We start from the raw sequence: 144179 nt of genomic DNA on the forward strand, positions 1-144179 counted from the left end.
AAGGCGACTAAAAGGGGAGGGAGCGGGGGGCTGGAAATCCTCCCCTCTCGGTTTTTTTTTTTTTTTTTTTTCCAAAAGAAGGAACAGAGAATTGGGCCAGGTGAGGGTATTCCCTCAAAGGCCCAGTCCTCTGTTCTTAACGCTACCTCGCTAATGCGGGAAATGGCGAATAGTTTGAAAGAAAGAAAGAATATATATATATATATATATATATATATATATATATATATATATATATATATATATATATATATATATATATATATATATATTATCCCTGGGGATAGGGGAGAAAGAATACTTCCCATGTATTACCTGCGTGTCGTAGAAGGCGACTAAAAGGGGAGGGAGCGGGGGGCTGGAAATCCTCCCCTCTCAATTTTTTTTAATTTTCCAAAAGAAGGAACAGAGAAGGGGGCCAGGTGAGGATATTCCCCCAGTGGCCCAGTTCTCTGTTCTTAACGCTACCTCGCTAAGGCGGGAAATGGCGAATAGTTGATTAGAAAGGGTTGATTAGAAAGGGTAGTGAGTGGTGGGATGAAGAAGTAAGAGTATTAGTGAAAGAGAAGAGAGAGGCATTTGGACGATTTTTGCAGGGAAAAAATGCAGTTGAGTGGGAGACGTATAAAAGAAAGAGACAGGAGGTCAAGAGAAAGGTGCAAGAGGTGAAAAAAAGGGCAAATGAGAGTTGGGGTGAGAGAGTATCATTAAATTTTAGGGAGAATAAAAAGATGTTCTGGAAGGAGGTAAATAAAGTGCGTAAGGCAAGGGAGCAAATGGGAACTTCAGTGAAGGGCGCAAATGGGGAGGTGATAACAAGTAGTGGTGATGTGAGAAGGAGATGGAGTGAGTATTTTGAAGGTTTGTTGAATGTGTTTGATGATAGAGTGGCAGATATAGGGTGTTTTGGTCGAGATGGTGTGCAAAGTGAGAGGGTTAGGGAAAATGATTTGGTAAACAGAGAAGAGGTAGTAAAAGCTTTGCGGAAGATGAAAGCCGGCAAGGCAGCAGGTTTGGATGGTATTGCAGTGGAATTTATTAAAAAAGGGGGTGACTGTATTGTTGACTGGTTGGTAAGGTTATTTAATGTATGTATGACTCACGGTGAGGTGCCTGAGGATTGGCGGAATGCGTGCATAGTGCCATTGTACAAAGGCAAAGGGGATAAGAGTGAGTGCTCAAATTACGGAGGTATAAGTTTGTTGAGTATTCCTGGTAAATTATATGGGAGGGTATTGATTGAGAGGGTGAAGGCATGTACAGAGCATCAGATTGGGGAAGAGCAGTGTGGTTTCAGAAGTGGAAGAGGATGTGTGGATCAGGTGTTTGCTTTGAAGAATGTATGTGAGAAATACTTAGAAAAGCAAATGGATTTGTATGTAGCATTTATGGATCTGGAGAAGGCATATGATAGAGTTGATAGAGATGCTCTGTGGAAGGTATTAAGAATATATGGTGTGGGAGGAAAGTTGTTAGAAGCAGTGAAAAGTTTTTATCGAGGATGTAAGGCATGTGTACATGTAGGAAGAGAGGAAAGTGATTGGTTCTCAGTGAATGTAGGTTTGCGGCAGGGGTGTGTGATGTCTCCATGGTTGTTTAATTTGTTTATGGATGGGGTTGTTAGGGAGCTGAATGCAAGAGTTTTGGAAAGAGGGGCAAGTATGAAGTCTGTTGGGGATGAGAGAGCTTGGGAAGTGAGTCAGTTGTTGTTCGCTGATGATACAGCGCTGGTGGCTGATACATGTGAGAAACTGCAGAAGCTGGTGACTGAGTTTGGTAAAGTGTGTGAAAGAAAAAAGTTAAGAGTAAATGTGAATAAGAGCAAGGTTATTAGGTACAGTAGGGTTGAGGGTCAAGTCAATTGGGAGGTGAGTTTGAATGGAGAAAAACTGGAGGAAGTGAAGTGTTTTAGATATCTGGGAGTGGATCTGGCAGCGGATGGAACCATGGATGCGGAGGTGGATCATAGGATGGGGAGGGGGAGAAAGTTCTGGGAGCGTTGAAGAATGTGTGGAAGTCGAGAACATTATCTCGGAAAGCATTTTTAAAAATGGGTATGTTTGAAGGAATAGTGGTTCCAACAATGTTGTATGGTTGCGAGGCGTGGACTATGGATAGAGTTGTGCGCAGGAGGATGGATGTGCTGGAAATGAGATGTTTGAGGACAATGTGTGGTGTGAGGTGGTTTGATCGAGTAAGTAACGTAAGGGTAAGAGAGATGTGTGGAAATAAAAAGAGCGTGGTTGAGAGAGCAGAAGAGGGTGTTTTGAAATGGTTTGGTCACATGGAGAGAATGAGTGAGGAAAGATTGACCAAGAGGATATATGTGTCGGAGGTGGAGGGAACGAGGAGAAGAGGGAGACCAAATTGGAGGTGGAAAGATGGAGTGAAAAAGATTTTGTGTGATCGGGGCCTGAACATGCAGGAGGGTGAAAGGAGGGCAAGGAATAGAGTGAATTGGAGCGATGTGGTATACCGGGGTTGACGTGCTGTCAGTGGATTGAATCAAGGCATGTGAAGCGTCTGGGGTAAACCATGGAAAGCTGTGTAGGTATGTATATTTGCGTGTGTGGAAGTGTGTATATACATGTGTATGGGGGTGGGTTGGGCCATTTCTTTCGTCTGTTTCCTTGCGCTACCTCGCAAACGCGGGAGACAGCGACAAAGTATAATAAGAATAAATATAAATATTCATTTATTTATTTATTTACTTATTTTGCTTGTCGCTGTCTCCCGCATTAGTGAGGTAGCGCAAGGAAACAGACGAAAGAATGGCCCAACGCACCCACATACACATCATGTATATACATACAGGTCCACACACGCAAAAATATATACCTATACATATCAACGTATACATATATATACATACACACACAGACATATACATAATTACACATGTACATAATGCATACTGTCTGCCTTTATTCATTCCCATTGCCACCCTGCCACACATGGAATAACATCCCCCTCCCCCCTCACGTGTGCGAGGTAGCACTAGGGAAAAGACACTCAGTCTCTAGCTGTCATGTAATAATGCACTGAAACCACAGCTCCCTTTCCACATCCAGGCCCCACACAACTTTCCATGGTTTACCCCAGACGCTTCACATGCCCTGGTTCAATCCATTGACAGAACGTCGACCCTGGTATACCACATCGTTCCAATTCACTCTATTCCTTGCAAGCCTTTCACCCTCCTGCATGTTCAGGCTCCAATCACTCAAAATCTTTTTCACTCCATCTTTCCACCTCCAATTTGGTCTCCCACTTCCCCTCATTCCCTCCACCTCTGACACATATATCCTCTTGGTCAATCTTTCCTCACTCATTCTCTCCATGTGACCAAACCATTTCAAAACACCCTCTTCTGCTCTCTCAACCACACTATATATATATATATATATATATATATATATATATATATATATATATATATATATATATATATATATATATTTCTTTTTGCTGCTGTCTCCTGCGTTTGCGAGGTAGCGGAAGGAAACAGACGAAAGAAATGGCCCAACCCACCCCCATACACATGTATATACATATGTCCACACACGCAAATATACATACCTACACAGCTTTCCATGGTTTACGGCAGATGCTTCACATGCCCTGATTCAATCCACTGACAGCACGTCAACCCCGGTATACCACATCGATCCAATTCACTCTATTCCTTGCCCTCCTTTCACCCTCCTGCATGTTCAGGCCCCAACACAAAATCTTTTTCACTCCAACTTTCCACCTCCAATTTGGTCTCCCACTTCTCCTCGTTCCCTCCACCTCCGACACATATATCCTCTTGGTCAATCTTTCCTCACTCATTCTCTCCATGTGCCAAAACCATTTCAAAACACCCTCTTCTGCTCTCTCAACCACGCTCTTTTTATTTCCACACATCTCTCTTACCCTTACATTACTCACTCGATCAAACCACCTCACACCACACATTGTCCTCAAACATCTCATTTCCAGCACATCCATCCTCCTGCGCACAACTCTATCCATAGCCCACGCCTCGCAACCATACAACATTGTTGGAACCACTATTCCTTCAAACATACCCATTTTTGCTTTCCGAGATAATGTTCTCGACTTCCACACATTCTTCAAGGCTCCCAGGATTTTCGCCCCCTCCCCCACCCTATCTATATATATATATATATATATATATATATATATATATATATATATATATATATATATATACTTTCATTATACTTTATCGCTGTGTTTTCCCGTGTCAGCAAGGTAGCGCCAGGAAACAGATGAAGAATGGCGCATCCACTCATATGCGCATATATATACATAAACGCCCATACACGCACATATACATACATATATACAACGTATACATACATTTACATAAACAGACACATACATATATACACATGTACATATTCATACTTGCTCCTTTCATCCATTCCCACTGCTAACCTTCCACACAGGAAATATATATATATATATATATATATATATATATATATATATATACACACACACACTTTCATTATACTTTATCGCTGTGTTTTCCCGTGTCAGCACGGTAGCGCCAGGAAACAGACGAAGAATGGCACATCCACTCATATGCACATATATATATACATAAACGCCCATACACGCACATATACATACATATATACAACATATACATACATAAACAGACACATACATATATATACATGTACATATTCATACTTGCTACCTTCATCCATTCCCACTGCTAACCCGCCACACAGGAAATAGCAACCTGTGTTTTCCCGTGTCAGCAAGGTAGCGCCAGGAAACAGACGAAGAATGGCCCATCCACTCATATGCACGTATATATACATAAATGCCTATACACGCACATATACATACATATATACAATGTATACATACATATACATAAACAGACACATACATATATACACATGTACATATTCATACTTGTTCCTTTCATCCATTCCCACTGCTAACCCGCCACACAGGAAATAGCAACCCCCCCCAGTGAGGTAGCGCCAAGAAAAGACAAATAGGCCACATTCATTAACACTCGGCCTCTAGCTGTCATGTGTAATGCATAGAATCCACAGCTCCCTTTCCACATCCAGGCCCCACAGACCTTTCCATGGTTTACCCTGGATGCTTCACACGGCCTGGTTCAGTCCACTGACAGCACATTGACCCAGGTATACCACATCGTTCCAATTCACTCTATTCCTTGCACGCCTTTCATCCTCCTGTATGTTCAGGCCCCGACTGCTCAAAATCTTTTTCACTCCATCCTTCCACCTCCATTTTGGTCTCCTGCTTCTCCTTGACCCTCCACCTCTGACACATATATCTTCTTTGTCAGTCTTTCCTCACTCATTCTCTCCATGTGTCCAAACCATTTTAACACACCCTCTTCTGCTCTCTCAATCACACTCTTTTCATTACCACACTTCTCTCTTACCCTTTCATTACTTACTTGATCAAACAACCTAACACCACATACTGTCCCCAAATATTTCATTTCAAACAAATCCACCCTCCTCCATAAAACACTATCTATAGCCCATGCCTCGCAACCATATAACATTGTTGGAACCACTATTCCTTCAAATATACCCATTTTTGCTCTCCAAGATAATGTTCTTGCATTCCACACAGTCTTCAACCTTCCCAGACACTTCGCCCCCTCCCCCATCCTGTGAGTCATTTCTGCTTCCATGGTTCCATCTGCTGCCAAGTCCACTCCCAGATACCTAAAACAGTTCACTTCCTCCAGTTCTTCTCCATCTCAAACTTACATCCCAATAAACTTGTCCCTCAAGTTTTACTCTCAACTTTCTCCTTTCACACACTTTACCAAACTCAGTAGTTTCTCACCCGAATCAGCCACCAGCACTATATCATTGACTAACAAGAACTGTCACACTTCCCAGACCCTCTCATCCACAACAGACTACATATTTGCCCCTCTTTCCAAAGCTCTTGCATTCACCTACCTAACCACCCCATCATAAACAAATTAAACAACCATGGAGACATCGTGCACCCCTGCTGCAAACCGACATTCGCCAGGAACCAATCACTCTCCTCTTCCTACTTGTACACATGCCTTACATCCTTGGTAAAAACATTTTACTGCTTCTAGCTACTTACCTCCCACACCATATACTCTTAAAACCTTCCACAAAGCATCTCTATCAACTCAATCATATGCCTTTTCCAGATCCATAAATGCTACATACTAATCCATCTGTTTTTCTAAGTATTTCTCACATACATTCTTCAAAGCAAACACCTGATCCACACATCCTCTACCACTTCTGAAACCAAACTGCTCTTCCCCAGTCTGATGCTCTGGGCATGCCTTTACCCTTTCAATCAATACCCTCCCATATAATTTCCCAGGAATACTTAAATTTATGCCTCTGTAATTTGAACACTCACCTTTATCCCCTTTGCCTTTGTACAAAAGCACTAAGCATGCATTCTTCCAATCATCAAGTACTTCACCATGATCCATACATCAGTCACCCCCTTTTTAAATAAATTCCTCTGCAGTACCATCCAAAGCCGCTGCCTTGCTGGATTTCACCTTTCGCAAAGCTTTCACTACATCTCCTCTGTTTACCAAACCATTCTCCCTGACCCTCTCACTTCGCACACCACCCCAACCAATTGACTTTGGTTTGTGCCGGTGCCCCTGGCAAATTCATTGTACACCCCATGCTCATCCAGTAAGTGGTAGCGCAAAAGGATTACAGAGGGTCACAAAGGGTCTTAGTCAGATTCCACTGGGTTGATATTACATAAGATGTAACAATTCATATTTCAGTAAATACATTACATAGTTTCATATGGTAAGCTTTACTAACTAGATGCAAAAAGTGGATACAAACTTAAAATTTCAGGCATCTTGTTATTAACAATTAGGTGTTGCGACATTTCTAGCAGGGCTTCTTTAGATCTATTATACTTGGTTGCCTGAGGTCCACTAAAGTATTCAACATACAGAAAGAACTTGGAATTCCCAACATTGAAGAGACCCCGACCAAAACACCCTATATCTGTCACTCTATCATAAACACATTCAACAAACTTTCAAAACATTCATTCCATCTCCTTCTCACTTCATCACTACTTGTTATTACCTCCCCAATTTTCCCATTTGTTCTCTTGTCTTATAAACATTATTTACCTCCTTCCAAAACATCTTTTTATTCTCCCTAAAATTTAACAATACTCTCTCACCTCAACTCTCATTTGCCCTCTTTTTCACCTCTTGCACCTTTCTCTTGACCTCCTCCTGCTTCCTTTTATACATCTCCCAGTTATTTGCACTACTTCCCTGCAAGAATTGTCCAAACCCCTCTCTCTTCTCTCTCACTAACAACCTTACTTCATCCCACCACTCACTGCCCTTTCTAATCTGCCCACCTCCCACCTTTCTCATGCCACATGCATCTTTTGTGCAAGCCATCACTGCTTCCCTAAATACATTCCAATCCTCCCAACTCCCCTCATGTCATTTGCTTTCACCTTTTGCCATTCTACACTCAATCTCTCCTAGTACTTCCTCACACAAGTCTCCTTCCCAAGCTCACTTACTCCCACCACTCTCTTCTCCCGAACATTCTCTCTTCTTTCCTGGAAACCTCTACAAATCTTTACTTTCGCCTCCACAAGATAGTGATCAAATGTCCCTCCCACTGCCCCTCTCAGCACATTAACATCCAAAAGTCTCTCTATTACCCACCTATCAATTACCACGTAATCCAATAACGCCCTCTGACCATCTCTCCTACTCATATACATATACTTATGTATATCTCTCTTTTTAAACCAGGTATTCCCAATATACATTTTCATAAATATTCACAATTTCCCACATTAGCAAGGTAGCGCTAAGAACAAAGGACTGAGCCTTCGAGGGAATATTCTCACTGAGCCCCTTTCTCTGTTCCTTCTTTTGGAAAATTAAAAACATGAGGAGAGAATTTCCAGCTCCCTGCCCCCTCCACTTTTAGTCACCTTTTACGACATGCAGGGAATACGTGGGAAGTATTCTTTCTCCCCTATCCCCATATATATTATATACTATTGTATCCCTGGGGATAGGGGAGAAAGAATACTTCCCACGTATTCCCTGCGTGTCATAGAAGGCGACTAAAAGGGGAGGGAGCGGGGAGCTGGAAATCCTCCCCTCGTTTTCTTTTTTTCTTTTTTTTTAATTTTTCAAAAGAAGGAACAGAGAAGGGGGCCAGGTGAGGATATTCCCTCAGAGGCCCAGTCCTCTGTTCTTAACGCTACCTCGCTAATGCGGGAAATGGCGAATAGTTTGAAAGAAAGATTTATTTCATTTATTATACTTTGTCGCTGTCTCCCGCGTTAGCAAGGTAGCGCATGGAAACAAACAAAAGAATGGCCCAACCCACCCACATACACATGGATATACATAAACACCCACACACGCACATATACATACCTATACATTTCAATGTATACATACATATACATATATAGACATATACATATATATACACATGTACATATTCATACATGAGCCTTCATCCATGAGCCTTCATCCATTCCCGCTGCCACACATAAAATGGCACACCCCTTCCCCTGCGTATGCGTGCTAGGAAAAGACATCAAAGGCCACATTCGTTCACACTCAGTCTCTAGCTGTCATGTGTAAAGAACTGAAACCACAGCTCCCTTTCCACATCCAGGCCCCACAAAACTTTCCATGGTTTACCCCAGAAGCTTCACATACCGTGGTTCAATCCATCGACGGCACATTGACCCTGGTATACCATATCATTCCAATTCTCTCTATTCCTTGCACGCTTTTCACCCTCCTGTATGCTCAGGCCCCGACTTGCTCAAAATCTTTTTCACTCCATCCTTCCACCTCCAATTTGGTCTCCCACTTCTCGTTCCCTCCACCTCTGACACATATATCCTCTTTGTCAATCTTTCTTTACTCATTCTCTCCATGTGAGCCAAACCCTTTCAATACACCCTCTTCTGCTCTCTCAACCACACTCCTTTTATTACCACACATCTATATTACCCTTTCATTACTTACTCGATCAAACCACCTCATGCCACCTACTGTCCTCAAACATCTCATTTCCAACACATCCACCCTCCTCTGCACAACCCTATCTATAGCCCATGCCTCACAACCATATAACATTGTTGGAATCACTATTCCTTCAAACATTCCCATTTTTGCTCTTCGAGATAACATTCTCACCTTCCACACATTATTCAACGCTCCCAGAGCCTTTGCCCCCTTCCCCACCCTGTGACTCACTTCCGCTTCCATGGTTCCATCCGCTGCCAAATCTACTCCCAGATATCCAGTTTTTCTCCATACACATTTACCTCCCAAATTACTTGTCCCTCAACCCTACTGAACCTAATAACCTTGCTCATATTCACATTTACTCTCAGTTTTCTTCTTTCACATACTTTACCAAACTCAGTCACGAACTTCTGCAGTTTCTCATACAAATCAGCCACCAGCGCTGTATTATCAGCGAACAACAACTGACATGCTTCCAAAGCCCTCTCATCCTTAACAGACTGCACACTTGCCCCTCTTTCCAAAACTCTTGCATTCACCTCCCTAACAACCCCATCCATAAACAAATTAAACAACTATGGAGACATCACACACCCCTACAGCAAACCGACATTCACTGGGAACCAATCACTTTCCTCTCATTCTACTCGTACACATGCCTTACATCCTTGATAAGACCTTTTCACTGCTTCTTGCAACTTGCCTCCCACACCATATATATACAGTTAAAACCTTCCACAGAGCATCCCTATCAACTCTATCATATGCCTTCTCCAGATCCATAAATGCGACATACAAATCCATCTGTTTTTCAATTTCTCACATACATTCTTCAAAGCAAACACCTGATCCACACATCCTCTACCACTTCTGAAACCACACTCCTCTTCCCCTGTCTGATGCTCTGTACATGCCTTCACCCTTTCAATCAATACCCTCCCATATAGTTTCCCATGAATACTCAAGAAACTTGTACCTCTGTAATTTGAGCACTCACCTTTATCCCTTTTGCCTTTGTTCAATGGCACTATGCATGCATTCCGCCAATCCTCAGGCACTTCATCATGAACAATACAAACACTGAATATCCTCACCAACCAGTCAACAACACAGTCACCCCCTTTTATAATAAATTCCACAGTAATACCATCCAAACCTGCTGCCTTACCGGCTTTCATCTTCCGCAAAGCTTTCACTACCTCTTCTCTGTTTACCAAACCTTTCTTCCTGACCCCTCTCACTTTGCACACCACCTCGACCAAAACACCCTATATCTGCCACTCTATCATCAACCACATTCAACAAACCTTCAAAATACTCACTCCATCTCCTTCTCACTTCACCACTACTTGTTAGTTATTACCTCCCCATTAACCCCATTCACCGATGCTCTCATTTGTTCTCTTGTCTTATGCACTTTATTTACCTCCTTTCAAAACATCATCTTCTTCTCCCTAAAATTTAACGATATGCTCTCACCCCAACTCTAATTTGTCTTCTTTTTCACCTGCACCTTTCTCTTGACCTCCTGCCTCTTTCTTTTATAATTATCCCAGTCATTTGCACTATTTCCCTGCAAAAATCATCCAAATGCCTCTCTCTTCTCATTCACTAATAATCTTACTTCTTCATCCCACCACTCACTACCCTTTCTAATCTGCCCATCTCCCACCTTCCTTATGCCACAGGCATTTTTTGTGCAAGCCATCACTGATTCCCTAAATACATCCCATTCCTCCTCCACTCCCCTTATGTCATTTGCTCTCACCTTTTGCCATTCTACACTCAATCTCTCCTGGGACTTCTTCATACAAGTCTTCTTTCCAAACTCACTTATTCTCACCATTCTCTTCAACCACATTCTCTCTTCTTTTCTGAAAACCTCTACAAGTCTTCCCCTTCGCCTCCCCAAGATAATGATCAGACATCCCTCTAGTTGCCCCTCACAGCACACTAACATCCAAAAGTCTCTCTTTCACGCGCCTATCAATCAACACGTAATCCAATAATGGTCTCTGGCCATTTCTCCTACTTACATACGTATACTTATGTATATCTCTCTTTTTAAACCAGGTTTTCCCAATCACCAGTCCTTTTTAAACACACTAATGTACAAGCCTTTCAGTATTTCCATTTACAACACTGAACACCCTATAGTCATGATGTGAAAATGCAGGTTACAAAGACCGATGAGGCCCTTCAAATTTGTGTTTACATCACTGGTGGGTTTATTTCTTGTTAATTTGTCTATTATTGTGTGCAACTGACCCATTACATCAGGAAAAAGTCTTGTAGATATCAATGCTGGTAATGTGGGCAAGCATTCACCCTATAGAGTTTGGTAAAGTGTGTGAAAGAAGAAAGCTGATAGTAAATGTGAATAAGAGCACGGTTATTAAGTTCAGTAGGGTTGAGGGATAAGTCAATTGGGAGAGAAAGTGAAGTGTTTCAGATATCTGGGAGTGGATTTGGCAGCGAATGGAACCATGGAAGCGGAAGTGAGTCACAGGGTCGGGGAGGGGGCAGTGGTTCTGGGTGCACTGAAGAATGTGTGGAAGGCGAGAAGATTATCTAGGAGAGCAAAAATGGGTATGTAAGAAGGAATATTGGTTCCAACAATGTTATATGATTGTGAGGCATGGGCTATAGATAGGGTTGTGCGGAGGAGGGCTGGATGTGCTGGAAATGAAATGTTTGAGGACAATATGAGGTGGTTTGATCGAGTAAGTAATGAAAGGGTAAGAGAGATGTGTGGTAATAAAAAGTGTGTGGTTGAGAGAGCAGAAGAAGGTGTACTGAAATGGTTTGATCACATGGAGAGAATGCATGAGGAAAGATTGACAAAGAAGATATATGTGTCAGAGGTGGAGGGAACAAGAAGTGGGAGATCAAATCGGAGGCGGAAGGATGGAGTGAAAAAGATTTTGAGCGATTGGGGCCTGAACATACAGGAGGGTGAAAGGCGTGCAAGGAATAGAGTGAATTAGAACGATATGGTATACTGGGGTCAACATGCTGTCAATGGATTGAACCAGGGCATGTGAAGCATCTGGGGCAAACCATGGAAAGTTTTGTGGGGTCTGTATGTGGAAAGGGAGCTGTGGTTTTGGTGCATTATACATGACAGCTAGAGACTGAGTGCAAACAACTGAGGCGTTTTGTCTTTTCTAGCGCTACCTCGCAGGGTGGGAGGGAGGGTGCTAATTCATATGTGGCGGGGTGGCAACGGGAATGACTACAGGCAGCAAGTATGAATATGTGCATTTGTTTATATGTATATGTGTGCATGTATATGTATGTATATGTTGAAATGTATAGGTATGTATATGTGCGTGTGTGGGTGTGTATGTATATACATGTGTATGTGGGTGGGTTGGGCCATTCCTTAATCTGTTTCCTTGCGCTACTTCACTAACGTGGGAGACAGCGACAAAGTATATCATAAAACATAATCACTGACCAGGGAGGTATTTTACTAGTACTACTCACCTGGGTATCAGGAGGGTTAGTGATGGCTGCTTTGTGAGCCCGCACTTCAGGTTATTCTCTTTCCTTTCTACCTCATCCACACAAGGACTAATAATATTCTGTCCAAAAACATACAATCTCTCCTTGTCACACATAACACTTGACAACACCTAACAGACAACTCATTCTTCAAAACTCTAGATTTTCTTGGTGTGAGTGCTATGCGCTACCCCTACCTTTTGGCAAAATGGAAGAAGCAATAGACAGAAGTAGTGGGCAGAAGCATCTGGTAGATGTGGTAGGAAGGAAGATTATGCAGAGCATTAGCTAGAAATATAAGGTTGGAACATTAGATTGTAATACTTGGCAGGAACTTTAGGTAGGAGCCTCTGAAAACACTGCACTAGAATTGCCCTCTGCCAGTGGCCTGTTTAGGGTGAGGCACTAAATGCTGGAGTTCACCAGTTATGGAAGCTCTTATGCAGTGGCCATCCCCTTGTGGGAATTCCAAGAGGGAACAGGCATCAGAGGTATAGACAGACAGATATTTCCATACTTGTTCACTGTTTCCACAACAGCAAGGGAGCAACAGGAACAGCCTCAGTTGCCCTGGCTCAGCCCTTTCACAGCACATAGCTTCCCTGTATACCACTTGGCTCCAATTTCCTCTACTGCATGCATGCCTTACACCCTCCTGCATATGCAATGTTGAAAAAAAGATGTAAAATACTGCCTTTCAATGATTACTCTCTCAATGTGTCTTTCAATTCATCTTACTGACATTACATACATTGATAACCAAAAGACATTTATGCTACCAAAATGAAGGTAATGGGGTAATTACTGTTCATATTCATCCCTTGAACAATAGAAACATCACAAGTGGTGTGAGGGGTGTAACAGAGCAACTAATACTGCACTGCCTATCTGCTACAATACAAGAGTTTCAGTTCTCCTTATGTAATTAAAAAAATTTCTTTGCCATTTTCATTTATAACTGCAAGCATGAACTCATGCATACTGTAATTCACATATCTTCAAACTAAACCAAATGACTATCAACTATTTAAGTGATGCATCACAAATGTAAGAAAAATGGTAATAAATATAGACAGACAGAAATATACACACACTGCAACAATGAAGAGATTCATTGGCATGAGACTATACAAACATTTATTATCAATATTGCCATGAGTAATTCCTCATAAATGGTACACTGAAGCTTTTGTAATTAGGTTATGGTTTTCTTTACTTCCTCCAATTTCATAAGAGATATGGTATCTGTTTGAAATTCAGGGAATGTGCAAGTTAAGCTGCCATGGTACTCTCAAATGGATATTTCTACCATAATAGGTCCAGATTTAAATATACATGTTGAATTTGGTAAATTATGGAAGCACCAGGGATAAGGGCAATACCACAACATTCAGAGATTACTAATATATAGAAGATTTGACAAAGAGCAAACCTATCAACCAAATACTGTTCAACAATAGTCACCAACATATAGAGCCCCAGACCAATGAGGTTGAAAGTGAAAGTGATGATGATCTCATTTACCATTTTCCCATTCTTGCTGTATGTGCCCAATATCCCCTGGTAATTTTCTTGTCATTTTTCTGAGTTCATGAAAACAGTTTCATTCCCTCATATCATGTTCTGTGTATGGTTCAAATGTGTATGGTTCAAAAACTTCCAATAGTGTAGAGACAGTTGTGGTTCAAAATCCACTACCAGAGCTGTGTTTTTGTTTCACTTCAGGGCTTTATTACAATTTTACCCAAATTTTCTATTTAGATTTAGGTTCTCAGGCTAATTGTGTACATATTACATTTATCACATAATCCTCCCTGTTTGGATCTGGACTTGTCACATAAATGTGTTGTAGGTTTTATGTCATCCATTTAATTGTAGTTTACTGTTATAATTCTCAGGTTTGCTACACATGTGGTTGATTTAACAGTAGAAATACATATAGTTTCAATTAATGTGGTAACAGAATGTATGCACAAAATATGTATGTTCAAGAAGAAATGGAAAAGTGCCAAATGTCAAGATAGGAACAGTGATAGTTCCCTTATACTGTACAAGGGAAAGTTTTGTGACAATAAGTGTCAATATAATTGAGGAATGATCTTCTTAAACACATCGAGGAGACTGTATGGGAAAACTGTTAATAAAGATAAAGAAGATAACAAATGACATAAACTATAAAAAATGATACGGCAGTGAAAAAAAAACACCTTTTCATGAAAGTGTATGGTAAAATTACCAAGTAGGACATAAATGAACGAATTTCAAAATAAAACCATGTTAGCACATATATGTCTTCATCAGCCTGGTAAGGTCTTTGGATTCCTGAATATCTTCACTTCCTGAACTACTTTAATCACTGCAGCAAATAATTCCCATGTCAAATTTCCATGATCTTGCGCAATTACCCACCATATTGGCTTTAGATTTCTTATTTGCAATGTAACCTTTCTATTCTGAGAGCATGAATGAAAGTGTAACCTAACATGGTATCATGAACATCTATACATAAAAAAGGTGAACCAAGAAGGCAGAGGGGTGTAGATACCAATCACCAAAGAAAGCATTACTGTCGTCCTGACTTTGTGGTGCTAAGGACCATCATACACTCTCTGGGTCATGACTGTTGGTCTTACTTTCTAATTAACACTATGTTACTGAGCTAATCTTAACATCATCTCCCTCTATGCACATACAAGTATCCTCCTCCTTTTCTTCTCCCTTTTCTCAATGTGAATTGCAAAATTCAACATGATCCAGGATGGGTGAAAGGAAAGGAAAGGGGATGGGAAGAGAATTTTATTCTCATTTTCACATTTCTTTAGTCTCTTTTTTTCTTTTCCTAAGGGAAAGAATGGAGGAAATAACTTACCCTTATGTCTCTAATGTGTGAAATATCTTGGTAAAAACCAGATGTGTACCCAACTGAGGAGCAAAATATACCTCAATTTCATGGGGCATGAAAGCAAACAAATTGGTCTTTGGTATAAGCAGATCCTGCATATTTCACCCTAGTCTGGTAAAAAGTATTATCAAATAAGTAGGAATAAATATCACAGACTGTTATAAGAGGATAGAGCTTTGTCAGATGTGTCCTAAGAAAGCATTATTGAGGTAAAGGTATTCCTGAAACCCCTCAAGTACAACTATGTCCAGATTATCGTAAATGGCTAGTTTCATACTTTCCCTCAAGTTTGTGAAGACAAAGATGAAAATACCCTGTTCACTTTAAAATCACACCTAAATGCACAAAGTAAAAAAGAGGCATACATTTACAGATATGAACATTGTGGTTAAAATGACAGGTTAGCATGACTATGTACAGAGCATTTTCTTCTAAAACTTTACTAATTATTTACTATTCTGCAATTGAGCTATAAGCAAATACCATTCCTACAAATACCTATGGATATAACATAATCAACCTAGGCATGCCAGCTAAAGCAGGAAGATCATTTAAGTACTAAAACCATTATATTAAAGCAAACAATGTACTCACCATTTCCATCAAAACTGTGCATATACATTAATGCTGAAGGGTTGTTATATTATCTAAATCTAGTAGAACCAATATTTCTATTGACATGAGTCTAAAACAGATCATGCTTCTTAAAGAGCACTATAAGTTGTGAGATACAACTACATATCATTTACTTTTATTTGTCTGTGATGACAAGATGACTACAAGTTATATACTCAAATATTAATTGAATTAATAATCTCCCAACACTTTTTACCACTGCCTGAAATTAGAAATTATTATTTCCTAGTAAACGAATCTGGTTTTGTAAAAAGCTAAAGAATTCAAAAAACCGTGACAGTCAAACGTCTTGCCTAACTAGCACATTCAGAGTAATGCAGGATATGATTCAAGAGGACATCTACAGTTGGTATGTTTTCTATCGGCAGATTTCATGGCCAGTTCCCTTCCATTGTTCCATAAGATCCACTTTAAGGTCTAGGTCTCTGAGGGCTGCCCTTGCTACATCTTTTACTTGCTCTCCATGATTCTTGATGGCAGTGTGGATCACCTCCTCCACACCATACTCAATAAAGCGCTGTTTATTCTCAGGTACTCGGGAAACCATGTTTCGAATAGCCATGCAACCCAATTTCTGTAAAACACGAGGAAAATAAGCTGTTATTTGGTAGAAAAGAAAGTTCATGAAGGATAATGCAGGAAACGACAATCAAGTATAAAAACAGTCTTGTACACAAATGCTGCTTTCACAGGCTCCTTATATGTTAAAGCTGAATAATCATCTAAGTGAATGAAAAAAATAAACTATACATTATAACCCCATGACCACTTTTATTGGGAATCTATGCTCTTAGGTTGCACTAAATTCCATACCTGAGATGATGGACTCCTTTGGAATGTCAAGCTCTTTGAAAAGATTCTCTGATGCCCATTCTCTCTAGGACCACCCATCAAGGGAGTGTCCATGGCAAATGAGTCTCCACTAATCCCTGTCCTTAAAGGCCTCCCTTGCATACACCACTCAATGCATTCTTTCCCCATTTCTCTCCTTCCACTACTTATCCACTGCTTCTTCAAGTAACAGGTGGTTTTCACTACAGAATTAAAAATTTTCAGTCTTAATGCTTTGTGTACTACTACAGGTGTGCTCTAATCATGTTAATGCCACACTAAACATTGGTTCAGGAAGTAGGAAAAAAATATATATATATAAATATATAAGGGGGCAAATGGGGAGTTCATAACAAGTAGTGGTGATGTGAGAAGATGGAGTGAGTATTTTGAAGGTTTGTTAAATGTGTCTGATGATAGAGTGGTAGATATAGGGTGTTTTGGTTGAGGTGGTGTGCAAAGTGAGAGAGTTAGGGAGAATGATTTGGTAAACAGAGAAGAGGTAGTAAAGCTTTGCGGAAGATGAAAGTCAGCAAGGCAGCGAGTTTGGCTGGTACTGCACTGGAATTTATTAAAAAAGGGGGTGACTGTATTGTTGACTGGTTGGTAAGGTTATTTAATGCATGTATGACTCATGGTGAGGTGCCTGAGGATTGGCGGAATGCGTGCATAGTGCCATTGTACAAAGGTAAAGGGGATAAGAGTGAGAGCTCAAATTACAGAGGTATAAGTTTGTTGAGTATTCCTGGAAAATTATATGGGAGGGTATTGACTGAGAGGGTGAAGGCATGTACAGAGCATCAGAATGGGGAAGAGCAGTGTGGTTTCAGAAGTGGTAGAGGATGTGTGGATCAGGTGTTTACTTTGAAGAATGTATGTGAGAAATACTTAGAAAAGCAAATGGATTTGTATGTAGCATTTATGGATCTGGAGAAGGCATATGATAGAGTTGACAGAGATGCTCTGCTCTGTGGAAGGTATCAAGAATATATGGTGTGGGAGGTAAGTTGTTAGAAGCAGAGAAAAGTTTTTATCGAGAATGTAAGGCATGTGTACGTGTAGGAAGAGAGGAAAGTGATTGGTTCTCAGTGAATGGTGGCCTGCGGCAGGGGTGCGTGATGTCTTCATGGTTCTTTAATTTGTTTATGGATGGGGTTGTTAGGGAGGTGAATGCAAGAGTCTTGGAAAGAGGGGCAAGTATGAAGTCTGTTGTGGATGAGAGAGCTTGGGAAGTGAGTCAGTTGTTGTTCGAGGATGACACAGTGCTGGTGGCTGATTTGGGCAAGAAACTGCAGAAGCTGGAGACTGAGTTTGGTAAAGTGGGTGAAAGAAGAAAGCTGAGAGTAAATGTGAATAAGAGCAAGGTTATTAGGTACACTAGAGTTGAGGGACAAATCAATTGGGAGGTAAGTTTGAATGGAGAAAAACTGGAGGAAGTGAAGTGTTTTAGATATCTGGGAGTGGATCTGCAAGCAGATGGAACCATGGAAGTGGAGGTGAATCACAGGGTGGGGGAGGGGGCGAAAGTTCTGGGAGCGTTGAAAAATGTGTGGAAGTCGAGAGCGTTATCTTGGAAAGCAAAAATGGGTTATGTTTGCAGGAAGAGTGGTTCCAACAATGTTATATGGTTGCAAGGCATGGGCTATAGATAGAGTTGTGCAGAGGAGGGTGAATGTACTGGAAATGAGATGTTTGAGGACAATATGTGGTGTGAGGTGGTTTGATCGAGTAAGTAATGAAAGGGTAAGAGAGATGTGTGGTAATAAAAAGAGTGTGGTTGAGAGAGCAGAAGAGGGTGTTTTGAAATAGTTTGGTCGCATGGAGAGAACAAGTGAGGAAAGATTGACAAAGAAGAAATATGTGTCAGAGGTGGAGGGAACGAGAAGTGGGAGACCAAATTGGAGGTGGAAAGATGGAGTGAAAAAGATTTTGAGTGATCGGGGCCTGAACATGCAGGAGGGTGAAAGGCATGCAAGGAATAGAGTGAATTGGAACGATGTGGTATACCGGGGTCGACGTGCTGTCAATGGATTGATCCAGGGCATGTGAAGCATCTGGGGTAAACCATGGAAAGTTTTGTGGGGCCTGGATATGGAAAGGGAGCTGTGGTTTCGGTGCATTATACATGACAGCTAGAGAATGAGTGTGAACGAATGTGGACTTTGTTGTCTTTTCCTAGCACTACCTCGTGCAAATGTGGGGAGAGGGGGATTTCATTTCATGTGTGGCAGAGTGGCGACGGGAATGAATAAGGGCAGACAGTATGTATTATGTACATGTGTATATATGTCTGTGTATGTATATATACGTATACATTGAGATGTATAGATATGTATATGTGCTGTGTGTGGATGGGTATGTACATACATGTGTATGTGGGTGGGTTGGGCCATTCTTTCGTCTGTTTCCTTGTGCTACCTCGCTAACGTGGGAGACAGCGACAAAGTATAATAAATAAATATAATATATATGGGATAGGGGAGAAAGAAAGAATACTTCCACGTATTCCCCGAGTGTCGTAGATAGCGACTAAAGGGGACAGGAGCGGGGGAATGGAAAACCCCTTGCCTCCTTTTATCTAAATTTCTAAAAAGGAAAACAGAAGAGTCCAGGCGGGGAGCACTTATTCTCCTTGAAGGCTCAGATTTGGGTGTCTGAATGTGTGTGGATGTACCCAAGATGAGAAGAAAGAAGAGATAGGTAATATGTTTGACGAAAGAAGCCTGGAAGTTTTGGCTCTGAGTCAAATGAAGCTCAAGGGTAGAGGGGAGGAGTGGTTTGGGAAAGTCTTGGAAGTAAAGTCAGGGGCTGGTGAGAGGACAAGAGCTAAGGAAAAAGTAGCACTACTCCTGAAGCAGGAGTTGTAGGAGTATGTGATAGAGTGTAAGAAAATATATTCTAGATTGATGTGGGTAAAACTGAAAGTGGAAGGAGAAAGATGGGTGATTATTGGTGCATATGCACCCAGTCATGAGAAGAGAGACCATGAGAGGAAATTGTTTTGGGAGCAGCTGAGTGAGTATGTTAGCAGCTTTGATGCATGAGATTGGGTTACAGAGATGGGTGATTTAAATGCAAAGGTGAGTAATGTAGCAGTTGAGGTATAATTGGTGTACATGGGGTGTTCAGTGTTGTAAATGGAAATGAAGAGCTTGTGGATTTGTGAGCTGAAAAAGGACTGGTGACTGGGAATAACTGGTTTAAAAAGAGATACACATAAGTATACGTATGTCAGTAGGTGAGATGGTCAAAGGGCATTGTTGGATTACATGTAAATTGATAGGCGTGTAAAAAAAGAGATTTTTTTGATGTTAATGTGCTGAGAGGGGCAGCTGGAGGGATGTCTGATCACTATCCTGCAGAGGAGAGGGTGAAGATTTGTAGAGGTTTCCAGAAAAGAAGAATGTTGGGGAGAAGAGAGTTGTGGGAGTAAGTGGACTTGGAAAGGAGACCTGTGTGAGGAAGTGCCAGGAGAGATTGAGTGTGCAATGGCAAAAGGTGAGAGCAAATGACATCAGGAGAAAGGGCAAGGAATGGGAGGTATTTAGGGAAGCTGTGGTGGCTTGTGCAAAAGATGCATGTGGCATCAGAAAGGAGAGAGGTGGGCAAATTAGAGAAGGTAGTGAGTGGTGGGATGAAGAAATAAGGTTGTTTGAGAAAGAGAAAAGAGAGGTGTTTGGACAATACCTGCAGGGAAGTAGTGCAAATGACTGGGAGATGTATAAAAGAAAGCAGCAGGAGGTTAAGAGAAAGGTGCAAGAGGTGAAAAAGAGGGCAATGAGTGGGGTGAGGGTATCATTAAATTCTAATGAGAATAAAAACAAGTTTTGGAAGGAGGTAAATAACGTGGGTAAGACAAGAGAACAAATGGGAACTTCGGTGAAGGGGGAAAAGTGGGGAGGTAATAACAAGTAGTGATGAAGTGAGTATTTTAGAGGTTTGTTGAATGTGTTTGTTAACAGAGTAGCAGATATAGGGTATTTTGGTTGGGTTTGTGTGCGAAGTGAGAGGGTCAGGGAGAATGGTTTGGTAAATAGAGAAGAGGTAGTGAAAGCTTTGCAGAAGATGAAATCCAGCAAGGCAGCGGGTTTGGATGGTACTGCAGTGGAATTTATTAAAATAGGGGGTGACTATGTTGTGAATTGGTTGGAAAGGATATTCAGTGTATGTATGGATCAGGGTGAAGTGCCTGAGGATTGGCAAAATGATGCATAGTGCCACTGTACAAAGGCAAAGTGCCTGAGGATTGGCAAAATGATGCATAGTGTCACTGTACAAAGGCAAAAAGGATAAAGGTGAGTGTTCAAACTACAGAGGTATAAGTCTGTTGAGTATTCCTGGGAAATTATATGGGAAAGTATTGATTCAGAGGGTGAAGGCATGTACAGAGAATCAGATTGGGGAAGAGTAGTGTCGTTTCAGAAGTGGTAGAGGATGTGTGGATCAGGTGTTTCCTTTGAAGAATGTGAGAAATACTTACTTAGCATTTATGGATCTGGACAAGGCATACGATAAGGTTGATAGAGATGTTTTGTGGAAAGGTTTAAGAGTGTATGGTGTGGGAGGTAAGTTGCTAGAAGCAGTGAAAAGTTTTTACCAAGGATATAAGGCATGTGTATGAGTAGGAAGAGAGGAAAGTGATTGGTTCCCACTGAATGTCAGTGTGTAGCAGGGGTATGTGATGTCCCCATGGTTGGAAAATTTGTTCATGGATGGGGTGGTTAGGGAGGTAAATGCAAGAGTTTTGGAGAGAGGGGAGAATATGCAAGGGCCTAGGAAGTGAGTCAGTTCTTGTTCGCCAGTGATACAGCTCTGGTAGCTGATTCTGGTGAGAAACTGCAGAGGTTAGTGATCAAGTTTGGAAGTGTGTGAAAGGAGAAAGTTGAGAGTAAATATGAATAAGAGGGTTGAGAGACAATTTAATTGGGATGCAAGTTTGAATGGAGGAAAATTGGAGGAAGTGAAGTGTTTTCAATATCTGGGAGTGGACTTAGCAGGGGATGGAGCCATGGAAGCGGAAGTGAGTCACAGGGTGGGGGATGGGGCAAAGGTTCTGGGAGTGATGAAGAATGTATGGAAGGAAAGAACATTATCTCGGAGAGCAAAAATGGGTATGTCTGAAGGAATAGTAGTTTCAACATAATCATATGGTTTCGTGGCATGGGCTACAGATAGGGTTGTAAGGAGGAGGGTGGATGTGTTGGAAATTAAATGTTTGTGGACAATTTGTCGTGTGAGGTGGTCTGATCTAGTAAGTAACGAAAGAGTAAGAGAGATGTGTGGAAATGAAAAGAGTATGGTTGAGAGAGCAGAAGAGGGTGTGTTGAAATGGTTTGGGCATATGGTTAGCATAAGTGAGGAAAGAGTGACAAAGAGGATATATGTGTAAGAGGTGGAGGGAAAAAGAAGCAGGAGACCAAATTGGAGGTGGAATGATGGAGTGAAAAACATTTTGAGCGATCGTGGCCTGACTGAACATACAGAAGGGTAAGAGGCATGCAAAAAATAGAGTGAATTGGAACGACGTGGGAAACCGGACTGATGTGCAGTCAATGGACTGAACCAGGTCATGTGAAACATCTGGGTTAATCATGGAAACATCTGTGGGGCCTGGATGTGGATAGGAAGCTATTGTTTCAGTGCATTACACAAGATAGCTAGAGACTGAGTGTGAATGAATGTAGCATTTTTGTCTGTTTTCCTGGCGATAACTTGCTGCAACAGGTTGTAGCAATGCTGTTTCCTGTGGGGCAGGATGGCACCAGGAATGGATAAAGGCAAGCAAGTAGAAATATGTACTTGTGTGTGTCTATACGTATAGGTCTATGTGTATATGGGCATATGTATATGTTGATGTGTATATATGTATGTATATGTGCATATGAGTGGAAGGGCCATTCTTCATCTGTTTCCTGGCACTACCTAGCTGATGCGGAAAATGGCAATGAAGTATAATAAATAATAGAAATAAGAATAATAATGATAATAATGATAATTATAATAATAATAATCAATAACCCTCCCTTCCTGGTATTTGTACTTTCTCAAAGGGGAAACAGAAGAAGGAGTCAGGCGGGGAGTGCTCATCCTCCTCGAAGGCTCAGATTATGGTGTCTAATTGTGTATGGATGTAACCAAGATAAGAAAAAAGGACAGTTAGGTAGTATGTTTGAGGGAAGGAGCCTGGATGTTTTGGCTCTGAGTGAAACAAAGCTCAAGGGTAAAGGGGAAGAGTAGTTTGGAAATGTCTTGGGAGTAAAGTCAGGGGTTAAGAAGGAGGACAAGAGCAAGGGAAGGAGTTGCCACTACTCCTGAAACAGGAGTGGTGGGAGTATGTGATAGAGTGATAGATTGTGATAGATTGATATGGGTAAAACTCTAGACTGATATGGGTAAAACTGAAAGTGGATGGAGAGAGATGGGTGATTATTGGTGCATATGCACCTGGGCATGAGAAGAAAGATCATGAGAGGCAAGTGGTTTGGGAGCAGCTCAGTGAGTGTGGTAGGTAGTTTTGATGAGAGACCGAGTTATAGTGATGGGTGATTTGAATGCAAAGATGAGTAATGTTTCAGTAGAGGGAATAACTGGTGTACATGGGGTGTTCAGTGTTGTAAATGGAAATGGTAAAGAGCTTGTAGATTTATTTGCTGAAAAAGGACTTGTAACTGAGAATACCTGATTTAAAAAGAGAGATATACATAAGTATATGTATGTAAGTAGGAGAGATGGCCAGAGAGCGTTATTGGATTAAGTGTTAATTGATAGGCACGCAAAAGAGAGACTTTTGGATGTTAATGTGCTGAGAGGTGCAACTGGAGGGATGTCTGATCATTATCTTGTGAAGGTGAAGGTTAAAATTTCTAGAAGTTTTCAGAAAAGAAGAGAGAATGTTGGGGTGAAGAGAGTGGTGAGAGTAAGTGAGCTTGTGAAGGAGACTTGTGTGAGGAAGTACCAGGAGAGACTGAATACAAAATGGAAAAAGGTGAGAACAAAGGACGTAAGGGGAGTGAGGAGGAATGGGATGTATTTAGGGAAGCAGTGATGGCTTGCGCAAGGGATGCTTGTGGCATGTGAAGCGTGGGAGGTGGGCAGATTAGAAAGGGTAGTGAGTGGTGGGATGAAGAAGTAAGATTATTAGTGAAAGAGAAGAGAAAGGCATTTGGATGATATTTGCTGGGAAATAAAGCAAATGACTAGGAGATGTATAAAAGAAAGAGGCAGGAGATCAAGAGAAAGGTGCAAGAGGCAGAAAAGAGGGCAAATGAGAGTTGGAGTGAGAGAGTATCATTTAATTTTAGGGAGAGTAAAAAGATGTTTTGGAAGGAGGTAAATAAAGTGCGTAAGACAACGAAAAAAATGTGAAGCGTCTGGGGTAAACCATGGGAAGTTCTTTGGGACCTGGATGTGGAAAGGAAGCTGTGGTTTCGGTGCATTATACACGAGAGCTAGAGGTTGAGTGTGAACGAATGTGGCCTTTGTTGTCTTTTCCTACCGCTAACTTGTGCACATGCGGGGGAGGGGGTTGTTATTTCATGGGTGGTGGGGTGGTGATGGGAATGAATAAAGGCAGACAGTATGAATTATGTTTTATCTATTTTATTTTACTTTATCGCTGTCTCCCGCGTTAGCGAGGTAGCGCAAGGAAACAGAGGAAAGAATGGCCCAACCCACCTGCATACACGTCCACACACGCACATATACATACCTATACATCTCAACATATACATATATATATATATATATATATATATATATATATATATATATACACACAGACATATACATATATACACAAGTACATAATTCACAGTCTGCCTTTATTCATTAGCATCGCCATCCAGCCACATCCCCTGGTTCAATCCATTGACAGCACCTTGAGCACGGTATACCACATCGTTCCAATTCACTCTATTCCTTGCATGCCTTTCACCCTCCTGCATGTTCAGGCCCCGATCACTCAAAATCTTTTTCTCTCCATCTTTCCACCTCCAATTTGGTCTCCCACTTCTCCTCGTTCCCTCAACCTCTGACACATATATCCTCTTGGTAATTCTTTCCTCACTCATTCTCTCCATGTGACCAAACCATTTCAAAACACCCTCTTCTGCTCTCTCAACAACACTCTTTTTATTACCATACATCTCTCTTACCCTATTATTACTTACTCGATCAAACCACTTCACACCACATATTGTCCTCAAACATCTCATTTCCAGAACATCCACCCTCCTACGCACAACTCTATCCATAGCCCACGCCTCGCAACCATACAACATTGTTGCAACCGCTATTCCTTCAAACATACCCATTTTTGCTTTCCAAGATAACGTTCTCGACTTCCACACATTCTTCAACGCTAACAGAACTTTTGCCCCCTCCCCCACCATATGATTCACTTCTGCTTCCATGGTTCCATCCGCTGCCCAATCCACTCCCAGATATCTAAAGCACTTCACTTCCTCCAGTTTTTCTCCATTCAAACTTACCTCCCAACTTACTTGGCCCTCAACTCTACTGTACCTAATAACCTTGCTCTTATTCATATTTACTCTCAGCTTTCTTCTTTCATACACTTTACCAAACTCAGTCACCAGCTTCAGCAGTTTCTCACATGAATCAGCCACCAGCACTGTATCATCAGCAAACAACAACTGAATCACTTCCCAAGCTCTCTCATCCACAACAGACTGCATACTTGCCCCTCTTTCCAAAACTCTTGCATTCACCTCCTTGACAACCCCATCCATAAACAAATTAAACAACCATGGAGACATCACACCCCTGCCACAAACCAACATTGACTGAGAACCAATCACTTTCCTCTCTTCCTACATGTACACATGCCTTACATCCTCGATAAAAACTTTTCACTGCTTCTAACAACTTGCCTCCCACACCATATATTCCTAATACCTTCCACAGAGCATCTCTATCAACTCTATCATATGCCTTCTCCAGATCCATAAATGCAACATACAAATCCATTTGCTTTTCTAAGGGTTTCTCACATACATTCTTCAAAGCAAACACCTGATCCACATATCCTCTACCACTTCTGAAACCACACTGCTCTTCCCCAATCTGATGCTCTGTACATGCCTTCACCCTCTCAATCAATACCCTCCCATATAATTTCCCAGGAATACTCAACAAATTTGTACCACTGTAATCTGAGCACTCATTTCTATCCCCTTTGCCTTGGTACAATGAATTATGTACATGTGTATATATGTATATGTCTGTGTGTGTATATATATGTATACGTTGAGATGTATAGGTATGTACATTTGCGTGTGTGGATTTTTTTTTTTTTTTTTTTTTTTTTATACTTTGTCGCTGTCTCCCGCGTTTGCGAGGTAGCGCAAGGAAACAGACGAAAGAAATGGCCCAACCCCCCCCATACACATGTACATACACACGTCCACACACGCAAATATACATACCTACACAGCTTTCCATGGTTTACCCCAGACTCTTTTTATTACCATACATCTCTCTTACCCTATTATTACTTACTCGATCAAACCACTTCACACCACATATTGTCCTCAAACATCTCATTTCCAGAACATCCACCCTCCTACGCACAACTCTATCCATAGCCCACGCCTCGCAACCATACAACATTGTTGGAACCACTATTCCTTCAAATATACCCATTTTTGCTTTCCGAGATAATGTTCTCGACTTCCACACATTCTTCAAGGCCCCCAGGATTTTCGCCCCCTCCCCCACCCGATGATCCACTTCCGCTTCCATGGTTCCATCCGCTGCCAGATCCACTCCCAGATATCTAAAACACTTCACTTCCTCCAGTTTTTCTCCATTCAAACTCACCTCCCAATTGACTTGACCCTCAACCCTACTGTACCTAATAACCTTGCTCTTATTCACATTTACTCTTAACTTTCTTCTTCCACACACTTTTCCAAACTCAGTCACCATCTTCTGCAGTTTCTCACATGAATCAGCCACCAGCGCTGTATCATCAGCGAACAACAACTGACTCACCTCCCAAGCTCTCTCATCCCCAACACACTTCATACTTGCCCCTCTTTCCAAAACTCTTGCATTTACCTCCCTAACAACCCCATCCATAAACAAATTAAACAACCATGGAGACATCACACACCCCTGCCGCAAACCTACATTCACTGAGAACCAATCACTTTCCTCTCTTCCTACACGTACACATGCCTTGCATCCTCGATAAAAACTTTTCACTGCTTCTAACAACTTGCCTCCCACACCATATATTCTTAATACCTTCCACAGAGCATCTCTATCAACTCTATCATATGCCTTCTCCAGATCCATAAATGCTACATACAAATCCATTTGCTTTTCTAAGTATTTCTCACATACATTCTTCAAAGCAAACACCTGATCCACACATCCTCTACCACTTCTGAAACCACACTGCTCTTCCCCAATCTGATGCTCTGTACATGCCTTCACCCTCTCAATCAATACCCTCCCATATAATTTACCAGGAATACTCAACAAACTTATACCTCTGTAATTTGAGCACTCACTCTTATCCCCTTTGCCTTTGTACAATGGCACTATGCACGCATTCCGCCAATCCTCAGGCACCTCACCATGAGTCATACATACATTAAATAACCTTACCAACCAGTCAACAATACAGTCACCCCCTTTTTTAATAAATTCCACTGCAATACCTTCCAAACCTGCTGCCTTGCCGGCTTTCATCTTCCGCAAAGCTTTCACTACCTCTTCTCTGTTTACCAAATCATTTTCCCTAACCCTCTCACTTTGCACACCACCTCAACCAAAACACCCTATATCTGCCACTCTATCATCAAACACATTCAACAAACCTTCAAAATACTCACTCCATCTCCTTCTCACATCACCACTACTTGTTATCACCTCCCCATTTGCGCCCTTCACTGAAGTTCCCATTTGCTCCCTTGTCTTACGCACTTTATTTACCTCCTTCCAGAACATCTTTTTATTCTCCCTAAAATTTAATGATACTCTCTCACCCCAACTCTCATTTGCCCTCTTTTTCACCTCTTGCACCTTTCTCTTGACCTCCTGTCTCTTTCTTTTATACATCTCCCACTCAATTGCATTTTTTCCCTGCAAAAATCGTCCAAATGCCTTTTTCTTCTCTTTCACTAATACTTTTACTTCTTCATCCCACCACTCACTACCCTTTCTAATCAACCCACCTCCCACTCTTCTCATGCCACAAGCATCTTTTGCGCAATCCATCACTGATTCCCTAAATACATCCCATTCCTCCCCCACTCCCCTTGCTTCCATTGTTCTCACCTTTTTCCATTCTGTACTCAGTCTCTCCTGGTACTTCCTCACACAGGTCTCCTTCTCAAGCTCACTTACTCTCACCACCCTCTTCACCCCAACATTCACTCTTCTTTTCTGAAAACCCATACAAATCTTCACCTTAGCCTCCACAAGATAATGATCAGACATCCCTCCAGTTGCACCTCTCAGCACATTAACATCCAAAAGTCTCTCTTTCGCACGCCTGTCAATGAACACGTAATCCAATAACGCTCTCTGGCCATCTCTCCTACTTACATACGTTTTTTTTTTTTTTTTTTTTTGTACTTTGTCGCTGTCTCCCGCGTTTGCGAGGTAGCGCAAGGAAACAGACGAAAGAAATGGCCCAACCCCCCCCATACACATGTATATACATACGTCCACACACGCAAATATACATACCTACACAGCTTTCCATGGTTTACCCCAGACGCTTCACATGCCTTGATTCAATCCACTGACAGCACGTCAACCCCGGTATACCACATCGCTCCAATTCACTCTATTCCTTGCCCTCCTTTCACCCTCCTGCATGTTCAGGCCCCGATCACACAAAATCTTTTTCACTCCATCTTTCCACCTCCAATTTGGTCTCCCTCTTCTCCTCGTTCCCTCCACCTCCGACACATATATCCTCTTGGTCAATCTTTCCTCACTCATTCTCTCCATGTGCCCAAACCACTTCAAAACATCCTCTTCTGCTCTCTCAACCACGCTCTTTTTATTTCCACACATCTCTCTTACCCTTACGTTACTCACTCGATCAAACCACCTCACACCACACATTGTCCTCAAACATCTCATTTCCAGCACATCCATCCTCCTGCGCACAACTCTATCCATAGCCCACGCCTCGCAACCATACAACATTGTTGGAACCACTATTCCTTCAAACATACCCATTTTTGCTTTCCGAGATAATGTTCTCGACTTCCACACATTCTTCAAGGCCCCCAGAATTTTCACCCCCTCCCCCACCCTATGATCCACTTCTGCTTCCATGGTTCCATCAGCTGCCAGATCCACTCCCAGATATCTAAAACACTTCACTTCCTCCAGTTTTTCTCCATTCAAACTCACCTCCCAATTGACTTGACCCTCAACCCTACTGTACCTAATAACCTTGCTCTTATTCACATTTACTCTTAACTTTCTTCTTCCACACACTTTACCAAACTCAGTCACCAGCTTCTGCAGTTTCTCACATGAATCAGCCACCAGCGCTGTATCATCAGCGAACAACAACTGACTCACTTCCCAAGCTCTCTCATCCCCAACAGACTTCATACTTGCCCCTCTTTCCAAAACTCTTGCATTTACCTCCCTAACAACCCCATCCATAAACAAATTAAACAACCATGGAGACATCACACACCCCTGCCGCAAACCTATATTCACTGAGAACCAATCACTTTCCTCTCTTCCTACATGGACACATGCCTTTCATCCTCGATAAAAACTTTTCACTGCTTCTAACAACTTTCCTCCCACACCATATATTCTTAATACCTTCCACAGAGCATCTCTATCAACTCTATCATATGCCTTCTCCAGATCCATAAATGCAACATACAAATCCATTTGCTTTTCTAAGTATTTCTCACATACATTCTTCAAAGCAAACACCTGATCCACACATCCTCTACCACTTCTGAAACCACACTGCTCTTCCCCAATCTGATGCTCTGTACATGCCTTCATCCTCTCAATCAATACCCTCCCATATAATTTACCAGGAATACTCAACAAACTTATACCTCTGTAATATATATATATATATATATATATATATATATATATATATATATTTTTTTTTTCATACTATTCGCCATTTCCCGCGATAGCAAGGTGGTGTTAAGAACAGAGGACTGGGCCTTTGAGGGAATATCCTCACCTGGCCCTCTTCTCTGTTCCTTCTTTTGGAAGAAAAAAAAGAAAAATATATATATATATATATATATATATATATATATATATATATATATATATATATATATATATATATATATATATAATATATATATATATATATTATCCCTGGGGATAGGGGAGAAAGAATACTTCCCACGTATTCCCTGCGTGTCGTAGAAGGCGACTAAAAGGGGAGGGAGCGGGAGGGCTGGAAATCCTCCCTTCTCATTATTTTTTTTTAATTTTCCAAAAGGAACAGAGAAGGGGGCCAGGTAAGGATATTCCCTCAAAGGCCCATTCCTCTGTTCTTAACGCTACCTCGTTAACACGGGAAATGGCGAATAGTTTAAAAAAAAAAAATATATATATATATTTTTTTTATTTTTATTATACTTTGTCGCTGTCTCCCGCATTTGCGAGGTAGCGCAAGGAAACAGACGAAAGAAATGGCCCAACCCCCCCCCATACACATGTATATACATACGTCCACACACGCAAATATACATACCTACACAGCTTTCCATGGTTTACCCCAGACGCTTCACATGCCTTGATTCAATCCACTGACAGCATGTCAACCCCGGTATACCACATCGCTCCAATTCACTTTATTCCTTGCCCTCCTTTCACCCTCCTGCATGTTCAGGCCCCGATCACACAAAATCTTTTTCACTCCATCTTTCCACCTCCAATTTGGTCTCCCTCTTCTCCTCGTTCCCTCCACCTCCGACACATATATCCTCTTGGTCAATCTTTCCTCACTCATTCTCTCCATGTGCCCAAACCACTTCAAAACACCCTCTTCTGCTCTCTCAACCACGCTCTTTTTATTTCCACACATCTCTCTTAACCTTACGTTACTCACTCGATCAAACCACCTCACACCACACATTGTCCTCAAACATCTCATTTCCAGCGCATCCATCCTCCTGCGCACAACTCTATCCATAGCCCACGCCTCGCAACCATACATTGTTGGAACCACTATTCCTTCAAACATACCCATTTTTGCTTTCCGAGATAATGTTCTCGACTTCCACACATTCTTCAAGGCTCCCAGAATTTTCGCCCCCTCCCCCACCCTATGATCCACTTCCGCTTCCATGGTTCCATCCGCTGCCAGATCCACTCCCAGATATCTAAAACACTTCACTTCCTCCAGTTTTTCTCCATTCAAACTCACCTCCCAATTGACTTGACCCTCAACCCTACTGTACCTAATAACCTTGCTCTTATTCACATTTACTCTTAACTTTCTTCTTCCACACACTTATATATATATATATATATATATATATATATATATATATATATGATTTGGTAAACAGAGAAGAGGTAGTAAAAGCTTTGCGGAAGATGAAAGCCGGCAAGGCAGCAGGTTTGGATGGTATTGCAGTGGAATTTATTAAAAAAGGGGGGTGACTGTATTGTTGACTGGTTGGTAAGGTTATTTAATGTATGTATGACTCATGGTGAGGTGCCTGAGGATTGGCGGAATGCGTGCATAGTGCCATTGTACAAAGGCAAAGGGGATAAGAGTGAATGCTCAAATTACAGAGGTATAATTTTGTTGAGTATTCCTGGTAAATTATATGGGAGGGTATTGATTGAGAGGGTGAAGGCATGTACAGAGCATCAGATTGGGGAAGAGCAGTGTGGTTTCAGAAGTGGTAGAGGATGTGTGGATCAGGTGTTTGCTTTGAAGAATGTATGTGAGAAATACTTAGAAAAGCAAATGGATTTGTATGTAGCATTTATGGATCTGGAGAAGGCATATGATAGAGTTGATAGAGATGCTCTGTGGAAGGTATTAAGAATATATGGTGTGGGAGGCAAGTTGTTAGAGGCAGTGAAAGGTTTTTATCGAGGATGTAAGGCATGTGTACGTGCAGGAAGAGAGGAAAGTGATTGGTTCTCAGTGAATGTAGGTTTGCGGCAGGGGTGTGTGATGTCTCCATGGTTGTTTAATTTGTTTATGGATGGGGTTGTTAGGGAGGTAAATACAAGAGTCTTGGAAAGAGGGGCAAGTATGAAGTCTGTTGGGGATGAGAGAGCTTGGGAAGTGAGTCAGTTGTTGTTCGCTGATGATACAGCGCTGGTGGCGGATTCATGTGAGAAACTGCAGAAGCTGGTGACGGAGTTTGGTAAAGTGTGTGGAAGAAGAAAGTTAAGAGTAAATGTGAATAAGAGCAAGGTTATTAGGTACAGTAGGGTTGAGGGTCAAGTCAATTGGGAGGTGAGTTTGAATGGTGAAAAACTGGAGGAAGTGAAGTGTTTTAGATATCTGGGAGTGGATCTGGCAGCGGATGGAACCATGGAAGCGGAAGTGGATCATAGGGTGGGGGAGGGGGCGAAAATTTTGGGAGCCTTGAAAAATGTGTGGAAGTCGAGAACATTATCCCGGAAAGCAAAAATGGGTATGTTTGAAGGAATAGTAGTTCCAACAATGTTGTATGGTTGCGAGGCGTGGGCTATGGATAGAGTTGTGCGCAGGAGGATGGATGCGCTGGAAATGAGATGTTTGAGGACAATGTGTGGTGTGAGGTGGTTTGATCGAGTAAGTAACGTAAGGGTAAGAGAGATGTGTGGAAATAAAAAGAGCGTGGTTGAGAGAGCAGAAGAGGGTGTTTTGAAATGGTTTGGGCACATGGAGAGAATGAGTGAGGAAAGATTGACCAAGAGGATATATGTGTCGGAGGTGGAGGGAACGAGGAGAAGAGGGAGACCAAATTGGAGGTGGAAAGATGGAGTGAAAAGGATTTTGTGTGATCGGGGCCTGAACATGCAGGAGGGTGAAAGGAGGGCAAGGAATAGAGTGAATTGGAGCGATGTGGTATACAGGGGTTGACGTGCTGTCAGTGGATTGAATCAAGGCATGTGAGGCGTCCGGGGTAAACCATGGAAAGCTGTGTAGGTATGTATATTTGCGTGTGTGGACGTGGGTATGTACATGTGTATGGGGGGGTTGGGCCATTTCTTTCGTCTGTTTCCTTGCGCTACCTCGCAAACGCGGGAGACAGCGACAAAGTATAAAAAAAAAAAAATATATATATATATATATATATATATATATATATATATATATATATATATATATATATTCCTATGAGTCCACGAGGAAAATGAAACACGAAAAGTTCCCAAGTGCACTTTCGTGTAATAATCACATAATCAGGGGAGACACAAGAGAGGAATATAACAGTCAGTTGATACATATATATATATATATATATATATATATATATATATATATATATATATATATATATATATATATATATATGATATTCCCCTCAAAGGAAATATCCTCTGTTCTCAATGAAGGAAATGGCGAATAGTATGAAAAAGAATATATATATATATATATATATATATATATATATATATATATATATATATATATAGGGAGCAGGGGGCTAGAAATCCTCCCTCTCATTTTTTTTTTTAATTTTCCAAAAGAAGGAACAGAGAAAGGGGCCAGGTGAGGATATTCCCTCAAAGGCCCAGTCCTCTGTTCTTAACGCTACCTCGCTATTGCGGGAAATGGCAAATAGTATAAAAAAAAAAAAAAAAAAAAAAAAAAAATATATATATATATATATATATATATATATATATATATATATATATATATATATCTTTTTTCTTTCTTTCAAACTATTCGCCATTTCCCGCATTAGCGAGGTAGCGTTAAGAACAGAGGACTGGGCCTTTGAGGGAATACCCTCACCTGGCCCAATTCTCTGTTCCTTCTTTTGGAAAATTAAAAAAAAACAAGAGGGGAGGATTTCCAGCCCCCTGCTCCCTCCCCTTTTAGTCGCCTTCTACGACGCGCAGGGAATACGTGGGAAGTATTCTTTCTCCCCTATCCCCACACATATATAATATATATATATATATATATATATATATATATATATATATATATATATATATATATATGTGGGTGGGTTGGACCAATCTTTCGTCTGTTTCCTTGCGCTACCTCGCTAATGCAGGAGACAGTGACAAAAAAAGAAAAAAAAAGGAAAAAAATTGATAATAATAATAATAATCCCTAGGTATAGGGGAGAAAGAATACTTCCCACGCATTCCTTATCCCTGGGGATAGGTGAGAAAGAATACTTCCCACGCATTCCTCACGCATCGCAGAAGGCGACTAAAGGGGACGGGAGCGGGGGCCCAGAAACCCTCCCTTCCTTGTATCTTAACTTTCTAAAAGGGGAAACAAAAGAAGGAGTCACGTGGGAGTGCTTATCCTCCTCGAAGGCTCAGATTGGGGTGTCTAAATGTGTGTGGATGTAACCAAGATGAGAAAAAAGGAGAGATAGGTAGTATGTTTTAGGAAAGGAACCTGGATGTTTTGGCTCTGAGTGAAACGAAGCTCAAGGGTAAAGGGGAAAAGTGGTTTGGGAATGTCTTGGGAGTAAAGTCAGGGGTTAGAGAGAGGACAAGAGCAAGGAAAGGAGTTGCACTACTCCTGAAACAGGAGTGGTGGGAGTATGTGATTGAGTGTAAGAAAGTAAACTCTAGATTGATATGGGTAAAACTGAAAGTTGATGGAGAAAGATGGGTGATTATTGGTCCATATGCACCTGGGCATGAGAAGAAAGATCATGAGAGGCAAGTGTTTTGGGAGCAGCTGAATGAGTGTGTTAGTGGTTTTGATGCATGAGACCGGGTTATAGTGATCTGTGATTTGAATGCAAAGGTGAGTAATGTGGCAATTGAGAGAATAATTGGTATACATGGGGTGTTTAGTGTTGTAAATGGAAATGGTGAAGAGCTTGTAGATTTATGTGCTGAAAAAGGACTGGTGATTGGGAATACCTGGTTTAAAAAGAGAGATATACATAAGTATACATATGTAAGTAGGAGAGATGGCCAGAGAGTGTTATTGGATTACGTGTTAATTGATAGGCATGCGAGAGAGACTTTTGGATGTTAATGTGCTGAGAGGTGCAACTGGAGGGATGTCTGATCATTATCTTGTGGAGGTGAAGGTGAAGATATGTAGGGGTTTTCAGAAAAGAAAAGAGAATGTTGGGGTGAAAAGAGTGGTGAGAGTAAGTGAGCTTGGGAAGGAGACTTGTGTGAGGAGGTACCAGGAGAGACTGAGTACAGAATGGAAAAAGGTGAGACCAAAGGACGTAAGGGGAGTCGGGGAAGGAATGGAATGTATTTAGGGAAGCAGTGATGGTTTGCACAAAAGATGCTTGTGGCATGAGAAGCGTGGGAGGGAGGTGGGCAGATTAGAAAGGGTAGTGAGTGGTGGGATGAAGAAGTAAGATGATTAGTGAAAGAGAAGAGAGGCATTTGGACAATTTTTGCAGGGAAATAGTGCAAATGAGTGGGAGATGTATAAAAGAAAAAGGCAAGAGGTCAAGAGAAAGGTGCAAGGGGTGAAATAGAGGGAAAATGAGAGTTGGTGTGAGAGAGTATCATTAAATTTTAAGGAGAATAAAAAGATGTTTTGGAAGGAGGTAAATAAAGTGCATAAGACAAGGGAACAAATGGGAACTTCAGTGAAGGGGGCTAATGGAGAGATGATAACAAGTAGTGGTGATGTGAGGAGATGGAGTGAGTATTCTGAAGGTTTGTTGAATGTGTTTTATGATATAGTGAAAGAGAATAGGTAGTAAAAGCTTTGCGGAAGATGAAAGCTGGCAAGGCAGCGGGTTTGGACGGTATTGTAGTGGAATTTATCAAAAAAGGGGGTAACTGTATTGTTGACTGGTTGGTAAGGTTATTCAATGTATGTATGATTCACGGTGAGATGCCAGAGGATTGGCGGAATGCTTGCATAGTGCCACTGTGCAAAGTCAAAGGGGACAAAGGTGAGTGGTCAAATTACAGAGGTATAAGTTTGTTGAGTATTCCTGGGAAATTATATGAAGGGTATCGACTGAGAGGGTGAAGGCATGTACAGAGCATCAGAGGTGAGAAATACTTAGAAAAGCAAATGTATTTGTATGCACCATTTATGGATCTGGAGAAGGCATATGATAGAGTTTATAGAGATGCTCTGTGGAAGGTATTAAGAATATCTGGTGTAGGAGGCAAGTTGTTAGAAGTAGTGAAAAGTTTTCATCGAGGATGTAGGGCATGCATAAGTGTAGGAAGAGAGGAAAGTGATTGGTTCACAGTGAATGTAGGTCTGCAGCAGGGGTGTGTGTCTCCATAGTTGTTTAATTTGTTTATGGACGGGGTTGTTGGAGGTGAATGTAAGGGTTTTGGAAAGAGGGGCAGGTATGCAGTCTGTTGTGGATGAGAGAGCTTGGGAAGTGAGTCAGTTGTTGTTCGCTGATGATACAGCACTGGTGGCTGATTTATGCGAGAAACCACAAAAGCTGGTGACTGAGTTTGGTAAAGTGTGTGAAAGAAGAAAGTTGAGAGTAAATGTAAATAAGAGCAAGGTTATTAGGTACAGTAGGATTAAGGGTCAAGTCAATTGGAAGATAAGTTTGAATGGAGAAAAACTAGAGGAAGTGAAGTGTTTTAGATATCTGGGAGTGGATTTGGCAGTGGATGGAACCATGGAAGCGGAAGTGAATCATAGGGTGGAGGAGGGGGAGAAAATTCAGGGAGCCTTGAGGAATGTGTGGAAGTCGAGACCATTATCTCGGAAAGCAAAAATGGGTATGTTTGAAGGAATAGTAGTTCCAACAATGATGTATGGTTGCGAGGCGTGGGCTATGGATAGAGTTGAGTGGAGGACGGTGGATGTGCTTGAAATGAGATGTTTGAGGGCAATATGTGTTGTGAGATGGTTTGATCGAGTAAGTAATAATAGGGTAAGAGAGATGTATGGTAATAAAAAGAGTGTGATTGAGAGAGCAGAAGAGGGTGTTTTGAATTGGTTTGGTCACATGGAGAGAATGAGCGAGGAAAGATTGACCAAGAGGATATATGTGTCAGAGGTGTAGCGAACAAGTAGAAGTGGGAGACCAAACTGGAGGTGGAAAGATGGAGTGAAAAAAATTTTGAGTGATCGGGGCAGGGTGGCAATGGGGATGAATAAAGGCAGATAGTATGAATTATGCACATGTGTATATATGTCTGTGTGTATATATATATGTATACGTTGAGATGTATAGGTATGTATATTTGCGTATGTGGACGTGTATGTATATTCATGTGTATGTGGGTGGATTGGGCCATTCTTTCGTCTGTTTCCTTGTGCTACCTCGATAACGCGGGAGACAGCGACAAAGCAAAATAAATAAAATAAATATAAATAAATATAATTTATAATTTATTTTGCTTCGTCGCTGTCTCCCGTGTTAGTGAGGTAGCGCAAGGAAACAGACAAAAGAATGGCCCAACCCACCCACATACACATGTATATACATACATGGCCACACACGCAAATATACATACCTATACATCTCAACGTATACATATATATACACACACAGACATATACATTTATACACATGTACATAATTCATACTTTCTTCTTTTGTACTATTCGCCATTTCCCGCATTAGCGAGGTAGCGCTATGAACAGAGGACTGGGCCTTAGAGGGAATATCCTCACCTGGCCCCCTTCTCTGTTCCTTCTTTTGGAAAAAAAAAAAAAATAATTCATACTGTCTGCCTTTATTCATTCCCATCGCCACCTCGCCACACATGAAATAAAAACCCCCTCCCCCCTTATGTGTGCAAGGTAGCGCTAGGAAAAGACAACAAAGGCCACATTCGTTCACACTCAGTCTCTAACTATCATGTAATAATGCACCGAAACCGCAGCTCCCTTTCCACATCCAGGCCCCACAGAAATTTCCATGATTTACCCCAGATGCTTCACATGCCCTGGTTCAATCCATTGACAGCACGTCGACCCCAGTATACTAAATTGTTCTAATTCACTCTATTCCTGGCACGCGTTTCACCCTCGTACATGCACAAGCCCCGATCACTCAAAATCTTTTTCACTCCATCTTTCCACCTCCAATTTGGTCTCCCACTTCTCCTCGTTCCCTCCACCTCTGACACATATATCCTCTTTGTTATTCTTTCCTCACTCATTCTCTCTATGTGACAAAACCATTTCAAAACACCCTCTAATGCTCTCTCAACCACACTCTTTTTATTACCACACATCTCTCTTACCTTATTATCACTTACTCGATCAAACCACCTCACACCACATATTGTCCTCAAACATCTCATTTCCAGCACATTCACCCTCCTACGCACAACTCTATCCACAGCCCATGCCTCGCAACCATATAACATTGTTGGAACCACTATTCCTTCAAATATACCCATTTTTGCTTTTCGAGATACTGTTCTCGACTTCCACACATTCTTCAAGGCTCCCAGAATTTTCGCCCCCTCCCCCACCCTATGTTTCACTTTCGCTTCCATGGTTCCATCCACTTGCCAGATCCACTCCCAGATATCTAAAACACTTCACTTCCTCCAGTTTTTCTCCATTCAAAATTACCTCCCAATTGACCTGACCCTCAACCCTACTGTACCTAATAACCATGCTCTGATTCACATTTACTCTTAACTTTCTTCTTTCACACACTTTACCAAACTCAGTCACCAGCTGCTGCAGTTTCTCACATGAATCAGCCACCAGTGCTGTATCATCAGCGAACAACAACTGACTCACTTCCCAAGCTCTCATCCACAACAGACTGCATACTTGTCCCTCTTTCCAAAACTTTTGCATTCACCTCCCTAACAACCCCATCCATAAACAAATTAAACAACCTTGGAGACATCACACAACCCTACCGCAAACCTACATTCACTGAGAACCAATCATTTTCCTCTCTTCCTACATGTACACATGCCTTACATCCTCGATAAAAACTTTTCACTGCTTCTTACAAGTTGCCTCCCACACCATATATTCTTAGTACCTTCCACAGAGCATCTCTATCAACTCTATCATATGCCTTCTCCAGATCCATAAATGGTGCATACAAATACATTTGCTTTTCTAAGAATTTCTCACATACATTCTTCAAAGCAAACACCTGATCCACACATCCTCTACCACTTCTGAAACCACACTGCTCTTCCCCAATCTCATGCTCTGTACATGCCTTCACCCTCTCAATCAATACCCTCTCATATAATTTACCAGGAATACTCAACAAACTTATACCTCTGTAATTTGAGCACTCACCTTTATCCCCTTTGCCTTTGTACAATGGCACTATGCAAGCATTCTGCCAATCCTCAGGCACCTCAGCATGAATCATACATACATCAAATAACCTTACCAACCACTCAACAATACAGTCACCCCCTTTTTTTATAAATTCCACTGCAATACCATCCAAACCTGCTGCCTTGCCGGCCTTCATCTTCCGCAAAGCTTTTACTACCTCTTCTCTGTTTACCAAATCATTTTCCCTAACCCTCTTACTTTGCAAGCCACCTCGACCAAAACACCCTATATCTGCCACTCTATCATCAGACACATTCAACAAACCTTCAAAATACTCACTCCATCTCCTCACATCACCACTACTAGCTATCAACTCCCCATTAGCCCCCTTCAAGGGTAAAGGGGAAGAGTGGTTTGGGAATGTCTTGGGAGTAAAGTCGGGGATTAGTGAAAGGACAAGAGCAAGGGAAGGAGTAGCACTACTCCTGAAACAGGAGTGGTGGGAGTATGTGATAGAGTGTAAGAAAGTAAACTTTAGATTGATATGTGTAAAACTGAAAGTTGATGGAGAGAGATGGGTGATTATTGGTGCATATGCACCTGGGCATGAGAAGAAAGATCATGAGAGGCAAGTGTTTTGGGAGCAGCTGAATGAGTGTGTTAGTGATTTTGATGCACGAGACCAGGTTATAGTGATGGGTGATTTGAATGCAAAGGTGAGTAATGTGGCAGTTGAGGGAATAATTGGTATACATGGGGTGTTCGGTGTTGTAAATGGAAATGGTGAAGAACTTGTAGATTTATGTGCTGAAAAAGGACTGGTGATTGGGAATACCTGGTTTAAAAAGAGATATATACGTAAGTATACATATGTAAGTGGGAGAGATGGCCAGAGAGCGTTATTGGATTACGTGTTAATTGATAAGCGAGCAAAAGAGAGACTTTTGGATGTTAATGTGATGAGAGGTGCAACTGGAGGGATGTCTGATCATTATCTTGTGGAGGCTAAGGTGAAGATTTGTGGGGGTTTTCAGAAAAGAAGAGAGAATGTTGGGGTGAAGAGAGTGGTGAGAGCAAGTGAGCTTGGGAAGGAGACTTGTGGGAGGAAGTACCACGAGAGACTGAGTACAGAATGGAAAAAGGTGAGAACAAAGGAGGTAAGGGGAGTGGGGGAGGAATGGGATGTATTTAGGGAAGCAGTGATGGCTTGCGCAAAAGATGCTTGTGGCATGAGAAGCGTGGGAGGTGGGCAGATTAGAAAGGGTAGTGAGTGGTGGGATGAAGAAGTAAGATTATTAGTAAAAGACAAGAGAGAGGCATTTGGACGATTTTTGCAGGGAAATAATGCAAATGAGTGGGAGATGTATAAAAGAAAGAGGCAAGAGGTCTAGAGAAAGGTGCAAAAGATGAAAAAGAGGGGAAATGAGAGTTGAGGTGACAGAGTTTCATTAAATTTTAGGGAGAATAAAAAGATGTTTCAGAAGGAGGTAAATAAAGTGCGTAAGACAAAGGAACAAATGGGAACTTCAGTGAAGGGGGCTATATAATAAATAAAAAAAATAATAATAGTAATAATAATAATAACAATAATAATAATAATAAAGAATGTGTGGAAGGCGAGAACCTTATCTCAGAGAGCAAAAATGGGTATGTTTGACGGAATAGTTGTTCCAACAATGTCATATGGTAGGGAGGCATAGGCTATAGAGAGGGTTGTGCAGAGAAGGGTGTGTTACAGTTATCTCCCCTATTTACCCATAAATGTTATAGTTATCCATCATATCCTATTCAGTTTTCTTTGAGGAATAAGTCCAGTTTGCATTATATTGCTTTAAGGGTCTTATTATTGTATGTTAATATAAGAAATTTTGTTTAATAGTGTAAACAAATTGAGTAAATATTTTTAATATCATTACAAATTATGGAAATACAAAACATATTTAAGAGACAAGAGAAACTGATATGAAGAAATTGTATAGAAACTGGAACAAGGCCAAGGTCAAGCCCCTCTCTCATAGACTGGCTAAGAGGAGGCATGTGACATAAAGCTGTTGGTAAATGTATAATGTAATCTGTATCCATCTCAAGTCATTTTAGACTCTTAGGTTATACAATTGAGGCCAGTAAATTTGCCAAAGTGATGTTAAGTAAAGTAATATAGAGAGAGATTTATGCTATTTATCTATTATTTATTCATTTTACTTTGTCGTCTCCCGCTTTAGCGAGGTAGCGCAAGGAAACAGACAAAGGAATGGCCCAACCCACCCGCATAAACATGTATATACATACACGTCCACACACGCAAATATACATACCTTTACATCTCAACATATACATATATATACACACACAGACATATACATATATACACATGTGCATAATTCATACTGTCTGCCTTTATTCATTCCCATCGCCACATATGAAATAACAAACCCCTTCCCCCTCATCTGCACGAGGTAGCGCTAGGAAAAGACAACAAAGGTCCCATTTGTTCACACTCAGTCTCTAGCTGTCATGTAATAATGCACTGAAACCACAGCTCCCTTTCCACATCCATGCCCCACAGAACTTTCCATGGTTTACCCCAGACCCTTCACATGCCCTGGTTCAATCCATTGACTGCACGTCGACCCCAGTATACCACATCATTCCAATTCACTTTATTCCTTGCACGCCTTTCACCCTCCTGCATGTTCAGGCCCCAATCACTCAAAATCTTTTTCACTCCATCTTTCCACCTCCAATTTGGTCTCCCACTTCTCCTCGTTCCCTCCACCTCTGACACATATATCCTCTTTGTCAATCTTTCCTCACTCATTCTCTCCATGTGACCAAACCATTTCAAAACACCCTCTTCTGCACTCTCAACCACACTCTTTTTATTACCACACACCTCTCTTACCCTATCTATGTTATTTATTATTTATTTATTATACTTTGTCGCTGTCTCCCGCGTTTGCGAGGTAGCACAAGGAAACAGACGAAAGAAATGGCCCAACCCCCCCCCCATACACATGTATATACATACGTCCACACACGCAAATATACATACCTACACAGCTTTCCATGGTTTACCCCAGACGCTTCACATGCCTTGATTCAATCCACTGACAGCACGTCAACCCTGGTATACCACATCGCTCCAATTCACTCTATTCCTTGCCCTCCTTTCACCCTCCTGCATGTTCAGGCCCCGATCACACAAAATCTTTTTCACTCCATCTTTCCACCTCCAATTTGGTCTCCCTCTTCTCCTCGTTCCCTCCACCTCCGACACATATATCCTCTTGGTCAATCTTTCCTCACTCATTCTCTCCATGTGCCCAAACCACTTCAAAACACCCTCTTCTGCTCTCTCAACCACGCTCTTTTTATTTCCACACATCTCTCTTACCCTTACGTTACTCACTCGATCAAACCACCTCACACCACACATTGTCCTCAAACATCTCATTTCCAGCACATCCATCCTCCTGCGCACAACTCTATCCATAGCCCACGCCTCGCAACCATACAACATTGTTGGAACCACTATTCCTTCAAACATACCCATTTTTGCTTTCCGAGATAATGTTCTCGACTTCCACACATTCTTCAAGGCCCCCAGAATTTTCGCCCCCTCCCCCACCCTATGATCCACTTCCGCTTCCATGGTTCCATCCGCTGCCAGATCCACTCCCAGATATCTAAAACACTTCACTTCCTCCAGTTTTTTTCCATTCAAACTCACCTCCCAATTGACTTGACCCTCAACCCTACTGTACCTAATAACCTTGCTCTTATTCACATTTACTCTTAACTTTCTTCTTCCACACACTTTACCAAACTCAGTCACCAGCTTCTGCAGTTTCTCACATGAATCAGCCACCAGCGCTGTATCATCAGCGAACAACAACTGACTCACTTCCCAAGCTCTCTCATCCCCAACAGACTTCATACTTGCCCCTCTTTCCAAAACTCTTGCATTTACCTCCCTAACAACCCCATCCATAAACAAATTAAACAACCATGGAGACATCACACACCCCTGCCGCAAACCTACATTCACTGAGAACCAATCACTTTCCTCTCTTCCTACATGTACACATGCCTTACATCCTCGATAAAAACTTTTCACTGCTTCTAACAACTTTCCTCCCACACCATATATTCTTAATACCTTCCACAGAGCATCTCTATCAACTCTATCATATGCCTTCTCCAGATCCATAAATGCTACATACAAATCCATTTGCTTTTCTAAGTATTTCTCACATACATTCTTCAAAGCAAACACCTGATCCACACATCCTCTACCACTTCTGAAACCACACTGCTCTTCCCCAATCTGATGCTCTGTACATGCCTTCACCCTCTCAATCAATACCCTCTCATATAATTTACCAGGAATACTCAACAAACTTATACCTCTGTAATTTGAGCACTCACTCTTATCCCCTTTGCCTTTGTACAATGGCACTATGCACGCATTCCGCCAATCCTCAGGCACCTCACCATGAGTCATACATACATTAAATAACCTTACCAACCAGTCAACAATACAGTCACCCCCTTTTTTAATAAATTCCACTGCAATACCATCCAAACCTGCTGCCTTGCCAGCTTCCATCTTCTGCAAAGCTTTCACTACCTCTTCTCTGTTTACCAAATCATTTTCCCTAACCCTCTCACTTTGCACACCACCTCGACCAAAACACCCTATATCTGCCACTCTATCATCAAACACATTCAACAAACCTTCAAAATACTCACTCCATCTCCTTCTCACATCACCACTACTTGTTATCACCTCCCCATTTGCGCCCTTCACTGAAGTTCCCATTTGCTCCCTTGTCTTACGCACTTTATTTACCTCCTTCCAGAACATCTTTTTATTCTCCCTAAAATTTAATGATACTCTCTCACCCCAACTCTCATTTGACCTTTTTTTCACCTCTTGCACCTTTCTCTTGACCTCCTGTCTCTTTCTTTTATACATCTCCTACTCAATTGCATTTTTTCCCTGCAAAAATCGTCCAAATGCCTCTCTCTTCTCTTTCACTAATACTCTTACTTCTTCATCCCACCACTCACTACCCTTTCTAATCAACCCACCTCCCACTCTTCTCATGCCACAAGCATCTTTTGCGCAATCCATCACTGATTCCCTAAATACATCCCATTCCTCCCCCACTCCCCTTGCTTCCATTGTTCTCACTTTTTTCCATTCTGTACTCAGTCTCTCCTGGTACTTCCTCACACAGGTCTCCTTCTCAAGCTCACTTACTCTCACCACCCTCTTCACCCCAACATTCACTCTTCTTTTCTGAAAACCCATACAAATCTTGACCTTAGCCTCCACAAGATAATGATCAGACATCCCTCCAGTTGCACATCTCAGCACATTTACATCCAAAAGTCTCTCTTTCGCACGCCTGTCAATTAACACGTAATCCAATAACGCTCTCTGGCCATCTCTCCTACTTACATAAGTATACTTATGTATATCTCGCTTTTTAAACCAGGTATTCCCAATCATCAGTCCTTTTTCAGCACATAAATCTACAAGCTCTTCACCATTTCCATTTACAACACTGAACACCCTATGTATACCAATTATTCCCTCAACTGCCACATTACTCACCTTTGCATTCAAATCACCCATCACTATAACCCGGTCTCGTGCATCAAAACCACTAACACACTCATTCAGCTGCTCCCAAAACACTTGCCTCTCTTGATCTTTCTTCTCATGCCCAGGTGCATATGCACCAATAATCACCCACCTCTCTCCATCAACTTTCAGTTTTACCCATATTAATCGAGAATTTACTTTCTTACACTCTATCACATACTCCCACAACTCCTGTTTCAGGAGTATTGCTACTCCTTCCCTTGCTCTTGTCCTCTCACTAACCCCTGACTTTACTCCCCAGACATTCCCAAACCACTCTTCCACTTTACCCTTGAGCTTCGTTTCACTCAGAGCCAAAACATCCAGGTTCCTTTCCTCAAACATACTACCTATCTCTCCTTTTTTCACATCTTGGTTACATCCACACACATTTAGGCACCCCACTCTGAGCCTTTGAGGAGGATGAGCACTCCCCGCGTGACTCCTTCTTCTGTTTCTATGTATCAAGTATAAATTGTATTATCTAAGTTACAAGAGAGCCATGTTTATTTTAGCTATTGTAAATATATTGCTATAGATCTTCATCTGTGTTTGATATTTGACCAACTTGAGAAGAAGGGAAAAGTAGGAGTGTTATTAAGGCCATCAGCTGTCAGATGTTAGCCAGATGGTAAGGGAATCTGTGTCTAGCCCAAATCTCTCTGTTAACAGAAGCTGTTATTTCAGAGTTGTCTGTTTTAATCGGCCTATAAGCTGATTATACACCCTTTAATGTAAGGGGTGGAAACAGAACGCAACAGGTGGATGTGTTGGAAAAGAAATGTTAGAGAGCAATATGTGGTGCGAGGTGGTTTGATCGATTGAGTAATGAAAGGGTAAGAGAGATGTGTAGAAATAAAAAGAGTGTGGTTGAGAGAGCAGAAGAGTGGGTGTTGAAATGGTTGGGTCACATGGAGAGAATGAGTGAGGAAAGATTGACAAAGAGGATATATATGTCAGAGATAGAGGAAACAAGGACAAGCGGGAGACCAATTTGGAGGTGGAAGGATGGAGTGAGAGAGATTTTGAGCGATCGGGTCCTGAACATACAGGAGGGTGAAAGGCATGCAAGGAATAGAGTGAATTGGAACAATGTGGTATACCGGGGTCAACGTGATGTCAATGGATTGAACTAGGGCATGTGAAGCATCTAGGGTAAACCATAGAAAGGTCTGTGGGGCCTGGATGTGGAAAGGGAGCTGTGGCTTTGGTGCATTACATATGACAGCTAGAGACTGAGTGTGAACGACTGTGACCTTTTTTTTGTCTGTTCCTGGCACAACCTCGCTGGGGGAATGCTATTCCATGTGGCGGGGTGGCGATGGAAATGGTTGACGAGAGCAAGTAGGAATATGAACATGTGTATATATGTATATGTCCGTGTATGTATATGTATGTATACATTGAAATCTGTAGGTATGTATATGTGTGTGTGTGGGCATTTACGTATATACATGTGTATGTGGGTGGGTTGGGCCATTCTTTCGTCTGTTTCCTTGTGCTACTTCGCTAACACAGGAGACAGCGACAAAGTATAATAATAATATAATATAAACATTTTTTATAATACTTTGTCGCTGTCTCCTGCATTAGCGAGGTAGTGCAAGGAAACAGACGAAAGAATGGCCCAACCCACCTACATACACATGTATATACATAAACGCCCACACATGCACATGTACATACCTATGCATTTCAACGTATACATACATATACACACATGTACATATTCATACTTGCTACTTTCATCCATTCCTGTCACCACCCCGCCACATATGAAAAAGCACCCCCCTCCCCCCTGTGCACGCGCGCGAATTAGCACTAGGAAAAGACATTAAAGGCCACATTTGTTCACACTCAGTGTCTAGCTGTTATGTGTAACGCACCGAAACCATAGCTCCCTTTCCACATCCAAGCCCCACAAAAGTTTTCATGGTTTAACCCAGACGCTTCACATGCCCTGGTTCAATCCATTGACAGCACGTAGACCCTGGTATACCACATCATTCCAATTCACTCTATTTCTTGCATGCCTTTCACCCTCCTGTATGTTCAAGCCCTGATCGCTCAAAATCTTTTTCACTCCATCTTTCCACCTCCAATTTCGTCTCCCACTTCTCCTCGTTTCCTCTACCTGACACATATATCCTCTTTGTCAATCTTTCCTCACTCATTGTCTCCATGTGACCAAATATTTCAATACACCCTCTTCTGCTCTCTCAACCACACTCTTTTTATTACCACACATCTCTCTTACCCTTTCATTACTTACTCGATCAATCCACCTCACACAACATATTGTCCTCAAACATTTCATTTTCAACACATCCACCCTCCTCCACACGCCCTATCTGTAGCTCATGCCTCACAACCATATAACATTGTTGGAACCACGATTCCTTCAAACATGCCCATTTTTGCTTTCTGAGATAACGTTCTCGCTTTTCACACATTCTTCAACTCTCCCAGAACTTTTGCCCCCTCCCCCACCCTGTGACTCACTTCTGCTTCCATGGTTCCATCCGCTGCCAAATCCACTCCCAGATATCTAAAACACTTCACTTCCTCCAGTTTTTCTCCATTCAAACTTACCTCCCAATTAACTTGTCCCGCAACCCTACTGAACCTAATAACCTTACTCTTATTCACATTTACTCTCAGCTTTCTTCTTTCACAAGCTTTACCAATTTCAGTCACCAACTTCTGCAGTTTCTCACCTAAATCAGTCACCAGCACTGTATCATCAGTGAACAACAACTGACTCACTTCCCAAGCCCTCTCATCCACAACAGACTGCATACTTGCCCTTCTCTCCAAAGTCTTGCATTCACCTCCCTAACCACCCCATCCATAAACAAATTAAACAACCATGGAGACATTATGCACTCCTGCCGCAAACCGACTTTCACTAGGAACCAATCACTTTCCTCTCTTCCTACTCGTACACATGCCTTACATCCTCAATAAAAACTTTTCACTGATTCCAGCAACTTACTCCCACACCATATACTCTTAATACCTTCCACAAAGCATCTCTATCAACCCTATTATATGCTTTCTCCACAGTCCATCTGTTTTTCTAAGTATTTCTCACACAAATTCTTCGAAGCAAACACCGGATCCACACATCCTCTACCACTTCTGAAACCACACTGTTCTTCCCCAATCTGATGCTCTGTACATGCCTTGACTCTCTCAATCAATGCCCTCCCATATAATTTCCCAGGATACTCAACAAACTTATACCTCTGTAATTTGAACACTCACCTTTATCTCCTTTGCCTTCATACAATGGCACTATGCATGCATTCCGCCAATCCTCAGGGACCTCACCATGAACCATACATACAGTGAATACCCTTACCAAACAATCAACAACACAGTCACCCCCTTTTTAATAAATTCCACTGCAATGCCATCCAAACCTGCTGCCTTGCCAGCTTTCATCTTCCCCAAAGCTTTCACTACCTCTTCTCTGTTTACCAAACCATTTTCCCTGACCCTCTCACTTTGCACACCACCTCAAACAAAACACCCTATATCTGCAACTGTAACATGAAAAACATTCAACAAACCTTCAAAATACTCACTCCATCTCCTTCTCACTTCATCACTACTTGTTATTACCTCCCCATTAGCCCCCTTCATCAATGTTCCCATTTGTTCTCTTGTCTTATGCACTTTATTAACCTCATTCCAAAACATCTTTTTATTCTCCCTAAAATTTAATGATCATGCTCACCCCAATTCTCATTTGCCCTCTTTTTCAACTCTTGCACCTTTCTCTTGACCTCCTGCTGCTTTCTTTTATACATCTCCAAGTCATTTGCACTACTTCCATGCAAATATCATCCAAATGCCTTTCTTTTCTGTTTCACTACCAATCTTACTTCTTCATTCCACCACTCACTACCCTTTCTATTCTGCCCACCTCCCAACTTTCTCATACCACATACATCTTTTGCGCAAGCCATCAGTGCTTCCCTAAATACATCCCATTCGTTCCCCACTCCCCTCACATCATTTGCTCTCACCATTTGCCAATCTACACTCAATCTCTCCTTATACTCCCTAAACAATTCTCCTTTCCAAGCTCACTTACTCTCACCACTCTTTTCTCTCCAACATTCTCTCTTGTTTTCTGAAAGCCTCTACAAATTTTCACCTTTGCCTCCACAAGATACTTAATTGCTGTCTCCTGTCTCAGCGAGGTAGCACCAGGAAACAGACAAAGAATGGCCCAACCACTCACATATACACATATATATATAAAAGCCCATACATGCATAGATACATACATATACATATCAACATGTACATACATATACATACACATACACAGACATATATACACATGTACATATTCATACTTGCTTGACATCATCCATTCCTGCCGCTACCACGCCACACAGGAAATAGCGTCGCTTTCCCGTTTAAGTGAGATAGCGCCAGGAAAACTGACAAAAAAGGCTGCACTTGTTCACACTCAGTCTCTAGCTGTCATGTGTAATGCACCGAAACCACAGCTCCCTATCCACATCCAGGCACCACAGACCTTTCCATAGTTTACCACAGATGCTTTACATGCCCTGGTTCAGTCCACTGACAGCACGTTGAATATAAGTATATGAGTGGATCAACCATTCTTCGTATGTTTCCTGGCACTACAACATTGATGCCAGAAACAGCGTTCAAGTATAATAATAAATCTCAAAGGATAGGGGAGAAAGAATACTTCCCATGTATTCCCCAAGTGTCGTAAAAGGCGACTAAAGGGGGTGGGAGTGGGGGGCTGAAAACCCCATTTTCTTGTATTTACACTTCTAAAAGGGGAAACAGAAGGAGTCAAGCGGGGAATGCTTATGCTCCTTGAAGGCTCAGATTGGGGTGTCTGAATGTGTGTGGATGGAACCAAGATGAGAAGAAAGGAGAGATAGGTGGTATGTTTCAGGAAAGAAACCTGGATGTTCTGGCTTTTAGTGAAATGAAGCTCAAGGGTAAAGGGGAAGAGTGCTTTGGGAAAGTCTTGGGAATAAAGTCACAGGTTGGTGACAGGACAAGAGCTAAGGAAGGAGTAGCAATACTCCTGAAGCAGGAGTTGTGAGAGTATGTGACAGAGTGGAAAATAGAAAATTCTAGACTGTTGTGGGTAAAACTGAAAGTGGACTGGGAGAAATGGGTGATTATTGGTGCCTATGCACCTGGTCACGAGAAGAAAGATCATGAGCGGTAGGTGTTTTGGGAGCAGCTGAGTGAGTGTGTTAGCAGCTTTGATGCACAAGATTGGGTCATAGTGATGGGTGATTTAAATGCAAAGGAAAGTAAAGTGGCAGTTGAGGAAATAATTGGTGTACATGGGATGTTCAGTGTTGTAAATGTAAATGGTGAAGAGCTGAGTGCTGAAAAGAGACTGGTAATCGGGAATACTTGGTTTAAAAAGTGATGGGTGATTTGAATGCAAAGGTGAGTAATGTGGCAGTTGAGGGAATAATTGGTATACATGGGGTGTTCAGGGTTGTAAATGGAAATGGTGAAGAGCTTACAGATTTAAGTGCTGAAAAAGGACTGGTGATTGCGAATACCTGGTTTAAAAAGAGAGATATACATAAGTATACGTATGTAAGTAGGAGAGATGGCCAAAGAGCGTTATTGGATTATAAGTTAATTGACAGGCACGTGAAAGAGAGACTTTTGGGTGTTAATGTGCTGAGAGGTGCAACTGGAGAGATGCCTGATCATTATCTTGTGGAGGCGAAGGTGAAGATTTCTAGAGGTTTTCAGAAAAGAAGAGAAAATGTTGGGGTGAAGAGAGTGGTGAGAGTAAGTGAGCTTGGGAAGGAAACTTGTGTGAGGAAGTACCAGGAGAGACTGAGTACAGAATGGAAAAAGGTGAGAACAAAGGACGTAAGGGGAGTGGGGGAGGAATGGGATGTATTTAGGGATGCAGTGATGGCTTGCGCAAAAGATGCTTGTGGCGTGAGAAGCGTGGGAGGTGGGCAGATTAGAAAGGGTAGAGTGGTGGGATGAAGAAGCAAGATTATTAATGAAAGAGAAGTGAGAAGCATTTGGACGATTTTTGCAGGAAAATAATGCAAATGAGTGGGAGATGTATAAAACAAAGAATCAGGAGGTCAAGAGAAAGGTGCAAGAGGTGAAAAAGAGGGCAAATGAGAGTTGGGGTGAGGGAGTATCATTAAATTTTAGAGAGAATAAAAAGATGTTTTGGAAGGAGGTAAATAAAGTGCATAAGACAAAGGAACAAATGGGAACATCAGTGAAAGGGGCTAATAAGGAGGTGATAACAAGAAGTGGTGATGTGAGTTGGAGATGGAGTGAGTATTTTTAAGGTTTGTTGAATGTGTTTGATGATAGAGTGGCAGATATAGGGTGCTTTGGTCGAGGTGGTGTGCAAAGTGAGAGGGTTAGGGAGAATGATTTGGTAAACAGAGAAGATGTAGTAAAAGCTTTGCGGTAGATGAAAGCCGGCAAGGCCGCGGGTTTGGATGGTATTGCAGTGGAATTTATTAAAAAAGGGGGTGATTGTAATGTTGACTAGTTGGTAAGGTTATTCAATGTATGTGTGACTCATGGTGAGGTGCCTGAGGATTGGTGGAATGCTTGCATAATGCCACTGTTGAAGGCCAAAGGGAATAAAAGTGAGTGCTCAAATTACAGAGGTATAAGTTTGTTGAGTATTCCTGGGAAATTATATGGGAGGGTATTGATTGAGAGGGTGAAGGCATGTACAGAGCATCAGATTGTGGAAGAGCAGTGTGGTTTCAGAAGTGTTAGAGGATGTGTGGATCAGGTGTTTGCTTTGAAGAATGTATGTGAGAAATACTTAGAAAAGCAAATGGATTTGTATGTAGCATTTAAGGATCTGGAGAAGGCATATGATAGAGTTGATAGAGATGCTCTGTGGAAGGTATTAAGAATATATGGTGTGGGAGGCAAGTTGTTAGAAGCAGTGAAAAGTTCTTATCGAGGATGTAAGACATGTACGTGTAGGAAGAGAGGAAAGTGATTGGTTCTCAGTGAATGATGGTTTGCGGCAGGGGTGCATGATGTCTCTATGGTTGTTTAATTTGTTTATGGATGGGGTTGTTAGGGAGGTGAATGCAAGAGTTTTGGAAAGAGGGGCAAGTATGCAGTCTGCTGTGGATGAGAGAGCTTGGGAAGTGAGTCAGTTGTTGTTCGCTGATGATATAGCACGGGTGGCTGATTCGGGTGAGAAACTGCAGAAGCTGGTGACTGAGTTTGGTAAAGTGTGTGAAAGAAGAAATCTGAGAGTAAATGTGAATAAGAGCAAGGTTATTAGGTACAGTAGGGTTGAGGGACAAGTCAACTGGGAGGTAAGTTTGAATGGAGAAAAACTGGAGGAAGTAAAGCGTTTTGGATATCTGGGAGTGGATTTGGCAGCGGATGGAATCATGGAAGCGGAAGTGAATCATAGGGTGGGGGAGGGGGCGAAAATTCTAGGAGCGTTGAAAAAATGTGTGGAAGTCGAGAAATTTTTCTTGGAAAGCAAAAATGGGTATGTTGGAAGGAATAGTAGTTCCAACAATGTTATATGGTTGCGAGGCATGGGCTATAGATAGAGTTGTGTGGAGGAGGGTGGATGTGCTGGAAATGAGATGTTTGAGGACAATGTGTGGTGTGAGGTGGTTTGATCAAGTAAGTAATGAAAGGGTAAGAGAGATGTGTGGCAATATAAAGAGTGTGGTTGAGAGAGCAGAAGAGGGTGTTTTGAAATGGTTTGGTCTCATGGAGAGAATGAGTGAGGAAAGATTGACCAAGAGGATATATGTGTCAGAGGTGGAGGGAACAAGGAGAAGTGGGAGACCAAATTGGAGGTGGAAAGATGGAGTGAAAAAGATTTTGAGTGATCGGGGCCTGAAGATGCACGAGGGTGAAAGGCGTGCAAAGAATAGAGTGAATTGGAACGATGTGGTATACTGGGGTTGATGTGCTGTCAATGGATTGAACCAGGGCATGTGAAGCATCTGGGGTAAACCATGGAAAGTTTTGTGGAGCCTGGATGTGGAAAGGGAGCTGTGGTTTCGGTGCATTATACAAGACAGCTAGAGAATGAGTGTGAACGAATGTGGCCTTTGTGTCTTTTCCTAGCCCTACCTCGCGCACATGTAGGGGGAGGGAGTTGTCATTTCATGTATGGCGGGCTGGCAATGGGAATGAATAAGGACAGACAGTATGAATTATGTACTTGTGTATATATGTATGTCTGTGTGTGTATATATATGTATTCGTTGAGATACATTGGTATGTATATGTGCGTGTGTGGACGTGTATGTATATACATGTGTATGTGGGTGGGTTGGGCCATTCTTTCGTCTGTTTCCTTGCGCTACTTCGCTAACGCGGGAGACAGCGACAAAGTATAATAAAATAAATATAAAAAGATGTTTTAGAAGGAGGTACAAAACATACATAAAACAATAAAACAAATGAGAACATCGGTGAATGGGGCAAGCAGGGAGGTGATAATAGGTAGTGATGAAGTGAGAAGGAGATGGAGTGAGTCTTTTGAAGGTTTGTTGAATGTGTTTGAAGATAGAGAGGCAGATATATGGTGTTTTGGTTGGGGTGGTGTGTGAAGTGAGAGGGTCAGGGAGAATGAAGTGGTAGTGGAAGCTTTCAGGATAATAAAATCCAAGAACATGGAGGGTTTGGATGGCATTGCTGAGGAAGTTATTAAATAAGGGAGTGTTGTGTTGTTAATATTTTAGTAAAGATATTCATTGTATGTATGGATCGTGGTGAAATGCCTGAATACTGGCGGAATGCATGCATAGTGCCATTGTACAAAGGCAAAAGGGATAACGGTGTTTAAACTACAGAGGTATAAGTCTGTTGAGTATTCCTGGGAAATTATATGGGAAAGTATTGATTTAGAGGGTGAAGGCATGTAAAGACCATCAGACTTAGGAAGAGCAGTGTGGTTTCAGAAGTGGTAGAGGCTGTGTGGATCAGGGGTTTGCTTTGAAGAATGTATGTGAGAAATACTTAGAAAAAAAAGATGGATTTGTAAGAAGCATCTAAGGATCTGAAGAATGCATGTGATAGGGTTGACAGAGATGCTTTGTGGAAGGTTTTAAGAGTATATGGTGTAGGAGGTAAGTTGCCAGAAGCAGTGAAAAGTTTTTACCAAGGATGTAAGGCATGTGTATGAGTAGGAAGAGAGGAGTGATTGGTTCCCAGTGAATGTTGGTCTGCGGCAGGCGTGTGTGATGTTCCCATGGCTGTTTAACTTATGGATGGGGTGGTCAGGGAGGTAAATGCAATATTTTTGGAGAGAGGGGTGAGTATGCAGCGTGTTGGGGATGAGAGGGCCTGGGAAGTGAGTCAGTTGTTGTTCGCCAATGACACAGCTCTAGTGGCTGACTCATATGAGAAACTGCAGAGGATGGTGACTAAGTTTGGAAAAGTGTGTCAAAGGAGAAACTTGAGAGAAAATGTGAATAAGAGCAAGGTTATTACGTTCAGTAGGGTTGAGGGAAAAGTTAATTGGGATGTAAGTCTGAATGGAGAAAAATTGGAGGAAGTGAAGTGTTTAAGATATTTGGGAGTGGGCTTAGCAGTGGATGGAACCATGGTAGTGGAAGAGAGTGACAGGGTGGGGGAGGGGGCAAAGGTTTTGGGAGCTATGAAGAATGTGTGAGAAAAAAAAAGCATTATCTTGGAGAGAAAAATGGGTATGTTTGAAGATGGGTATTTTTTCTATTTCTTTTTATTTTGCTTTGTCGCTGTCTCCCGCATTAGCGAGGTAGCACAAGGAAACAGATGAAAGAATGGCCCAACCCTTCCACATACACATGTATATCCATACACGTCCACACACGCAAATATACATACCTATACATCTCAATGTATACATATATATACACACACAGACATATACATATATACACATGTACATAATTCATACTGTCTGCCTTTATTTATTCCCATCGCTACCTCGCCACACATGGAATAACAACCCCCTCCCCCTCATGTGCATGAGGTAGCGCTAGGAAAAGACAACAAAGGCCCCTTTCGTTCACACTCAGTCTCTAGCTGTCATGTAATAATGCACCGAAACCACAGCTCCCTTTCCACATCCAGGCCCCACAGAACTTTCCATGGTTTATCCCAGACGCTTCACATGCCCTGGTTCAATCCATTAACCCTCCTGCATGTTCAGGCCCCGATCACTCAAAATCTTTTTCACTCCATCTTTCAACCTACTATTTGGTCTCCCACTTCTCATTCCCTCCAACTCTGACACATATATCCTCTTGGTCAATCTTTTCTCACTCATTCTCTCCACGTGACCAAACCATTTCAAAACACCCTCTTCTGCTCTCTCAAGCACACTCTTTTTATTTCCACACATCTCTCTTACCCTTACATTACTTACTCGATCAAACCACCTCACACCACATATTGTCCTCAAACATTTCCTTTCCAGCACATCCACCCTTCTGTGCATAACTCTATCCATAGCCCACGCCTCGCAACCATACAACATTGTTGGAACCACTATTCCTTTAAACATACCCATTTTTGCTTTCCAAGATAATGTTCTCGACTTCCACACATTCTTCAAGGCTCCCAGAATTTTCGCCCCCTCCCCCACCCTATGATTCACTTCCGCTTCCATGGTTCCATCTGCTGCCAGATCCACTCCCAGATATCTAAAACACTTCACTTCCTCCAGTTTTTCTCCATTCAAACTTACCTCCCAATTGACTTGACCCTCAACCCTACTGTACCTAATAACCTTGCTCTTATTCACATTTACTTTCAGCTTTCTTCTTTCACACACTTTACCAAACTCAGTCACCAGCTGCTGCAGTTTCTCACATGAATCAGCCACCAGCACTGTATCATCAGCAAACAACAACTGACTCACTTCCCAAGCTCTCTCATCCACAACAGACTGCATACTTGACCCTCTTTCCAAAACTCTTGCATTCACCTCCCTAACAACCCCATCCATAAACAAATTAAACAACCATGGAGACATCACACAACCCTGCCGCAAACCTACATTCACTGAGAACCAATCACTTTCTTCTCTTCCTACACGTACACATGCCTTACATCCTCGATAAAAACTTTTCACTGCTTCTAACAACTTGCCTTCCACACCATATATTCTTAATACCTTCCACAGAGCATCTCTATCAACTCTATCATATGCCTTCTCCAGATCCATAAATGCTATATACAAATCCATTTGCTTTTCTAAGTATTTCTCACATACATTCTTCAAAGCAAACACCTAATCCACACATCCTCTACCACTTCTTAAACCACACAGCTCTTCCCCAATCTGATGCTCTGTACATGCCTTCACCCTCTCAATCAATACCCTCCCATATAATTTACCAGGAATACTCAACGAACTTATATCTTTGTAATTTGAGCACTCACTCTTATCCCCTTTGCCTTTGTACAATGGCACTATGCAAGCATTCTGCCAATCCTCAGGCACCTCACCATGAATCATACATGCATTAAATAACCTTACCAACCAGTCAACAATACAGTCACCCCCTTTTTTAATAAATTCCACTGCAATACCATCCAAACCTGCTGCCTTGCCGGCTTTCATCTTCCGCAAAGCTTTTACTACCTCTTCTCTGTTTACCAAATCATTTGCCCTAACCCTCTCATTTTGCACACCACCTCGACCAAAACACCCTATATCTGCCACTCTATCAACAAACACATTCAACAAACCTTCAAAATACTCACTCCATCTCCTTCTCACATCACCACTACTTGTTATCACCTCCCCATTAGCCCCCTTCACTGAAGTTCCCATTTGCTCCCTTGTCTTACACACTTTATTTACCTCCTTCTAAAACATCTTTTAATTCTCCCTAAAATTTAATGATACTCTCTCACCCCAACTCTCATTTGCCTTCTTTTTCACCTCTTGCATCTTTCTCTTGACCTTCTGCCTCTTTCTTTTATACATCTCCCACTCATTTGCATTTTTTCCCTGCCAAAATCATCCAAATGCCTCTCTCTTATCTTTGACAATAATTAACTTCTTATCTCACCCCTCCTACCTTTCAATCAACCCCCCTCCCACGTTTTCATGCCACAAGATCTTTTTCCAAGCCATCATGTTCCCTATATACATCCCATTCCTCCCCCACTCCCCTCACCTCCTTTGTTCTCACCTTTTTCCATTCTGTACTCAGTCCTCGCCTGGTACTTCCTCACACAAGTCTCCTTCCCAAGCTCACTTACTCTCACCACTCTTTTCTCTCCAACATTCTCTCTTGTTTTCTGAAAGCCTCTACAAAATTTTCACCTTTGCCTCCACAAGATACTTAATTGCTGTCTCCTGTCTCAGCGAGGTAGCACCAGGAAACAGACAAAGAATGGCCCAACCACTCACATATACACATATATATATAAAAGCCCATACATGCATAGATACATACATATACATATCAACATGTACATACATATACATACACATACACAGACAATATATACACATGTACATATTCATACTTGCTTTGACATCATCCATTCCTGCCGCTACCACTGACGCCACAAAACAGGAAATAGCGTCGCTTTCCCGTTTAAGTGAGATAGCGCCAGGAAAACTGACAAAAAAGGCTGCACTTGTTCACACTCAGTCTCTAGCTGTCATGTGTAATGCACCAAAACCACAGCCCCTTATCCACATCCAGGCCCCACAGACCTTTCCATAGTTTACCACAGATGCTTTACATGCCCTGGTTCAGTCCACTGACAGCACGTTGAATATAAGTATATGAGTGGATCAACCATTCTTCGTATGTTTCCTGGCACTAACAACATTGATGCCAGAAACAGTGTTCAAGTATAATAATAAATCTCAAAGGATAGGGAGAAAGAATACTTCCCATGTATTCCCCAAGTGTCGTAAAAGGCGACTAAAGGGGGTGGGAGTGGGGTCAGAAAACCCCATTTTCTTGTATTTACACTTCTAAAAGGGGAAACAGAAGGAGTCAAAGCGGGGGAAATGCTTATCTCCTTGAAGGCTCAGATTGGGGTGTCTGAATGTGTGTGGATGAACCAAGATGAGAAGAAAGGAGAGATTAGTTGGTAAGTTCAGGAAAAACATGGATGTTTCTGTCTGGCTTTTAGTGAAATGAAGCTCAAGGTAAAGGGGAAGAGTGCTTTGGGAAAGTCTTGGGAATAAAGTCACAGGTTGGTGACAGGACAAGAGCTAAGGAAGGAGTAGCAATACTCCTGAAGCAGGAGTTGTGAGAGTATGTGACAGAGAGGAAAAATAGAAAATTCTAGACTGAGTTGTGGTAAAACTGAAAGTGGACTGGGAGAAATGGTGATTATTGGTGCCTATGCACCTGGTCACGAGAAGAAAGATCATGAGCGTAGGTTGTTTTGGGAGCAGCTGAGTGAGTGTGTTAGCAGCTTTGATGCACAAGATTGGTCATAGTGATGGGTGATTTAAATGCAAAGGAAAGTAAAGTGGCAGTTGAGGAAATAATTGGTGTACATGGGATGATCAGTGTTGTAAATGTAAATGGTGAAGAGCTGAGTGCTGAAAAGAGACTGGTAATCGGAATACTTGGTTTAAAAAGTGATGGGTGATTTAAATGCAAAGGAAAGTAAAGTGGCAGTTGAGGAATAATTGGTAAACATGGGGTGTTCAAGGGTGTAAAGGAAATGGTGAAAGACTTACAATTTAAGTGCGTGAAAAAGGACTGGTGATTGCGAATACCTGGTTTAAAAAGAGAGATATACATAAGTATACGTATGTAAGTAGAGAGATGGCCAAAGACGTATTGGATTATAAGTTAATTGACTGGCACGTGAAAGAGAGACTTTTGGGTGTTAAGTGCTGAGATGCAACTGAGAGATGCCTGATCATTATCTTGTGGAGGCGAAGGTGAAGATTTCTAGAGTTTTCAGAAAAGAAGAGAAAAGGTTGGGGTGAAGAGAGTGGTGAATAAGTGAGCTTGGGAAGGAGACTTGTGTGAGAAGTACCAGGAGAGACTGAGTACAGAATGGAAAAAGGTGAGAACAAAGGACGTAAGGGGAGTGGGGGAGGATGGGATGTATTTAGGATGCAGTTGATGGCTTGCGCAAAAGATGCTTGTGGCGTGAGAAGTCCGTGGGAGGTGGGCAGATTAGAAAGGTAGAGTGGTGGGATGAAGAAGCAAGATTATTAAAGAAAGAGAAGTGAGAAGCATTTGGACGAATTTTGCTGGAAATAATGCAAAAGAGTGGAGATGTATAAAACAAAGAATCAGGAGGTCAAGAGAAAGGTGCAAGAGGTGAAAAAGAGGGCAAATGAGAGTTGGGGTGAGGGAGTATCATTAAATTTTAGAGAAATAAAAAGATGGTTTTGGAAGGGTCTATAAAGTGCATAAGACAAAGGAACAAATGGGAACATCAGTGAAAGGGCTAATAAGAGTGAAAACAGAAGTGGTAGTGAGTTAGGAGATGGAGGATGAGTTTTTTTAAAGGTTTGTTGAATGTGTTTGATGATAGAGTGGCAGATATAGGGTGCTTTGGAGTCGCGTTGAGTGCAAAGTGAGAGGGTTAGGGAGAATGATTGGTAAACATAGAAGATGTAGTAAAAGCTTTGCGGTAGATGAAAGCGGGCAAGGCCGCGGGTTTGGATGGTATTGCAGTGGAATTTATTAAAAAAGGGGGTGATTGTAATGTTGACTAGTTGGTAAGGTTATTCAATGTATGTGTGACTCATGGGGTGGTGCCTGAGGAATTGGTGGAATGCTGCATAATGCCACTGGTTGTAGGCCAAAGGGAATAAAAGTGAGTGCTCAAATTACAGAGGTATAAGTCTGTTGAGTATTCCTGGGAATTTATATGGAGGGTATTGATTGAGAGGGTGAAGGCTATGTACAGAGCATCAGATTGTGGAGAAGCAGTGTGGTTTCAGAAGTGTTAGAGGAAGTGTGATCTGAGTGTTTGCTTTGAAGAATGTATGTGAGAAATACTTAGAAAAGCAAATGGATTTGTATGTAGCAATTTAAGGATCTGGAGAAGGCATATGATAGAGTTGATAGAGATGCTCTGTGGAAGGTATTAAGAATATATGGTGTGGGAGGCAAGTTGTTAGAAGCAGTGAAAAGTTCTTATCGAGATGTAAGACATGTATGTGTGAAGGAAGAGAGGAAAGTGATTGGTTCTCAGGAATGATGTTTCGGCAGGGTGCCGTGATGTCTACTATGGTTGTTTAAGTTGTTTATATGATGGGGTTCTTAGGGGGTGAATGCAAGAGTTTGGAAAGAGGGGCAAGTATGCAGTCTGCTGTGGATGAGAGAGCTTGGGAAGTGAAGTCAGTTTGTTGTTCGCTGATGATATAAGCACAGGGTGGCTGAATCGGTGAGAAACTGCAGAAGCTGGTGACTGAGTTTGGTAAAGTGTGTGAAAGAAGAAATCTGAGAGTAAATGTGAATAAGAGCAAGGTTATTAGGTACAGTAGGGTTGAGGGACAAGTCAACTGGAGGTAGTTTGAATGGAGAAAAACTGGAGGAAGTAAAGCGTTTTGGATATCTGGGAGTGGATTTGGCAGCGGATGGAATCATGGAAGCGGAAATGATCATAGGGTGGGGGAGTGGGCGCTAAAAAAAAAAATTCTAGGAGCTTGAAAAAATGTGTGGAAGTCCGAGAAATTTTCCTGGAAAGCAAAAATGGGTATGTTTGAAGGAATAGTTAGTTCCGAGAATGTTATATGGTTGCGAGGCATGGGCTATAGATAGAGTTGTGTGGAGGAGGTGGATGTGCTGGAAATGAGATGTTTGAGGACACAAAGTTGCGGTGGAGGTGTTTGATCGAAGTAGAAATGAAAGGGTAAGAGAGATAGTGTGGCAATATAAAGATGTGGGTGAGAGAGCAGAAGAGGTGTTTTGAAATGGTTTGGTCACATGGAGAGAATGAGTGACGAAAGATTGACAAAGAGAATATACGTGTCCAGAGGTGGAGGGAACAAGGAGAAGTGGGAGACCAAATTGGAGGTGGAAAGATGGAGTGAAAAAGATTTTGAGTGATCGGTGCCTGAAGATGCACGAGGTGGAAAGGCGTGCAAAGAATAGAGTGAATTGGAACGTGTTGGTATACTGGGGTTGATGTGCTGTCAATGGATTGAACCAGGGCATGTGAAGCATCTGGGGGTAAACCATGGAAAGTTTTTGTGGAGCCTGGATGTGGAAAGGGAGCTGTGGTTTTGGTGCATTATACAAGACATCTAGAGAAATGAGTGTAACGAATGTGGCCTTTGTGTCTTTTCCTAGCCCTACCTCGCGCACATGTAGGGGGAGGGAGTTGTCATTTCATGTATGGCGGGCTGGCAATGGAATGAATAAGACAGACATTAATGAATTATGTACTTGTGTATATATGTAGGTCTGTGTGTGTATATATAAGTATTCGTTGAGATACATTGGTATGTATATGTGCGTGTGTGGACGTGTATGTATATACATGTGTATGTGGGTGGGTTGGCCATTCTTTCGTCAGTTTCCTTGAGCTACTAATCGATAACCGCGGAGACAGCGACAAAGTATAATAAAAAAAATATAAAAAGATTTTAGAAGGAGGTACAAAACATACATAAAACAATAAAACAAATGAGAACATCGGTGAATGTGGGTAAGCAGGGAGGTGATAATAGGTAGTGATGAAGTGAGAAGGAATGGAGTTGAGTCTTTTGAAGGTTTGTTGAATGTGTTTGAAGATAGAGAGGCAGATATATGGTGTTTTGGTTGGGGTGGTGTGTGAAGTGAGAGGGTCAGGGAGAATGAGAGGTAAGTGGAACTTTCAGGATAATAAATCCAAGAACATGAGGGTTATTGATGTGCCATTGCAGAGGAAGTTTTTAAATAAGGAGTGATTGTGTTGTTAATATTTTAGTAAAGATATTCATTGTATGTATGGATCGTGGTGAAATGCCTGAATACTGGCGGAATGCATGCAATAGTGCCATTGTACAAAGGCAAAAGGGATAACGGTGTTTAAACTACAGAGGTATAAGTCTGTTGAGTATTCCTGGGAAATTATATGGGAAAGTATTGATTTAGAGGGTGAAGGCATGTAAAACCATCAGACCTTAGGAAGAGCAGTGTGGTTTCAGAAGTGGTAGAGGCTGTGTGGATCAGGGGTTTGCTTTGAAGAATGTATGTGAGAAATACTTAGAAAAAAAAAGATGGATTTGTTAGAAAGCATCTAAGGATCTGAAGAATGCATGTGATAGGGTTGTACAGAGATGCTTTGTGGAAGGTTTAAGAGTAATATGGAGTAGGAGGTAAGTTGCCAGAAGCAGTGAAAAGTTTTTACCAAGGATGTAATGCATGTGTATAAAGTAGGAATGAGAGGAGGATTGTTCCCAGTGAAATGTTGGTCTGCGGCAGGCGTGTGTGATGTTCCCATGGCTGTTTAACTTATGGAGGGGTGGTGCAGGAGTAAATGCAATATTTTTGGAGAGAGGGTGAGTATGCAGCGTGTTGGGATGAGAGGGTCTGTGAAGTGAGTCAGTTGTTGTTCGCCAATGACACAGCTCTAGTGGCTGACTCATATGAAACTGCAGAGGATGGTGACTAAGTTTGGAAAAGTGTGTCAAAGGAGAAACTTGAGAGAAAATGTGAATAAGAGCAAGGTTATTACTTTCAGTCAGGTTGAGGGAAAAGTTAATTGGGATGTAAGTCTGAATGGAGAAAAATTGGAGGAAGTGAAGTGTTAAAGATATTTGGGAGTGGGCTTAGCAGTGGAAGGAACCAAGTATTGGAAGAGAGTGAACAGGGTGGGGGAGGGGGCAAAGGTTTTGGGAGCGATGAAGAATGTGTGAAAAAAAAAAAAAGCATTATCTTGGAGAGAAAAAATGGGTATGTTTGAAGATGGGTATTTTTTCTATTTCTTTTTATTTTGCTTTGTCGCTGTCTCCCGCATAGCGAGGTAGCACAAGGAAACAGATGAAGAATGGCCCAACCCTTCCACATACACGTGTATATCCATACACGTCCACACACGCAAATATACATACCTAAACCATCTCAATGTATAACATTATAATACAAACACAGACATATACCTATATACACATGTACACAATACCATTACTGTCCACCTGCCTTTAATTATTCCATCGCTACCTCGCCACACATGGAATAACAACCCCCTCCCCCTCATGTGCATGAGGTAGCGCTAGGAAAAGACAACAAAGGCCCCTTTCGTTCACACTCAGTCTCTAGCTGTCATGTAATAATGCACCGAAACCACAGCTCCCTTTCCACACCATGCCCCAACAAGAACTTGCCATGGTTAATTACCCAGAACGCCTTCACAGCCTGGTTCAATCCATTAACAGCACGTCGACCCCCGTATACGCACATCGTTCCAATTCTCTCTATTCCTTGCACGCCTTTCGACGACACCTGCATGTCCCAGTGCCCCGATCACTCAAAATCTTTTTCACTCCATCTTTCAACCTCCAATTGGTCTCCCACTTCCCCTTCCCCCACCTCACACAAATTCCTTTGGAAATTTTTTCCCCACCATTCTCTCCAGTGCCAAACCATTTCAAACACCCTCTTCTGCCTTCAACCACCCTTTTATTTCCACACATCTCTCTCCCCTTCATTACTTACCGTCAAACCCCCCACACCACATATTGTTCAAACATTCCTTTCCAGCACACCCCCCCCTTTTTGGGCCAAACTTTTCCATACCCACGCTCGAAATAAAAATTTTTGGGAAAACAATATTTTTTAAACATCCCATTTTTGCTTCCGGATAATTTTTCTCGACTTCCACAATTCTTCAAGGTCCCAGATTTTCGCCCCCTCCCCCCCACCCAAAAGGCATTTCCGTTCCGGTTCCACCCGCTGCCAATCCACCCCAGATACCCAAAACATTTTACTTCCCCATTTTTTTTCCATTCAAATTTACCTCCCAATTGACTTGACCCTCAACCCTACTGTACCTAAAAACCCTTGCTCTTTTCACTTTTATTTTAATTTTCTTCTTTCCACCTTTTACCAAACTCAGTCACCAGTTTTCTGCAGTTTCTCCAAATCAGCCCCCACCTGTATCATCAGCAAACAACAACTGACTCACTTCCAAGCTCCCCTCACCCAAAAGACTCATCTTGCCCCTCTTTCCAAACTTTGCATTCACCTCCCTAAAAACCCCACCAAAACAAATTAAACAACCAGGAGACTCAACACCCCTCCGAAACCTACATTATGAGAAAACCTTTCCTTTTCCCTACACGAAAACCTCTTCATCCTCGATAAAAAACTTTTCACCTTCTAACAACTTCCCCCCTATTTCTTAAACCCCCCAAGAGCACTCTATCAACTCTATCATATCCCTTTCCAGATCCTAATGCTAAACAAATCCATTTTTTTTCTAAGTATTTCTCACATATTTTTCAAAGCAAACCCCCTATCCACACTCCTCACCACTTCAAAACCACCGTTTTCCCCAATCTATGCTCTGTACATGCCTTCACCCTCTCATTTAATACCCTCCCAAAATTTACCAGGAAACTCAAACAAACTTTACCCTGTAATTTGACTCACCTTTCCCCCTTTCCCTTTTTACAATGGCCTATGAACATTCCGCCCAAACTCGCACCTACCATGAATCATACATATTAAATAACCTTACCCAACCTCAACAATACGTCACCCCCTTTTTTAATAAAATTCCACTGCAAAACCATCCAACCTCTGGTTTTTGCCCTTTCATCTTCCGAAAGCTTTTATACCTCTTCTCTTTACCAAAATTTTCCCACCCTCTCACTTTTGCACACCCCTACAAAACACCCTATACTCCACTTATCACAAACAATTCAACAAACCTTTAAAATACTCACTCCCTCTCCTTTTCAATTCACCCCTACTTGTTATAAACCTCCCCCATTAGCCCCCTTCCTGAAGTTCCCATTTGCTCCCTTTCTTACCACTTTTTTTACCTCCTTCAAAACATCTTTTTTTTTTTCCCCTAAAAATTTTAAAGATACTCTCTCACCCCAACTCTCTTTGCCCTTTTTACCTCTTGCACTTTCTCTTGACCTTCCCGCCTCTTTTTTTTTAAATTTTTCCCACTAATTTGCATTTTTTTTCCCCGCAAAAGAGGGTGTTTTGAAATGGTTTGGTCCATGGAGAGAATGAGTGAGGAAAGATTGACCAAGAGGATATATGTGTCAGAGGTGGAGGGAACAAGAAGTGGGAGACCAAATTGGAGGTGGAAAGATGGAGTGAAAAAGATTTTGAGTGATAGGGGCCTGAAGATGCACGAGGGTGAAAGGTGTGCAAAGAATAGAGTGAATTGGAACGATGTGGTATACTGGGGTTGATGTGCTGTCAATGGATTGAACCAGGGCATGTGAAGCATCTGGGGTAAACCATGGAAAGTTTTGTGGAGCCTGGATGTGGAAAGGGAGCTGTGGTTTTGGTGCATTATACAAGACAGCTAGAGAATGAGTGTGAATGAATGTGGCCTTTGTGTCTTTTCCTAGCCCTACCTCACGCACATGTAGGGGGAGGGAGTTGTCATTTCATGTATGGCGGGCTGGCAATGGGAATGAATAAGGACAGACAGTATGAATTATGTACTTGTGTATATATGTATGTCTGTGTGTGTATATATATGTATTCGTTGAGATACATTGGTATGTATATGTGCGTGTGTGGACGTGTATGTATATACATGTGTATGTGGGTGGGTTGGGCCATTCTTTCGTCTGTTTCCTTGCGCTACTTCGCTAACGCGGGAGACAGCGACAAAGTATAATAAAATAAATATAAAAAGATGTTTTAGAAGGAGGTACAAAACGTACATAAAACAATAAAACAAATGAGAACATCGGTGAATGGGGTAAGCAGGGAGGTGATAATAGGTAGTGATGAAGTGAGAAGGAGATGGAGTGAGTCTTTTGAAGGTTTGTTGAATGTGTTTGAAGATAGAGAGGCAGATATATGGTGTTTTGGTTGGGGTGGTGTGTGAAGTGAGAGGGTCTGGGAGAATGATTGGAGAAGTGGTAGTGGAAGCTTTCAGGATGATAAAATCCAGGAACATGGAGGGTTTGGATGGCATTGCTGAGGAAGTTATTAAATAAGGGAGTGTTGTGTTGTTAATATTTTAGTAAAGATATTCATTGTATGTATGGATCGTGGTGAAATGCCTGAATACTGGCGGAATGCATGCATAGTGCCATTGTACAAAGGCAAAAGGGATAACGGTGTTTAAACTACAGAGGTATAAGTCTGTTGAGTATTCCTGGGAAATTATATGGGAAAGTATTGATTTAGAGGGTGAAGGCATGTAAAGACCATCAGACTTAGGAAGAGCAGTGTGGTTTCAGAAGTGGTAGAGGCTGTGTGGATCAGGGGTTTGCTTTGAAGAATGTATGTGAGAAATACTTAGAAAAAAAGATGGATTTGTAGGAAGCATCTAAGGATCTGAAGAATGCATGTGATAGGGTTGACAGAGATGCTTTGTGGAAGGTTTTAAGAGTATATGGTGTAGGAGGTAAGTTGCCAGAAGCAGTGAAAAGTTTTTACCAAGGATGTAAGGCATGTGTATGAGTAGGAAGAGAGGAGTGATTGGTTCCCAGTGAATGTTGGTCTGCGGCAGGCGTGTGTGATGTTCCCATGGCTGTTTAACTTATGGATGGGGTGGTCAGGGAGGTAAATGCAATATTTTTGGAGAGAGGGGTGAGTATGCAGCGTGTTGGGGATGAGAGGGCCTGGGAAGTGAGTCAGTTGTTGTTCGCCAATGACACAGCTCTAGTGGCTGACTCATGTGAGAAACTGCAGAGGATGGTGACTAAGTTTGGAAAAGTGTGTCAAAGGAGAAACTTGAGAGAAAATGTGAATAAGAGCAAGGTTATTACGTTCAGTAGGGTTGAGGGAAAAGTTAATTGGGATGTAAGTCTGAATGGAGAAAAATTGGAGGAAGTGAAGTGTTTAAGATATTTGGGAGTGGGCTTAGCAGTGGATGGAACCATGGTAGTGGAAGAGAGTGACAGGGTGGGGGAGGGGGCAAAGGTTTTGGGAGCGATGAAGAATGTGTGAAAAAAAAAAAAGCATTATCTTGGAGATAAAAATGGGTATGTTTGAAGATGGGTATTTTTTCTATTTCTTTTTATTTTGCTTTGTCGCTGTCTCCCGCATTAGCGAGGTAGCACAAGGAAACAGATGAAAGAATGGCCCAACCCTTCCACATACACATGTATATCCATACACGTCCACACATGCAAATATACATACCTATACATCTCAATGTATACATATATATACACACACAGACATATACATATATACACATGTACATAATTCATACTGTCTGCCTTTATTTATTCCCATCGCTACCTCGCCACACATGGAATAACAACCCCCTCCCCCTCATGTGCATGAGGTAGCGCTAGGAAAAGACAACAAAGGCCCCTTTCGTTCACACTCAGTCTCTAGCTGTCATGTAATAATGCACCGAAACCACAGCTCCCTTTCCACATCCAGGCCCCACAGAACTTTCCATGGTTTATCCCAGACGCTTCACATGCCCTGGTTCAATCCATTAACAGCACGTCGACCCCGGTATACCACATCGTTCCAATTCTCTCTATTCCTTGCACGCCTTTCACCCTCCTGCATGTTCAGGCCCCGATCACTCAAAATCTTTTTCACTCCATCTTTCAACCTACTATTTGGTCTCCCACTTCTCATTCCCTCCAACTCTGACACATATATCCTCTTGGTCAATCTTTTCTCACTCATTCTCTCCACGTGACCAAACCATTTCAAAACACCCTCTTCTGCTCTCTCAAGCACACTCTTTTTATTTCCACACATCTCTCTTACCCTTACATTACTTACTCGATCAAACCACCTCACACCACATATTGTCCTCAAACATTTCATTTCCAGCACATCCACCCTTCTGTGCATAACTCTATCCATAGCCCACGCCTCGCAACCATACAACATTGTTAGAACCACTATTCCTTTAAACATACCCATTTTTGCTTTCCAAGATAATGTTCTCGACTTCCACACATTCTTCAAGGCTCCCAGAATTTTCGCCCCCTCCCTCACCCTATGATTCACTTCCGCTTCCATGGTTCCGTCTGCTGCCAGATCCACTCCCAGATATCTAAAACACTTCACTTCCTCCAGTTTTTCTCCATTCAAACTTACCTCCCAATTGACTTGACCCTCAACCCTACTGTACCTAATAACCTTGCTCTTATTCACATTTACTTTCAGCTTTCTTCTTTCACACACTTTACCAAACTCAGTCACCAGCTGCTGCAGTTTCTCACATGAATCAGCCACCAGCACTGTATCATCAGCAAACAACAACTGACTCACTTCCCAAGCTCTCTCATCCACAACAGACTGCATACTTGACCCTCTTTCCAAAACTCTTGCATTCACCTCCCTAACAACCCCATCCATAAACAAATTAAACAACCATGGAGACATCACACAACCCTGCCGCAAACCTACATTCACTGAGAACCAATCACTTTCTTCTCTTCCTACACGTACACATGCCTTACATCCTCGATAAAAACTTTTCACTGCTTCTAATAACTTGCCTTCCACACCATATATTCTTAATACCTTCCACAGAGCATCTCTATCAACTCTATCATATGCCTTCTCCAGATCCATAAATGCTATATACAAATCCATTTGCTTTTCTAAGTATTTCTCACATACATTCTTCAAAGCAAACACCTAATCCACACATCCTCTACCACTTCTTAAACCACACAGCTCTTCCCCAATCTGATGCTCTGTACATGCCTTCACCCTCTCAATCAATACCCTCCCATATAATTTACCAGGAATACTCAACGAACTTATATCTTTGTAATTTGAGCACTCACTCTTATCCCCTTTGCCTTTGTACAATGGCACTATGCAAGCATTCTGCCAATCCTCAGGCACCTCACCATGAATCATACATGCATTAAATAACCTTACCAACCAGTCAACAATACAGTCACCCCCTTTTTTAATAAATTCCACTGCAATACCATCCAAACCTGCTGCCTTGCCGGCTTTCATCTTCCGCAAAGCTTTTACTACCTCTTCTCTGTTTACCAAATCATTTGCCCTAACCCTCTCATTTTGCACACCACCTCGACCAAAACACCCTATATCTGCCACTCTATCATCAAACACATTCAACAAACCTTCAAAATACTCACTCCATCTCCTTCTCACATCACCACTACTTGTTATCACCTCCTCATTAGCCCCCTTCACTGAAGTTCCCATTTGCTCCCTTGTCTTACACACTTTATTTACCTCCTTCTAAAACATCTTTTAATTCTCCCTAAAATTTAATGATACTCTCTCACCCCAACTCTCATTTGCCTTCTTTTTCACCTCTTGCATCTTTCTCTTGACCTTCTGCCTCTTTCTTTTATACATCTCCCACTCATTTGCATTTTTTCCCTGCCAAAATCATCCAAATGCCTCTCTCTTATCTTTGACTAATAATTATACTTCTTCATCTCACCACTCACTACCCTTTCTAATCAACCCACCTCCCACGCTTCTCATGCCACAAGCATCTTTTGCGCAAGCCATCACTGCTTCCCTATATACATCCCATTCCTCCCCCACTCCCCTCACCTCCTTTGTTCTCACCTTTTTCCATTCTGTACTCAGTCTCTCCTGGTACTTCCTCACACAAGTCTCCTTCCCAAGCTCACTTACTCTCACCACTCTCTTCACCCCAACATTCTCTCTTCTTTTCTGAAAACCTCTACAAATCTTCACCTTCGCTTCCACAAGATAATGATCAGGTATCCCTCCAGTTGCACCTCTCAGCACATTAACATCCAAAAGTCTCTCTTTCGCATGCCTATCAATTAACACGTAATCCAGTAATGCTCTCTGGCCATCTCTCCTACTTACATACGTATACTTATGTATATCTCGCTTTTTAAACCAGGTATTCCCAATCACCAGTCCTTTTTCAGTACATAAATCTACAAGCTCTTCATTTCAATTTACAACACTGAACAACCCATGTATACCAATTATTCCCTCAACTGCCACATTACTCACCTTTGCATTCAAATCACCCATCACTATAACCCGGTCTTGTGCATCAAAATCACTAACACACTCATTCAGCTGCTCCCAAAACATTTGCCTCTCATGATCTTTCTTCTCATGCCCAGGTGCATATGCAACAATAATCACCCATCTCTCTCCATTAACTTTCAGTTTTACCCATATCAATCTAGAATTTACTTTCTTACACTCTATCACATACTCCCACAACTCCTGTTTCAGGAGTAGTGCTACTCCTTCCCTTGCTCTTGTCCTCTCAATAACCCCTGACTTTACTCCCAAACCACTCTTCCCCTTTACCCTTGAGCTTCGTTTCACTCAGAGCCAAAACATCCAGGTTCCTTTCCTCAAACATACTACCTATCTCTCCTTTTTTCTCATCTTGGTTACATCCACACACATTTAGACACCCCAATCTGAGCCTTCGAGGAAGATGAGCACTCCCCGCGTGACTCCTTCTTCTGTTTCCCCTTTTAGAAAGGTAAAATACAAGGAGGGGAGGGTTTCTGGCCCCCGCTCCCGTTCCCTTTAGTCGCCTTCTACGACGCGTGAGGAATGCGTGGGAAGTATTCTTTCTCCCCTATCCCCAGAGATAATGGGTATGTTTGAAGGAATAGTAGTTCCAGTAATGTTATATGGTTGCGAGGCATGGGCATTGGAAATGAAATGTCTGAGGACAATATGTGGTGTGAGGAGGTTTGAATGAGTGGAAATTAAAAGAATATGGTTGAAAGATTGGAAGAGGGTGTGCTGAAATGGTTTTGATGTATGGAGAGAATGAGTGACGAAAGATTGACAAAGAGAATATACGTGTCAGAGGTGGAGGGAACAAGGAGAAGGGGGAGACCAAATTGGAGGTGGAAGGATAGAGTGAAAAAGATTTTGAGTAATACAGGAGGGTGAGAGGCGTGCTAGAAATAGAGAGAATTGGAACGATGTGGTATAACGAGGTTGACGTGCTGTCAATGGACTGAACCAGGGCATGTGAAGCGTCTGGGGTAAACCATGGAAAGGTCTGTGGGGCCTGGATGTGGATAGGTTGCTTTGGTCTTGCTGCATTACACACAGACAGCTAGAGACTGAGTGTGAACGAATGTAGCCTTTTTGTCTGTTTTCCTGGTGCTGCCTTGCTGAAGCAGGGGATAGCGATGCTGTTTTCCTGTGGGGCGGGGTGGCGACAGGAATGGATGAAGGCAAGCAAGTATGAATATGTACATGTGTATGTATGTAATGTCTGCATATGTGTATGTATATGTTGATATGTATATGTGTGTATGTGGGCATTTATGTTTATATGTATATGTGTGTATGTGGGCATTTATGTTTATATATGTGTATATGAGTGGATGGGTCATTCTTCATCAGTGTCCTGGCACTACCTTGATGACACAGGAACAGCAAATATGTATAAGAAATAAAATAAATAAATGAATAAGAAATAAATAATCACCCAAACATGCACATATACATACATATACACACACATCCACATATACATAGGCATAAACAGACATATACATATATACTTCTTTCTTTCTTTCAAACTATTCGCCATTTCCCGCATTAGCGAGGTAGCATTAAGAACAGAGGACTGGGCCTTTGAGGGAATACCCTCACCTGGCCCAATTCTCTGTTCCTTCTTTTGGAAAATTAAAAAAAAACCGAGAGGGGAGGATTTCCAGCCCCCCGCTCCCTCCCCTTTTAGTCGCCTTCTACGACACGCAGGGAATACGTGGGAAGTATTCTTAATCCCCTATCCCCAGGGATATATACACATGTACGTATTCATACTTGCTTGCCTTCATCCATTCCTGGTGCCATCCCACCCCACAGGAAACAGCATTGTTACCCCATGCTTCAGCGAGGTAGCACCAGGAAAACATAGAAAAAAAGGGCACATTCATTGACAGTCAGTCTCCAGCTGCCATGTGTAATGCACCAAAACCACAGCCCCTTATCCACATCCAGGCCCCACAGACCTTTCCATGGCTTATCCCACAAGCTTCACATGCCCTGGTGCAGTCCACTGACAGCACATCAACCCCAGTGTACCACACCGTTCAAATACACTCTATTCTATGCATGCCTCTTGCCCTCCTGCATGTTCAGGCCCCAATCACTCAAATTCTTTTTCACTCCATCCCTCCACCTCCAATCTGCTCTCCTGCTTCTTGGTCTCTCCAACTCTGACAGATATATCCTCTTTGTCAACCTTTTCTCACTCATTCCCTCCATATGTCCAAACCATTTCAATTTTCTTACCACTAACCTGCAACTGTTTCTCTTTGGGGTGGACTTTCATGGCTTGTACAACAGCTTGTCCACCTCCTGCTTGAACAAGCTGTTTAGCATGAACAGGAACTCTCAAGGCCAACATGGAGATTGCAGCACAGCATTCCTCACTTAAACTTGGTACGGACTTATGGAAAAAAAAGATATAAATGATGAGACAGACTTACACATGTATACACATACAGGCAAAAATTTGCACTGATTGGAAAGATAAATCCCAACATCCCAACAGAGGTTCAAAGCTGCACATCTCTGTTTTCCCCTCAAAAATCACATTGGATCTAAAAATCAGTAAAGCCACACTACACACCACAATAAAAGTTCTATATATCATCATCAGCTGGACCTCTAATACCAGATATGAGAACGTGAAAGCTACAAGATTGTTTCTCTTTGATGTTTTATCATGAAAAAGATTGGACTTTTTGTTGTAAAGTTTAGAAGAAAGTCTCTTTTCTCTTTGGAATGTTAGGGGACAGTCTGAGGGTTAAATGCTGACTGCATAAGAACTGGAGAATCCAACATAATCCTCTCTGAATCTGAAAATTCAGCTAGAATAGCATCCTCCAAAGAAGGCGAAGATCCCTGGAAGCCAAATTGTTAGTAAACAAAAATAAAAATATCTTTCCTTTCCATTTTTGTGTCTAACAAGAGCAAGCTTAACAAGATCTCTCCTATTCTTCAGAAAAGCAAACTGAGAAAAAAGATGTTACTCAAACAGTATACATATACAATTCACCACCTCTAGAAAACAGAACATTCTACAGGGGCGGATAGATATTTGACAGAGGTGCAATTGCAGTGGGAATTACATTAATAATTAGGGTCATCACTCAATACTGTTGCACAGCAAGCAACACAACAAATTGTGAACAGCAGCAGGGAAGAAGCTTCACCAGAATCAGCAGCTTGTTACAGAATCTTCTATTGGTGATAAAGACAAACATTTCTAATTAAAGATTCAATTGACTAAAAGAAAACCAAGTCATATTTTGGGTTTTCACAAACAGTGTTGCTAGGTGTGCAGGTAAGGAATACAAATAAGACAGCTTCAGACAAGACTGCTATTACATCACCCTAATAATAATGAGGACGTTTTATGGCTATAGCATGAATATGTAATTACTGCATGAATATATAATTATATTCATATTCTCCTCATCACAAATTCAGTAGAATCATTTTTGGTTTGGATCTAATTATCTAATGGTCCAGGTCTTAAGAATTTCCATACTTTATCAAGCTCTACACGATAGTGTCAACTTACTTGATGTGAAGTCATTGATACAATGATAAGCTCTCCAACCCCCATCTTCATAGCTTCCACTTTCACCTTGTCATTACCCACCATTGCCTTCAGAAGTGATATTGCTTGTTTGTTCAAACCCTAAGACAAGAAAAAAATTAATCAAAATTAAAGAAAGAAGTCTCAACAGAGTAGGATTAATCTTTTTTTTTTTTTTTTTTTTGCTTTGTCGCTGTCTCCCGCGTTTGCGAGGTAGCGCAAGGAAACAGACGAAAGAAATGGCCCAACCCACCCCCATACACATGTATATACATACGTCCACACACGCAAATATACATACCTACACAGCTTTCCATGGTTTACCCCAGACGCTTCACATGCCCTGATTCAATCCACTGACAGCACGTCAACCCCGGTATACCACATCGCTCCAATTCACTCTATTCCTTGCCCTCCTTTCACCCTCCTGCATGTTCAGGCCCCGATCACACAAAATCTTTTTCACTCCATCTTTCCACCTCCAATTTGGTCTCCCTCTTCTCCTCGTTCCCTCCACCTCCGACACATATATCCTCTTGGTCAATCTTTCCTCACTCATTCTCTCCATGTGCCCAAACCATCTCAAAACACCCTCTTCTGCTCTCTCAACCACTCTCTTTTTATTTCCACACATCTCTCTTACCCTTACGTTACTTACTCGATCAAACCACCTCACACCACACATTGTCCTCAAACATCTCATTTCCAGCACATCCATCCTCCTGCGCACAACTCTATCCATAGCCCACGCCTCGCAACCATACAACATTGTTGGAACCACTGTTCCTTCAAACATACCCATTTTTGCTTTCCGAGATAATGTTCTCGACTTCCACACATTCTTCAAGGCTCCCAGAATTTTCGCCCCCTCCCCCATCCTATGATCCACTTCCGCTTCCATGGTTCCATCCGCTGCCAGATCCACTCCCAGATATCTAAAACACTTTACTTCTTCCAGTTTTTCTCCATTCAAACTCACCTCCCAATTGACTTGACCCTCAACCCTACTGTACCTAATAACCTTGCTCTTATTCACATTTACTCTTAACTTTCTTCTTTCACACACTTTACCAAACTCAGTCACCAGCTTCTGCAGTTTCTCACATGAATCAGCCACCAGCGCTGTATCATCAGCGAACAACAACTGACTCACTTCCCAAGCTCTCTCATCCCCAACAGACTTCATACTTGCCCCTCTTTCCAAAACTCTTGCATTCACCTCCCTAACAACCCCATCCATAAACAAATTAAACAACCATGGAGACATCACACACTCCTGCCGCAAACCTACATTCACTGAGAACCAATCACTTTCCTCTCTTCCTACACGTACACATGCCTTACATCCTCGATAAAAACTTGTCACTGCTTCTAACAACTTGCCTCGCAAACCAAATATTCTTAATACCTTCCACAGAGCATCTCTATCAACTCTATCATATGCCTTCTCTAGATCCATAAATGCTACATACAAATCCATTTGCTTTTCTAAGTATTTCTCACATACATTCTTCAAAGCAAACACCTGATCCACACATCCTCTACCACTTCTGAAACCACACTGCTCTTCCCCAATCTGATGCTCTGTACATGCCTTCACCCTCTCAATCAATACCCTCCCATATAATTTACCAGGAATACTCAACAAACTTATACCTCTGTAATTTGAGCACTCACTCTTATCCCCTTTGCCTTTGTACAATGGCACTATGCACGCATTCCGCCAATCCTCAGGCACCTCACCATGAGTCATACATACATTAAATAACCTTACCAACCAGTCAACAATACAGTCACCCCCTTTTTTAATAAATTCCACTGCAATACCATCCAAACCTGCTGCCTTGCTGGCTTTCATCTTCCGCAAAGCTTTTACTACCTCTTCTCTGTTTACCAAATCATTTTCCCTAACCCTCTCACTTTGCACACCACCTCGACCAAAACACCCTATATCTGCCACTCTATCATCAAACACATTCAACAAACCTTCAAAATACTCACTCCATCTCCTTCTCACATCACCACTACTTGTTATCACCTCCCCATTTGCGCCCTTCACTGAAGTTCCCATTTGCTCCCTTGTCTTACACACTTTATTTACCTCCTTCCAGAACATCTTTTTATTCTCCCTAAAATTTAATGATACTCTCTCACCCCAACTCTCATTTGCCCTTTTTTTCACCTCTTGCACCTTTCTCTTGACCTCCTGTCTCTTTCTTTTATACATCTTCCACTCAATTGCATTTTTTCCCTGCAAAAATCGTCCAAATGCCTCTCTCTTCTCTTTCACTAATACTCTTACTTCTTCATCCCACCACTCACTACCCTTTCTAATCAACCCATCTCCCACTCTTCTCATGCCACAAGCATCTTTTGCGCAATCCATCACTGATTCCCTAAATACATCCCATTCCTCCCCCACTCGCCTTACTTCCATTGTTCTCACCTTTTTCCATTCTGTACTCAGTCTTTCCTGGTACTTCCTCACACAAGTCTCCTTCCCAAGCTCACTTACTCTCACCACCCTCTTCACCCCAACATTCACTCTTCTTTTCTGAAAACCCATACAAATCTTCACCTTAGCCTCCACAAGATAATGATCAGACATCCCTCCAGTTGCACCTCTCAGCACATTAACATCCAAAAGTCTCTCTTTCGCGCGCCTGTCAATTAACACGTAATCCAATAACGCTCTCTGGCCATCTCTCCTACTTACATAAGTATACTTATGGATGACAAATATTATATTGTTACCTAACACTTTTTAATTTATAATGGGAAATAAGTATAATCAAATACGATACTACAATACTCTTGAAGCAGCTAGGGGAACTACAAAACAGATTGGGGAAGAGCAGTGTGGCTTCAGAAGTGGTAGAGGGTGTGTGGATCAGGTGTTTGCTTTGAAGAATGTATGTGAGAAATACTTAGAAAAGCAAATGGATTTGTATGTAGCATTTATGGATCTGGAGAAGGTATATGATGGAGTTGATAGAGATGCTCTGTGGAAGGTACTAAGAATATATGGTGTGGGAGGCAAGTTGTTAGAAGCAGTGAAAAGTTTTTATCGAGGATGTAAGGCATGTGTACGTGTAGGAAGAGAGGAAAGTGATTGGTTCTCAGTGAACGTAGGTTTGCGGCAGGGGTGTGTGATGTCTCCATGGTTGTTTAATTTGTTTATGGATGGGGTCGTTAGGGAGGTGAATGCAAGAGTTTTGGAAAGAGGGGCAAGTATGAAGTCTATTGTGAATGGGAGAGCTTGGGAAGTGAGTCAGTTGTTGTTCGCTGATGATACAGCGCTGGTGGCTGATTCATGTGAGAAACTGCAGAAGCTGGTGACTGAGTTTGGTAAAGTGTGTGAAAGAAGAAAGTTAAGAGTAAATGTGAATAAGAGCAAGGTTATTAGGTACAGTAGATTTGAGGGTCAAGTCAATTGGGAAGTAAGTTTGAATGGAGAAAAACTGGAGGAAGTAAAGTGTTTTAGATATCTGGGAGTGGATCTGGCAGCAGATGGAACCATGGAAGCGGAAGTGAATCATAGGGTGGGGAAGGGGGCGAAAATCCTGGGAGCCTTGAAGAATATGTGGAAGTCGAGAACATTATCTCGGAAAGCAAAAATGGGTATGTTTGAAGGAATAGTGGTTCCAACAATGTTGTATGGTTGCGAGGCGTGGGCTATGGATAGAGTTGTGCGCAGGAGGGTGGATGTGCTGGAAATGAGATGTTTGAGGACAATATGTGGTGTGAGGTGGTTTGATCGAGTAAGTAATGTAAGGGTAAGAGAGATGTGTGGAAATAAAATGAGCGTGGTTGAGAGAGCAGAAGAGGGTGTTTTGAAATGGTTTGGGCACATGGAGAGAATGAGTGAGGAAAGATTGACCAAGAGGATATATGTGTCGGAGGTAGAGGGAACGACGAAAAGTGGGAGACCAAATTGAAGGTGGAAAGATGGAGTGAAAAAGATTTTGAGTGATCGGGGCCTGAACATGCAGGAGGGTGAAAGGGGAGCAAGGAATAGAGTGAATTAGATCAATGTGGTATACCGGGGTCAACGTGCTGTCAATGGATTGAATCAGGGCATGTGAAGCGTCTGGGGTAAACCATGGAAAGTTGTGTGGGGCCTGGATGTGGAAAGGGAGCTGTGGTTTCGGGCATTATTGCATGACAGCTAGAGACTGAGTGTGAACGAATGGGGCCTTTCTTGTCTTTTCCTAGTACTACCTCGCACACATGAGGGGGTAAGGGATGTTATTCCATGTTTAGCGAGGTGGCGATGGGAATGAATAAAGGCAGACAGTGTGAATTGTGTGCATGTGTATATATGTATGTGTCTGTGTGTGTATATATATGTGTACATTGAGATGTATGGGTATGTATATTTGCGTGTGTGGACGTGTATGTATATACATGTGTATGGGGGTGGGTTGGGCCATTTCTTTCATCTGTCTCCTTGCGCTACCTCGCAAACGCGGGAGACAGCGACCAAGCAAAATAAATAAATATAAATAAATAAAAGAGAGGTGTGGAAGTAAGAGGAGTATGTATATGAGAGCTGAAGTGGGTGTACTAAAATGGTCAGGACATATGGACAGGAGGAGTGAGAAAAGGATGATATTGAGGGTAAATATGCCAGAAATGGAGGGAACATGGAAAAGAGGGAAACCAAGGATGAGAAGAAAGAATGGAGTGCAAGATGATTTGAAGGATTAAGACCTGAACTTACAGGACAGTGCAAAGTGTGCAAAGGGTAGAGAGAACTGGAATGATATGGTTTACAGAGGACAAAATGCAACTCATACAAGTATGACCAGGGTCTCCACAGGGTAAGACAATGTACAACATATGTAACTATAAATGTAAGATTTTTTCCGAGTTACTTGTGACATAAGGCATCTACAAATTTAAATGAAGACAGGAAGAGGCAATCTAAACAAGTACAGGCAGGGTCTCCATGCTATAAAATGTAAAGGGATGGTTGGGTCCTTTACAGGGTTAAATTGGAACGACTTGAAAGTACCTGGTAGTGAACATGGCAGCAAATGAAACAATGAGAGCTGAAGAGAGTTACAGGGTATAAGAGGGGGGGGTTAAAGTTTTGGTTCATTAAAAATAGCATGGAAGGAAATGAAAGCATAAATAAGGGTATGTTTGAAGATACTTTATAGGAGTCCTACTAGTTTTGCATGAATATAAGATCCTGGGCCCTGAATGGAGGAAAAAAAGAGTGTGAATATGCCAGAAATTAAATGCTCAAGACAGTTAAGTGGTGTGAGGCTGGTTGATATCACTAGCACGAGATGTGGTAGTCAGAACAATCTGATTGACATGGCCAACTAGGGATACTGAAACACTTACGACATACAGATAGGATGAATAAAGAATGACTATCAAAGAGGATCTACATAGCAGAAGCACAAGATGCAAAGGTAAGGGAGAAACCAGAGGAGATGAAGGGATGGGAGTAATGGAGGTTTTGAGGTACCAGGGCCTGAACATTCAGGAGGACTAATGGAATCCAGAGGATAGAATGACTTGGTCCAACATGTAAAATGGGACTGAAGTGAGGCAAATGATATGGTCAATGTAAACCATGGGTCAGCCTGAAAGGCTTATATGTGGATGATAGTCTCTGGTTTTGGTACAATATACACAACAGTTAGAGACTGGATGAGTACATAGGAGGCCACCATCAACTACTTGCCAAAGTAGGATAGGCAATTTCATATACAATAAATCTAAAAAGACGCATTCAAAATTTTTGATAAATGCATTGTATGGGCATATCCAGTAACTCCTCAACATTCATAGTTCAAGTGTTTTACTATATGAACTACAGAATCATATGCAAAATACAACTAATCACATAATAGTTTATAATTTGGACAATACTAATCACTGTAACTTTGCTTTTGCTATAACTAATCTAACAGAAAAATCACGTTTCTTTATCTTACTGTGTGATCAGGAAATGAAACAAGGATATCATTGATGACAACCAATGCCCCATGGTCCACAGCTTCTTGACAATATTCTGCTCGCACACATAGTTTACCAACAATGGAAAGTAGCTCACTAGCTGTATCACTTTCATTAAGCCAGTCTGAAAATAAGAATTTATATAATTATTTATTATCTATCTATTATACATAACCAATGTTTCCTGCATCAGCGAGATAACACCAGTAAAAACAAGAACGGCTCATCCATTCATATATATATATATTTATTTATTTATCCCTGGGGATAGAGGAGAAAGAATACTTCCCACGCATTCCTCACGTGTCGTAGAAGGCGACTAAAGGGGACGGAGCGGGGGGCCAGAAACCCTCCCCTCCTTGTATTTTAACTTTCTAAAAGGGGAAACAGAAGAAGGAGTCACGCGGGGAGTGCTCATCCTCCTCGAAGGCTCAGATTGGGGTGTCTAAATGTGTGTGGATGTAACCAAGATGAGAAAAAAGGAGAGATAGGTAGTATGTTTGAGGAAAGGAACCTGAATCTTTTGGCTCTGAGTGAAACGAAGCTCAAGGGTAAAGGGGAAGAGTGGTTTGGGAATGTCTTAGGAGTAAAGTCAGGGGTTAGTGAGAGGACAAGAGCAAGGGAAGGAGTAGCACTACTCCTGAAACAGGAGTTGTGGGAGTATGTGATAGAGTGCAAGAAAGTAAATTCTAGATTGACATGGGTAAAACTGAAAGTTGATGGAGAGAGATGGGTGATTATTGGTGCATATGCAACTGGGCATGAGAAAAAAGATAATGAGGGGCAAGTGTTTTGGGAGCAGCTGAATGAGTGTGTTAGTGGTTTTGATGCACAAGATCGGGTTATAGTGATGGGTGATTTGAATGCAAGGGTGAGTAATGTGGCAGTTGAGGGAATAATTGGTATACATGGGGTGTTCAGTGTTGTAAATGGAAATGGTGAAGAGCTTGTAGATTTATGTGCTGAAAAAGGACTGGTGATTGGGAATACCTGGTTTAAAAAGCGAGATATACATAAGTATACGTATGTAAGTAGGAGAGATGGCCAGAGAGCGTTATTGGATTACGTGTTAATTGATAGGCACGCGAAAGAGAGACTTATGGATGTAAATGTGCTGAGAGGTGCAACTGGAGGGATGTCTGATCATTATCTTGTGGAGGCGAAGGTGAAGATTTGTAGGGGTTTTCAGAAAAGAAGAGAGAATGTTGGGGTGAAGAGAGTGGTGAGAGTAAATGAGCTTGGGAAGGAGACTTGTGTGAGGAAGTACTAGGAGAGACTGAGTACAGAATGGAAAAAGGTGAGAACAAAGGAGGTAAGGGGAGTGGGGGAGGAATGGGATGTATTTAGGGAAGCAGTGATGGCTTGCACAAAAGGTGCTTGTGGCATGAGAAGTGTGGGAGGTGGGTTGATTAGAAAGGGTAGTGAGTGGTGGGATGAAGAAGTAAGATTATTAGTGAAAGCGAAGAGAGAGGCATTTGGACAATTTTTGCAGGGAAAAAATGCAAATGAGTGGGAGATTTATAAAAGAAAGAGGCAGGAGGTCAAGAGAAAGGTGCAAGAGGTGAAAAAGAGGGCAAATGAGAGTTGGGGTGAGAGAGTATCATTAAATTTTAGGGAGAATAAAAAGATGTTTTGGAAGGAGGTAAATAAAGTGCGTAACACAAGGGAGCAAATGGGAACTTCAGTGAAGGGGGCTAATGGGGAGATGATAACAAGTAATGGTGATGTGAGAAGGACATGGAGTGAGTATTTTGAAGGTTTGTTGAATGTGTTTGGAGTGGCAGATATAGGGTGTTTTGGATGAGGTGGTGTGCAAAGTGAGAGGGATAGGGAAAATGATTTGGTAAATAGAGAAGAGGTAGTAACAGCTTTACGGATGATGAAAGCCGGCAAGGCAGCAGGTTTGGATGGTATTGCAGTGGAATTTATTAAAAAAGGGGGTGACTGTATTGTTGACTGGTTGGTAAGGTTATTTAATGTATGTATGATTCATGGTGAGGTGCCTGAGGATTGTCGGAATGCTTGCATAGTGCCATTGTACAAAGGCAAAGGGGATAAGAGTGAGTGCTCAAATTACAGAGGTATAAGTTTGTTGAGTATTCCTGGTAAATTATATGGGAGGGTATTGATTGACCCTTATAAACTGGAACAAAAAACTTTTCCTCCAGCGAATAAGCACAAGACCATTTTTCCATACAATTATGCAAACTTTCTAAATCCATTTGAAAACAGTTTCCCGTCTAATCTTCATCATGTTCACCATCCCATCAACACACCAACTTTTCAGTTTCTCAGATGTAGCAATGGCCTACTCAACTCCTTTAAGAACATCATTTAAAAAACTGCTGTGTATGTAAACCTTTGAAAAGAATACTAAAAGGAAAATCTTTAAAGCTAATTGACTATAAAGCTGATACTGATATTCTGTAACTTGCAAGGATCAAAGCATGTCATCAATAATGCTTTCTCACTCAAAGCTTACCCTTAATCATTTCTAGACACATTGCAATGAGCCCATGTTCCTCAGCTAGAAGTCTTGCATGCTCATGGGCTTTACCAAACTCTTGTCTAATGTCATCATCAAGTGTATAAGCTCTTAAAGCCTTACAGACTGCCCTCACCACTCGTGCATTGGTCCTGTGAGTTTGCAGTAAAGACACCAAGGCACCTTGTGCTCCAGCAGCCACAAGGTTTTGTCTGTTATTTTCATGCTTCACACAGCACTCAGTAGACCATCGAGCCTGGAAAAAACGATAAAATTAAGATCAACTAACAAAGCTTTACACATCATCTTGCTCTGAAAAAGTTTTTAAAAAGCAATCCCGTGTCATGCTGACACTTCAGTAAAGATCAGTAAATGCATGTCACTAATACTTTAAAACAAGTTAACATTTTCTTAATTCACGTAAAGAAACAGAAGTAGTGATTACCATGTTATGTAAAGTCAATGTGAGAGTTACCTATATACAAAAGAATGAGTGAATCTGTATTAAACCATCATCATGGATGAGGCTGATAATCTACTTTGAGGGAAGAAGCACATTCACTTGGAATCACTCACACTCCTCTCTTCCTACTCCTACACAGGCCTTACTCTCTTGATAAAGACACTTCACTGCTAATTTTGCACACTAGAAAAAGGGTAAGAAAGCTCATTCCCATAAATCAGACCTGCTACAGCAGAAATAAAAAAGTAAAAGGGATACTTTACCACATATTCAGGAACTGTAGTGTCATCAACTCTACACTTATAATCATCCATCAGCTCCAACATAAGATGGATACCCTCACTGGTCAATATATCTGGATTACTTTCTGTCAGGGCCACAATAGCCTTCAATGATGATCCCAGCATTGCAGAATCTTTCTGCAATGGTTTCAAAATTTGTAACGTTATGCTCACAATATATCCTATTAATGCACGAGAAGGTTGCACTAGGAGGCACCCATATCATAATGCTCTGGTCAATAGATTAAAGGATTTGAAGGAATATGAGAATTGAAAGACTGAAGAAAAAATTAACAGTGCAAGAATGACAGTGACAAAAGAACAGCCAAATACAGTATTACACTGAGTTACATATCAAAAAGAAAAACACAGGAGAGTTCACGATCTGCTGAACACTATACAGTGCAAGGAAACTGTGTGGAGCACGGAGGATGAGAAAATGAAAGAATAGGGGTTATTACAGTGGAATGATGCTCTCACATGACCATTAGACAAAAGTAAAGTGTGAAAACTGATGTCAAGTGTTCCTTACCTATTAAGTCATTCTTGCAGCCAAAGATCCCAAATGCATAAGAAAGAGGTAGGAAAAATGAGTATATGTATCATGAATGATCCCACTTTTCCAAAATAGAAAAACCAAGGGAATAAATACACAAAGTTATTTGTATATGGAATGGTTATCTCCACAGAATACCTAAAGTCTATTACAGAGGAGTGCCTAAAGGGTTTCTATAGATAAAGTACAAAGAAAACTCTTTAGGTAAAATAAAGGTGACACATCGAAGTCTATTCCCCTTCCCTGTCTGTTGCAAGAATTACCTGCCCTAATGGCCAACAGGCAAACAAGGTTTTATTCATCATGCATCTCCCAACAAAATGGTAATCATTAATCAATTCTGTTCTCTAAAAGTACTGCAGAAGTTTCTTTATGTATCTATGTCTCTGATACCTGTTCCAATTGGAACTCCCTCAAAGGGGTGACCACAGCAACAGAGCCTCCATAACTAAAGAACTCTAGTGCCAATTCTTGGCCTTTATTGCCTCACCCTTAACAAGCCACTGGCAGAGGGCAAGTAAAGCACAGTGTTTGCAGAGGCTCCTACCTAATGTTCCTAAAGACTACTTCTATCTACATCTCCTACATGCTACTTCTAATACTCCAGCCTAAATGTTCCTACCAACTACCTCTATCTACTGCTCCTACTATTTTGCCAAAAGGCTGCGGTAGCACATAGTGCTCACCACAGGAAAATCTAGAGTTACGAAGAATGAGCTGCGTGAGTTAAGTGCTGTCAAGTGTTACATATGACAAGGAGAGATTTTATTTTTGTGGAAAGAATGCTAGTAGTCCACGTATTAGTGAGCCAGAGAGAAAAGACAGCTACCTGGGTCAGAGGAGTACAACTGAAAACCACTAAAGTGCTGGCTCACTAACCCTCCCAATACCCAGTCGGGTAGTCCTGGTAATGTACCTCCCTGGTCATTGGCTGCCACTACCTAACATAAGAAAAAAGCAACTTTATGTGCTTGTTCTTCTCTCTAATTCAAAGATTAACACATTTGTCCACATCACTGAGAGTGTTCTATGAAAGTCACTACCCAGCCCTTCTCTCTGAAAACTAAACAGTTCAAAAGTCATTAAGACTAACAAAACTTGTTATACGTTCCCTGATAGGGAAATAATCAGAGGATATGTATTTTTAATATGAAACAAATTCCTGATATTCTAACATTTTCAAACTTGCTCACCATTAAAAACATGAACTAAATATATAAGGGAGAAAAACATTAAGCTTAAAATATTGTTCACTGAATGCTTTTTAATTCTACTGTCTAATGAGATTCTATTAACATGTTAATAACCAAGTATCAAAATAAATTCAAACTGAAATTCTTATTCATTCTTTTCAATAAAAAATCCATGTAACACTAAAATAACTTGGACAAATGGGCAAAGAATCATGTTAGGAGAATGTTGTAAGTACTGGCATTAGTACATTCTGGTCATTCATATGAAGTCTTTAGTCAATAAATCACTTATCACTTATTCCTCAGCCTGACATGAGATGAAAGAACATAAACTCGGACACAGTGCTGGACTACACTGTCAAAGGGTAATCCCATCTAACAAATATACTGTACTGCTGAATATTTCTAGCTGAGCTTCTGCCTGTAACTAGCGCATCAAAGTATTGCAAACAAGAGTTCCATCTTGTTCCCAAAGCATAACACCTGACTTTATTACCTTTCCCTCATGCCACCTTGCCTCAAAGTGCTTCACATTTACCTTGCATACTCCAGATCTCACATCAAATACTGGGTACTGTACAATGGTGAAGGGATGTTTTTGGATTTCATGTTTCTTCCTAATCTGTTTGTTTCTTAGGATATTTCAGCAATCTGCTCCCTTACTGTATTCTCGCTATTCCTTTGACCATAGGCTTTGGGGAATTTATTTCCTCTCTTTACAAGTAAACAAAAGACACTTCAGTAAGGCCAAATGCTGCATCAATTATGGCTTAATCACCCAGTTTGGGAGATACCAGAGGCTTCCCTCACTTATCTTACAAATTTTTCAGATGGCATGTCATTGAAATTCACTGATGGTACCACTACATGCTACAGCTTTTCTTAAGCTTTGCTTTTGCATTGTGCATGTGGTACTCTGTAATACACATTAGAATTCACTGTATAAATCCAATGAAAATTACAACCCGAAAATGTTTATTTCTCTGTAGGTTAATCAGTACCCCCATCTATTTTAAAATCTCAATAACTCCTCATTAATCTTCATGAAAACTTGGAAACTATGATTTCACAGTCAGCTCCAGAGTACTGACCAGCAACTCAAACTCCAGTCTTGGTTGTCAGACAACAGGCTGAGTTTGAGAAACATGAAGCTATGAAACTGGGCACTCCTCTGGTAAGGATGACCTAAAAACTATAGAAAAGATAAACTGAATGAAATTCACATTCAACTAATTCACTGCATTAGCCTGCAGTGTAAATCTCACCATCTTGCTGAGAGCTGAGACTATATGCTTTATTTGGGAGTATCAGGATGGGGTTTCAATAATACTTAGTTAGGCTATAATATAGGCAGAATGAGACTCACTCTACTTGAGTGTCAAGCACGCTAGTGTTGGAAGGTATCTCCTCGTTCACCCAGGCTAAGCAGGGATGTAAGTAAACACACAGCATTCTGCATTACTGGGATCTTGTAGGTGTCACGTTCTGGGTATCACAATACGCATCACTGGCAGTCAAAATGGTTAATGCAAAATAATCATTAGTGACAAGATCTATCGTAAGCTTAAGATTGTGGGAGGGACATCGTGTTTTGTTTTTCATTCTAATGGTGAATTACAACCAGGATGTTATCAGCAGAAATATCCTCAGGATTCAACAATACTCTTGCCAATACAAGTAATGATGACATTCTTCCTTATGACATAAAAATATTCAAGAAAATAAAAACATTAACTTACCTGAACATTTTTCATAAGTTTCAACAAAGTTGCATAAGCATTATGATTGTTTGCTAGGACACGGTGGGCAACAGAAATTTTGCACTGGGCAGAAAAAGTAGTAAGGGGTTCCTGTATGTCCTCCAGTGTTGGAGAACCACTTGCAGCAACATGAAGCTTATCTAGTGCAACAAGGATATCATGCACAATACTCTTCTTGTCTTCACTAAGTCTCATATCCTTTACAATAATCCCAAGGTGCACACCCTATCAAAATAAGTGAGTTCATTAATGAAAATAATGGTGTGTATACAAAGACCTGATAATTTCTGTAATTTTCCATCATATGCTTTGTCATTTAAATGAAAGGATCATAATCATTATCATTATCCTCAATACCAAAAAAAAAAAAAAAAAATCAAACATCTCACTCTAATTTACACAAACACTCTAAAAATATAACATTAATCATGCAAAAAATCAAAATTACATGAAAGCATAATAAGAGATCTTATAATACATAAACTTAAATAACATAATCCATAAAAGACAAACTAATATACATCAATGTAAATGACATTAATTACTGTGCATTAATTCATTACTTATATTTGCATGCCCTCATTCCTAGACATGTTGATAGTTTAAAAAAACAAAATGTTTACATGCATACACAAGTATGTAATATCCTTCACACTATTCGCCACTTCCCGTGCTAGCGAGGTAGCGTTAAGAACAGAGGACCAGACCTCTCAGGGAATATCCTCACCTGGCCCCCTTCTCTGTTCCTTCTTTTGGAAAATTAAAAAAAAAAAAAGAGGGGAGGATTTCCAGCCCCCCCACTCCCTTCCCTTTTAGTTGCCTTCTACGACACACAGGGAATACGTGGGAAATATTCTTTTTCCCCTATCCCCAGGGATATATACTACTTAAACATCAACTACCATTCAAACGCAGTGCATCATAGACATTTTGTCATTGGCATAACACATTAAATCTTAGCATGCAAGTGCCATTTACACTGTGTGTACCCAGCATCCTCAGTTCATCATTCTCCATCTCACTTTCCTCTTTTGTCCTAAAAGAGTAAGCCTTACTCTAGTATCAATTTATATATTTGTTTATTATACTTTGTCGCTGTCTCCCGCGTTAGCGAGGTAGCGCAAGGAAAAAGACAAAAGAATGGCCCAACCCACCCACATACACATGTATATACATACACGTCCACACATGCACATATACATACATATACATCTCAATGTATACATATATATATACGTATACACACAGACATATACATATATACACATGCACATAATTCATACTTGCTGCCTTTACTCATTCCCGTTGCCACCCCGCCACACATGAAATGACAACCCCCTCACCCCGCATGTGCGCCAGGTAGCACAAGGAAAAGACAACAAAGGCCACATTCGTTCACACTCAGTCTCTAGCTATCATGTATAATGCACCGAAACCACAGCTCCCTTTTCACTTCCAGGACCCACAGAACTTTCCATGGTTTACCCCAGACACTTCACATGCCCTGGTTCAATCCATTGACAGCACGTTGACCCCCGGTAGACCACATCATTCCAATTCACTCTATTCCTTGCACGCCTTACACCCTCCTGCATGTTCAGACCCTGATCACTCAAAATCTTTTTCACTCCATCTTTCCACCCCCAACCTGGTCTCCCAATTCTCCTCGTTCCCTTCACCTCTGACACATATATCCTCTTTGTCAATCTTTCCTCACTCATTCTCTCGATGTGACCAAACCATTTCAAAACACCCTCTTATGTTCTCTCAACCACACTCTTTTTATTACCACACATCTCTCTTACCCTTTCATTACTTAGTCGATCAAACCACCTCACACCACATATTGTCCCCAAACATCTCATTTCCAACACATCCACCCTCCTCCGTACAACTCTATCCATAGCCCACGCCTCATAACCATACAACATTATTGGAACCACTATTCCTTCAAACATACCCATTTTTGCTTTCAGAGGTAACGTTCTCACCTTCCACTCATTTTCTAAAACACTTTACTTCCTCCAGTTTTTCTCCATTCAAACTTACCTCCCAATTGACTTGACCCTCAACCCTACTGTACCTAATAATCTTGGTCTTATTCACATTTACTCTTAACTTTCTTCTTTCACACACTTTACCAAACTCAGTCACCAGCTTATGCAGTTTCTCACATGAATCAGCCACCAGCGCTGTATCATCAGCGAACAACAACTGACTCACTTCCCAAGCTCTCTCATCCCCAAAAGACTTCATCCTTGCCCCTCTTTCCAAAACTCTTGCATTCACCTCCCTAACAACCCTATCCATAAACAAATTAAACAACCATGGAGACATCACGCACCCCTGCTGCAAACCAACATTCACTGAGAACCAATCACTTTCCTCTCTTCCTACACGTACACATGCCTTACATCCTCGATAAAAACTTTTCACTGCTTCTAACAACTTGCCTCCCACAACATATATTCTTAATACCTTCTACAGAGCATCTCTAACAACTCTATCATATGCCTTCTCCAGATCCATAAATGCTACATACAAATCCATTTGCTTTTCTAAGTATTTCTCACATACATTCTTCAAAGCAAATACCTGATCCACACATCCTCTACCACTTCTGAAACCACACAGCTCTTCCCTAATCTGATGCTGTTTACATACCTTTTTTCACCCTCTCAATTAATACCCTTCCATATAATTTCCCAGGAATACTCAACAAACTTATACCTTTGTAATTTGAGCACTCACCTTTATCCCCTTTGCCTTTGTACAATGGCACTATGCAAGCATTCCACAAATCCTCAGGCACCTCACCATGAGTCATACATACATTAAATAACCTTACCAACCAGTATCTAGTATCAAGTCTCAAATAATTCCTCATGATCTGTTATGCTGTCATCATCTAAATCTCATGAAATCTCATCTATTCATGCTGCAAAGTACTAAGAAATCCATATGGGAGCATAGAGTCTTCCCACCATCATGATCTATAGGTAACTGTGACGACAATTTTCTGTGGGCTACTAACAGTAATAAGTGACATGTAGCATCTATACAAACCTCTAATGAGGCACAGTTCTGTCAAATGCTGGCAAAAAATCTAATAATTTATAGGGTTGGGGTGAGAGAGTATCATTAAATTTTGGGGAGAATAAAAAGATGTTCTGGAAGGAGGTAAATAAAGTGCGTAAGACAAGGGAGCAAATGGGAACTTCAGTGAAGGGCGCAAATGGGGAGGTGATAACAAGAAGTGGTGATGTGAGAAGGAGATGGAGTGAGTATTTTGAAGGTTTGTTGAATGTGTTTGATGATAGAGCGGCAGATATAAGGTGCTTTGGTCAAGGTGGTGTGCAAAGTGAGAGGGTTAGGGAAAATGATTTGGTAAACAGAGAAGAGGTAGTAAAAGCTTTGCGGAAGATGAAAGCCAGTAAGGCAGCAGGTTTGGATGGTATTGCAGTGGAATTTATAAAAAAAGGGGGTGGCTGTATTATTGACTGGTTGGTAAGGTTATTTAATGTATGTATGACTCATGGTGAGGTGCCTGAGGATTGGCGGAATGCTTGCATAGTGCCATTGTACAAAGGCAAAGGGGATAAGAGTGAGTGCTCAAATTACAGAGATATAAGTTTGTTGAGTATTCCTGGTAAATTATATGGGAGGGTATTGATTGAGAGGGTGAAGGCATGTACAGAGCATCAGACTGGGGAAGAGCAGTGTGGTTTCAGAAGTGGTAGAGGATGTGTGGATCAGGTGTTTGCTTTGAAGAATGTATGTGAGAAATACTTAGAAAAGCAAATGGATTTGTATGTAACATTTATGGATCTGGAGAAGGCATATGATAGAGTTCATAGAGATGCTCTGTGGAAGGTATTAAGAATATATGGTGTGGGAGGAAAGTTGTTAGAAGCAGTGAAAAGTTTTTATCGAGGATGTCAGGCATGTGTACATGTAGGAAGAGAGGAAAGTGATTGGTTCTCAGTGAATGTAGGTTTGCAGCAGGGGTGTGTGATGTCTCCATGGTTGTTTAATTTGTTTATGGATGGGGTTGTTAGGGAGGTGAATGCAAGAGTTTTGGAAAGAGGGGCAAGTATGAAGTCTGTTGGGGATGAGAGAGCTTGGGAAGTGAGTCAGTTGTTGTTCGCTGATGATACAGCGCTGGTGGCTGATTCATGTGAGAAACTGCAGAAGCTGGTGACTGAGTTTGGTAAAGTGTGTGAAAGAAAAAAGTTAAGAGTAAATGTGAATAAGACCAAGGTTATTAGGTACAGTAGGGTTGAGGGTCAAGTCAATTGGGAGGTAAGTTTGAATGGAGAAAAACTGGAGGAAGTAAAGTGTTTTAGATATCTGGGAGTGGATCTGGCAGCGGATGGAACCATGGAAGCGGAAGTGAATCATAGGGTGGGGGAGGGGGCGAAAATTCTGGGAGCCTTGAAGAATGTGTGGAAGTCGAAAACATTATCTCGGAAAGCAAAAATGGGTATGTTTGAAGGAATAGTGGTTCCAACAATGTTGTATGGTTGCGAGGCGTGGGCTATGGATAGAGTTGTGCGAAGGAGGATGGATGTGCTGGAAATGAGATGTTTGAGGACAATGTGTGGTGTGAGGTGGTTTGATCGAGTAAGTAACGTAAGGGTAAGAGAGATGTGTGGAAATAAAAAGAGCGTGGTTGAGAGAGCAGAAGAGGGTGTTTTGAAATGGTTTGGGCACATGGAGAGAATGAGTGAAGAAAGATTGACCAAGAGGATATATGTGTCGGAGGTGGAGGGAACGAGGAGAAGTGGGAGACCAAATTGGAGGTGGAAAGATGGAGTGAAAAAGATTTTGTGTGATCAGGGCCTGAACATGCAGGAGGGTGAAAGGAGGGCAAGGAATAGAGTGAATTGGATCGATGTGGTATACCGGGGTTGACGTGCTGTCAGTGGGTTGAATCAGGGCATGTGAAGCGTCTGGGGTAAACCATGGAAAGCTGTGTAGGTATGTATATTTGCGTGTGTGGACATATGTATATACATGTGTATGGGGGTGGGTTGGGCCATTTCTTTCGTCTGTTTCCTTGCGCTACCTCGCAAATGTGGGAGACAGCGACAAAGCAAAAAAAAAAAAAAAAAAAAAAAAATATGTATTTAGCCTACAGCAATCCTGCATATTTAATGGATTAGAAACCAAGAACTCAATACAAAATTAGTGAACTAACAGGTAACTCAATTCACTTTATTCCTACATGGCAAGGAATAAAAGTCAAATCTATCTTTTTTGTTTTCATCAAAATCATGTTTATAAAGTCTTATGCAAGCTGAATAATGGAATGATGTAAATAAATCAATTCAAGAATACTAGGCGAGTTTGAAAATACAGTGCAATGAATCAATGATGTTCACATGCAGATATCTTTTCCATTCTTTTCAGACTGGAACACTGCTCTGTTTCATCACCTGAAAATGATGCAGCTTGTCAATGTGACACTCCCCTCCTCCCATAGTAACTCATAATAAGGATGTGTAGAAACTGTAATGATGATAATAATACACTGAATCATACAAAATACAAGAAATGTTGAAATGATACTAAATAACTACCTTCAGAAGTCACCAAGTCATATGGAACAGGGCAGAGTTAAATACTCCTATAAAATGAAACCATGTATCTATCTACCTTGCTACTATAAAATGAAACTATATCTATCTACACCTCTGAAGCCTGTTGCCTCCAGAAACTCCTATCAAGGGGTTGGCCTTGGAAAAAAGTTTCCACTTACTCCTGTCCTTACATGCTTCCCTCGCATATGCCATTCCATGTATTCTTCACCCTTTCATCTTTCTTCAGTACTTTTCCACTCTATTTCCCCATGTCACAGGAGGTCTTCCTCTCATGCCAACCCCTGCAATCATACTATCAAACACTCTCCCCGTAAACTCCCCATCCTGCATTCTTTCCACATGCCCAAACCACATAAAAGAATTATGTATCACCCACTCTATTGTTCCACAATTAATTCCCTTTGCATTCCCTGCCATACCAAATCTCTCATACACCGCTTCATTATTTTATTCCATATAATCACATCACATGCTCCGCTCAAATAATTTATTTCCACAGTGTGGATTCTTAACCTTTGTGACTTATCCCATGTCCATTTTTCACCTGAATAAGAAGCAAGTGCATCAAAATGCTATATAAGTGGTGACAACAGGGCCTGGTAAGAAAGGTCACCACCAGGCTTTGTATCAATATGCTACCATCATAAGTGTGCTATTTCTCCCTGGATAAGTTGAGGCCAATATCACTTGTTCCTTGTCTGTTTTATCATTCTTATTTGTTTTTCTAATTTCATAAAAGAGAAACCATTTTCAAGTTTATTTTTTAAATGCTTTTGTTGAACAGTATTTCTGTGTTTAAGAAATCACTAAGCCCAAATACTCTTTTCTTTAATTGGTTCCACTTCTTTTTAATATCAAACTTTGTTCTAACAACTTATATGAATACAAATTAGGCAATTCAGTTGGCATACACAGTATTATTCTGGTGCAATAAAGCACATTCTAAGAGCTTTGTCAAACTCCTCCACTGTCCTGTACTCCATACCAAGAATACATACATATGGTACCATCACACTTCTTGACTTGTGATCCAACCTGGTAGATGTAGCAGGTTTCATAAGCACTGCAGGAACCTTCATACAAGAGGACTCTCATGCAGGAAGGTAAGGTGTGTAAATCATTCTGTACTAATGACTGCTTACCTGTGCTTTGAACTCTTTCATGGCATCATGTATAGCTTCTTCAACAGGCATGTCAAACTCTGTTACATTCTCCAGCACAACACTGTCAAAGGTTTCTTGAGTAATAACCTTTGCCATTTTACCTGGAATTATAAGTCATGCCATTTTACCTGGTCATGAAGAAATCTTTCGTTAAACCAGAAATTCTGCAGAGGACAGGAGTCTGCATGTAAAAACTACTAAGAAAATAAATAAGCCTTAATAATGTTATAATAACATTGGAAGTACAAAATAATGGTACATAGGAGCCTTGAGATACAATGCTTTGATATGTGATGTTTTGAACATTCTAAAAGTAGGACAAAATGTACACTGGAAAAAAGTCTCTATACCAAACATTTTTAAAGTCTAAAAGAAAGTTTTCTTTCAATAATAGAGTATACCACCATAATCTGAGGTATTTGTGTATTAACCAGGCTGATTTCAATTGTCATAAACAACCATTCAATTTCTTTACTAGGCTTATTTCAATTGTCATAAACAACCATTCAGTTGAAACCCACTAACTGGTAAAATACTTTTTTATGCTCATTTTTACTACATTCTTTATCCCAACCACATTAAGTGTGAGTACCTGGAAGTCCTCCAGTTGAAACGTGCTGGATCAGAGGACACAAGTGTAACAGACATGCCTAGTCAGCCTCCTACCTACTTATAGCCCCCATTCCACTCTACACCACCTAAAGTTCTCATTACCATGGTTTTTAGTAACTATCAAATATTGTATGCGATACCTGAGATACTGCAACATTTGTCGAATTAGATAATTGAAAAGCTGACATAGATAACCTAGGTAACCCCAGTGCCCCTAACTCTCCCTTCCAGTAAAGCCTAAGTTTACCCCATCCCACTGCACCATCACCTGAGGCCCTTATCGCCATGTTTCAGCATAATACATTTTTTTTAGTGCTTTCATTAAATCATCTAAATCACATTGAGACAAAGTGTGGAACCCTATACTACATATGGGTGGTGAACTAAGTCATTTAAAATACTGTATAATTAACTCAAAGAGAACACATTGGGAAAATTCTTAGAAAGGACTATACCTCCCACCAACATAACATGTTTCAATGAAATGATTTGTGATACATTCAACTCGTGACAGGCCATTTTGAGGCCCTCTCTGTATTTTGACCTGCCTGTAAAATCCAACAGGAAGCCCTAGACATATGAAGGAAGCATTACCTCTTACAAGAAAATTCTACAGAACCAATTCATATCCTACAGGTTAACCTGTATGCTTTGGTTTGACATCCTAAATCCCCATGGTAACTTCATACAAGCCTACATGAAATATAGCCCAATTCCTAATAATCATCAAGAAGTAACACTTTGTCTTCAGTTAGTTGAGAGGGCATTATCATTTGAGTAGCACTAAGATGTGGACACCACAAAGTGTAGTTGTAAGGTCACTTACACCGTAAATTTCTTCCAATTCAAGATAAAACTATGCTCATACAATTTGAGTGAACTCAATCCATGTTTTTGGATGCTCAATGCTCTCAAAGTTCTACCTTGCGAATGGTTCATGAGATACAGTCACTACCAAAGTAATCTAAGGCCATAACACGTATCCAGGTAAAAAGATAATTAGTAAAGACAGAGAGTACTATTTCAGTGAATACTGGGATGGCATAGAAAGTCTCAAGAGATTGTGCCTGTGACTGTAGAACTTTCTCCCAATAATATACATATATATATAAAGTAAATAATTACCACATATAGTTAACCATCTTGAGTTACACTGCAACAGCAAGATCAAACCTACAGTATAGGTATGCTGGTAAAAAAAACATAACTTTCCCCCATTAGCCAGATACTTTCTTGCCTGATTGTACAGTAATACATCTTAACATATAAAACATTTTGAGTTAGCACTGGATTTGACTTCGATTTCTCGGTACTTAACTAAGACATCACTATATATGGGAAAAGTATAGTGGTTCAGTTGGATAACTAAGTTAATGTAACGACCCAACTACATATGCAACTAAACCCAACTGGAAAAACACAAATGTCTTGTCTTCCCTTCTATATTCAGTTCAATCCTTATCATACAGTAGGAGGGCAATTATTAAACATTTAACCCAAGACATACAGCCAAGGAACGATTTCTTTAATATTAGTTATAAATTCTCGAAATGAAATTGCAAGAATGGTATATCATAGTCCCAGATTAAATGTTATCAAGACTGAACATGAACTGTGTCTAATAGTGAAAGCTACAAAGGCCACCCATATTTGTCTCTAAAGTCCCTGTAGGTAGACCTTTTACTGTCTCCTGTAAGCCACACTTAATCACCTTACCCTCTATTTAGAGCATCTTCACTATACTTATAAGAATATGTTCTACTGACTTACACTCTTTTTATCACGTTGCGATTCACTTATAAGAGGAATTTGTCAGGTAACTACCGTATTCACAGTTAACTGTCACAGGTGAGTTACAAGAGAACAGTCAAATGACTCACTCAACCCAGGACATCAACCCGACTCAAACACGGTGGGGGAAAACGAGCCAACCTTTTGTTTCACAGAACGAACAAGCTGTTCAGTAACAAGAGATGGCGAGCCAGTAATCTCAATGAAAAACTATAATGAAATATCATTTTCTAATATATTTCAAGTTATGATAAAAGACGAAAAGCGATCAAGCGTTGAGAATTGTTTGAATAACATAAAATACGAATAGAAATATAATCAACGCCCATAATTCAACAAGATGAATTCTGAAAAGACCAAAAGAAGAAAATCATAGCGCAAATTAGATTAAACTAAGTTGAAGTCTAAGTTATGGGTTAATTCTTACAAAAGTCTGAATATCCTTCCTTGTCCTAGAAAAAATACAAAGGCCATATCTTTCCCGATCCCCAAAGCTGTCAATCTATGTCCGCTTAAATCAGGGGAACACCTTGAAAAATACGTTTACAATCAATCACAATACTAAATTTTCTTTTCGGATAAAATTAGCTGCTTAAGAAAATGATAAGTAATAACACATTTAAATACAAAAACTCCTTTTCTGCCTACAAAACTAAGTTAAAGTTTGAGTCACATAATACAACACGGACGAAGCCATTCTATATAAACGTTAAGAATTGTTCACATACGTCTAAGACCATTAAGTATATGAAATGTGGAGAAAAGTATTCATTGACTGAATGAATCCGAATACTGTTTTTACTTAACTGAAGATAAATATAGAGTTCATAGTAACACGTGTTCTGTACGAAGATCATATTTACATTTATAAGCTACTTGAAATAATTCTCCACATTTCTCAAGATGGAAAAAATATCCAACTGTATGTGAATTGGTGGCGAAGAATTGTGTATTTACATAGTCGGGATTTCCTATAGTTTTCATAAAGGAACCATGGCTGATGAAGAATTTGATGGTGATGAGTAAGTGTCATGACAGATTCTTATTTTATGGTGTTTTACAAGTTATTGACTTTAAATAATTCGTTGGATGTCCGAAAGGGTAATATTACCTTCCTAGTAATAACACCGTTTTGGACATCCACCTGTTTGCGACAGAAATGAAGACATCACTAACCATCTGAAAGACAGTTTCAGCCAAACCAATCGTAACAACCTAATAAATTCGCAGATTGCCCGAAAAGGTAAAGAGACCCTATTCTTCAAGTGCTGGAGAACAACTGTATTAAGTTTGATGAGAATCTCATTTAGTTTTAAGTCCAATCAATTCTAAAGTGTGTGTCATGCTGTGGAAATAATAGAGGAAAATAGGGTAAATACTGATAACTGAAGCAGTAATACTTAATATGAAGATGGTTAGGTGCCTTCATTTTGATCACTGCAGATTGCAAAAATTTAGGGTAATTTCGGCCCATCAAGACTTTACATGAGAAAGACAGACAACAGGAGGCGTGCTTGGCCCACAAGTGGATTGTCTGTTAGAAAAAAGGAGTTTAACTTGACAAGAAAATGTAATTCTGCTCTGTATTTTTTTAAGCTATCACCAGCTCCTTGCTGCTGCACATTATCCTTCTAGTGTCCCCATTACCACCGTCGTTTATACAGTGTATTTCTGGCGTTTTTTTCAAAGTATACCTGAATGTATGAAATTTGTCTAAACAACTTTTGAAGTTATGTTTATAGTCTTAGCATTCACTATATCTAACAGTAACTTATTCCAGTATTCAACACACGTATTGGAAAAGCTTTTCCCCATGTCCGCACTACATCTGTTAGCTATGAGTTTTATTTCATTTGTCCTGGTAACTGTATTTTCTTGTAATTTGAAAAGATGTTCGTGATTTACTTATCAGACTTGTTCATAATTTTGAGCACTTGGATTACGTCACTGTGTAGTTATGTTTTTTAAAAGAGAAGAGATTGGGGCAAAAAAGCAATTATTTTGAACTTTGAAGATTCTACACTTGCAACATGAGAACTGGTGTCTTTTTGATTAATTGTGTATTATCTCATCAGTGACTATTTGTAGTGTTTATGAAAAACTGTTAAGTTTGATTTCAAGTTTCAGTTAACTTTAGGCAGTATAGTACTTTTGATTTTGATAGAGCTAGACTTGCTTTGTGTAAAAATATTGTATAGTGGTGTGAGTTGTACTTTTATCATAATACTTATTTTAGTACTTTTTGATATTGCTGGCTCCATCATTTCCATTTTTTGTAGGCAACATAATTGATATTTCTAAAATGCAGTTTTTCTTTTCTTTTATATTTACTGTATACCCATCATCTGCAATTTTCATTTGCATTTAAGTGTGAAAATATTTTTTCTTCATTTTCATAGTGTTGGGGATGACTTTGAGGAGGTAGAAGAAGATGAAAACCTTGATGATTTACAAGAAGGCGAGGTAAGATGTAATACGATATACAGTATGTTGTTTTTAGGCCTGGACTTATTAAGACCCCATTTCTGACATGCTAGCCTCTGCCGTTGCTTACCTTGTGCAAACTCTCCAAGGGTCTTCTTAGTCACTTCCTTGTTACTCTGGGGCCACTTTCAGCCAAACAGTGACCCCCCACTGGGTTGACATCACCAACTGTCTTCATGGCTGCCAAACTGGTCTCCAGCAGCAGCTCACCACATCCAGATCCAGAAATTTCAGGATTACTGAGGACACAGACAGGAATGACATCTATTCTGCAGTTAAGGGAAAAGAGAGATACTTAGTGAGGCATTGAACAGCTTCTGGAACACTTACAATTATTGAAGGAAGAGTAAAATGGATATAAAAGAAGCCAGCATTGTTTAGTATGGAATGAATAGATGCCATATTTGATGATTAAAGCATCCACCATCTTAATTATTATTTCTGGGCTTAGTGAAACATAGTAAAAAGATAGTAATGAGGACAAAAAATTTTAACAGCACTGATTGGCAGTCAATAGCCTGTACCAACTATCATCATGGGAGTCCTGTTTTAATACTTTTAAAGTATGAGGCTAATAAATCAGTTCCTAGAAATTTGTGGGGAGGGGTACAATAAGGCTAGGAACACTACCCAAACCAGGCAAGGAAGGTTCTATAAGCCTGAACAGGTAGACTAAACTTAGCCAGATTAAGTTAGGTTCTTTACGTTTCTGGTCAGCCTGTCCCAATACATGTCAGGAAAATTAGAAAAAAAAAAAAAGCTCCTTCTTGGGAAACAATTGTAAAATGGTAAATTCTGATAGCAACCAGTACTAAGGTTCTTGTGAATTAATACCTAACGTACATGAACTTTCAGGTAGCAAGTAATCTTCATAATGAAATCAGGACTGAGTGTCAGACTTAAGGAGGAAGGATATTAAACTTTTTTCCAAGATGAACTGAATTCTTAAACCTTTTCTATCAAACTGCTTCATCATAAGAAGCCACTAAGTCAGACTCAGAGTTGTCCAGTGAAAAGGATGAAGTAGGGACCAATAGTCTACTTGGACTTGGCAGGAGTTCTTGATTTCATTTAGAATAATTATTAGGTTCTAATGCTTTACATTTTCCACAGAACCAGTCAGTCAGACACCCTACCCATGAAAGAGAATTTGTATTCATGTCTGTGTTCTGTGCTCTTTATTATTTTTTAGTGTACAGGTAGACCTCAGTTTATGAAGGTTTCACTCCTGAAAAACTTCATAAAGGAAAAAATCATATATCGAACACAGTAACCCTTATACTCCCATTATAAATCCTGATACTTTCTAAAACAATTACAAAAACCTTGAAATGCTTTAAACCATAATATTAATGACTATTTTTGGTGTACACACTGATTATAAGACAGAAATATGGCATCATCGTAAGGGTTTAACTGAATGTGTTTATTGATTTTTGGATCACTTACAAGACTTGGAGCAAACCAATGTAATTGACAATCTTGCCACTTGAATCTCCAAGCACTTTTTGTGTCAGCCCGGCAGTCATTGTCTTAATTGTTGATGCATTGGTACACCCAGGTGCTATCAAGGAAGTAATTTCTTTTATTAAATCTTCATTACAGCTCTAACTGTGGAACAAATGATTCATGATACATAAAGAAAAAAGATAACAGAGGTATAGGCAGAAATTCATCATGATGTGATATGACAATGAGTGGTTTCCTGGCAAAGCCTGTTGGACTAACCCTAGTTAAAATTTCCTAAAGTATAGATTTTGAAAATTCTTTTCACTTTGAAATCACATTTCTTTTCAACTTTATAAACAGGACATTACTCTCGTGTTGCAGTAAAGGTAAGGAGTGGCGTGCCTTGTTCATTGTTTCTTAAGGGGTTAACTTAAACAACAAGTGTAGGTTTAAACCTGAATATTTGGTAATTGTCTTTATAATCTTATTGTTGTGCTTAGTAAAGTATTGGAGGATATGTTTTCCATACTTTAGATTATATGCCAAAACTTATCAATCCCACCACAGTGGTGCTGCCATTCAAAACTTGCATGTCTTTCAGGCTTCAGCAAAGTTCTTGTACACAGATTTCCCTTTGAATAGCATGAGTTGATCTAAGCTTATCTAAAGATATTACAGGTATTTCCTTCCCTCGTTACACCTATGACAGTGGGCCAGCGGAATTTTGGGTTACAGATACTTTAGTTTTACATATATGAATTTTTTACAGTTGTTACTGCCTGTAGTATATACAGACCAGATGCATGTGTCAGCTTCTCAGCATCTTTTTTTGTAAAATATTACAAAAAAATGAGTTATCTGTTACTTTCAAGTTTTGATTTATAAACTGAAGTGGGGAAATTATTTGTGACTCTAGAAATTCATAAGCTATTGCTTTGTAAAGTGGGGTCTACCTGTAGTCAAGCTGAAGAATTCTCAAATTTCATCAAATATCATTGTACCATATGTGAACAGTGTTTCATTTTAATGGATCACTTGATCTTGAAGAATCCCATTCATGATGAACTGAGTTAATCCCCATGTATTTTCTCTTTTTAGGAGGATGAGAACCAGGTAGAGTTAATCCCTGCTGGGGAAGGTCAGCCAGTACCCACACAAAAACGGATTACAACACCATATATGACTAAGTAAGTATATTTCTAGTTCACCTGTATCAGGTACACTAGAATAGGATAAGTGTTTTTCATATTGTTAGTATTAAGTCTCCCTTCTGCATGAGAGCTCTTACACATGATATACCCTACATTTCTGCATTCACTCAGAACAGTCACATTAGTGTTGTGATCAGTATTGAAGTTTTAGCCAACTCTGTCACCTTTCTTTTATCATGTAGCTTTAGCTAATGCTGCCATCTGATTTTGTTTGATGAGGTAGGTGAATAATAATGCTATTGCAAAATTTCCCTTAAAAAACAGTGTTTTATTGAAATTCTTTCTTCATATGTCTAAAGTCATCAGAATTATATGGTTCATCCAAAATGTAATTGAAATAAATCTGAAGAACTTTGACTTTTTCACAAGATCAGTTCACTACGTACGCCAATACCCAACCTTCCCTCTTATATGCCATCATAACCATCACACAGCTGTTTCACCATCAAGCCCATTGTCATCATTTCAGGATGGTAGCTTTAAGTCATGGCAAAAAGTTTTTAATGAATAAGTTTGCCCTCTTTATGAACTGGCATATCATTTATTGCATGCCAATATTTCTTCAAGGAAAGTTTGTTAAATTTTTTTATACGTTTGCCCTCTATATGAATTGGCATATTTCTTGTATGCCAGTATTCTTTTTCTTCATACTGCTGAATTTTGTAATATAACTTAGTATTTTGGATATCTTTTCTTGCTGGTTGGCTTTAGCCACTTTAGCTCTGCCATGTTGACATCGTGTGCCTTTTTTCTGGTTTGTGACTGTGGTCTACAAGGAAACATGGTTTATTGATTACTTATTATAATGGATATGTTTTCATGTATATATTACAAGGATACTGTATACTTATATATGAAATTACTGATAACATAAGACTCATCTTTTAAATGATCACATCATGATTTTACAAATTGATAACATGGTTCTTAGCTTTTGTCAGTTACCTCTCCAGCCATACCACAGTAGGATCAGGAACAAATGAATAACAGTCTCATTTGCACACATGCATTCTCCTTTCAAGCATATTGTCCCAAAACCAGAGCAAGTCATCCACAGCCATGCCCCACAGACTACAATGTGGTGTACTTTCACTGCTTCAAATGCATTGGTTCAGTCGAATGGCATCCTGTCAACTCCTTTATGCTATATTAGTCCAGTTCATTTTACCCCATTTGTGCTTCTTGCCCTTCTGAATGTTCAGGCCCAGACACTAAACTTTCCTTCATTCCACCTCCTCTTTTTAAGTTTTCATCTCTCCTTGCTCTTTCTGCATTGCTTCTGACACATATCCCCAAAGTTTGTGTTTACTTATCCTCTTGCTATGTTATGGTCCTCCCACCCCCAGCACACCAGACCTGCATCTTGCTCTAATGCACATGCATTCATTTGCCTCTCTTTCCCCCCACAATCCATATTGTGATGATTAGGGAGAATATGGTAGCCCTCTGTAGGAGCGAACAGACAAGAGCCTCGGGTTGGAATGCTTTGAAGATTTAAGAATGTGATATTCGGAACTATCTTGTATTTTCAGCATTTGTTTTGTAATAGAATTTTTCAATACATAGATAAAATTATCCCAAGATATGAGAAAAAAGAGCAAGGGAAGGAGTAGCAATACTCCTGAAACAGGAGTTGTAGGAGTATGTGATAGAGTGTAAGAAAGTAAATTCTCGATTAATATGGGTAAAACTGAAAGTTGATGGAGAGAGGTGGGTGATTATTGGTGCATATGCACCTGGGCATGAGAAGAAAGATCAAGAGAGGCAAGTGTTTTGGGAGCAGCTGAATGAGCGTGTTAGTGGTTTTGATGCACGAGACCGGGTCATAGTGATGGGTGATTTGAATGCAAAGGTGAGTAATGTGGCAGTTGAGGGAATAATTGGTATACATGGGGTGTTCAGTGTTGTAAATGGAAATGGTGAAGAGCTTGTAGATTTATGTGCTGAAAAAGGACTGATGATTGGGAATACCTGGTTTAAAAAGCGAGATATACATAAGTATACTTATGTAAGTAGGAGAGATGGCCAGAGAGCGTTATTGGATTACGTGTTAATTGACAGGCGTGCGAAAGAGAGACTTTTGGATGTTAATGTGCTGAGAGGTGCAACTGGAGGGATGTCTGATCATTACCTTGTGGAGGCTAAGGTGAAGATTTGTATGGGTTTTCAGAAAAGAAGAGTGAATGTTGGGGTGAAGAGGGTGGTGAGAGTAAGTGAGCTTGAGAAGGAGACCTGTGTGAGGAAGTACCAGGAGAGACTGAGTACAGAATGGAAAAAGGTGAGAACAATGGAAGTAAGGGGAGTGGGGGAGGAATGGGATGTATTTAGGGAATCAGTGATGGATTGCGCAAAAGATGCTTGTGGCATGAGAAGAGTGGGAGGTGGGTTGATTAGAAAGGGTAGTGAGTGGTGGGATGAAGAAGTAAGAGTATTAGTGAAAGAGAAGAGAGAGGCATTTGGACGATTTTTGCAGGGAAAAAATGCAATTGAGTGGGAGATGTATAAAAGAAAGAGACAGGAGGTCAAGAGAAAGGTGCAAGAGGTGAAAAAAGGGCAAATGAGAGTTGGGGTGAGAGAGTATCATTAAATTTTAGGGAGAATAAAAAGATGTTCTGGAAGGAGGTAAATAAAGTGCGTAAGACAAGGGAGCAAATGGGAACTTCAGTGAAGGGCGCAAATGGGGAGGTGATAACAAGTAGTGGTGATGTGAGAAGGAGATGGAGTGAGTATTTTGAAGGTTTGTTGAATGTGTTTGATGATAGAGTGGCAGATATAGGGTGTTTTGGTCGAGGTGGTGAGCAAAGTGAGAGGGTTAGGGAAAATGATTTGGTAAACAGAGAAGAGGTAGTGAAAGCTTTGCGGAAGATGAAAGCCGGCAAGGCAGCAGGTTTGGATGGTATTGCAGTGGAATTTATTAAAAAAGGGGGTGACTGTATTGTTGACTGGTTGGTAAGGTTATTTAATGTATGTATGACTCATGGTGAGGTGCCTGAGGATTGGCGGAATGCGTGCATAGTGCCATTGTACAAAGGCAAAGGGGATAAGAGTGAGTGCTCAAATTACAGAGGTATAAGTTTGTTGAGTATTCCTGGTAAATTATATGGGAGGGTATTGATTGAGAGGGTGAAGGCATGTACAGAGCATCAGATTGGGGAAGAGCAGTGTGGTTTCAGAAGTGGTAGAGGATGTGTGGATCAGGTGTTTGCTTTGAAGAATGTATGTGAGAAATACTTAGAAAAGCAAATGGATTTGTATGTAGCATTTATGGATCTGGAGAAGGCATATGATAGAGTTGATAGAGATGCTCTGTGGAAGGTATTAAGGATATATGGTGTGGGAGGAAAGTTGTTAGAAGCAGTGAAAAGTTTTTATCGAGGATGTAAGGCATGTGTACGTGTAGGAAGAGAGGAAAGTGATTGGTTCTCAGTGAATGTAGGTTTGCGGCAGGGGTGTGTGATGTCTCCATGGTTGTTTAATTTGTTTATGGATGGGGTTGTTAGGGAGGTAAATGCAAGAGTTTTGGAAAGAGGGGCAAGTATGAAGTCTGTTGGGGATGAGAGAGCTTGGGAAGTGAGTCAGTTGTTGTTCGCTGATGATACAGCGCTGGTGGCTGATTCATGTGAGAAACTGCTGAAGCTGGTGACTGAGTTTGGAAAAGTGTGTGGAAGAAGAAACTTAAGAGTAAATGTGAATAAGAGCAAGGTTATTAGGTACGGTAGGGTTGAGGGTCAAGTCAATTGGGAGGTGAGTTTGAATGGAGAAAAACTGGAGGAAGTGAAGTGTTTTAGATATCTGGGAGTGGATCTGGCAGCGGATGGAACCATGGAAGCGGAAGTGGATCATAGGGTGGGGGAGGGGGCGAAAATCCTGGGGGCCTTGAAGAATGTGTGGAAGTCGAGAACATTATCTCGGAAAGCAAAAATGGGTATGTTTGAAGGAATAGTGGTTCCAACAATGTTGTATGGTTGCGAGGCGTGGGCTATGGATAGACTTGTGCGCAGGAGGATGGATGTGCTGGAAATGAGATGTTTGAGGACAATGTGTGGTGTGAGGTGGTTTGATCGAGTGAGTAACGTAAGGGTAAGAGAGATTTTTTTTTTTTTTTTAAACTATTCGCCATTTCCCGCGGTAGCGAGGTAGCATTAGGAACAGAGGACTGGGCCTTTTTTGGAATATCCTCACCTGGCCCCCTCTGTTCCTTCTTTTGGAAAATTTAAAAAAAAAGAAAAAAAAGAGAGATGTGTGGAAATAAAAAGAGCGTGGTTGAGAGAGCAGAAGAGGGTGTTTTGAAGTGGTTTGGGCACATGGAGAGGATGAGTGAGGAAAGATTGACCAAGAGGATATATGTGTCGGAGGTGGAGGGAACAAGGAGAAGAGGGAGACCAAATTGGAGGTGGAAAGATGGAGTGAAAAAGATTTTGTGTGATCGGGGCCTGAACATGCAGGAGGGTGAAAGGAGGGCAAGGAATAGAGTGAATTGGAGCGATGTGGTATACCGGGGTTGACGTGCTGTCAGTGGATTGAAGCAAGGCATGTGAAGCGTCTGGGGTAAACCATGGAAAGCTGTGTAGGTATGTATATTTGCGTGTGTGGACGTATGTATATACATGTGTATGGGGGGGGGGGTTGGGCCATTTCTTTCGTCTGTTTCCTTGCGCTACCTCGCAAACGCTGGAGACAGCGACAAAGTATAATAAAATAATAAATAAATAATGAGAAAAAAAATACCATTTACATATTTCATGTTGTAGAAGCCAGCCAAGAGGAGTGGGAGCATGGGGATGGAAATCTTTCACTCCTTTTTTATCACTGCCTTCAGGTAGGACTGGGGGTTCCTTGAAGTTTGAATTGTCTGTTTCCAATATTACCTCCCTATATCAGGAATGCAAGTACATATAAAGAGAAAAAATGAATAAACTTGACCTGTACTCTTAATTATTACACCTCAGTTGATGTGAATTTTTCGAAACTTTATCTTTTGCATGACATTGTAGTATTAATCATCTTATTTTTTTTGTGACAGATATGAAAGAGCCAGAGTTTTAGGTACAAGAGCATTACAGATTGCAATGTGTGCACCTGTCATGGTAGAGGTTGATGCTGAATCAGACCCACTCCAAATTGCAGCCAAAGAGTTGAGGGAGAGGAAAATTCCTATCATCATTCGTCGCTACCTGCCAGATGGATCTTTTGAAGACTGGGGTATAGATGAACTTATAATCAGTGACTTTTGAGTGTACATTGTAATTGCCTATTTATTTGCATATTGTATGGTGGTTCATGTTTCATATCAAATCATTATTCATATCATTAAGATCCATTATTTTTAGACAAAGAAATCAACAATATTTGTCTGAAGATGGTTGAATAACTTTGGTTAATAAATTACCTGTAATAAAAGAAATAACTATAAAAACACCTTTCTGACTATTATTAATGCCAGTTGGAAAGAATAAGTTAGGGCTATATACGATGTTTTTGCTTAATGGCTTGACTGACAGAAAAACAGCAGCCCGGAACTTGATCATGTCCATAGGTTGCTTCCAAAGATCTTTAATAGAACTGAAGAGATGTCTTATGTTGAGTGAGTGCTTGCCAGTTAGCAAGTATGTACTTGGTGTTTGATGTACTGTGAAAGCAAATAGTTAATGCTTTGAACTTGAGGAAAACTGTATTTGTACTTATTTAGTTAAGGTTAAGTATGAGTTTGACATTTGATGAAGACTTATTGTGTGAGGTAAAGTTTAGGTCAGAGGATTCCAAGAGTTCTACTTTGAGATTATTTTTGATAATTTATTCAGTCCATCATTCCAAACTTCAGCAACTCCCAGTTTAGCACTAGCGAGGATACTGATGTATAGTGACATAATGTGTGTGTTTGCAAAATTCATGGCCATTGCGCTGGCACTTCCGTGGCACCTGCACATCAGTACTCTTTAACACTAAGACTTGCAGGGTAACATCATCCTGGACATACATCCCCATCCACTCTTCTCTATATCTCTCCCCTTAGTCAGTGATAGGATTACCTTCAAATTCTTCCTGTTTAGATGCAATGTGACTTCCTGTACGCTGCGGGGCCTGGTTGTAGATAGGGAGCTGTGGTTTTAGGTGGATTACTAAAGACAGCCAGAGAATGGATGTTTGCTGATGAAGCCTTTCTTCATCTGTTCCTGGTGCTATCTTGTTAATGTGGGAAACTGTGATCTAGTATGAAAAAGGTACTAGCATAGCAAGAGTTTGGTTTCAAGGTTGTTAATGAGAGAGTTGGGGGCTCCATAAGGATGTTTTGTCATCCCCATATTAATGTACATGATAGCTTTGTGTAACTTTCCTGGAGACACCAGTTTATAATGTATGCTGATGATGATGTACAATGCAAAGGTTTGAGTAACATGCAAGAAGCCTCAAATACCCTTAATGATATTGCAGAATAGATTTTGTAATTAGCGATGAATATTTTTTATACTTCATCGCTGTTTCTTGCGTTAGCAAGGTAGCAACGGGAACAGACGAAGAAATATCACATCTGCTCACATCCATTCTCTTGCTGTCTTGTGTAACGCAATGAAACCATAGCTCCCTATCCACAACTACGCCCCACATATCTTTCCATGGTTTACCCCCAGCACTTCACATGCCCTCGTTCAATCCATTGACAGCAAGTCAGCCCCAGTATACCACTTCATTATACACAACTACGCCCCACAGATCTTTCCACAGTTTACCCCAGACACTTTACATGCCCTCATTCAATCCACTGACAGCATGTCAGCCCCAGTATACCATGTCATTCCAATTCCTGTTCATGCCTTTCACCCTCCTGCATGTACAAGACTTCTGTTTCCAATTTGGTGTACCTGTTCACTTTTTTGTTCTCTCCACTTGTCCAAACCATTTCAGCACACCCTCTTCAGCTCTCTCAACCATACTTTATATCATCATCGGTCTCTCCAGAGCTGTCAACCATGAGTTTTTGCTGTATTTAGTTTTTTGAGAATTGGGAAAAGTATTGAGTTTCAGTACCTCGAGGGGTACTCTAGTTTTACTGGCGTAGCCATCTCACCCCTCCTTCTCGTGGTGACCTCTTCAGTACACCCCTTAGGAATGGAACTAAAGGGGGAGGTGTTGCCCATTTATATCAGGGCAATAGTTTTAGATTTGGACAAACGCAATGTTACTTTTAGTTTTGATAATTTTTGAGCCTTGCTGCCTTGCAACTGGAGTTGCCCTCTGCCAGTGACCTGTCAAGGGTGAGGCAAAAAAAGCTAAGAAGCGGCACTGTAGTCTACTAGTTATACTGAGGGTTAAAAGGAATGAGCATTTGAGGGTGATGGCACGAATGTGATTGGGATGATGTGAGAATAAAAGAAAGGAGATTGTGGAGAGGTTTAAAAGTTGTAGCATGGATGTGCTAGGGATTGGGGAAACCCATATTCTTGGGCAGGGTGTGTGGAGGGCATATGAAAATGATGAAAGCAAGTTATGGGAGGGCATGGAAGGTTTGGAATGGACAGAAATGAGTGAAAATTATCAGGGAAGAGGAAAAGGATTGTCAAATATGCATGGGTATGTTGTATATGCAAAATATGTTGTATGTTGTATAAGCAAAATAATAATAATAATAATGATAATAATAATAATGATAATAATATATATCTATTTATTTATTTTACTTTCTCGCTGTCTCCCGCGTTTGCGAGGTAGCGCAAGGAAACAGACGAAAGAAATGGCCCAACCTACCCCCATACACATGTATATACATACACGTCCACACACACGCAAATATACATACCTATACATCTCAATGTACACATATATATACACACACAGACACATACATATACACCCATGCACACAATTCACACTGCCTGCCTTTATTCATTCCCATCGCCACCTCGCCACACATGGAATACCATCCCCCTCCCCCCTCATGTGTGCGAGGTAGCGCTAGGAAAAGACAACAAAGGCCCCATTCGTTCACACTCGGTCTCTACCTGTCATGCAATAATGCCCGAAACCACAGCTCCCTTTCCACATCCAGGCCCCACACAACTTTCCATGGTTTACCCCAGACGCTTCACATGCCCTGATTCAATCCACTGACAGCACGTCACCTCCGGTATACCACATCGATCCAATTCACTCTATACCTTGCCCGCCTTTCACCCTCCTGCATGTTCAGGCCCCGATCACTCAAAATCTTTTTCACTCCATCTTTCCACCTCCAATTTGGTCTCCCACTTCTCCTCGTTCCCTCCACCTCCGACACATGTATCCTCTTGGTCAATCTTTCCTCACTCATTCTCTCCATGTGCCCAAACCATTTCAAAACACCCTCTTCTGCTCTCTCAACCACACTCTTTTTATTTCCACACATCTCTCTAACCCTTACATTACTTACTCGATCAAACCACCTCACACCACACATTGTTCTCAAACATCTCATTTCCAGCACATCCACCCTCCTGCGCACAACTCTATCCATAGCCCACGCCTCGCAACCATACAACATTGTTGGAACATACCCAAACATACCCATTTTTGCTTTCCGAGATAATGTTCTCGACTTCCACACATTCTTCAAGGCTCCCAGGATTTTCGCCCCCTCCCCCAGCCTATGATTCACTTCCGCTTCCATGGTTCCATCCGCTGCCAAATCCACTCCCAGATATCTAAGACACTTTACTTCCTCCAGTTTTTCTCCATTCAAACTTACCTCCCAATTGACTTGACCCTCAACCCTACTGTACCTAATAACCTTGCTCTTATTCACATTTACTCTTAACTTTCTTCTTTCACACACTTTACCAAACTCAGTCACCAGCTTCTGCAGTTTCTCACATGAATCAGCCACCAGCGCTGTATCATCAGCGAACAACAACTGACTCAGTTCCCAGGCTCTCTCATCCCCAACAGACTTCATACTTGCCCCTCTTTCCAAAACTCTTGCATTCACCTCCCTAACAACCCCATCCATAAACAAATTAAACAACCATGGAGACATCACGCACCCCTGCTGCAAACCTACATTCACTGAGAACCAATCACTTTCCTCTCTTCCTGCACGTACACATGCCTTACATCCTTATATCCTTGGGGATACGCGAGAAAGAATACTTCCCACGCATTCCTCACGTGTCATAGAAGGCGACTAAAGGGGACGGGAGTGTGGGGCCAGAAACCCTCCCCTCCTTGTATTTTAACTTTCTAAAAGGGGAAACAGAAGAAGGAGTCACACCAGGAGTGCTCATCCTCCTCGAAGGCTCATATTGGGGTGTCTAAATGTGTGTGGATGTAACCAAGATGAGAAAAAAGGAGAGATAGGTAGTATGTTTGAGGAAAGGAACCTGGATGTTTTGGCTGTGAGTGAAACAAAGCTCAAGGGTAAAGTTGAAGAGTGGTTTAGGAATGTCTTGGGAGTAAAGTCAGGTTTAGTGAGAGGACAAGAGCAAGGGAAGGAGTAGCACTACTCCTGAATCAGGAGTTGTGGGAGTATGTGATAGAGTGTAAGAAAGTAAATTCTAGATTGATATGGGTAAAACTGAAAGTTGATGGAGAGAGATGGGTGATTATTGGTGCATATGCATCTGGGCATGAGAAGAGAGATCATGAGAGGCAAGTGTTTTGGGAGCAGCTGAATGAGTGTGTTAGTGGTTTTGATGCAAAAGACCGGCTTATAGTGATGGGTGAATTGAATGCAAAGGTGAGTAATGAGGCAGTTGAGGGAATAATTGGTATACATGGAGTGTTCAGTGTTGTAAATGGAAATGGTGAAGAGCCTGTATATTTATGTGCTGAAAAAGGACTGGTGATTGGGAATACCTGGTTTAAAAAGCGAGATATACATAAGTATACGTATGTTAGTAGAAGAGATGGCCAGAGAGCATTACTGGATTACCTGTTAATTGATAGACGCACGAAAGAGAGACTTTTGGATGTCAATGTGCTGAGAGGTGCAACTGGAGGGATGTCTGATCATTATCTTGTGGAGGCTAAGGTGAAGATTTGTATGGGTTTTCAGAAAAGAAGAGTGAATGTTGGGGTGAAGAGGGTGGTGAGAGTAAGTGAGCTTGGGAAGGAGACTTGTGTGATGAAGTACCAGGAGAGACTGAGTACAGAATGGAAAAAGGTGAGAACAATGGAAGTAAGGGGAGTGGGGGAGGAATGGGATGTATTTAGGGAATCAGTGATGGATTGCGCAAAAGATGCTTGTGGCATGAGAAGAGTGGGAGGTGGGTTGATTAGAAAGGGTAGTGAGTGGTGGGATGAAGAAGTAAGAGTATTAGTGAAAGAGAAGAGAGAGGCATTTGGACGATTTTTGCAGGGAAAAAATGCAATTGAGTGGGAGATGTATAAAAGAAAGAGACAGGAGGTCAAGAGAAAGGTGCAAGAGGTGAAAAAAAGGGCAAATGAGAGTTGGGGTGAGAGAGTATCATTAAATTTTAGGGAGAATAAAAAGATGTTCTGGAAGGAGGTAAATAAAGTGCGTAAGACAAGGGAGCAAATGGGAACTTCAGTGAAGGGCGCAAATGGGGAGGTGATAACAAGTAGTGGTGATGTGAGAAGGAGATGGAGTGAGTATTTTGAAGGTTTGTTGAATGTGTTTGATGATAGAGTGGCAGATATAGGGTGTTTTGGTCGAGGTGGTGTGCAAAGTGAGAGGGTTAGGGAAGATGATTTGGTAAACAGAGAAGAGGTATTAAAAGCTTTGCGGAAGGTGAAAGCCGGCAAGGCAGCAGGTTTGGATGGTATTGCAGTGGAATTTATTAAAAAAGGGGGTGACTGTATTGTTGACTGGTTGGTAAGGTTATTTAATGTATGTATGACTCATGGTGAGGTGCCTGAGGATTGGCGGAATGCGTGCATAGTGCCATTGTATAAAGGCAAAGGGGATAAGAGTGAGTGCTCAAATTACAGAGGTATAAGTTTGTTGAGTATTCCTGGTAAATTATATGGGAGGATATTGATTGAGAGGGTGAAGGCATGTACAGAGCATCAGATTGGGGAAGAGCAGTGTGGTTTCAGAAGTGGTAGAGGATGTGTGGATCAGGTGTTTGCTTTAAAGAATGTATGTGAGAAATACTTAGAAAAGCAAATAGATTTGTATGTAGCATTTATGGATCTGGAGAAGGCATATGATAGAGTTGATAGAGATGATCTGTGGAAGGTATTAAGAATATATGGTGTGGGAGGCAAGTTGTTAGAAGCAGTGAAAAGTTTTTATCGAGGATGTAAGGCATGTGTACGTGTAGGAAGAGAGGAAAGTGATTGGTTCTCAGTGAATGTAGGTTTGCGGCAGGGGTGTGTGATGTCTCCATGGTTCTTTAATTTGTTTATGGATAGGGTTGTTAGGGAGGTGAATGCAAGAGTTTTGGAAAGAGGGGCAAGTATGAAGTCTGTTGGGGATGAGAGAGCTTGGAAAGTGAGTCAGTTGTTGTTCGCTGATGATACAGCGCTGGTGGCTGATTCATGTGAGAAACTGCAGAAGCTGGTGACTGAGTTTGGTAAAGTGTGTGAAAGAAGAAAGTTAAGAGTAAATGTGAATAAGAGCAAGGTTATTAGGTACAGTAGGGTTGAGGGTCAAGTCAATTGGGAGGTGAGTTTGAATGGAGAAAAACTGGAGGAAGTGAAGTGTTTTAGATATCTGGGAGTGGATCTGGCAGCGGATGGAACCATGGAAGTGGAAGTGGATCATAGGGTGGGGGAGGGGGCGAAAATTCTGGGAGCCTTGAAGAATGTGTGGAAGTCGAGAACATTATCTCGGAAAGCAAAAATGGGTATGTTTGAAGGAATAGTGGTTCCAACAATGTTGTATGGTTGCGAGACGTGGGCTATGGATAGAGTTGTGCGCAGGAGGATGGATGTGCTGGAAATGAGATGTTTGTGGACAATATGTGGTGTGAGGTGGTTTGATCGAGTAAGTAACATAAGGGTAAGAGAGATGTGTGGAAATAAAAAGAGCGTGGTTGAGAGAGCAGAAGAGGGTGTTTTGAAATGGTTTGGGCACATGGAGAGAATGAGTGAGGAAAGATTGACCAAGAGAATATATGTGTCGGAGGTGGAGGGAACGAGGAGAAGAGGGAGACCAAATTGGAGGTGGAAAGATGGAGTGAAAAAGATTTTGTGTGATCAGGGCCTGAACATGCAGGAGGGTGAAAGGAGGGCAAGGAATAGAGTGAATTGGAGCGATGTGGTATACCGGGATTGACGTGCTGTCAGTGGATTGAATCAAGGCATGTGAGGCATCTGGGGTAAACCATGGAAAACTGTGTAGGTATGTATATTTGCGTGTGTGGACGTATGTATATACATGTGTATGGGGGTGGGTTGGGCCATTTCTTTCGTCTGTTTCCTTGCGCTACCTCGCACACGCGGGAGACAGCGACAAAGCAAAAAAAAAAAAAGAAAAAAAAAATTTATGGATCTAGAGAAGGCATATGATAGACTTGATAGAGATGCTCTGTGGAAGGTTTTAAGAATATATGGTGTGGGAGGCAAGTTGTTAGAAGCAGTGAAAAGTTTTTATCCAGGATGTAAGGCATGTGTGCGTGTGGGAAGAGAGGAAAGTGATTGGTTCTCAGGGAATGTAGGTTTGCGGCAGGGGTGTGTGATGTCTCCATGGTTGTTTGATTTGTTTATGTATGGGGTTGTTAGGGAGGTGAATGCAAGAGTTTTGGAAAGAGGGGCAAGTATGCAGTCTGTTGTGGATGAGAGAGCTTGGGAAGCGAGTCAGTTGTTGTTCGCTGATGATACAGCGCTGGTGGCTGATTCATGTAAGAAACTGCAGAAGCTGGTGACTGAGTTTGGTAAAGTGTGTGAAAGAAGAAAGTTAAGAGTAAATGTGAATAAGAGCAAGGTTATTAGGTACAGTAGGGTTGAGGGTCAAGTCAATTGGGAGGTAAGTTTGAATGGAGAAAAGCTGGAGGAAGTAAAGTGCTTTAGATATCTGGGAGTGGATCTGGCAGCGGATGGAACCATGGAAGCGGAAGTGAATCATAGGGTGGGGCAGGGGGCGAAAATTCTGGGAGCATTGAAGAATGTTTGGAAGTCGAGAACATTATCTCGGAAAGCAAAAATGGGTATGTTTGAAGGAATAGTGGTTCCAACAATGTTGTGTGGTTGCGAGGCGTGGGCTATGGATAGAGTTGTGCGCAGGAGGGTGGATGTGCTGGAAATGAGATATTTGAGGACAATATGTGGTGTGAGGTGGTTTGATCGAGTAAGTAATGTAAGGGTAAGAGAGATGTGTGGAAATAAAAAGAGTGTGGTTGAGAGAGCAGAAGAGGGTGTTTTGAAATGGTTTGGGCACATGGAGAGAATGAGTGAGGAGAGATTGACCAAGAGGATGTATGTGTCAGAGGTGGAGGGAACGAGGAGAAGTGGGAGACCAAATTTTAGGTGGAAAGATGGAGTGAAAAAGATTTTGAGTGATCGGGGCCTGAACATGCAGGAGGGTGAAAGGCGTGCAAGGAATAGAGTGAATTGGAACGATGTGGTATACCGGGGTCGATGTGCTGTCAATGGATTGAACCAGTGCATGTGAAGCGTCTGGGTTAAACCATGGAAAGTTGTGTGGGGCCTGGATGTGGAAAGGGAGCTGTGGTTTCGGTGCATTATTACATGACAGCTACAGACTGAGTGTGAACGAATGGGGCCTTTGGCGTCGTTTCCTAGCGCTACCTCGCACACAAGAGGGGGGAGGGGGTTGCTATTCCATGTGTGGCGGGGTGGAGATGGGAACAAATGAAGACAGACAGTATGAATTATGTACATGTGTATATATGTATATGTCTGTGTATGTGTATATATGTGTGCATTGAGATGTGTGGGTATGTAAATTTGCGTGTGTGGACGTGTATGTATGTACATGTGTATGTGGGTGGGTTGGGCCATTCTTTTGTCTGTTTCCTTGTGCTACCTCGCTAACGCGGGAGACAGCGACAAAGCAAAATAAATAAATATATATATATATATATATATTTTTTTTTTTTTTTTTTTTTATACTTTGTCGCTGTCTCCCGCGTTTGCGAGGTAGCGCAAGGAAACAGACGAAAGAAATGGCCCAACCCACCCCCATACACATGTATATACATACGTCCACACACGCAAATATACATACCTACACAGCTTTCCATGGTTTACCCCAGACGCTTCACATGCCTTGATTCAATCCACTGACAGCACGTCAACCCCGGTATACCACATATATATATATATATATATATATATATATATATATATATATATTATTATTATTTTTTATTATACTTTGTCGCTGTCTCCCGCGTTTGCGAGGTAGCGCAAGGAAACAGACGAAAGAAATGGCCCAACCCCCCCCCATACACATGTATATACATACATCCACACACGCAAATATACATACCTACACAGCTTTCCATGGTTTACCCCAGACGCTTCACATGCCCTGCTTCAATCCACTGACAGCACGTCAACCCCGGTATACCACATCGCTCCAATTCACTCTATTCCTTGCCCTCCTTTCACCCTCCTGCATGTTCAGGCCCCGATCACACAAAATCTTTTTCACTCCATCTTTCCACCTCCAATTTGGCCTCCCTCTTCTCCTTGTTCCCTCCACCTCCAACACATATATCCTCTTGGTCAATCTTTCCTCACTCATCCTCTCCATGTGCCCAAACCACTTCAAAACACCCTCTTCTGCTCTCTCAACCACGCTCTTTTTATTTCCACACATCTCTCTTACCCTTACGTTACTCACTCGATCAAACCACCTCACACCACACATTGTCCTCAAACATCTCATTTCCAGCACATCCATCCTCCTGCGCACAACTCTATCCATAGCCCACGTCTCGCAACCATACAACATTGTTGGAACCACTATTCCTTCAAACATACCCATTTTTGCTTTCCGAGATAATGTTCTCGACTTCCACACATTCTTCAAGGCCCCCAGGATTTTCGCCCCTTCCCCCACCCTATGATCCACTTCCGCTTCCATGGTTCCATCCGCTGCCAGATCCACTCCCAGATATCTAAAACACTTCACTTCCTCCAGTTTTTCTCCATTCAAACTCACCTCCCAATTGACTTGACCCTCAACCCTACTGTACCTAATAACCTTGCTCTTATTCACATTTACTCTTAAGTTTCTTCTTCCACACACTTTTCCAAACTCAGTCACCAGCTTCTGCAGTTTCTCACATGAATCAGCCACCAGCGCTGTATCATCAGCGAACAACAACTGACTCACTTCCCAAGCTCTCTCATCCCCAACAGACTTCATACTTGCCCCTCTTTCCAAAACTCTTGCATTTACCTCCCTAACAACCCCATCCATAAACAAATTAAACAACCATGGAGACATCACACACCCCTGCCGCAAACCTACATTCACTGAGAACCAATCACTTTCCTCTCTTCCTACACGTACACATGCCTTACATCCTCGATAAAAACTTTTCACTGCTTCTAACAACTTTCCTCCCACACCATATATTCTTAATACCTTCCACAGAGCATCTCTATCAACTCTATCATATGCCTTCTCCAGATCCATAAATGCTACATACAAATCCATTTGCTTTTCTAAGTATTTCTCACATACATTCTTCAAAGCAAACACCTGATCCACACATCCTCTACCACTTCTGAAACCACACTGCTCTTCCCCAATCTGATGCTCTGTACATGCCTTCACCCTCTCAATCAATACCCTCCCATATAATTTACCAGGAATACTCAACAAACTTATACCTCTGTAATTTGAGCACTCACTCTTATCCCCTTTGCCTTTGTACAATGGCACTATGCACGCATTCCGCCAATCCTTAGGCACCTCACCATGAGTCATACATACATTAAATAACCTTACCAACCAGTCAACAATACAGTCACCCCCTTTTTTAATAAATTCCACTGCAATACCATCCAAACCTGCTGCCTTGCCGGCTTTCATCTTCCGCAAAGCTTTCACTACCTCTTCTCTGTTTACCAAATCATTTTCCCTAACCCTCTCACTTTGCACACCACCTCGACCAAAACACCCTATATCTGCCACTCTATCATCAAACACATTCAACAAACCTTCAAAATACTCACTCCATCTCCTTCTCACATCACCACTACTTGTTATCACCTCCCCACTTGCGCCCTTCACCGAAGTTCCCATTTGCTCCCTTGTCTTACGCACTTTATTTACCTCCTTCCAGAACATCTTTTTATTCTCCCTAAAATTTAATGATACTCTCTCACCCCAACTCTCATTTGCCCTTTTTTTCACCTCTTGCACCTTTCTCTTGACCTCCTGTCTCTTTCTTTTATACATCTCCCACTCAATTGCATTTTTTCCCTGCAAAAATCGTCCAAATGCCTCTCTCTTCTCTTTCACTAATACTCTTACTTCTTCATCCCACCACTCACTACCCTTTCTAATCAACCCACCTCCCACTCTTCTCATGCCACAAGCATCTTTTGCGCAATCCATCACTGATTCCCTAAATACATCCCATTCCTCCCCCACTCCCCTTATTTCCATTGTTCTCACCTTTTTCCATTCTGTACTCAGTCTCTCCTGGTACTTCCTCACACAGGTCTCCTTCTCAAGCTCACTTACTCTCACCACCCTCTTCACCCCAACATTCACTCTTCTTTTCTGAAAACCCATACAAATCTTCACCTTAGCCTCCACAAGATAATGATCAGACATCCCTCCAGTTGCACCTCTCAGCACATTAACATCCAAAAGTCTCTCTTTCGCACGCCTGTCAATTAACACGTAATCCAATAACGCTCTCTAACCATCTCTCCTACTTACATAAGTATACTTATGTATATCTCGCTTTTTAAACCAGGTATTCCCAATCATCAGTCCTTTTTCAGCACATAAATCTACAAGCTCTTCACCATTTCCATTTACAACACTGAACACCCCATGTATACCAATTATTCCCTCAACTGCCACATTACTCACCTTTGCATTCAAATCACCCATCACTATGACCCGGTCTCGTGCATCAAAACCACTAACACACTCATTCAGCTGCTCCCAAAACACTTGCCTCTCTTGATCTTTCTTCTCATGCCCAGGTGCATATGCAACAATAATCACCCACCTCTCTCCATCAACTTTCAGTTTTACCCATATTAATCGAGAATTTACTTTCTTACACTCTAACACATACTCCCACAACTCCTGTTTCAGGAGTATTGCTACTCCTTCCCTTGCTCTTGTCCTCTCACTAACCCCTGACTTTACTCCCCAGACATTCCCAAACCACTCTTCCCCTTTACCCTTGAGCTTCGTTTCACTCAGGGCCAAAACATCCAGGTTCCTTTCCTCAAACATACTACCTATCTCTCCTTTTTTCACATCTTCGGTTACATCCACACACATTTAGGCACCCCACTCTGAGCCTTCGAGGAGGATAAGCACTCCCCGCGTGACTCCTTCTTCTGTTTCCCATTTTTAGAAAGTTAATACAAGGAGGGGAGGATATATATTTATATATAGTGCCATTGTACAAAGACAAAGGGGATAAGAGTGAGTGCCTCAAATTACAGAGGTATAAGTTTGTTGAGTATTCCTGGTAAATTATATGGGAGGGTATTGATTGAGAGGGTGAAGGCATGTACAGAGCATCAGATTGGGGAAGAGCAGTGTGGTTTCAGAAGTGGTAGAGGATGTGTGGATCAGGTGTTTGCTTTGAAGAATGTATGTGAGAAATACTTAGAAAAGCAAATGGATTTGTATGTAGCATTTATGGATCTGGAGAAGGCATATGATAGAGTTGATAGAGATGCTCTGTGGAAGGTATTAAGAATATATGGTGTGGGAGGAAAGTTGTTAGAAGCAGTGAAAAGTTTTTATCGAGGATGTAAGGCATTTGTACGTGTAGGAAGAGAGGAAAGTGATTGGTTCTCAGTGAATGTAGGTTTGCGGCAGGGGTGTGTGACGTCTCCATGGTTGTTTAATTTGTTTATAGATGGGGTTGTTAGGGAGCTAAATGCAAGAGTTTTGGAAAGAGGGGCAAGTATGAAGTCTGTTGGGGATGAGAGAGCCTGGGAAGTGAGTCAGTTGTTGTTCACTGATGATACAGCGCTGGTGGCTGATTCATGTGAGAAACTGCAGAAGCTGGTGACTGAGTTTGGTAAAGTGTGTGGAAGAAGAAAGTTAAGAGTAAATGTGAATAAGAGCAAGGTTATTAGGTGCAGTAGGGTTGAGGGTCAAGTCAATTGGGAGGTGAGTTTGAATGGAGAAAAACTGGAGGAAGTGAAGTGTTTTAGATATCTGGGAGTGGATCTGGCAGCGGATGGAACCATGGAAGCGGAAGTGTAGCATAGGGTGGGGGAGGGGGCGAAAATTCTGGGGGCCTTGAAGAATGTGTGGAAGTCGAGAACATTATCTCGGAAAGCAAAAATGGGTATGTTTGAAGGAATAGTGGTTCCAACAATGTTGTATGGTTGCAAGGCGTGGGCTATGGATAGAGTTGTGCGCAGGAGGATGGATGTGCTGGAAATGAGATGTTTGAGGACAATGTGTGGTGTAAGGTGGTTTGATTGAGTGAGTAACGTAAGGGTAAGAGAGATGTGTGGAAATAAAAAGAGCGTGGTTGAGAGAGCAGAAGAGGGTGTTTTGAAGTGGTTTGGGCACATGGAGAGAATGAGTGAGGAAAGATTGACCAAGAGGATATATGTGTCGGAGGTGGAGGGAACGAGGAGAAGAGGGAGACCAAATTGGAGGTGGAAAGATGGAGTGAAAAAGATTTTGTGTGATCGGGGCCTGAACATGCAGGAGGGTGAAAGGAGGGCAAGGAATAGAGTGAATTGGAGCGATGTGGTATACCGGGATTGACGTGCTGTCGGTGGATTGAATCAAGGCATGTGAAGCGTCTGGGGTAAACCATGGAAAGCTGTGTAGGTATGTATATTTGCGTGTGTGGACGTATGTATATACATGTTTATGGGGGGGGTTGGGCCATTTCTTTCATCTGTTTCCTTGGGCTACCTCGCAAACGTGGGAGACAGTGACAAAGTATAATAATAATATAATAATATATATATATATATTTTTTTTTTTTTTTTTTTCTTTTTTTATACTTTGTCGCTGTCTCCCGCGTTTGCGAGGTAGCGCAAGGAAACAGACGAAAGAAATGGCCCAACCCCCCCCATACACATGTATATACATACGTCCACACACGCAAATATACATAACTACACAGCTTTCCATGGTTTACCCCAGACGCTTCACATGCCTTGATTCAATCCACTGACAGCACGTCAACCCCGGTATACCACATCGCTCCAATTCACTCTATTCCTTGCACTCCTTTCACCCTCCTGCATGTTCAGGCCCCGATCACACAAAATCTTTTTCACTCCATCTTTCCACCTCCAATTTGGTCTCCCTCTTCTCCTTGTTCCCTCCACCTCCGACACATATATCCTCTTGGTCAATCTTTCCTCACTCATCCTCTCCATGTACCCAAACCACTTCAAAACACCCTCTTCTGCTCTCTCAACCACGCTCTTTTTATTTCCACACATCTCTCTTACCCATACGTTATTCACTCGATCAAACCACCTCACACCACACATTGTCCTCAAACATCTCATTTCCAGCACATCCATCCTCCTGCGCACAACTCTATCCATAGCCCACGCCTCGCAACCATACAACATTGTTGGAACCACTATTCCTTCAAACATACCCATTTTTGCTTTCCGAGATAATGTTCTCGACTTCCACACATTTTTCAAGGCCCCCAGGATTTTCGCCCCCTCCCCCACCCTATGATCCACTTCCGCTTCCATGGTTCCATCCGCTGCCAGATCCACTCCCAGATATCTAAAACACTTCACTTCCTCCAGTTTTTCTCCATTCAAACTCACCTCCCAATTGACTTGACCCTCAACCCTACTGTACCTAATAACCTTGCTCTTATTCACATTCACTCTTAACTTTCTTCTTCCACACACTTTTCCAAACTCAGTCACCAGCTTCTGCAGTTTCTCACATGAATCAGCCACCAGCGCTGTATCATCAGCGAACAACAACTGACTCACTTCCCAAGCTCTCTCATCCCAAACAGACTTCATACTTGCCCCTCTTTCCAAAACTCTTGCATTTACCTCCCTAACAACCCCATCCATAAACAAATTAAACAACCATGGAGACATCACACACCCCTGCCGCAAACCTACATTCACTGAGAACCAATCACTTTCCTCTCTTCCTACACGTACACATGCCTTACATCCTCGATAAAAACTTTTCACTGCTTCTAACAACTTTCCTCCCACACCATATATTCTTAATACCTTCCACAGAGCATCTCTATCAACTCTATCATATGCCTTCTCCAGATCCATAAATGCTACATACAAATCCATTTGCTTTTCTAAGTATTTCTCACATACATTCTTCAAAGCAAACACCTGATCCACACATCCTCTACCACTTCTGAAACCACACTGCTCTTCCCCAATCTGATGCTCTGTACATGCCTTCACCCTCTCAATCAATACCCTCCCATATAATTTACCAGGAATACTCAACAAACTTATACCTCTGTAATTTGAGCACTCACTCTTATCCCCTTTGCCTTTGTACAATGGCACTATGCACGCATTCCGCCAATTCTCAGGCACCTCACCGTGAGTCATATATACATTAAATAACCTTACCAACCAGTCAACAATACAGTCACCCCCTTTTTTAATAAATTCCACTGCAATACCATCCAAACCTGCTGCCTTGCCGGCTTTCATCTTCCGCAAAGCTTTCACTACCTCTTCTCTGTTTACCAAATCATTTTCCCTAACCCTCTCACTTTGCACACCACCTCGACCAAAACACCCTATATCTGCCACTCTATCATCAAACACATTCAACAAACCTTCAAAATACTCACTCCATCTCCTTCTCACATCACCACTACTTGTTTACACCTCCCCACTTGCGCCCTTCACCGAAGTTCCCATTTGCTCCCTTGTCATACGCACTTTATTTACCTCCTTCCAGAACATCTTTTTATTCTCCCTAAAATTTTATGATACTCTCTCACCCCAACTCTCATTTGCCCTTTTTTTCACCTCTTGCACCTTTCTCTTGACCTCCTGTCTCTTTCTTTTATACATCTCCCACTCAATTGCATTTTTTCCCTGCAAAAATCGTCCAAATGCCTCTCTCTTCTCTTTCACTAATACTCTTACTTCTTCATCCCACCACTCACTACCCTTTCTAATCAACCCACCTCCCACTCTTCTCATGCCACAAGCATCTTTTGCGCAATCCATCAATGATTCCCTAAATACATCCCATTCCTCCCCCACTCCCCTTACTTCCATTGTTCTCACCTTTTTCCATTCTGTACTCAGTCTCTCCTGGTACTTCCTCACACAGGTCTCCTTCTCAAGCTCACTTACTCTCACCACCCTCTTCACCCCAACATTCACTCTTCTTTTCTGAAAACCCATACAAATCTTCACCTTAGCCTCCACAAGATAATGATCAGACATCCCTCCAGTTGCACCTCTCAGCACATTAACATCCAAAAGTCTCTCTTTCGCACGCCTGTCAATTAACACGTAATCCAATAACGCTCTCTGGCCATCTCTCCTACTTACATAAGTATACTTATGTATATCTCGCTTTTTAAACCAGGTATTCCCAATCATCAGTCCTTTTTCAGCACATAAATCTACAAGCTCTTCACCATTTCCATTTACAACACTGAACACCACATGTATACCAATTATTCCCTCAACTGCCACATTACTCACCTTTGCATTCAAATCACCCATCACTATGACCCGGTCTCGTGCATCAAAACCACTAACACACTCATTCAGCTGCTCCCAAAACACTTGCCTCTCTTGATCTTTCTTCTCATGCCCAGGTGCATATGCACCAATAATCACCCACCTCTCTCCATCAACTTTCAGTTTTACCCATATTAATCGAGAATTTACTTTCTTACACTCTATCACATACTCCCACAACTCCTGTTTCAGGAGTATTGCTACTCCTTCCCTTGCTCTTGTCCTCTCACTAACCCCTGACTTTACTCCCCAGACATTCCGAAACCACTCTTCCCCTTTACCCTTGAGCTTCGTTTCACTCAGAGCCAAAACATCCAGGTTCCTTTCCTCAAACATACTACCTATCTCTCCTTTTTTTCACATCTTGGTTACATCCACACACATTTAGGCACCCCACTCTGAGCCTTCGGGGAGGATGAGCACTCCCCGCGTGACTCCTTCTTCTGTTTCCCATTTTAGAAAGTTAATACAAGGAGGGGAGGATTTCTGGCCCCCCGCTCCCGTCCCCTCTAGTCGCTTTCTACGACACGCGAGGAATACGTGGGAAGTATTCTTTCACCCCTATCCCCAGGGATATATATATATATATATATATATATATATATATATATATATATATATATATATATATATATATATATATATTATCCCTGGGGATAAGGGATTAAGAATACTTTCCACGTAGTCCCTGCGTGTCGTAGAAGGCGACTAAAATGGGAGGGAGCGGGGGGCTGGAAATCCTCCCCTCTCATTTTTTTTTCAATTTTCCAAAAGAAGGAACAGAGGGGGCGAGGTGAGGATATTCCAAAATAGGCCCAGTCCTTTGTTCTTAACGCTACCTCGCTAACACGGGAAATGGCAAATAGTTTAAAAGAAAGAAAAAACATATATATATATATATATATATATATATATATATATATATATATATATATATTTTTTTTTTTTTTTTGCATTTGTCGCTGTCTCCCGCGTTTGCGAGGTAGCGCAAGGAAACAGACGAAAGAAATGGCCCAACCCATCCCCATACACATGTATATACATACGTCCACACACGCAAATATACAAACCTACACAGCTTTCCATGGTTTACCCCAGACGCTTCACATGCCTTGATTCAATCCACTGACAGGGCGTCAACCCCGGTATACCACATCGCTCCAATTCACTCTATTCCTTGCCCTCCTTTCACCCTCCTGCATGTTCAGGCCCCGATCACACAAAATCTTTTTCACTCCATCTTTCCACCTCCAATTTGGTCTCCCTCTTCTCCTCATTCCCTCCACCTCCGACACATATATTCTCTTGGTCAATCTTTCCTCACTCATTCTCTCCATGTGCCCGAACCATTTCAAAACACCCTCTTCTGCTCTCTCAACCACGCTCTTTTTATTTCCACACATCTCTCTTACCCTTACGTTACTTACTCGATCAAACCACCTCATACCACATATTGTCCTCAAACATCTCATTTCCAGCACATCCATCCTCCTGCACACAACTCTATCCATAGCCCACGTCTCGCAACCATACAACATTGTTGGAACCACTATTCCTTCAAACATACCCATTTTTGCTTTCCGAGATAATGTTCTCGACTTCCACACATTCTTCAAGGCTCCCAGGATTTTCGCCCCCTCCCCCACCCTATGATCCACTTCCGTTTCCATGGTTCCATCCGCTGCCAGATCCACTCCCAGATATCTAAAACACTTCACTTCCTCCAGTTTTTCTCCATTCAAACTCACCTCCCAATTGACTTCACCTTCAACCCTACTGTACCTAATAACCTTGCTCTTATTCACATTTACTCTTAACTTTCTTCTTTCACACACTTTACCAAACTCAGTCACCAGCTTCTGCAGTTTCTCACATGAATCAGCCACCAGCGCTGTATCATCAGCGAACAACAACTGACTCACTTCCCAAGCTCTCTCATCCCCAACACACTTCATATTTGCCCCTCTTTCCAAAACTCTTGCATTCACCTCCCTAACAACCCCATCCATAAGCAAATTAAACAACCATGGAGACATCACACACCCCTGCCGCAAACCTACATTCACTGAGAACCAATCACTTTCCTCTCTTCCTACACGTACACATGCCTTACATCCTCGATAAAAACTTTTCACTGCTTCTAACAACCTGCCTCCCACACCATATATTCTTAATACCTTCCACAGAGCATCTCTATCAACTCTATCATATGCCTTCTCCAGATCCATAAATGCTACATACAAATCCATTTGCTTTTCTAAGTATTTCTCACATACATTCTTCAAAGCAAACACCTGATCCACACATCCTCTACCACTTCTGAAACCACACTGCTCTTCCCCAATCTGATGCTCTGTACATGCCTTCACCCTCTCAATCAATATCCTCCCATATAATTTACCAGGAATACTCAACAAACTTATACCTCTGTAATTTGAGCACTCACTCTTATCCCCTTTGCCTTTGTACAATGGCACTATGCACGCATTCCGCCAATCCCCAGGCACCTCACCATGAACCATACATACATTAAATAACCTTACCAACCAGTCAACAATACAGTCACCCCCTTTTTTAATAAATTCCACTGCAATACCATCCAAACCTGCTGCCTTGCCGGCTTTCATCTTCCACAAAGCTTTTACTACCTCTTCTCTGTTTACCCAATCATCTTCCCTAACCCTCTCACTTTGCACACCACCTCGACCAAAACACCCTATATCTGCCACTCTATCATCAAACACATTCAACAAACCTTCAAAATACTCACTCCATCTCCTTCTCACATCACCACTACTTGTTATCACCTCCCCATTTGCGCCCTTCACTGAAGTTCCCATTTGCTCCCTTGTCTTACGCACTTTATTTACCTCCTTCCAGAACATCTTTTTATTCTCCCTAAAATTTAATGATACTCTCTCACCCCAACTCTCATTTGCCCTTTTTTTCACCTCTTGCACCTTTCTCTTGACCTCCTGTCTCTTTCTTTTATACATCTCCCACTCAATTGCATTTTTTCACTGCAAAAATCGTCCAAATGCCTCTCTCTTCTCTTTCACTAATACTCTTACTTATTCATCCCACCACTCACTACCCTTTCTAATCAACCCACCTCCCACTCTTCTCATGCCACAAGCATCTTTTGCGCAATCCATCACTGATTCCCTAAATACATCCCATTCCTCCCCCACTCCCCTTACTTCCATTGTTCTCACCTTTTTCCATTCTGTACTCAGTCTCTCCTGGTACTTCCTCACACAAGTCTCCTTCCCAAGCTCACTTACTCTCACCACCCTCTTCACCCCAACATTCACTCTTCTTTTCTGAAAACCCATACAAATCTTCACCTTAGCCTCCACAAGATAATGATCAGACATCCCTCCAGTTGCACCTCTCAGCACATTAACATCCAAAAGTCTCTCTTTCGCGTGCCTGTCAATTAACACGTAATCCAATAACGCTCTCTGGCCATCTCTCCTACTTACATAAGTATACTTATGTATATCTCGCTTTTTAAACCAGGTATTCCCAATCATCAGTCCCTTTTCAGCACATAAATCTACAAGCTCTTCACCATTTCCATTTACAACACTGAACACCCCATGTATACCAATTATTCCCTCAACTGCCACATTACTCACCTTTGCATTCAAATCACCCATCACTATAACCTGGTCTCGTGCATCAAAACCACTAACACACTCATTCAGCTGCTCCCAAAACACTTGCCTCTCATGATCTTTCTTCTCATGCCCAGGTGCATATGCACCAATAATCACCCATCTCTCTCCATCAACTTTCAGTTTTACCCATATTAATCGAGAATTTACTTTCTTACATTCTATCACATACTCCCACAACTCCTGTTTCAGCAGTATTGCTACTCCTTCCCTTGCTCTTGTCTTCTCACTAACCCCTGACTTTACTCCCAAGACATTCCCAAACCACTCTTCCCCTTTACCCTTGAGCTTCGTTTCACTCAGAGCCAAAACATCCAGGTTCCTTTCCTCAAACATACTACCTATCTCTCCTTTTTTCACATCTTGGTTACATCCACACACATTTAGGCACCCCAATCTGAGCCTTCGAGGAGGATGAGCACTCCCCGCGTGACTCCTTCTTCTGTTTCCCATTTTAGAAAGTTAAATTTTTTTTTTTTTTTTTTTTTTTTTTTTTTTTTTTTTCGCTGTCTCCCACGTTTGCGTGGTAGCGCAAGGAAACAGACGAAAGAAATGGCCCAACCCACCCCCATACACATGTATATACATACGTCCACACACGCAAATATACATACCTACACAGCTTTCCATGGTTTACCCCAGACGCTTCACATGCCCCGATTCAATCCACTGACAGCACGTCAACCCCGGTATACCACATCGCTCCAATTCACTCTATTCCTTGCCCTCCTTTCACCCTCCTGCATGTTCAGGCCCCGATCACACAAAATCTTTTTCACTCCATCTTTCCACCTCCAATTTGGTCTCCCTCTTCTCGTTCCCTCCACCTCCGACACATATATCCTCTTAGTCAATCTTTCCTCACTCATTCTCTCCATGTGCCCAAACCATTTCAACACACCCTCTTCTGCTCTCTCAACCACGCTCTTTTTATTTCCACACATCTCTCTTACCTTACATTACTTACTCGATCAAACCACCTCACACCACACATTCTTCTCAAACATCTCATTTCCAGCACATCCATCCTCCTGCGCACAACTCTATCCATAGCCCACGCCTCGCAACCATACAACATTGTTGGAACCACTATTCCTTCAAACATACCCATTTTTGCTTTCCGAGATAATGTTCTCGACTTCCACACATTCTTCAAGGCTCCCAGAATTTTCGCCCCCTCCCCCACCCTATGATCCACTTCCGCTTCCATGGTTCCATCCGCTGCCAGATCCACTCCCAGATATCTAAAACACTTCACTTCCTCCAGTTTTTCTCCATTGAAACTCACCTCCCAATTGACTTGACCCTCAACCCTACTGTACCTAATAACCTTGCTCTTATTCACATTTACTCTTAACTTTCTTCTTCCACACACTTTACCAAACTCAGTCACCAGCTTCTGCAGTTTCTCACATGAATCAGCCACCAGCGCTGTATCATCAGCGAACAACAACTGACTCACTTCCCAAGCTCTCTCATCCCCAACAGACTTCATACTTGCCCCTCTTTCCAAAACTCTTGCATTCACCTCCCTAACAACCCCATCCATAAACAAATTAAACAACCATGGAGACATCACACACCCCTGCCGCAAACCTACATTCACTGAGAACCAATCACTTTCCTCTCTTCCTACATGTACACATGCCTTACATCCTTGATAAAAACTTTTCACTGCTTCTAACAACTTGCCTCCCACACCATATATTCTTAATACCTTCCACAGAGCATCTCTATCAACTCTATCATATGCCTTCTCCAGATCCATAAATGCTACATACAAATCCATTTGCTTTTCTAAGTATTTCTCACATACATTCTTCAAAGCAAACACCTGATCCACACATCCTCTACCACTTCTGAAACCACACTGCTCTTCCCCAATCTGATGCTCTGTACATGCCTTCACCCTCTCAATCAATACCCTCCCATATAATTTACCAGGAATACTCAACAAACTTATACCTCTGTAATTTGAGCACTCACTCTTATCCCCTTTGCCTTTGTATAATGGCACTATGCACGCATTCCGCCAATCCTCAGGCACCTCACCGTGAGTCATATATACATTAAATAACCTTACCAACCAGTCAACAATACAGTCACCCCCTTTTTTAATAAATTCCACTGCAATACCATCCAAACCTGCTGCCTTGCTGGCTTTCATCTTCCGCAAAGCTTTTACTACCTCTTTTCTGTTTACCAAATCATTTTCCCTAACCCTCTCACTTTGCACACCACCTCGACCAAAACACCCTATATCTCCCAATCTATCATCAAACACATTCAACAAACCTTCAAAATACTCACTCCATCTCCTTCTCACATCACAACTACTTGTTATCACCTCCCCATTTGCGCCCTTCACTGAAGTTCCCATTTGCTCCCTTGTCTTACGCACTTTATTTACCTCCTTCCAGAACATCTTTTTATTCTCCCTAAAATTTAATGATACTCTCTCACCACAACTCTCATTTGCCCTTTTTTTCACCTCTAGCACCTTTCTCTTGACCTCCTGTCTCTTTCTTTTATACGTCTCCCACTCAACTGCATTTTTTCCCTGCAAAAATCGTCCAAATGCCTCTCTCTTCTCTTTCACTAATATGCACCTAGGCATGAGAAGAAAGATCATGAGAGGCAAGTGTTTTGGGAGCAGCTGAATGAGTGTGTTAGTGGTTTTGATGCACGAGACCGGGTTATAGTGATGGGTGATTTGAATGCAAAGGTGAGTAATGTGGCAGTTGAGGGAATAATTGGTGTACATGGGGTGTTCAGTTTTGTAAATGGAAATGGTGAAGAGCTTGTTTATTTATGTGCTGAAAAAGGACTGATGATTGGGAATACCTGGTTTAAAAAGCGAGATATACATAAGTATACTTATGTAAGTAGGAGAGATGGCCAGAGAGCGTTATTGGATTACATGTTAATTGACAGGCGCGCGAAAGAGAGACTTTTGGATGTTAATGTGCTGAGAGGTGCAACTGGAGGGATGTCTGATCATTATCTTGTGGAGGCTAAGGTGAAGATTTGTATGGGTTTTCAGAAAAGAAGAGTGAATGTTGGGGTGAAGAGGGTGGTGAGAGTAAGTGAGCTTGGGAAGGAGACTTGTGTGAGGAAGTACCAGGAGAGACTGAGTACAGAATGGAAAAGGTGAGAACAATGGAAGTAAGGGGAGTGGGGGAGGAATGGGATGTATTTAGGGAATCAGTGATGGATTGCGCAAAAGATGCTTGTGGCATGAGAAGAGTGGGAGGTGGGTTGATTAGAAAGGGTAGTGAGTGGTGGGATATATATATATATATATATATATATATATATATATATATATATATATATATATATATATATATATTTATATATATATATATATATATATATATATATTTTTTTTTTTATACTTTGTCGCTGTCTCCCGCGTTTGCGAGGTAGCGCAAGGAAACAGACGAAAGAAATGGCCCAACCCCCCCCATACACATGTACATACACACGTCCACACACGCAAATATACATACCTACACAGCTTTCCATGGTTTACCCCAGACGCTTCACATGCCTTGATTCAATCCACTGACAGCACGTCAACCCCTGTATACCACATCGCTCCAATTCACTCTATTCCTTGCCCTCCTTTCACCCTCCTGCATGTTCAGGCCCCGATCACACAAAATCCTTTTCACTCCATCTTTCCACCTCCAATTTGGTCTCCCTCTTCTCCTCGTTCCCTCCACCTCCGACACATATATCCTCTTGGTCAATCTTTCCTCACTCATTCTCTCCATGTGCCCAAACCATTTCAAAACACCCTCTTCTGCTCTCTCAACCACGCTCTTTTTATTTCCACACATCTCTCTTACCCTTACGTTACTTACTCGATCAAACCACCTCACACCACACATTGTCCTCAAACATCTCATTTCCAGCACATCCATCCTCCTGCGCACAACTCTATCCATAGCCCACGCCTCGCAACCATACAACATTGTTGGAACTACTATTCCTTCAAACATACGCATTTTTGCTTTCCGGGATAATGTTCTCGACTTCCACACATTTTTCAAGGCTCCCAAAATTTTCGCCCCCTCCCCCACCCTATGATCCACTTCCGCTTCCATGGTTCCATCCGCTGACAGATCCACTCCCAGATATCTAAAACACTTCACTTCCTCCAGTTTTTCACCATTCAAACTCACCTCCCAATTGACTTGACCCTCAACCCTACTGTACCTAATAACCTTGCTCTTATTCACATTTACTCTTAACTTTCTTCTTCCACACACTTTACCAAACTCCGTCACCAGCTTCTGCAGTTTCTCACATGAATCCGCCACCAGCGCTGTATCATCAGCGAACAACAACTGACTCACTTCCCAAGCTCTCTCATCCCCAACAGACTTCATACTTGCCCCTCTTTCCAAAACTCTTGCATTTACCTCCCTAACAACCCCATCCATAAACAAATTAAACAACCATGGAGACATCACACACCCCTGCCGCAAACCTACATTCACTGAGAACCAATCACTTTCCTCTCTTCCTACACGTACACATGCCTTACATCCTCGATAAAAACTTTTCACTGCTTCTAACAACTTGCCTCCCACACCATATATTCTTAATACCTTCCACAGAGCATCTCTATCAACTCTATCATATGCCTTCTCCAGATCCATATATATATATATATATATATATATATATATATATATTTATATATATATATATTCACATTTACTCTGAACTTTCTTCTTTCACACACTTTACCAAACTCAGTCACCAGCTTCTGCAGTTTCTCACATGAATCAGCCACTAGCGCTGTATCATCAGCAAACAACAACTGACTCACTTCCCAAGCTCTCTCATCCCCAACAGACTTCATACTTGCCCCTCTTTCCAAAACTCTTGCATTTACCTCCCTAACAACCCCATCCATAAACAAATAAGAGCAAGGTTATTAGGTACAGTAGGGTTGAGGGTCAAGTCAATTGGGAGGTGAGTTTGAATGGAGAAAAACTGGAGGAAGTGAAGTGTTTTAGATATCTGGGAGTGGATCTGGCAGCGGATGGAACCATGGAAGCGGAAGTGGATCATAGGGTGGGGGAGGGGGCGAAAATTCTGGGGGCCTTGAAGAATGTGTGGAAGTCGAGAACATTATCTCGGAAAGCAAAAATGGGTATGTTTGAAGGAATAGTGGTTCCAACAATGTTGTATGGTTGCGAGGCGTGGGCTATGGATAGAGTTGTGCGCAGGAGGATGGATGTGCTGGAAATGAGATGTTTGAGGACAATGTGTGGCGTGAGGTGGTTTGATTGAGTGAGTAACGTAAGGGTAAGAGAGATGTGTGGAAATAAAAAGAGCGTGGTTGAGAGAGCAGAAGAGGGTGTTTTGAAGTGGTTTGGGCACATGGAGAGAATGAGTGAGGAAAGATTGACCAAGAGGATATATGTGTCGGAGGTGGAGGGAACGAAGAGAAGAGGGAGACCAAATTGGAGGTGGAAAGATGGAGTGAAAAAGATTTTGTGTGATCGGGGCCTGAACATGCAGGAGGGTGAAAGGAGGGCAAGGAATAGAGTGAATTGGAGCGATGTGGTATACTGGGGTTGAGGTGCTGTCAGTGGATTGAATCAAGGCATGTGAAGCGTCTGGGGTAAGCCATGGAAAGCTGTGTAGGTATTTATATTTGCGTGTGTGGACGTATGTATGTACATGTGTGTGGGGGGATTGGGCCATTTCTTTCGTCTGTTTCCTTGCGCTACCTCGCAAACGCGGGAGACAGCGACAAAGTATAATAAAAAAAAATAAATATATATATTTTTTTTTTTTTCATTCTATTCGCCATTTCCCGCGATAGCGAGGTAGCGTTAAGAACAGAGGACTGGGCCTTTGAGGGAATATCCTCACCTGGCCCTCTTCTCTGTTCCTTCTTTTGGAAAAATTAAAAAAAAAAACGAGAGGGGAGGATTTCCAGCCCCCCGCTCCCTTCCATTTTAGTCGCCTTCTACGACACGCAGGGAATACGTGGGAAGTATTCTTTCTCCCCTATCCCCAGGGAAAAAAATATATATATATATATATATATATATATATATATATATATATATATATATATATATATATATATATATTTTTTTTTTTTTGCTTTGTCGCTGTCTCCCGCGTTTGCGAGGTAGCGCAAGGAAACAGACGAAAGAAATGGCCCAACCCACCCCCATACACATGTATATACATACGTCCACACACGCAAATATACATACCTACACAGCTTTCCATGGTTTACCCAGACGCTTCACATGCCTTGATTCAATCCACTGACAGCACGTCAACCCCGGTATACCACATCGCTCCAATTCACTCTATTCCTTGCCCTCCTTTCACCCTCCTGCATGTTCAGGCCCCGATCACACAAAATCTTTTTCACTCCATCTTTCCACCTACAATTTGGTCTCCCTCTTCTCCTCGTTCCCTCCACCTCCGACACATATATCCTCTTGGTCAATCTTTCCTCACTCATTCTCTCCATGTGCCCAAACCATTTCAAAACACCCTCTTCTGCTCTCTCAACCACGCTCTTTTTATTTCCACACATCTCTCTTACCCTTACGTTACTTACTCGATCAAACCACCTCACACCACACATTGTCCTCAAACATCTCATTTCCAGCACATCCATCCTCCTGCGCACAACTCTATCCATAGCCCACGCCTCGCAACCATACAACATTGTTGGAACCACTATTCCTTCAAACATACCCATTTTTGCTTTCCGAGATAATGTTCTCGACTTCCACACATTCTTCAAGGCCCTCAGAATTTTCGCCCCCTCCCCCACCCTATGATCCACTTCCGCTTCCATGGTTCCATCTGCTGCCAGATCCACTCCCAGATATCTAAAACACTTCACTTCCTCCAGTTTTTCTCCATTGAAACTCACCTCCCAATTGACTTGACCCTCAACCCTACTGTACCTAATAACCTTGCTCTTATTCACATTTACTCTTAACTTTCTTCTTCCACACACTTTACCAAACTCAGTCACCAGCTTCTGCAGTTTCTCACATGAATCAGCCACCAGCGCTGTATCATCAGCGAACAACAACTGACTCACTTCCCAAGCTCTCTCATCCCCAACAGACTTCATACTTGCCCCTCTTTCCAAAACTCTTGCATTCACCTCCCTAACAACCCCATCCATAAACAAATTAAACAACCATGGAGACATCACACACCCCAGCCGCAAACCTACATTCACTGAGAACCAATCACTTTCCTCTCTTCCTACACATACACATGCCTTACATCCTCGATAAAAACTTTTCACTGCTTCTAACAACTTGCCTCCCACACCATATATTCTTAATACCTTCCACAGAGCATCTCTATCAACTCTATCATATGCCTTCTCCAGATCCATAAATGCTACATACAAATCCATTTGCTTTTCTAAGTATTTCTCACATACATTCTTCAAAGCAAACACCTGATCCACACACCCTCTACCACTTCTGAAACCACACTGCTCTTCCCCAATCTGATGCTCTGTACATGCCTTCACCCTCTCAATCAATACCCTCCCATATAATTTACCAGGAATACTCAACAAACTTATACCTCTGTAATTTGAGCACTCACTCTTATCCCCTTTGCCTTTGTACAGTGGCACTATGCACGCATTCCGCCAATCCTCAGGCACCTCATCATGAGGCATACATACATTAAATAACCTTACCAACCAGTCAATAATACAGTCACCCCCTTTTTTAATAAATTCCACTGCAATACCATCCAAACCTGCTGCCTTGCCGGCTTTCATCTTCCGCAAAGCTTTTACTACCTCTTCTCTGTTTACCAAATCATTTTCCGTAACCCTCTCACTTTGCACACCACCTCGACCAAAACACCCTATATCTGCCACTCTATCATCAAACACATTCAACAAACCTTCAAAATACTCACTCCATCACCTTCTCACATCACCACTACTTGTTATCACCTCCCCATTTGCGCCCTTCACTGAAGTTCCCATTTGCTCCCTTGTCTTACGCACTTTATTTACCTCTTTCCAGAACATCTTTTTATTCTCCCTAAAATTTAATTGTACTCTCTCACCCCAACTCTCATTTGCCCTCTTTTTCACCTCTTGCACCTTTCTCTTGACCTCCTGTCTCTCTTTTATACATCTTCCACTCAATTTCATTTTTTCCCTGCAAAAATCATCCAAATGCCTCTCTCTTCTCTTTCACTAATAATCTTACTTCTTCATCCCACCACTCACTACCCTTTCTAATCAACCCACCTCCCACTCTTCTCATGCCACAAGCATCTTTTGTGCAATCCATCACTGATTCCCTAAATGCATCCCATTCCTCCCCCACTCCCCTTACTTCCATTGTTCTCACCTTCCATTCTGTACTCAGTCTCTCCTGGTACTTCCTCACACAAGTCTCCTTCCCAAGCTCACTTACTTTCACCGCCCTCTTCACCCCAACATTCACTCTTCTTTTCTGAAAACCCATACAAATCTTCACCTTAGCCTCCACAAGATAATGATCAGACATCCCTCTAGTTGCACCTCTCAGCACATTAACATCCAAAAGTCTCTCTTTCACACGCCTGTCAATTAACACGTAATCCAATAACGCTCTCTGGCCATCTCTCCTACTTACATACGTATACTTATGTATATCTCGCTTTTTAAACCAGGTATTCCCAATCACCATCCTTTTTCAGCACATAAATCTACAAGCTCTTCACCATTTCCATTTACAACACTGAACACCCCATGTATACCAATTATTCCCTCAACTGCCACATTACTCACCTTTGCATTCAAATCACCCATCACTATAACCCGGTCTCGTGCATCAAAACCACTAACACACTCATTCAGCTGCTCCCAAAACACTTGCCTCTCATGATCTTTCTTCTCATGCCCAGGTGCATATGCACCAATAATCACCCATCTCTCTCCATCAACTTTCAGTTTTACCCATATTAATCGAAAATTTACTTTCTTACATTCTATCACATACTCCCACAACTCCTGTTTCAGGAGTAGTGATACTACTTCCCTTGCTCTTGTCCTCCCACTAACCCCTGACTTTACTCCCAAACCACTCTTCCCCTTTACCCTTGAGCTTCGTTTCACTCAGAGCCAAAACATCCAGGTTCCTTTCCTCAAACATACTACCTATCTCTCCTTTTTTCACATCTTGGTTACATCCACACACATTTAGACACCCCAATCTGAGCCTTCGAGGAGGATGAGCACTCCTGGTGTGACTCCTTCTTCTGTTTCCCCTTTTAGAAAGTTAAAATACGAGGGGAGGGTTTCTGGCCCCCTCTCCCGTCCCCTCTAGTCGCCTTCTACGACACGCGAGGAATGCGTGGGAAGTATTCTTTCACCCCTATCCCCAGGGATAATATATATATATATATATATATATATATATATATATATATATATATATATATATATATATACATATACATATATATATATATATATATATATATATATATATATATATATATATATATACATATGAAAAAAGTAAGAAATAATTTAGAAAACTGAAACTTCTAGCTCTAAATGAAATGAGAAAATGAATGTCACATAATGGTTCAACCTCTGGCTATGGAAAAGGGAAATGTATAATTTATTTACACAAACGTCAATAGTAGTTCTCATCAATTTAACCACTGTATCAATAAGCTTCAATGTCTAAGCTACATTTTTTTTTTTCCAATTTCAATTTTTTCTTGTCAGAGCACCATGTATGAAAACTATCACTCCAGTAACACAACTATAAACATTTACTTCCCCTTTAAAAAAGTTCTGGGGAAGTCTGTCTCGATACACTGCGGGACACTCTACCACCTGGCGAGATTTGTGTTGCAATGGTTCTTGATTCACAAACGTATTAGCATCACTGGTGGGCGGAAGAACATTCTTGTAACCACAGCAAGGATCACAGTCCGTGCAACTCCATTATGATGGTTCTCCTTTATGATGGTTCTTCTCCTGCTGGCCAAATCCTGCTTCAGCTTGTAATCCTTGCTGGTTGATGGCGATTTTGACCCCCAGGGTGTTCTCTGCATCACCCTTGCGACCCGGGGGTTTCAGAGTCTGGCTGAGCGAGTCAATACGTAGCGCCAAACACGTCCATAATTTCACCATGATCGTTAGATACGGCTTCTGCTGCTGCTGAAATTCAGTATCTCAGACGTCAGAGGAGCTGTCTAGGGTATATAAGCAGTGGAAGTTCCTTGAATATATATATATATATATATATATATATATATATATATATATATATATATATATATATATATTTTTTTTTTTTTTTTTTTTTTTTCATACTATTCGCCATTTCCCGCGATAGCGAGGTAGCGTTAAGAACAGAGGACTGGGCCTTTGAGGGAATATCCTCACCTGGCCCCCTTCTCTGTTCCTTCTTTTGGAAAATTAAAAAAAAACGAGAGGGGAGGATTTCCAGCCCCCCGCTCCCTTCCCTTTTAGTCGCCTTCTACGACACGCAGGGAATACGTGGGAAGTATTCTTTCTCCCCTATCCCCAGGGATATATATATATATATATATATATATATATATATATATATATATATATATATATCCCTGGGGATAGGGGAGAAAGAATACTTCCCACGTATACCCTGCGTGTCGTAGAAGGCGACTGAAAGGGGAGGGAGCGGGTGGCTGGAAATCCACCCCTCTCATTTATAATTTTCCAAAAGAAGGAACAGAAAAGGGAGCCAAGTGAGGATTTCCCTCAAAGGCTTCTTATCACTACCTCGCTAATGCGGGAAATGGCATATAGTATGAAAAAAAAAATGTATATGCGCCTATGAATAAGAAGACTGTACAAGGGAAGGATGAAATGAAGCTTTTTGTAGAGGAATTTGAATGACTGTATAAATGGTTTTGAGAATGAGACAAACGTGGTCATTTTAGGTGATATTAATGCAAAGTGGGATGTGATGGACTTGGTGAGGTAGTTGGTAATTGGGGAGTGCCTGAAGTAAATGAAGATGGAAGCTATCTTGTGGATATTTGTGCTGAGAAGGGTTTATTCCCTGTGAACACCTTTTTTCAGTACAAGTTTATCTACAGATACATGTGGATGAGGCAGTGGATGAAAGATTGAGAAAGGCTGTGCTGAATGCTAAAGTTGAGAGAGGATTCTTTGGAGACTGACATTTCGCAGTTCTTGTAGGGATGAGGATAAGACAAAAGTGAAGGTATGGTGTAAGGAAGAATGGATAGGTAAAAGTGTTGGCAAGCAGAAAGATGAATCAGGAAAAATAAGGGGAGGAGTATGAAAGGAAGGTAACTGAAAGCTTAAATACAAGTACAGTAAATGTAGGAATGCAATCATGTGTGCATGAAGTGTTTAAAATACTAGTAATGGTTGTAGAATCAGTAGTTGGATCCTAGGTAGTGAGATAAAGGAATAAAAATGGCAATGTATGGTGGAGAGAAGATATTAGAAATGCTTTGGAAGAGAAGAAAAGGGCATATGGTAGATTGCTTTGTTGGAATGTACCAGTGGAAGTTCATCAAAGGAGGGAAGAATACAAAATATGTAAGTGAATTGTCAAATAATCAATTGAGGGAAGATTTTGGAAGAAAGTTAAGTGGAGAGTTTTGGGATAAGAAACTGTACTGGAAGGAGATGAAAAAGGAAAGAATAGAATGTAAGAGTGGAAATGTTTATGCAAGAAGTAAGGAAGGGATATGTGGGTATGGAGGAGGGAAGGAAGAATGAACAATTGCATGGGCCTTTAGCAAAGAGGGAGGTAAGAAGGGCAATAATGAGGCTGAAGGTAGGTAAGGCATATGAAGTGGATGGGATTACGGCTGAAATGCTGAAGTATGACAGAAAAGATGCATCTTACACGTAATTTAGCATGGAAACAGTTGGTTGGGCCTGAGGATTGGGTGAAAGTTCATTATTGTTCCGATATTCAAAGGAAAAAGTACAAAGGCTATATGTAGTAATTATAGGAGAATAAATCTGTTAAGTATACCGGGAAAAGTATTCTATTGTACATGATCGCCGTTTCCCACATCAGCGAGGTGGCGCTATGAAACTGACAAAGAACGTCCCATTCACACACATATTTTATTTTATTATACTTAGTTGCTGTCTCCCGCATTAGCGAGGTAGTGCAAGGAAATGGATGAAAGAATGGCCCAACTCACCCACATACACATGTATATATATAAACGCCCACACATGCACACATAAATACCTGTACATTTCAATGTATACATACATATACATACACAGACATAACATATATACATATGTACATATTCATACTTGCTGCCTTCATCCATTCCCGTCGCCACCCTGCCACTGCGCGCAAACAAGGTAGCGCTAGGAAAAGACAACAAAGGCCACATTCGTTCACACTCAGTCTCTAGCTGTCATGTGTAATGCACTGAAACCACAGCTCCCTTTCTGCATCCAGGCTCAACGAAACTTTCCATGGTTTACCCCAGACGCTTCACATGCCCTGGTTCAATCCATTGACAGCACGTCGACCCCGATATACCACATCGTTCCAATTCACTCTATTCCTTGCATGCCTTTCACCCTCTTTTATGCTCAGGCCCTGAAAGCTCAAAATCTTTTTCACTCCATCATTCCACCTCCAATTCTCCTCGTTCCCTCCACCTCTGACATATATATCCTCTTTGTCAGTCTTTCCTCTCATTCTATCCATGTGACCAAACCATTTCAGTACACCCTCTTCTACTCTCTCAACCACACTCTTTTAATTACTACACATCTTTCTTACCCTTTCATTACTTACTCGTTCAAACCACCTACACCATTTCATTTCCAATACATCCACCCTCCTCCGCACAACCCTATCTATAGCTTATGGCTCGCAACAACCCAACATTGTTGGAACCACTATTCCTTCAAACATACCCATTTTGCTCTCCGAAATAACGCTATACCTATTTTTGCTCTCCGAAATAACGCTCTCACCTTCCACACATTCTTCAATGCTCCCAGAACCCCTGCCATAAACTGACATTCACTGGGAACCAATCACTTTTCTCTCTTTCTACTTGTACATGCCTTACATCCTAGATAAAACCTTTTCACTGCTTTTAGCAACTTACATCCCACACCATATACTCTTTACACCTTCCACAAAGCATCTCTATCAACTCTATCATATGCATTCTCCAGATCCATAAATGCTACATAAAAATCCATCTGTTTTTCTAAGTATTTCTCACATACATTCTTCAAAGCAAACACCTGATCCACACATTCTCTACCACTTCTGAAACAACACTGCTCTTTCCATATCTGATGCTCTGTACATGCCTTTACTCTCTCAATCTGTACCCTCCCATATAATTTCCCAGGAATACTCACCAAACTTATACCTCTGTAATCTGAACACTCACCTTTATCCCTTTGCCTTTGTACAATGGCACTATGCATGCATTCCGCCAATCCTCGGGCACCTCACCATGAACCATATATCCATTGAATATCCTTACCAACCAGTCAACAACACAGTCATCCCCTTTTTTAATAAATTCCACTTCAATACCACCCAAATCCGCTGCCTTGCTGGCCTTCATCTTCCGCAAAGCTTTCACTACCTCTTCTCTGTTTACCAAACCATTTTTCCTGACCCTCTCACTTTGCACTCCACCTCGACCAAAACACCCTATGTCTGCCACTCTGTTATCAAACACATTCAACAAACCTTCAAAATACTCACTCTATATCCTTCTCACTTCACAACTACTTGTTATTACCTCCCCATTTGCCCCTTCACTGATGTTCCCATTTGTTCTCTTGTCTTATGCACTTTATTTACCTCCTTCCAGAACATCTTTTTATCCTCCTTAAAACTTAATGATACTCTCTCACCCCAACTCTCATTTGCCCTCTTTTTCACCTCTTGCACCTTTCTCTTTACCTCTTGCCTCTCTCTTTTATACATCTCCCAGTCACTCAAACTACTTCCCAGAAAAATCGTCCAAAAGCCTCTCTCTTCTCTTTCACTAACAATCTCACTTCTTCATCCCACCACTCACTACCCTCTCTAATCTGCCCACCTCCCTTCTTTCTCATGCCAGAAGCATCTTTTGTACAAGCCATCACTGCTTCCTTCCCTAAATACATCCCACTCCCCTTACGTCATTTGCTATCATATTCTTCCATTCTACACTCAGTCTCTCCTGGCACTTCCTCTCACAAGTATCCTTTTCAAGCTCACTTACTCTCATTACTTTCTTCACCCCAACACTCTCTCTTCTTTTCTGAAAACCTCTACAAATTTTCACATTTGCCTCCACAAGATAATGATCAGACATCCCTCCACTTGCCCCTCTCAGCACATTAACTTCCAAAAGTCTCTCTTTCACACGCCTATCAATTAATACGTAATCCAATAACGCCCTCTGGCCATCTCTTCTACTAACATATGTATTCCCAATCACCAGTCCTTTTTCAGCACACAAATCTACAAACTCTTCACCATTTCCATGTACAACACTGACCACCCCATGTACACCAATTATACCCTCAACTGCCACATAACTCACCTTTGCATTCAAATCACCTATCACTATAACCCGGTCTCTTGCAAAAAGCTAAGACTCATTCAGCTGCTCCCAAAACACTAGCCCCATGATCTTTCCTCTCATGACCAGGTGCATAGGTACCAATAATCTGTCTCTCTCCATCCACTTTCAGTTTTACCCATATCAATCTAGAGTTTACTTTCTTACACTCTATCACATACTCCCACAACTCCTGCTTCAGGAGTAGTGCTACTCCTTCCTTTCCTCTTGTCCTCTCACCAACCCCTGACTTTACTCCCAAGACATTACCAAATCACTCTTCCCCTTTACCCTTAAGCTTCGTTTCACTTAAGAGCCAAAACATCCAGGTTCCTTTCCTCAAATATACTACCTGTCTATCATTTTTTCTCATCTTGGTTACATCCACACACATTTAAACACCCTAATCTGAGCCTTCAAGGAGGATGAGCACTCCTCGCATGACTCCTTCTTCTGTTTCCCCTTTTAGAAATTTAAGATACTAGGAGGGGAGGGTTTCTAGCCCCCCGCTCCTGTCCCCTTTCATCACCTTCTATGGCACTCGGCGAATGTGTGCGAGGTAGCGCAAGGAAACAGACGAAAGAATGGCCCAACCCACCCACGTACACATGTATATACATAAACGCCCACACACACACACATACATACCTATACATTTCAACGTATACATACATTTACATTCACAGACATATACATATTAAGACATGTACATATTCATACTTGCTGCCTTCATCCATTCCCATCGCCACCCCGCCACACATGAAATGGCACCCCCCCCCCTCCCCCATGCACGTGAGAGGTAGCGCTAGGAAAAGAATACAAAGGCCACATTTGCTCGCACTCAGTCTCTAGTTGTCATGTGTAATGCACTGAAACCATAGCTCCCTCTCCACATCCACACCTCACAAAACTTTCCTGGTTTACTCCAGATGCTTCACATACCCTTGTTCAATCCACTGACAGCACATCGACCCCGGTATACCACATCGTTCCAATTCCCTCTATTCCTTGCACGCCTTTCACCAATTGCTCAAAATCTTTTTCACTCCATCTTTCTACCTCAAATTTGGTCTCCCACTTCTCTTTCCCTCCAACTCTGACACATACATCCTCTTGGTTAATCTTTCCTCACTTATTCCCTTCATGTGACCAAACCATTTCGATACACCCTCTTCTGCTCTCTCAACCACACTCTTCTTATTCCCACACATCTTTCTTACCCATTCTTTACTTACTTGATTAAACCACCTCACACCACATATTGTCCTCAAACATCTTAGTTCCAACACATCCACCTTCATCCGCACAACCCTATCTATAGCTTTCTATTGCTTTCTGAGATAATGTTCTCGCCTTTCACACATTTTTCAACGCTCCCAGAGCCTTTGCCCCCTCCCCATCCTGTGACTCACTTCCACTTCCATGGTTCCATTTGCTGCCAAATCCACTCCCAGATATCTAAAACACTTCACTTCCTCCAGTTTTTCTCCATTCAAACTTACCTCCCAATTAACTTGTTCCTAAACCCTACTGAACCTAATAAGCTTGCTCTTATTCACATTTGCTCTCAGCTTTCTTCTTTCACACGTTCCAACTTCTGCAGTTTCACACCCGAATCAGCGCTGTATCATCAGCGAACAACAACTGACATGCCTCCCAGTCCCTCTCATCCACAACAGCCTGCATATTTGCCCCTTTCTCCAGAACTCTTGCATTCACCTCCCTAACAACCCCACCCATAAACAAATTAAACAACCATGGAGACATCACACATCCCTGCCACAAACTCACATTCACTGGGAACCAATCACTTTCCTCTCTTCCTACTCGTACACTTGCTTTACATCCTTGATAAATATCAAAACTTTTCACTGCTTCTAGCAACTTACCTCCCACACCTATACTCTTAATACCTTTCACAGAGCAAATGAGAGTTGAGGTGAGCGAGTATCATTAAATTTTAGGGAGAATAAAAAGATGTTTTGGAAGGAGATAAATAAAGTGCATAAGACAAGAGAATAAAATGGGAACATCGGTGAAAGGGGCTAATGGGGAGGTAATAACAAGTAGTGGTGAAGAGAGAAGGAGATGGAGTGGTTACTTTGAAGGTTTGTTGAATGTGTTTGATGATAGTGGCAGATATAGGGTGTTTTGGTCAAGATGGTGTGTGAAGTGAGAGGGTCAGGGAGAATAGTTTGGTAAACAGAGAAGAGGTAGCGAAAGTTTTTCAAAAGTTGACATCCGGCAAGGCGGAGGGTTGGATGGTATTTCAGTGGAATTTACTAAAAAAGGGGGTGACAGTGTTGTTGACTGGTTCGTGAGGCTATTCAGTGTATGTATGGTTCATGGTGAAGCGCCTAAGGATTGGTAGATTGCATGCATAGTGCCACTATACAAAGGCAAAGGGGATAAAAGATAGTGCTCGAACTACAGAGGTATAAGTTTGTTGAGCATTCCTGGGAAATTTTACGTCAGCAAATCACACCTCTGCTAGAGGTCGCTTTCCCATGAGATACGCTTTGCCGCTTCACGCCACCAGTTGCTGTGCTTCCTTCGCGCCGTCCAGACGGTTTTCTGCAGCTGCGAGCTTGGCAGCCTTCTTCCCGTGATCCCTCTGGAGCGGAAAGGCTTTGCTACAGCCTGTGACCCAGTTTGGGGCTGGCTGCAACACCACCCGTGATCCGTTTAGGAGCGGGGAGGGAAGTGCGTAGTTGATGCACTTGTGGAGTTGACGACTCTCACACTGACCTGCACCGCCGCTGCCATGTCGGATGTCCCGGGCAGTTCCACCAGCATACGGAGGTCGAGTAAGGAGGGCGATTCTGAACATGCCAGGCATGTGAGGAAAGGCTCCTCGCATAGGACTAGCTCCAGGAGCAGCCCTTCTCAGTGGGAGGCTCTTCAGGGTGGTAACAATAGGCCCCATGATCACGTCACTGGTGATGGCGGTGACTCTGCTTCCCAGCACACACGTTCCTTGCCTTCTACATCACGGGATGAGGCATCTGCGCCGCCCTGGAACATGGTGATGGACGCTTTGGCTGCTTTACGTGGTGATGTGGAGAAATTGAAGGAGGAAAGGAACTTAGGCCCCAGTCGGGGGGCTGATGATGCCGCCGCGGCCGCCGATGTAAACATTGGCCTTTCTAGCCAGGTGGTGCCTCCCTCGCGCTCACCCACGGGTTTTTCGGGCTTTACTCCAGCGGAGCATTACCTTTCCAGTGATGATTGTGTCTCTCAGAATGACGGGCGGCCTGACAGTGTTCTCCTGCAGTGCGCCAGGGCTTACGGTCCTGTGGATGAGGTGTCTGATGGCATTGACCAGCATGTTGCCGATATGGTCAACCATGTATTTGCTCACGGCTTGCGAGAGGAGGAGTATAAGGAGATTTTGGAGGATGCTG

The 144179-nt window shown here is 41.5% G+C and overlaps 3 protein-coding genes across 4 annotated transcripts in view; 2 read left to right on the top strand and 1 right to left on the bottom strand.

The window, feature by feature from the left end:
* Nucleotides 1-15364: 15364 nt before the first annotated feature.
* LOC139764069 (armadillo repeat-containing protein 6) lies at nucleotides 15365-95659 on the bottom strand. 2 transcript variants are annotated; one of them, XM_071690523.1, is made up of 9 exons: nucleotides 95505-95659; nucleotides 93102-93223; nucleotides 86336-86581; nucleotides 82830-82985; nucleotides 82101-82359; nucleotides 79597-79742; nucleotides 73625-73744; nucleotides 72335-72484; nucleotides 15365-16695 (listed from the first exon to the last, which is right to left on the bottom strand). In XM_071690523.1, the coding sequence occupies exons 2-9, from the start codon at nucleotides 93216-93218 to the stop codon at nucleotides 16480-16482; spliced, it is 1410 nt and encodes a 469-aa protein (XP_071546624.1). In that variant the 5' UTR covers nucleotides 93219-93223; nucleotides 95505-95659; the 3' UTR covers nucleotides 15365-16479. The 2 variants fall into 2 exon arrangements, with proteins under 2 accessions (XP_071546624.1, XP_071546625.1); XM_071690524.1 differs by having other exon boundaries at nucleotides 93102-93250; nucleotides 95505-95656.
* A 601-nt stretch (nucleotides 95660-96260) lies between these two features.
* Polr2F (RNA polymerase II subunit RpII18) lies at nucleotides 96261-106087 on the top strand. Its single transcript, XM_071690525.1, has 4 exons — nucleotides 96261-96547; nucleotides 97925-97988; nucleotides 100557-100645; nucleotides 105693-106087. Exons 1-4 carry the CDS (start codon nucleotides 96519-96521, stop codon nucleotides 105901-105903), a joined length of 393 nt encoding a protein of 130 aa, XP_071546626.1. The 5' UTR covers nucleotides 96261-96518; the 3' UTR covers nucleotides 105904-106087.
* Nucleotides 106088-143344: 37257 nt separating this feature from the next.
* Nucleotides 143345-144179, top strand: part of LOC139764072 (uncharacterized) — a 1686-nt gene continuing 851 nt past the window's right edge. The window contains exon 1 of the mRNA XM_071690526.1: nucleotides 143345-144179. This exon is cut by the window's right edge and continues 851 nt beyond it. Within this exon, the coding sequence (XP_071546627.1) occupies nucleotides 143540-144179 (640 nt within the window). The 5' untranslated portion in view covers nucleotides 143345-143539.

This window comes from Panulirus ornatus, chromosome 48 (genome assembly GCF_036320965.1).
Source record: "Panulirus ornatus isolate Po-2019 chromosome 48, ASM3632096v1, whole genome shotgun sequence".
Classification (NCBI taxonomy): Eukaryota; Metazoa; Arthropoda; class Malacostraca; order Decapoda; family Palinuridae; genus Panulirus; species Panulirus ornatus.

What these genes read in the sequence shown, in the direction of transcription:
- Polr2F (XM_071690525.1), top strand. Translation starts at nt 96,519, where the DNA reads ATGGCTGATGAAGAATTTGATGGTGATGA. An exon ending in GAAGAATTTGATGGTGATGA is followed by an intron (nt 96,548 to 97,924) that starts GTAAGTGTCATG and finishes TCATTTTCATAG; the next exon opens with TGTTGGGGATGACTTTGAGG. An exon ending in ACAACACCATATATGACTAA is followed by an intron (nt 100,646 to 105,692) that starts GTAAGTATATTT and finishes TTTTTGTGACAG; the next exon opens with ATATGAAAGAGCCAGAGTTT.
- LOC139764069 (XM_071690523.1), bottom strand. Translation starts at nt 93,218, where the DNA reads ATGGCAAAGGTTATTACTCAAGAAACCTTTGACAGTGTTGTGCTGGAG. An exon ending in TTTCATTTCCTGATCACACA is followed by an intron (nt 73,745 to 79,596) that starts GTAAGATAAAGA and finishes TTCTTGTCTTAG; the next exon opens with GGTTTGAACAAACAAGCAAT. An exon ending in TATCAATGACTTCACATCAA is followed by an intron (nt 72,485 to 73,624) that starts GTAAGTTGACAC and finishes TTTTTCCATAAG; the next exon opens with TCCGTACCAAGTTTAAGTGA.